Source organism: Megascapheus bottae, chromosome 12 (genome assembly GCF_031878675.1).
Source record: "Megascapheus bottae isolate mThoBot1 chromosome 12, mThoBot2.hap1, whole genome shotgun sequence".
Classification (NCBI taxonomy): domain Eukaryota; kingdom Metazoa; phylum Chordata; class Mammalia; order Rodentia; family Geomyidae; genus Megascapheus; species Megascapheus bottae.
The window spans coordinates 59,957,011-60,101,189 of record NC_143520.1 but is presented as its reverse complement, the minus strand read 5'-3'; the positions used below and the strand labels follow the sequence as shown (position 1 = coordinate 60,101,189).

The window sequence follows — 144,179 nt, the reverse complement described above, 5'->3', positions numbered from 1 at the left end:
CTAAAGAAAAAAAAATCTTCAAGGCTTATGGTAATTGCAATCTATTAAAGAATGCTTGCCGTTTTGCCTCTTCTACCTTGTTGAACGTGACTAAATAAACCAATATGTAGAAATCACGTGCAGCAATTTGAGCCTGTTTACTGATTATGTGTTAAAAGTTTTATATAGCATAGGGAAGTTTCTTAAATAATTAAATAATAGCTTAATAACAATGAACTTCACCAGAAAGAAAGCAAGACTGTACTGAACATTGAGTAGTGATTACAATTTTAATTGTTACTGTTTGTTGTGAGTGGAGTAGAATGTGTTTGGTAGAAATTACACAATACATATTAGAACAGAAGGCAGCTAATGGCTTTTCTGTCATCATCTATCTCAGTTCTCAGCTGTGTTTTGGGATATAACCAGACATAGAAGAAGTGTAATGTTTTACATGCCTTCCACAGATTCTTTGTGAATAATTCTTAAATGGCCTTTTTATAGGTTCAAGGTCTATAAAAAAGTAGAATATTCTTGCAGTAGAGTTTCTCTGAACAACACACTTGTGTGCAACAAAGGTTTTAATACAGAATACTAGAATTGGCTTATAAAAGAAAATTTGCATCCAGGGATGTCTACAGAAATGTAATTTTTGTTGTTAGTATTCAATGAACTCATTTAGAATAAACTGAAGCTACAAGTGGTAAACTACCTGCCTAGAAAGTTCAAGTCCTCCAATTCAACAGTAAAAGTCACACACCAAAACAAAAATGAAAGTGATGAAACAAAGAGAGCTAGGGAGAGAGGAGGAGGGAGGGAAGAAGTGAGAGGGAAGGAGGGAGGGAAGAAAGGAAGAAAATAAAGAAGAAAAAACAAAGGATTTTATTTGCAGGCCAAGTTTCTTTATGACATAGCTCTTTCTATTTCGTGTGTGTACATGAGTACTAGGACTTGAACTCAGGGCTTTGGAACCATCTCTGAACTTGTTTTTATTTTTTTACTTTTTGGTTCAAGGATAGGCATTTACCACTTGAACCCTAGCTCCAGTTCGGGCTTTTTGATGGTTTGGGGGACATAAATCTCACAGACTTTCCTGCCAGCTGGGCTTAGAACTGTGATCATCAGATATCATCCTCCTGAGTAGCTAACATCACAAAAATGAGCCACCATTGTCTGGTTTATAGCTCTTGTTTCTAATGCATGATTCCCATCATTTCACCATCATGCACATGAGCATGACACTCATATCCTGTTTTATAGTTGGTTGTTTAAAAATGGGAAATATATGCATGTAGTTTTTTTCAGCAGAAGATGAGCTATTCCACCCTCTGAAGAAGGAGTGAGTGGTAAGTTAATAAAATGGAGTAGTGAAGCTTTAAAATGGAGCCACTGAATCCCCATGGAAACATTGAAGAGGGCTTCCTAGAATAGAAAGCACTTTCAAATACAGAGATCAGGAAAAGGCAGGATAATTTGGGGGAGGAAAGTACAACATATGCAAAAGTATGTGTGGCTCTCTTTCAGTCTGTCCTACTTTTTTTTTTTTTGCCTGTCTTAGGGGTTGAACCCATGGCCTGGGTGCTTCCCTTGAGATGTTTTTGATGAAGGCTCATGCTTCACCAGTTGAACCACAACTCCATCCAGCCTTTTTGGTGGTTAATTGGAGATTAGGAGTTTTAAGAACTTTTTTTACCTAAAAACAATGTTTCAACAGATCTCAGTCTTCAGTCTGAAAACAGAATTAAAGGTGTGAGCCAAAGCTCTTTACCTCACTTCTTCCTTTTAGTAACTGCTCTCAAGTAGGTTATCTGTTTATCTGGACTATAATCTAGACTTTAAGAAGGGAATGTCTGTATCTTCCATGCCCTATCAGATATTTTTGCTGTCTCCATTTCCTTGTTTTCTCCTTCTTTCCCTTGCTTTTCTTAATATGGGGTATTAGCCTAAATTTGCTAGACAAGTGTTGAACCATATGAGTCCTGCTTCCTGTCCCTTCTTATATGGATTACTTTTGAGATAAGATCTTTCTCCATTCCCCAAGCTAGCCAGGGATGAATTCTCCTGCCTCCTACTTGTGTCTGTGTAAAGCAGACCCACAGGTAGATGCAACTCTACCAAGCTACTATACTTCACTGTTCCTGGAAATGTGTCATTGTGGCCAGCACTGTTTTTAGGATTTTCTTCATAAATAAAGTGTATTATTATATCACGATCTTATCTGATGTTGGCTATAGGTATATATATTTATATACATATATATACATATATTATCTCATACAAGGGTTTGACCTTCTTATAATTTATCTATGGCTTTTAATATTAGGTATTTTGAAATCTATTCAAAGATTTCTAATGAAATTATCTTTGCTTTTTATCTTAACTGTATATATATGCTGGATTACATGAATTGATTCTTGATACTCAACTAACTTTGTCTCGTAGAATAAAACCACCTTGATTATGTTGTATTGTAGTCTGAATACACTGTGGAATTTCATAATACTAATTTTCTTGAATAGGCTGGGAAGCATTGCTGCTCCCTATTTCTTAGAACATTTTGAGAAGTGAATTAGTTCTTTAAAATCTGGTAGATTCCACAGTGAATCAATCTGGTCATATGGTTTCCTACTGTGAGAGACTTCAATGAGAATGATTCAGTGCCATTACTCAATTTAGACCATTGTATATTATTTAAATTGTTTTGGGTTAATTTTGGTAGGCATATGTACTGAGGAATTCATGTGACTTTAGGTTTTCAAACTTACCAGAAGTTATTTTCACAATAGGAATTAGTATATTTCTGATTATCAGTATGTGTTACATTTTGTATATTTTCCTAGTGGGGCTTGAACTACATTCACCTTCTGCCTGTTCCCCCCCCCCATTTATTTTGGGACTTGAACTCAGGGTCTGGGCAATGTCCTTGAACTCTTTTACTCAAAGCTAGCACTCAGCCACTTTCAGCCATAGTGCCACTTTTGTTATTTTCTGGTGGTTAATTTTCCAATTAAGAATCTCATGGGCTTTCCTGCCTGGGCTGACTTTGAAAGGCAATCCTCAGGTCTCATTCTCCAGATTACCTAGGATTATAGGTGTGAGCCATCAGTGCCAAACTTCATATTATATGTTTTTTCCAGTCCGTTGTGGGGCTTAAACTCTTGGTCTGTTCAAGGTTCCTGAGCATTTCAGCTCAAGGCTAGCACTCTACTTTGAGCCACTTTCAGTTTTCTGGTGGTTACCTGGAAATAAGAGTCTCTCAGACTTTTGTGTCCTGCCTACCTTTGAACCTCTATCCTTTTGAGTACCCAGGATTACAGAAGTGAACTACCCCCATGCCAGGCTTATTTATTATCATTTTGCTCTACCAGTTATCTCCTGGTTCACAGGAGATGAGATTCTTTCTGATTTGTCTATCTTAGATGGGTTCTTGAGTAGTTAGGAATATAAACATGAGTCAGTGGTACCTGATCAGTGGGACCTGTTTTGTTATTCATTTTTAGTGGTTCTAATTAAATTAATTTGAGTCTCCTCACTCCTTTTATTACTGTGTCTAATTGGTTCTGATTTTGTTTATATTCCTAGGTAGTAACTCCTTTAAACAATTAAACTGACTGGTAAACTGTTTAACAAAAATCCTAAGAAGCTGAAATCAGTTTTTTCATAGGGATGGGAGCTTCAAGGTCAGTGGGGAGATTGATTAATGGATAAAGGAATGGTGGATGGATATAGACCTAATATTCCATGTGGATGGGTGGTTTGGGATAGAGGAGGTAGGGAGAAGGATGGAAGAGATAACACTGAACAACATGTATTATACTTACAAACTGACAGACATGTTGAATTGAAGGGCCTTTGTACAACTATTTAAATATTTAAAAATAATAAACAAGAAGAACCAAAACTATTGTTCTATCTTTGTGTGTATGTGTGTGTGTGTATGTGTGTGTGTGTTTTATCATCATTCATCATTCCTGGGCCTTGCACCCAGGGCCTAGATGCTGTTCCCAAGTTCTCTTTGCTCAGTGTTAGCAAGCTACTATTTGAGTTACAACGCCACTTCTCGCTATTTTCCGTGATGAATTGGAGATCAGAGACTCAAGGACTTTCTTGCCTAGACTGGCTTCAAACCCTAATCCTCAGATCTCATCTTCCTAAGTAGCTAGGGTTATAGGAGTGCCACAAGTGTCTACTTTTATTCTATTTTCTTCTGATAAAATATGAAAAATTATTTCAGTTCTTTAATTCTTTCTTTGAAGACTTGCTTCCATTAGCTGTTAAAAGCTTGTATGTTTTGACAGCTTTTGCATGGAATGTGCTGTAACTTTCTGCTGAGCTCATTGGATCTATGGTGAAGTGTTAACTCTGAAGTTTATTGGTTGATCTTTTTTGAGGTAGAGTAAGGAAATACTTCATTTTACTCCAAACTTCATGTTTGAAAAGTCACTTGATGAGAAAGGGTCTTTTCTTCTGTCATAGGAACAATCATGTTGAACAAGAAAGGGCCATGTGGATGGTAGACCTTGCCCTGTCTTCCCTACTAATAATGTACAAATAACACCTTTACTGTCTCTAAGCTAAATTCATGACTGTGGTCTCCATATGAGACATAGAAATGTGGTGAACAGAAAAAAAGAACAAATGTAGTGAACAGAATATCCATTCAAACTAGTCTCGCTGGTACTAGGAAAGATCTTTGTACACACAGTTTAATATCCCCTTTTACCTGAGAAGCTCAGAAGTGTGTTTGTGTGTGTGTGTGTGTGTGTGTGTGTGCGTGCGTGCGTAAGAGAGAGAGAGAGAGAGAGAGAGAGAGAGAGAGAGAGAGAGAGAGAGAGAGAGAGAGAGAGGAAAATGCCCTAGCATAAAGAGTATATCTCCACTAAAATCTTTGGCCTTTGAGAGTTGAAAAAGCAATAAAGCAGGTGGTCTGCCTCAGGTGGTAGGCCTCACATGAGTTTTCCTGTCTGGCCTGGCCACACTGTCTCTGACACAGCCCCATTCATCCTACTCTCCCTCCCTGTATCTACACACACAGCAAGACTAGCAGCTCTTTCTAGAGGTACAGTCATCAGCTCTACAAGAAAGAATCCTTTACTTTGGTATGTCCCAAAGACCCAAGTCTGGAAATCTGTGTTCAAACGGCAGCTAATTCTGTGTCCATAGAGATCTTCTGGATGTTTATTTGGCTAGTAAGTGAAAAGGATCTGAAGACATAAAAATATACCAGCTTGTGTGCTTTCTAACCACTTAGTTTAACTTGTTATTTTCATTCTATTACTGGGGATCAGTAATCCAGGTTGGAAATGACAGGGTTGAATCTAACTCCTCCAGTGTCGGCTTGCTATACAGAATACAGATCTGACTTAAATTGTTTTTCCACAGGATGCCTAATTCTGGTCCTGTGGTGCATATCACCATTTTTTTCCCCTTAAGGATTCTTCCCCTTCCTTACTGGGCTACTTAGCATTCAATACTAGTACTTATTTCCTTCACAGATCTGAATCCAATATTTCTTTTTTTTTCATATATTTTTATTGTAATTAAAAGAATGGTTACATATATTCACCAGATAGAAGATGCATTACTTCACATACATTGATATCCTTTCTCATTTCCCTTCCCCCACCCTTGCCTCTCATCTTGTTTTCCTCCCTTTCCTATCCGACTTCAAATAACCAAATATGCATATATACAATATATCAGATAACCATGTGAAATACTGTTAACAAGATGAATTTCCTTCACAATTTCCTTCACAAATCTGAATTCCAGTATTTCTAATTTCACTTGGTCTGTATCTACTGTTACTGTTTCCTCTCATGCTTTCCCTGCTTACAGCTAATTGCCTGTTGTTTTATTCCGGATTGGTGGAATACTTTGAGTGCCTGAAATGTGTTATTGTCTTCATACCGTACAGTAGTCTTGTCAATGATGATTTTAAAGAAGTCCTAATACCAGTCTTTTTCTTACATTTTCAGGACAAATAAATAGAGAATAATGTACCCATATTCTTCTTATTATAATTCTATTATGGAGCATTTGTTTATCTTATGTATGGTATTATGTTATACACCCAGTATTAGGAAGAAAGAGGGTAGAAAGGAGAGTGAAAGAGAAAGAAGGAGGAAGGGAGGAAGGAAATTAATCAATCATTGAAACAATGAATGAATGTTTGGCTCCATTTAACATTGTGCAAATATGTAAGAATTTAGATGCAAGTGCGGAGATGATGGCTCATGCCTATAATCCTAGCTACTCAGGAGGCTGTGATCTGAGGATCATAGTTAAAAGCCATCCCAGAAAGGAAAGTCCATGAGACTTTTATCTCCAATCTATTAGTAGAAATCTGGAAGTGGCACTGTGGATCAAAGTGATAAGAGTGCTGGCCTAAAGCAAAAGAGCTCAAGGACAGTGCCCAGGCCAAGACCACCACCACCAACATCAATAACAAAGAATTAAGATATATTTTATCCATCAGTCTTAGTTTGTTGGGGCCTGACCTTCATCTCTGAGGCCTGATCATCATTCTGGCTCAGCGGCCATTGAAGGGCTTTGGCCAGGCATCCTCGCGCTCCTTGCGTACCTCTCTTAAGGCATCTCTGTGTAGTGATTTGACTGAGACCACCGCAGCAGCGCACTTTCCTGCACTTGTCCCACCCAGTAAAAGTTTGCCCCGGACCCTTAGTGATAGCACAGTGACCCTCTTCCTATTGGCTAGCTTCCCAGTTCCCACCTTCTCTTTCCCCAACAGTATATAACTAATTGCTGAGGCAATAAAAGAGAGAGATCTGTTGTGCTTTCATGGCTAACACAGCTTCTGGCTCAGTGTTTTTTCTTCCCTGCTAATTGGGGGAGGGCTGGGTCATCGATACTAACCATCTCCTTTGGCTCCAGGGGACTTCAGGCTGGCCCTGGGTGTCCCTCCCCATACCCATGTTGCTCCACAGTAGCAACATTAGCCCATTTACCTCTTGATTTATTCTCAATTTACATCTTATTCTACACATTGTAGTTTAATATTGATTCAAAATGAAACTAAATACAGAAAATAATATGAAAATATGAGCATGGAAGAAAGGAAAGTAAGAATGATAGAGTTACCTAATGGGAGACATACTTGAGAAATCTCTATGCAAACATATAAATATAATTTGTTATATACAAGATTGTAAGGCAATTCATGTGAATGGGAAAAACCATAAGCAATTGAAATATTTTACTAGAATAGGAACAGAGGAAGCCTGCTCAGCTTGAGTTTCTTAAAATATCCTGTGAGACTCATGGACCGCAGTCAACTCGAAAAGAAGAAATTTACCAGTTGCTTACCAATTATGTACTGAATCCTACAAATGTCCAGATCTTGCTTACGGCTTTATTCCCCCCCTCCTTTTTTATTGGTATTTTTATTTTTGCAGACAGTTTGAATGATAATCATGGCTGCTATTCTTATATCCAAGGCTGATGTCATTCTGCCTAATAATATTTGTAAATGTCTTTCCTACAGTTGGCCTCATAAAGTTCTGGTGATCTCTACAGGCTGCTTTTAACCTGGCTCAATTCCCACTGTTTTACTCCTACTTAATTTTCCAGCTGGAGACTGTTTCATGTTGGAGACTGTTAATTTTTTTTTTAAGTTTGTAAAAGGTAAATGAGAACAAAGGCTTTCTGTAGATTTCAATTGCCTTGTAGCATACTTGAAATTTTATCTAGGCAGAAAAATAAATCTCTAGCACCAAGTTTTGTGGTTGCAGAACATTGTTCAAGCTTGAAGTCATTAAGAAATAAATTCAGTATTACCAATAAATCACTTGAAACCCAGGCAACCATTATAAATGCTCTCTCTCGTCCTGATGGATAGTGGTTTGGGGGATAAGTGCATCAGAATCATTATTCTTAGAAGAAAAATAATACTTTATTAATAAAACAAGATCAAAGCCTTTTATTTAAAGACTTTTATTTACTTTTTCTGGGAAGAAAAGCATTTTGTCATTTTAAAACAAGGAAATGGGGGAATGTGTTAAGCGATTTATCGTAGTTCTCACTGAAAGATTCAGCAGTGGCTTCTATGTTTTCCTTCTGTCCACTTTCATTCACTGACAGGCAGTACTCATGCCTACAGAAAGGATATGTGTACTCTCCAGTATGCCAATGTCTTTTGTGTCTCTTATTTCCTGTCAAACTAACATCTCTTGACTATTGCCTTTTTGTTCTTCAGGAAGATTGGTGTAATACTGAAACAAAAGTTCACAATGTTGTATAATCATGAATGTTTCTAAAGGATATTCTCTACTTTGGAAGTTGACATTATCCCTTACAGTGAGAGAAACTGGAATGGGTAAAGTTGGTAGTTAGGCTGGTTGATTTTTATACTCCTATTATCCATCATAAAATTAGAACAGAATTGGCAACGTGCAAGATTCATTGTGCAGAGTAAGAACACTGCTAATTGTGGGAGAATATTGGTTACTTTTGCAGGATAGACCCATCGCGTGCCCACACCCATGTAGCTATTCTCATCTGAATTGCCTTTTATCCTATCTTCTAGTATACTTATTCTCTCCAAATGCTCTGTGTGTGTGTGTGTGTGTGTGTGTGTGTGTGTGTGCGTGTGCACACAGGCACTTGAATTTATGGTCCTGAGCTTTCTCCTTTACAGCTGGCACCTTGTTCTAAACATCAGTTCTGAGGAGGAAGGATCTGTAAAAAGAAGTAATGTTCTGTGAGCTTACTAGACTTTGGCCTAGCTGACTTTCATTTCAGATGCAACCAACTACTCCTGATCCAATTTTCTTTTGTATCATTACTCAAGATCAAGAACTGTCACACATACAAGAGATAAAAGTAGGATTTTGCGAAGATGATTTACTCTTTCAGGTTGTTTATGTAGCATTTAGTTAATTGAAGTTTTACTGGAAAGAATGAAATATTTGTGTCATTTTCAGCCCTGTAAATAGTTTGAGGTGCCCAGGACTATTTCTAAATAAGACCATGATATCTAAATATTAAATGCTACTAACAATAAAGTGAGAACATTGAAATATGACAGGGATTGGTAGACTTTTCTTTAAAGAAATGGCTAGTAAATATTTTAGATTTCATCTGTCTGGTAGCCTTCCTCTTAAAATAAAATTATAAATACAAAGCATTCATTTTAGGCAATGCACACAGCTATATAAGAAGAATGTAAATGTTTATGTGGTCATTTCTCAGTGAATAATTGAATAAATATTTGTCCATTCATTTCTTTATTTTGATAGTTACAGGCTTTAAACTATATTTCACACTTTCTGAGCAAGTTAGTACATGAGCAGGTCCCTGGCCTATCACAAAACTTTATTTATGAATATAGTTGGTGGGATGGCTGGATGTGAACCACAAAGAATCATTTACTAAACAAGTATGGTTACAGTGAGCATTCATTTTGTTTTTTGTCAGTCATGGGGCTTTAACTCTGGGCCTAGATGCTGTGCCTAAGCTCTTCAGCTGAAAGCTATCTCTCTACCACTTGGGCCACAGTTCCACTTCCAGTTTTCTGGTGGATAATTAGATATAAGAGTCTCATAGACGTTAGTGCCCTGGCTGGGTTTGAACCACAATCCTCATATCTCAGACTCCTGAATAGTTTGGATTACAAGTGCCAAGGGCCCCCAGCACAATGAGCATTCTTAATGACTTAGAAAACCAATTTAGATCTTAAGGGTGCTTATTGATTTTCATTCTTTGTATCTATTCCTAACATGTTTTAATTTAAACATTCTATTTGGCCTACCATATAAAATAGTCATGAGTTGATTTTACATGAATAAGATACTTTTCAATATATAGCATTATATTTTCTCTGTAAATCAAATTAACAAATCTTGTCAAAAATTTATAGACAACAGTATAAATGATGAAGCAAAATTGCATGGGCATCAAATGTTGTTCTTTCTTTCATATATTTTTATTGTAATTAATCAAAGGGTTACATTTTATTCACCAGATAAATGGTGCATTACTTCACAAACATTGATACCCATTCTCCTGTCTTTGTCCCCATTTCCCTCCCCCACCCCTGCCCCTCATCTTGTTTTCCCCCTTCCCTATCTGATTTCAAGTAACCAAATAAGCATATATACAATATATCGGATAACAAAGTGAAATACTGTAACAATATGAGATAACCAAGGGACAGCAAAAGAGATTTGTTCTAAGAGGACTTTCTATGTCTTTGTCCCCATTTCCCTCCCCCCACCCCCGCCCCTCATCTTGTTTTCCCCTCCTTCCCTATCTGATTTCAAGTAACCAAATAAGCATATATATAATATATCAGATAACAAAGTGAAATACTGTAACAATATGAGATAACCAAGGGACAGCAAAAGAAATTTGTTCTAAGAGGACTTTCTATCTTTTTATCTTGAGTCTTTGGATGTTATATAAATATAATACAACATAACCAAAAGATCCTTTTCCAGATTAAAAATAATTTCAAAATACTAATGAGCTATAAATTAAAGGAAAGAAAACATAAAAATTGGGGCTGGGCACATAGCCTAGTGGCAGAGTTCTTACTTACCAAGCACAAAGCCCTAGGTTCAAGTCTTCAGTACCACATACTCAGAAAAAGCCAGAAATTACACTGTAGCTCAAGTTGTAGAGGACCAGCCTTGAGCAAAAGTATCCACGGACAGTGTCCAGGCCCTGAGTTCAAGCCCCAGGACTGGTAAAAAAATAATAAAAAATAAAAATAATAATAAAAATATATGGAGCTACCGAAATATTAGAAAGATGTTTACCTAGCTAGAACAATATTTGCAATGCATTCCCACAATTAATTCTTATTCTACTCAGGACCTTATTATGTGTGTTTCTCATAAAAATATTTCTGAATTCTTATGCTATTTGTCAAACATTCCACATGGCATGTAATTACTAAAATTAAAATCAAAAACAGTAAGCAAATCTAGTAATTATAATGGGTTTAATTCTTATTGAACATTTCTCTTTAGATAACTCCCACTACAGAAGTTTTATTTAAAGGATTTCTATTATAATTCATATAAGTGCTGTAAAATGCTTGCAAGACTTCAAACTCAGTGGTAAAAGGATGGGATCTGGGGAAAGACTGCCTTCCCAATTCTTAAGAATTGTCACATTTACATTTCCAGAAAGAAGTCAAGCATTCTTCAGGAATAATTCAAAAATTTTCCATTTTTTAAATACAGGTATATCAAACAATTTCATCATTTCACTCATTGAAAAATTCTTACTGACAAATTTTTACCAGTAAAATCTGTTGATACAAAAGTAAATGTATATGTCATGTGGAGTTTTGTTTTGTTTTGGCCAGTCCTGGGCTTGAACTCAGGGTCTAAGTTCTGTCCTTGAACTTTCTCAAGGCTAGAGCTCTACCACTTGAGCCTTAGCACCATTTCCAGCTTTTTTCTATGTTTGTGGTACCGAGGAATCAAACCTGATCTTCATACATGCTAGGCAAGCACTCTACCATTAGGCCACACTCCCAGCCCTCTTCTGGAGTTTTTAGGATAATAGATGAGCTAGAGGTAAAAAAAAAATACAAAAATAAGCCAGGTGCTGATGGCTCATGCCTGTATTTCTAGCTACTCACAGGCTGAGATCTGAGGATTGTGGTTCAAAGCTAGTCAGGGCACATGAGACTTCTTTTTTAATTTAAAAAATTTTTTTCATATTTTTATTGTAATTAATAAAAGGGTTACATGATATTTTCCAGTTAGAAGGTGCATTAATTCACATATATTGATACCCTTTCACATGTCTTGGTCCCCATTTCCCTCCCCCCCACCCCCACCCCTCATCTTGTTTTCCCCCGTTCCCTATCCAATTTCAAATAACCAAATACAAATATATCCGATAAATCAGGTAACAAAGTGAGATACTGTAACAATATGAGATAACCAAGGGACAGCAAATGAGATGAGAGATAACATAGTACCTTAAGAACAACAATCATTCATTATATGGCTATGGTTTCAATATCCTAGAGGTCCTTTCAATTAGCTTCATACTGTATGGCCTTATGTATCAAGATTTTGCTCTATTGCAAATCTCTGCTAGGAGAGCCCAAGGTTTTTACTGATTATGACAAATGAGGGAAACAATTGAGCCTAAGTTCCTCTGAGTCTGGCTTACTTCACTTAATATGATTTTTTCTAAGTCTTTCCATTTCCTTATAAATAGGGCAATGTCATTCTTTCTGAAAGCAGCATAGAATTCCATTGTGTACAAATACCACATCTTGTTGATCCATTCATCAACTGAGGGACATGTAGGTTGGTTCCATATCTTTGCTATGGTAAATAGTGCTGCAATGAATATTGTTGTGCTAGTGGATTTAGTATGTCCTTGTTTCTGGATGGTTGGATAAATTTCAAATAGTGGAATTGCTGGGTCATAAGGGAGCTCTATATTTAGCCTTTTGAGGCACTGCCATACTGCTTTCCATAGTGGTTGAACGAGTTTGCATTCCCACCAACAATGTAGTAGTGATCCCTCCTGGCCACATCCCCTCCAGCATCTGTTGTTATTAGTTTTCTTGATCCTGGCCATTCTAACTGGAGTGAGGTGGAATCTTAGAGTTGTTTGTACACAATGGAATTCTATGCTGCTGTCAGAAAGAATGACACTGGCCCATTTGTTAGGAAATGGAAAGACATAGAAAAAATCATATTAAGTGAAGTAAGCCAGACTCAAAGGAAAATAGGCTCAATGGTTTCCCTCATTTCTCATAATCAGTAGAAACGTTGGGCTCTCCTAGCAGAGATTTGCATTTCTTTTATGACCAGAGATGTTGAGCATTTCTTCATGTGTCTATAGGCCATTTTTGTTTCTTCTTCAGAGAAGGCTCTCTTTTAAGTCTTTGGCCCATTTTTTAATGGGATGCTTGTTACTTTGGAGATTAGTTTTGGAGTGATTCAATTTTTTGAGCTGTTGATATATTTTAGATATGGGGCCTAAAACAGGCCTGAAGATCAATGGAACAGAAATGAGGACCCAGATTTTAAACCACAGACCTATGGCCACCTAATCTTTGACAAGGGAGCCAAAAAAATAGAATGGAAGAAAGACAGCCTCTTCAACAAGTTGTGCTGGCAGAACTGGTTAAGCACCTGCAGAAAACTAAAGTTGGATCCTTCTTTGTCACTCTGCACTAGAATTAACTCCAAATGGATCAAAGACCTCGAGGTAAAACCTGACACACTGAAAACTTTACAAGAAGGGATAGGAAATACACTAGGCCTCCTTGGCACAGGTCAAAACTTTCTTTATAAGGACCAAGAATCACAACAAATCAGAGAAAGGCTGGATAAGTGGGACTGCATTAAACTGCAGAGCTTTTGTATGGCAAAGGACATAGCTAGTAAATTAATTAGGAAGCCTACAGACTGGGAGAAGATCTTCACAAGAGACTTTTCTTATCTCCAATTAGCCAGGAGGAAACTGGAAGTGGTGCTGTGGCTTAAAGTGATAGAGCACTAGTCTTGAGCTGAAGAGCTCAGGAACAGTGCCTAGGCCCAAAGTTCAAGCCCCACGACTAGCAAAATTAATAAGTACCCATTTTAAAGATAAGCAACTTTACTAGTAAAGATAACAGGATACTGGACAGTTAAACATGAACTATGGAAGACCAAGCAGGAAATATGACCCATTTATACATGCACTCTCTGTTCTGAAGATGCCATTCACATAGAATACAAGAAAACTATATCTCTGGCATTGAGATGTTCATGTACTGGGGCAGAGAATAAATGTGATGAAGAAGTAGGATAGGGGAAATGTTTTTATATAATACTATAAAGTATTTCTGAGGAGTTTAGATGTATTATAAGTAGAAATTGAAAAGGAACCAGCCATACAAGAGCAGCAAAAAAAGTTATCAAGCAGAAAATGAAATTAAAAAACAAAAACAAAAACCCGTGGCTGTTACTTTTAAAGGATGGTGTTTCTTCAAAGAATTTCTTTTGAAATAATCAATGTGATTGCAGATAAAAAGTAGCTTTAGTGACATAGTAAGTCATCTAAGTGGTCTTTTAAGTCACAGTCAAGATTTTCAGAGTTTCATTAGGGCAAAAGAAAGAATTAAAAGGAAGTTGATGTGCTTTGGTACATATTTTCAGAGTAAGGTTGGCTACTCCATAATAAGTCAGAATGGTTGAGAATAAAGCATTTAGGACATTATTTGATCAGAATAGGATAGTAGATATGAAGCAGACAATAGAAGATACATTTTGAGAGGAATCAAAATTCTTCCCCTGGAAATTGTTAAATTGAATTCCTTTCATTCAAGATAAACAATATCTAATACAATGCTATTTCAAACAATAAGTATTCATACATATTCTGTGTTGTTATGCATAATAAACATTACAAAATAAATACTGAAAATATAAAAAAGACATATTGTAGATGAAGAAGAACCAACAGATTTTATCCTTATTCTTTAAGTGTATACTAATCATTTGCACAAAATAGAATTATATCCTAGGAGGGCATCCAGATTGCATATGAAAAAATTTTGAAGATATCTGAGGAGATTTCCTAGAAATACTGGATAATTTATACCTAAATTGAAATTAATATTGCCCTTTAAATATATTTAGTTTTTTTTCCCCTTGGAGTTGAGAATAGGACCCAAGGCTTTAGGCATGCACTCTAAAATGAGATATATCACTAACCAAATACCATATTTTTTCAAAAAGCAATGAGGGAAATTAAAATATAAATAAATAATGGACTCTTTTACATTAAAACTGAAATGCATCAGGATCAAGAACTGTATGTATGATTCTAAATGACTGATTTTGGAAATACTCTCTTGCTTATTTTTGCTTAAATAATGTTCTTTACAAATTTCATTACACTGAAAATACTTTAATTCAGAATTGATCATTTTCTAATTTTCATTGCCAATAGTATTTCATTAAATATTAATGTATAAAATGACACAAAAATCATAAACCAATGTCAAATAAATGTTTTGCCATTGAGTATTCATTAATCAGTAATACCAATAAAAATGAAAATTAGCATCTATTTTTACCCATTTGTATAGTAAGTGGCAATCATTTTCTATTTTGATTTTAAAATGTAGCAATTACAAAGTTGTATAGTATGTACTAGGACATATTTTTCAGCTCAATTTTGAGCATTTTCAGTCAATTTAAAACTATGTAACCTTTTATATTCTTTTAATTTGCTTGTATTAGAATTAGAATACCTTTATTACTTATATTTTTAATATAGAATACATTTATCCTAAAAGATATAAACAAATAGTCTTTACCTTCAGATTCATTTTAGAGTGTAAACATTATTTCTTATTCATTTTAGAGTGTAAACATTATTTCTTGTTAGTAAAAGATGGTTGTATTGCAATGAAAAATAATACAATAACATGTTTTACATCCATTTCTCATGGAAACATATTATCACGCTCATTCAAAATTGTAAAAGATTTTAAACATCGATGCAGTGTGGACAATGAGACATCACCACTGATAAAGGACAAATGATTTAATTTCATTAGAAATCTGAGACATTCAGTCCATAATTCAAAATCTTTATGTCCAGACTTATTCTTTTTCCATTAGGCCTGTGTTCTGACTTTAGTCAAATATTCATGAAAGTTCTCAAAGGAAGACAGTTATGGGAGACTAAAATATTACCTGGAGTGCTGTGTTATAAGAAATAGCTCCAGCATAACTTAAAATAAATGACCGTTTGACAACTTCACCCTATACATTCTTGAAACCCTATACATCTCTCTTTATGATGAATTTTGTATGGAGGGCATTTACAGAACTGGTGTTTTTAGAAGAACTAAATGAAAGCATATAGCTTCATACATTCTTATCTTTGGCTAAGAAAAGTTTCATACTTAATAATTTCTCTAGAGTACTAACTACTCTAGAGAATTCTTCCATTCATGTTTGAGACTCCTGTCCTGATCTATTGAGTATAATTCCCTTGCCCACTTTAAGGTTCTCCCTTCAAAGTTTTTTGCCAGCAATCAATCAAACAGCACCTCATTCTCTGAGTCCCTGAAGAGGATGCCAATTTGGCAGAATGAGTTCAGAGAAAAATGTGAATGCCATTCTGGTAGTTCACTTTGCTTATGAGATGATGAAATTCTAGTGGAGACATTTCACTTAATTATAATGTTATTCTAGCAAGCTTGTGATTCCAAAATTAAATAGAGAGAAAGGAAAGTGAGCTTGCTTTGTGGTATAGATGAAACTACAGAGGAAAAAAAAACATTTACCATTCATGAACTTCTTTTTCCAGTTCTCAGTTTCTTCAATGTAACTTCTTAGACAGTATACAAAATCATTACTGTAGCATATTATTTTGTAAAATATCAGATGGGAAGCCGAGCACGGTGGCTCACACCTGTAATCCTAGCTACTCAGGAGGCTGAGATTTGAGGATCACGGTTCTAAGGCAACCCGGGCAATACAATACCAAACCGAGAGACTCTTATCTCCAATTAATCATTAGAAAACTGGAGTGGGGGCTGGGGCTCACAGATAGGATAGTAGCCTTGAGATCAAGGACAGTGCCCAGGCTAGAGTTCAAGCCCCATGGCCCATCCACATATATGCATATATATGTACATATATATCAAATGGGAGTACCAAGGAATTTTTGCTCAATGGTAGAGATATTTTGGAATATACATGTATAAAGTATAATATTTTTGTAAGGTTTGCCGAAAGGAAACTCCACACAGTTCAAGAGAAGAGGGTTTATTAAGAGAGAGAGAGAGAGACAGAGACAGAGAGACAGAGAGACAGAGACAGACAGAGACAGAGACAGAGGCAGAGACAGAGAGACCAGACTTCCAGGTGCATAAGATGGAGTTAGGCAAAAGAGAGAGAGGCCTTTTGCAAGAAGAGATTATGTGTAGGGGTGGGGTGGTCACAGCAGAAGTGGACATGACCTTCCACTGCCTTCAAACATGCCAGTTGCCAAGGTTATAGTACTGGGCAGGGATTTCCACGGTGCACAGGAGAGAGCCAAAGGAAGGAATCATTTCATCCAAGCAGACCTAACAATTTTAAGTATATTTATGCAGATATACACATTTATTTTTAGAGAATTTCTATAACATAAACTTTGTGGAATTATTATTTATTCATACAAAAGGAATAAACTAATGTAAATTTTCAAAGTAAATACTTAGAAAGTATAAACTACAATTTTTTTCATATATTTTTACTACAATTAATAGAAGGGTTACATGATATATGCCAGATAGATGGTGCATTAATTCACATATATTGATACCATTTCACATGTCTTGGTCCCCATTTCCTCCCCCCACCCCCACCTCTCATCTTATTTTCCCCCGTTCCCTATCCAATTTCAAATAACCAAATACAAATATATCCGATAAATCAGGTAACAAAGTGAGATACTGTAACAATATGAGATAACCAAGGGACAGCAAAAGAGATGAGAGATAACATAGTACCTTAAGAACAACAATCATTCATTGTATGGCTTATGTTTCTATATCCTAGAAATCCTTTCATTTAGCGTCCTACTATAGGGCCTTTTGTATCAAGGTTTTGCTCTATTGCAAATCTCTGCTAGGAGAGCCCAAGGTTTCTACTGATTATGACAAATGAGGGAAACAATTGAGCCTAAGTTCCTCTGAGTCTGGCTTCTTTCACTTAATATGATCTTTTCTAAGTCTTTTCATTTCCTTACAAATGGGGCGATGTCATTCGGTCTCACAGCAGCATAGAATTCCATTGTGTACAAATACCATATTTTGTTGATCCATTTATCAACTGAGGGACATCTAGGTTGGTTCCATATCTTTGCTATGGTTAATAGTGCTGCAATGAACAATGTTGTGCTAGTGGATTTAGTATGTCCTTGTTTCTGGATGGTTGGGTATTTACCAAGTAGTGGAATTGCTGGGTCATAAGGGAGCTCTATGTTTAGCCTTTTGAGGCACTGCTTTCCATAGTGGTTGAACGAGTTTGCACTCCCACCAACAGTGTAGTAGTGATCCCTCCTGGCCACATCCCCTCCAGCATCTGTTGTTATTAGTTTTCTTGATCCTGGCCATTCTAACTGGAGTTAGGTGGAATCTTAGAGTTGTTTTGATTCGCATTTCTTTTATGACCAGAGATGTTGAGCATTTCTTCATGTGTCTATAGGCCATTTTTGTTTCTTCTTCAGAGAAGACTCTCTTTAAGTCTTTGGCCCATCTTTTAATGGGATGGTTGTTACTTTGGAGGTTAGTTTTGGAGTGATTCAATTTTTTGAGCTGTTGATATATTTTAGATATGAGGCCTTTGTCTGTTGTATAGTTGGTGAAGATCTTCTCCCACTCTGTAGGCTTCCTAATTAGTTTACCAGCTATGTCCTTTGCCATACAAAAGCTCTGCAGTTTAATGCAGTCCCACTTATCCAGTCTTTCTCTGATTTGTTGTGATTCTTGGTCCTTATTAAGAAAGTTTCGACCTGTGCCAAGGAGGTCTAGTGTATCTCCTATTACTTCTTGTAAAGTTTTCAGAGTGTTGGCTTTTACCTCGAGGTCTTTGATCCATTTGGAGTTAATTCTAGTACAGGGTGACAGAGAAGGATCCAACTTTAGTTTTCTGCAGGTGCTATCTTTCTTCCATTCTGTTTTTTTGGCTCCCTTGTCAAAGATTAGGTGGCCATAGGTCTGTGGTTTAATATCTGGGTCTTCAGTTCTATTCCATTGGTCTTCAGGCCTGTTCTTGTGCCAGTACCAAGCTGTTTTGATAATTATAGCACTGTAATAGAGTCTAAAGTTTGGTATTGAAATTCCTCCTGTGCTGTTCTTTCTGCTAAAAAGTGTTTTTGCTATATGGGGTCTTTTATTATTCCATATGAAATTTTGGATTGCCTCTTCTATTTCTTTAAAAGAATGCCATTGGGATATTGATGGGTATTGCATTGAATTTGTAGATAGCCCTTGGCAAGATTGTCATTTTCACGATGTTGTTTCTTCCGATCCAGCAGCATGGGAGGTTTTCCCATTTCCTCAGTTCTGCTTTAATTTCCTTTTTCAAGGTTTTAAAGTTTTCATCAAAAACTTTACATTCTTTACATTCTTAGTTAAGCTAATTCCTAGGTACTTTATTTTCTTTGAGGCTATTGGGAAAGGAGTTGCTTTCCTGCTTGTTGCCTCATTCCTCTCACTGTTGGCGTAGAGGAAGGCAGTTGATTTTTGAAGGTTAATTTTATACCCTGCTACCCTTCTAAAGTTTTGAATCAGCTCAAGGACCTTGGGAGTAGAGTTTATAAGATTCTTTAAGTACAGCAGTATGTCATCTGCAAAGAGGGAAAGTTTTACTTCCTCTTTCCCTATTTGGATCCCCTTTATGCTTGCTTCTTGCCTTATTGCACTGGCTAGGAATTCTAATATTATGTTAAAGAGGAGTCTCTGAAAATTGCAGAGTCAGCAAGTGTGAATGATAGTGAGCTGCTGGAGGAGTAAATGAAGCTATACTAGTTGGGGAAGAAATGCAATAGGAATATATTGAAATACTAGGGACGGAGACAGAGAGAGATGATTATATTAGTAAACCAAAGCTGGAATCACGGTACAAATACTAGAGCACTCCTAGAAAGAATGAGGCTTTGAATTTAAACCCCAGTACTCTCAGAAAAAGGTGTATGGGTAAAAACACCAAAGATTCATGTAAAAACTTTCCAAATTAATACTAATTTTATATATACACAAATGTGTAATTATATACACATGTGTACACATACACACCACAGACCAAACTTTTTTTTTTCGGAGGGGGGTCATGGGGCTTGAAGTTGGTCTGGCCACTGTCCCTGAGATCTTCAGCTCAAGGCTACCGCCCTAACCTTAAGCCTAGCCCCATTTTCCATTTTCTTGAAGTCAGTTGGAGAAAAGAGTCTCAGGTCCTTTTGTGCCCAGGCTGGCTTTGAACCATGATCCTCATATCTCAGCCCCCCGATTAGCTAGGATTATAGGGGAGAGTCACCACACTTGGCTAAACCAAACATTTTTAAAAAGCATGTTCTCCAGTCTTGGCATCTAATCAGACCACCACAAGTCAGTAGATGGTGAAGACATACAAGTGAAAAAAGATACAAAGAAAAAATAAACAAAACCGCAAAAATAATACCACAAAATATAGTAAACATATGAACCACTTGAAATGAGAGGACATAAATTCTTTTAAGCATTTATATTCACTATAATTTAAAAATTATTGTAAAATAACTGCCTCTTAATGTCCTGTAGATAATGTATTCAGAAAGTTTTTGGTAGGATTAACTTCTTAAAGTTCACAAGTGTGATCTCAATTGCTGGAGAGACATTGGAAGAGATTAAATGTATCATGCAATAGAGGTATCTTTATATCCAGATTTATACAGCAATATTCACAATTGTCAAAACACAAAATCATCTTAGAAACTCTTCAGTGGTTGAATGGCTAACAAAACAATGTGATATGTGCACAAAATGGAATATTGTTCATCCATACAGTGTGAAAGCCTTACCAGGCTCTAGTGGCTCACAGTTTTTGGCAAAAGCCTGGCTGAAAGCATCGATAGAGTAAAAGATTGCACGCTGAACAAAACCCTTATTAATCCTCAGGATTAACACAAAAATGGAGAATGTAGTTCTTTAACTTGAAAGAAAATAGATGGTATTATGTTAAATGAAAGGAGCCAGGCCCAGAAAGATTTCTTGCAATTGTTTGAATCAATCTTACTTATATATCCAGGTTAATCTACTTTACTTAATGTGAACTGATTACAGAAGATATGCCTTTCTACCAAAGATGTTCATGACAATATCGAGTTTACTGTTTGAAATACCTAATCACTGTATACCACCTAATTTAAAACATAAAATTCACCATCACAATAAATAAAAAGTTCAGAGTTTTATGGTTCTATTAACAAAAGATGGAGTCAAGGTAGATAGTTTTGCTTTTAAGTTTGGTATAAGTTTACCATTTTTTAAAAGAAACAATCTTCATTTATGAGTTCATACAAGCCACACATTGCTAAGAGTAAACCATCACTTAAAAGGTATTGTTTTTCAAAACAATGCATGTGTCCTTTTATCAAAAGAACTCAGCATATGAGTCTTCTCAGACTGACATTATCTTGTAACTGGTCTAGTTTTATAGACTTGTTAGAGATTGGAGTTATCTCTGTTGTCCCTTACAGCTTTCACAATCTCTAAAATCTATGGAAACAAATGCCCAAAGCATTACTATGCTTAAGAGTAAAACATAGAGCGTTGTCTTTGAAATATTACAGATTTGCTGTTTAACAAGTATTGCCAAGTCAACAACCAGAGCTTGATTGGGCAAGTAAATGCATTTTCTACACTACAGATTTCTCCTAAAATCTAGTGCATAATTCTTTGCCTAATTAAAAATTGAGAGGTTTATAACATGTGTAGCCTAAAAGAATTATTCAATAAATATGTAGCATTTGTTAGTTCTGTTGTTTGTAATTTTTGTGCCTCTTAGTTTTTGTTACACTCTTATAAATGCTTTGGGCATTTAATTGTTTCCAAAGACTGTGAAAGCTGGAAGGGATAGCAGAGATAATTCCAATCTCTAACAAGTCCATAAAACTAGACCTGTTATAGGATAATATCAGTCTAAGGAGACTCACATAGAAAGTTATTTTGATAAAAGGACACGAGTTGTTTTGAAAAATGATACCTTTTAGGGATGGCTTACTCTTAACAATGTCTTCATGTGTGGCTTGCATGAGCTCATAAATGAAGGTTGTTTCTTTTATCAAAAACGGTAGATTTATAGCAAACTTAAAAGCAAAATTATCTACCTTGACTCCACCTTTTGTTAATTGAACCATAAAACCCTGAACTTTTTATTTATTGTGATGGTGAATTTTATATGTTAAATTAGGTGTTGTGTAATTATTAAGTATTTAAAACAATAAAGTAGATTTTGCCATAAACATCTTTGTAATCAGTTCACATTAAGCAAAGTAGATTATCCTGGATATATAAGCAGGACTGATCCAATCAATTGATTGCAATTAAAAGGAGGCTAGGCTTCCCTGAAGAAAAATAAATGCCTCTGCCTTGAAACTTGAGTCTATGCTCAAGCTTCTTAGCACATGCTCCATACCCTGTATAATCATTGAATGTATTACCTATTTAATTCACCCCCATGCCATCTCTCACAGGAGAAAATGATAGCTCCTGTACTGGTTCTAGTATACTAGTGAATGTTTAGTTGATGAAAATATTGAATAGAAACTAGATCAACACCTTTATACTTTACAAATGAGGAAATTTTGGAGTATAGACAATGAGAATTACCCAACTCTTCCTTTTTAGAAAAAAAAATGTGCTCAGTCCTCTACCTGACCTTAGATACTTCTGTCGGAAAAGATTATAAAATCCTTCTCCTGGATGAAAATTACCACATCATAGTGATATGAAAATATTTGTCTTTATGGAATATGAATTTTCTGGAAACAAATCCTTAAAATTAGCCACCTAAATAAATATTATAAATTATTTATATTATGATTTCATAGATAATAGTTTCATGACATGAAAAATAGTCACATCTCTATTAGTTAGATACTTTACATTATTCAAAAACGTACAATGAGAAAGTTGACACAATTCTCATTTCTCCATTTACCATTTCCACTGAATCTAAATTTCCATTAGATATTAAGTGTGTATTGACAGTTTTCTCAGTTGTAAAGCTGTGATGCTGATAGTGAAATAATGTAATATTATCTAAATATTCTATTGTTAAAAAATATGAACTTAATTTAACCAGTAAGTATCAAGTATACTGGAACTATGAATTTATTTTATTACTATGATTTTGAAGTGTTTCAATAATTATTTGGCTGGTCAGTTCTAAGGAGTTAATTGTTATCAGAAAATTCATACTCTATAAACATTTTTAGGTCACTATGCTGTTGTAATTTTGAAACAAAGGTATTTTTAAGCAAGTATTCAAAGGGTATTTACATAGTCAAGGTCTAGATAAAAGAAAAAATAAGATTAGAAATAGACATAACTCCTTGATCTTGCTCCCCTATCACATAAGACACGTATGTATTCTTTTCTCATATAGAAATAGAAACTTTATCCTACATTATGTAGGGCAAAGGGCATTCATGTAACAAATTTAAAAAATAGCTTTTCTTGAATCAAGTAACTCAGATTATTGTGACATAATTAAAAAGTTTCTTTAGTAGCTTTTAGGATAGCTTAGGAACAGAGGCAATGTTTGATTGAAAAAGTCTTGTTTGGAATTCTAGTCATCCACTGAATAAATATGTGACACATGAGGTTTAGGTTGTTTATCTCTAAAACCAAAATATAAGGAACCATTCTGTGAAATGGTGGAGTTGCATGTATAAGGAATACATTAATATTCTAGACATGAGCATCATGTCAAAAATTCTGACAGCCTCTGTGATCTCTGGTATGTCTTTTTATCCTTGAACTCTCTCTCCCTTGCCTTCTTCTCCACCTTTCCTAGCACAGTTATTGCACTAGAGCAAGGTAAGCTTCAGTTTACTTTTTCAAGATCACCAAGATTTTACTCCTCTCATATCACCCACACACCCAAATTCACTTTTAGCCTGTCACTTCCTTCTCATCTTTCATGTTTGAACTCAATTGTTTCTTTTCCAGAAAATTCTTCTGAGCATAAACTCGTAATAAATATTTTTTTTGTTTTCTTGACCTCTGGAATGTGTAATTTTTTCAAGTGTATAAAAATTTAAGAATAATTATGTGTGAAAATCTTCACTTCTTTCACTGTTCACAGCCTACAAGATTGTAAACAGAGATCAGAGTGTGTCTCATATTCACCAGACTGTTTACACCAGAGATTTATGCATACTAGTCTCTTTTCATCTCTTTCTTTCTTTCTTTCTTTCTTTCTTTCTTTCTTTCTTTCTTTCTTTCTTTCTTTCTTTTTCTCTCTCTTTCTTTCTTCTGTTCTCCTTGGGAAGTAATACAAGTGACATGTATGATCATATCTGGTTCATATACTGGTAACTGTCTTGTATGTGCATGTGTGTGTGTGTATGGATGTGTGTGTTGTGTGTGTTGTGTATGTGTGGTGTGGTGTCTGTTTGCATGTCCATGTGCATGTGTTTATGTGTGGTATGTGCAATGTACATGTGTGTAGTGTGGTGTGTGTGTGTGTGTGTGTGTGTGTGTGTATGCTAGCACTTTGAAAGATCCCACTGGCAAACTCATATGGTCTTGAACCTCTGGTCTCCTCTCAGAGTATCACTGACCAGGAAAAAAAAAACAATGGTTGAAGTAGATCATTTCAACCAGTGGTTGAAGCTATTCATTGGTAGGCTTAATATAGAAACAAATGAGATAATTTTTGAAGCAATATTTGTCAAATATGGACGAATAGTGGAAGTCCTTCTGATGTAAAGATGGTGAATAAAATCAAGAGGATTTGCTTTTGTCACCTTTGAAGGCCCAGCAGGCATTAAGGATGCAGCCAGAGTATGAAAAGTCTTTAGAAGAAAAAGGCATCAAGGTGGACTTATCCTCCATACCATCACTTGAAAGTAGTAGACATGGAGCACCTTCCATCTCCAAGAAGCAGAGGTCCTCCCAGGGGTCTCAGAGGAAGAAGAGAAGGACTTTGTGGGATTACAGGACCTTCATCATGTAGAGGAAACATGAATGACAGAAGCCATTCCATGAATTTTCACATGCGGTTTTCCATGGGACCACTTACAGGAAACAGAGGAGCAACCCTGTGAAATGATGATCCTCCTCCTAAAACATCAGCCCTTCAGAACGAGTTGGCAGTTGTGATAGAATAGGAGGGTGAGTCCCAGTGTCATGTGGAAGAAATAGTTATGGAGGCTCATCTCAAAGGGAACCGCTGACTTATCAGAGATGCTTGTTTGTCCCCCAGAAATGATCAATATTTTACTAAAGACATGTATTCAAGTAGAGGACTAAATTCTTAGGACACAATAGATTCTACTTAGGATCATTGCTGTTCAACTGCTGCCTATCCATCAAGGCTGCAGGGGTAGAGGACAGGACAGGATTGTGAATGTTGAAATTAATCACCCCAAAGGAGGCTCCATATAGAGATTCCTATGAGAGTTATAGCAACTCACACAGTGCTCCATTCACAAAAGGGCTCCCACCATTCCCTGATGGAGACAGTTAATATGATGCTCTGGCAGAAATGGAGACAGTTCATGCAAGCATCCAAAGCGATCTCTACTTAAATGGTCATAATCAGCTTGGCAGACAAGAACCAGGGCTTCCCCTTCTACAGAAATGGGGTCCCTTGTCCACATGATCCTACAGCAGTTCAAGTGGAGGAGCATCAAGAGTTGATGATGGTAGAAGAAGCCGATCTGATAGAGGAGGAGGCAGAAACAGATGCTATAAACAGACAAAAACTTTGGATCAAAACCCATACTGAAAGAAACAAACAAAAAGTGGAATCTTTTCTCTCATAACTACCCAAGTATGACTAAAAGGAAAGAAGATATATGTTAGTTTTTCCTGTTAAGTTTCCATTCATGATTTGTATATGCTTGTGAGGGAAAAATGTTAAATATGCTTAATTTTATTCATTACAAATTTTGCTTTCAATAAGCAAATGTTAAGTAAGACTTGCCCTACTGTTGTCAATTTTTTTCTGATTATTCTTACTTGAAAATGCTAAGAAAAAAACAGGGGTTATGCTTATATAAGTCAGGTAAAGAGTATATTCTCTGTTTTTTTTTAACCAGTCCTTGGGCTTAAACTCAGGGCCTGAGCACTGCCCTTGGGCTTTTTCCTAAAGGCTACTGCTCTGCCACTTGAGCCACAGCACCATTTCCAGGTTTTCTGTGTATGTGGTACCGAGGAATCAAACCCCACCCTTCATGCATGCTAGGCAAGCACTCTAACAGTAGGCCAAACTCCCAGCAAGAGTATATTTTCTTATGATTAACATAGCCCCTTCCTTTGCTTTCTCATAGTTTTTCCCTTCCATCTCATCCACAAGTTGTGAAGTTCATTGTCAGCATGGTGTCCTGTGAACAACATTGCTGCATTAGCTGTAATTTTCCAACATAAAGTGTATCTAAAGGCTAATTCCCATCTATTTTTCCCAGTTGATGATGCAAGCAAGTATAAGATCTTCCACAAGTGTAAGATCTTCCACCTAGAGGTACATTGATCTCAACTGAGAGATTAATCATTCGGCCAACAGAGTCCCAGTATAGGGCAGTAGCCTTGAACTGAAGAGTTCAGGGACAGGGCCCAAGAACAAATTTCAAACCCCATGACACACACAGACAAAGAAAGAAAGAAACAGAGAGCGAGAGAGTGAGAGAGGGCGAGAGAGAGCGAGAGAAAGAAAGAAAGAAAGAAAGAAAGAAAGGAAGAAAGAAAGAAAGAAAGAAAAAAGAAATAATTGCTTCCTGGAACTGGGAATGCAGCTTAGTGGCAGAGTTCCTGCCTAGCATGAATAAAGCCCTGAGTTCAATTCCTTAGTACCACAAAAAAAGAACAATAATAATAACAATAGAATAAGATAAAATTTTAAAAAATCACTTTCTGAGAATAAATGTTCATGATTTTAGTGATTATTTGGGCTATCATATTAACTGAATGTAGTATTTCTTATTTCTTTTTTGTATTTTTAAATCATTTTTATTTATTTTCTTTTATAACATTATTTCCCTAATAATTGAAGGCAATTCTCCTTATATATTTTCAACCATGCAGTCTCTTCTTCAACTCAACTATTTATGCATATTATAAAATATTTGAATAATTATATTATATACTGAAAAATTTTCTTATAAAATTGTCTGTACCTATTTTTCAGTGCATTATACATTTGACCAATAGTATGCAACATAAACAATGGATATAGAAAAGATTAAGAATTGACTAAACAAATAAATTTAAGATAAAAAATGCTATTTTAAGATGTCTTAGTAGAAAGATATTGGGCTAAAATATAAAAATACTAAACAAATAAAAGAGCCTCCAGAAAACAAATGTTTGGAAATACCTACACAAGAATGGTAGGACTGGGCTAGATTCCCTAGTAGAATGAAAGTATTAGCACCAGAGTTCAAATGGTACATAATAAATGCAATTGCTCTAGTTTGGTGAAACCTATTTATAATTAGAGCTCTTGTTCATTTGAGGCAAATATTAACTTCTTATCTTACAGATGAAATAAATTTTGAGATGTCTATTCAAAAAAAGAAAATTTGAGTATCAGTGATGTTTAGATACTACTTGGGAAATGGAGGAAAATAATGGTTAAGATGATTAGTCCATTTGAGAAGTGGATATTCTCATTTCCCTTTCATTAATCATTCTCTTTTTTCTCTTTTTAGGACCTGAGACTCTTTTTTTAAATTTTTATTTAAAAAAATTTTTTTTGCCAGTTTTGGCCTTGAACTCAGTGCTTGAACACTGTCCTTTGGCTTTCTCAAGGCTACAGCTCTGCCACTTGAGCCACAGCACCATTTCTGGCTTTTTCTATGTATATGTGGTACCAAGGAATTGAATCTGGGTCTTCATGCATGCTAGGCAAGCATGGGTCAAATTCCTGGCCCTCGTTTAGCATATTCATGTTAACTTCTTGCCACCTAGAATCTTATCTTAATAAAATGTATGTATCTGCTAACTTGCTGTCCAGTCTCAATTGAGTCAGGTCTCTAGAAAATATAACAGATGGTAGAATACACAATGTCAATTAATTGGGAATACTTTCTGTTTTGTCCCATATCTGTAGGGGTTTAATTAGCAAAGGCTACATTCCTCCACTACATATCATGCTGCTGAATAGCCCTTTCCTGTGGTAAAACAACAAATGCAACAATGTTCCCTAAACAGTACAGTATGATAGCTATTTACAGGATATATATAGCCTTCTCTCTATTTTACAGTAATGTGAGAGATATATACAAATATTTATTTTATAGTAATGTAAAGGCAACTTAAAGAATACAAGAGGAGGTACAGAGGTTATATGAAATTGGCTTGTCTTAGACTTTTTATCACAATGACCAACTACTAGAGAGAAACAATTTAAAGAATGAATGATTTACTTAGACTCTCAGCTTCAGTTATTTATTTCAGTTTATAGTTAGCTGGCTCCACCTTTCCTGGATCATGGTGAGGGAGAGAGAGACTGAGAGAGCGAGAGGTAAGGAATGTATACAAAATGCCATATCTAGATTTTTCTTTTATAAAATACAAAGAAACTTTCACAGAAACTTGGAGATAAGGGTCTGCCTGTGCTGCCTCCTCAGATTTCAGACTCCTGAATAGATAGGATTACACGCATGACTTACTCATAGCCAGTTTAGATCCTATGTGTCTTCTAAAGGTCTGTGTTTCAGATTGGTCCACAAGGAATCACTGTCGGATTTTTGTAACAAGAGATCTTTAAGTACTGGGGTTTGGGTTATGTTTTTGAAAGGGATTGTGAACTTTGCCTCTTCTTCATTGCCTTCTTCACTCTTTCTCTTCCTCCCTCTTTCTCTCTGTCTGTCTTTCCTCTCTCTCCCCAACTCATTTCCTAGCTATCGGCTACTAGGTTTATTTTGCCAAATAATTCCATCATGATATGGTGCTTTAACACCTGCCCGAAAGTAATGGATGTAATTTTTCTAGGAATGGAATCTTTATAATCAGAGGCAAACAAATCTATTATTATTTCTATAAAATAATAATCCAGGGGGCGGGAGTTTGGCCTAGTGGTAGAGTGCTTGCCTAGCATGCAGGAAGACCGGGGTTCAATTCCTCGGTACCACATACATAGAAAAAAGCCAGAAATGGTGGTGAGGCTCAAGTGGTAGAGCTCTAACCTTGAGAAAATCCAAGGACAGTGCTCAGGCCCTGAGCTCAAGCCCACGACTGGCAAAATAATAATAAAAATAATCCAGTGGATACTGTCCTCATTAATTTATAGGTTATTAACTTATACCACATTAATCTGGAAAGCTATTATACCATATAATTAACTTGCATTTGCAGCAAATATTTCTAATTGAATAAGCATTTTATCAAATTCATCTATCTCTGAACATCTGTTTCTCTGAATGGTTTCTTAATTTAGAAGAATTCTTTATTAGCAGGAATGGTGGCTCTTACCTGTAATCCTAGATACTTAAGAGGTTCAAATCTGAGGATGTGGTTAAAAGCCAGCCTATGCACTAAAGTCTATGAGGCTCTTATCTCCAATTAATTATTAGAAAACCAAAAGTGGTGCTGTGGCTCCAGAGGGAGGGCTATAGCTTTGAGTTGAAGAGCTCAGGGACAGCTCCAAGGCCCAAGTCCAATCCCCACAACTGACAAAAAAAAAAAAGAATTCTTAATTCCTAATTCAATCAAGACATTTGTATCAACTAGTAACTTAGAAATCATTTCTATACTCAAATGTCTTCAGGGTCTAATCGCTCTAGTTTTGCACACATCTGGTTTTACACACACTGTACATTAGGCACAGTATTAGACTTTGCACAGTCATGAAATAATTAGCATGGAAATCTCAATCTTTCTCTTATTTTATAAGCATTATTAAATGTGAATTGCATTGTGCTACACCTCATTTCAATTCTTTGGGAAATCTTGCCAAAAGATTAATATCCTTGTTTAATGCAAAGTCTGTTGTGCTGTACCTCTCAACTCTCTTTGTACAGTCTGTATGTCTCCATATTTATTCTGTTTTTCAAGATATTGTGATCTGTCTGTCTATGTATCTTCTATCTATCTATCTCCGTCTATATTTGTCAATGCAGCTAGCCTGGAATTTTATAGAAGTAAAAGTAAATGAACTAGTAAGATAAAATGGAAGTATAATGATCAGTTTTTGCATTTATTTTTTTTCTGGGATTATAATAGACAATTTAATAACCAATAGATTAACACAGATGCCAATTTCACTTAACCCGATTGATGGTTTCTGTTAAAACCAAGAACTGCCTGCACGATCTGTCAATTTTCCACTTCTGTCAAACTAAAAAAAAAAAAAGGCCTATTTCTGACAAAGTCAGGACTTAAGAACAACAAGGTCCGGATACGTCTTTTAAACCATATACCTTAGCATTCTTTTGACCCCCACATTTTAAAATCGATACGTAAATTCCCTAGCTAATCCACTCTTTACTGGTGATCCTAGAAAACAACTTCCAAGGGATGTTTGAATAGAGAAGGCTCAAGATACTGCCTAGCTATTTGAGGGGTGCACATGGTGGCCCTTTCAGCCCCCAAGATGTCAAATGTGCGAAGAGTGCAGTCTACTGTCCTGTGCTCTCTGAATTCCATGTGGTAGTTTCAGTGCTAAGGGGTTGCGCGTTGTCTGCAAGGTTGTGTGCATGCTCCAGAAACAAGTCTTTCAGTACCCTTAATTCCTTTGTGAGCAGTTTAATTTTGGCTTCCAAGCGTTCATTCTCTTCTTTGAGCTGGTTCACCCTCTGCAGGGTGTCCTGCGCTTCCTGCTTGCTCTTCAAGCAGTTCTTTTTCACAGCCATGTTGTTCCGCTCTTGGTGCTGCCAGTAATCATCACTATTCCGATCCATGGGGGAACTCTTTTTGCTTTGCTTGCTGGCAGACACAGCCTTGCTCCCTCCCCCCACCCCGGGCCAGTGGGCACCAGCTGAGGGACCTGCTGCAAGCCACTGGCTTGGGCCTGGGGATAAATGACGCTGACCCGTTCACTCCGGCAGCGCTGCTGGACGGCGCTATCTCGGACACTCCCTTGCCAACGCGGGGGGACAGGTAGAACTGAGCCAAGCTAAACGGCCCCCCAAGTCTCCAGGTGTATCTGGGTTTCCAGCCCGCCCTCAGGCTGTCTCAGTTCTGCGCAGGCCTAAAGCCTCATGAGTCAGCCCCGAGGAGCGATGCCTCTGCCCTTTCCGCTGCAGCTGCCCTGGCCGCAGGTTTCCCACCCCCCCAGCCCCCCTCACACCACCTCACCCCAACCCCTCCTCCCCGGAGGGGGCCACGCGCCTTTGCATTTATTTTTTATAAAATGTACTTGTTGCTAGGAGAGAGTAAGAGAGTAACTGGGAAATATAGCAATGTTCATTTTTTCTCTCTATTTAATTGACTTAACCAGTGTAAGTCATTGCAAAGGAGTAAAATTTTAATGTTAATTTTTAATTAAAGAAAAATTTTAGAAAACCAGTATTTTATAGAGTCTCGCAGAGTAAAATTACATGTCAAAGGAGCTTCACTATATAAACATTATTGCTATAATATTTATGTAGAAGAAAATTATAGCAGAGTGAATATTTTTAGTGTCTGTATATGCAAACTTTATTTAAGCTCTCATCAATTATCATGCCCCTCTATTCAATGAAAAACTCTCAAGTATTTATACTTAGATGATTTAAACTAGAGCATGTTATTGACACATTTATTACACATCATACTAATTTAGTTCCTGAGAGCTAAATATATGTAGTAAGTATTTGTGCTCTGAGATGTTACCAAAGGTCAGTATGGGGCAATAGCATACTTGACAAGAGCTGGTAACTAGAATACAGTGGGATTTTGTCATTATGCTTCAAGGACTTCAAAATTTAAACTCCTAAACCTTACTCCATCAGTTAAATGAACTGAAGCAACCCAGAATTGGCTCATTTTTTTAAGATTGTACTTTATTGTCAAGGTAATGTACAGAGGGGTTACAGTGACATTTGTCAGGTAGTGCGTACATTACTTCTCAAAACCCTTTCCCATGTTTCTGCCTTTTTTCTCCCCTCCCACCTTCCCCCTTTTCTCCCCATCCCTACCCTATTTCAAATAAACAAATAAATGTATATGCAGTATACCAGATAACAAAGTCAGATACCGTAAGTTTTGTTCTATGCGAAGTTATTTCTTTTCTTTTTTCCCCCTTATGGTTTATTTCATATTGGCTCATTCTTGATTGGGTGTTGCACAGTGTTTTCATTGTAAAGAATCATTGTCTTTCCTTTTGGTGCCAAACTGTGAGTTCCAAGCGGAAATCTCAGCTTACCCAATCTCCTTTTCTGATCCCTACTGACATGTCCCTGCCCTGCATGACTTGTGATTGTGAGCACCCTAACCTTTTCCCACTGCCAGAACACACAGATGGGTGGCAGTAGTGCATTTTCTCTTTTCTAGCCCAACTATTACTAAAACACATCAGGGAAGTGTGGACAGAACTGGCATCCCGGTGTTAAGGAAAAATTTTAAGAAAGTACAGAGATTGCACAATACGCAGCTGAACTCATTGTACTGTCTACAAGCTACTCTTATACCAGCTGCCCTTGAAACTGCCTGGAAAAAAATCATAGTAGAGGTGGTGAAATACAAAGGATGGTTAACAGCAAACATTTCAAAACCAAAGCCTACAAAACCCAGCTCACTCTAATATCTCACTTGTAATGCTGGGCATATGAAGATGTCTTCTCTTAATTATTATGAAGAGATAATAATTTTCTAGAATAATAAAAAGAGAAGACTAGCCATCACACATAGCACAACTCTGAATAATTTTTATACTTTTTGTCAAATGTATTTCACACATTAGACATTCCAGTCTGGGAACATAGGTTACAGGTAGAATAATTGTCTAGCGTGCACGAAGCCGAGGGTTCGATTCATTGGTACCACATGCACAGAAAAAGCCAGAACTGGTTCTGTGGCTCAAGTGGTAGAGTTCTGGCCTTCAGAATGCCCAAGGACAGTGCCTAGGCCCTGAGTTCAGGTCCTAGGACTGGTAAAACAGAAACAGATACAAAACAAACAAAAAACCTCTCCTGGTTTCAAGAAACAGTCCTTGCATGTTTGCGATCAAGCCCAGCCTGTTCTTTCACCTCTATTATCCTAATATATCATACTGAAATCTAAGATACCATAGGGCCCAGAGTCAATGGAACTCTGCCTACCAAGGGCGGGTTCACCTCCTTGCCCACTCTCCCTTCAGCCTCAGTCTCTTCTTCAGGACCTTTCTCGATGGGGAGCACAGCACCCACCCTGCTTACTCTTTGGGGCTAAACAACCACTAGTTGAGCCCAGGAGCTCACCAATTCTCGCTGCCTTTGCTTACATAAGTGGACAATGCTTTATGGATGGTTATCAAGCACAGCATGAGGTATCATTAGTTATTTGTGTAAACCCAGAGTTGCCCCTCTTCCCCTCCTAATCTCTTTTGCTCTCCTCTATCTCCTAGACTTGGGATCTCCTGGCAGGAGGCCTTTTGCCATTTGACTAACTGCATCCATGCACACAAGCCTTCAGAACAAGGTATTTGTCCACGACCCGTGGTGAAGGCGTCCCAATATGGATCTGGAGACTCCAGAGACGCTCACATTTTTAATAGTCTCCTATGTGTAACTGAACCCCAGGATTCTTTTAATTACTACCTTGGGATGCCCTCTCTTAATTACTGGGTTAGTTATCTGCTTTCCCTAAGCCTAGTGAATACACTTGGTGGCAGGACAGGTCACTTGACAGTCCTTCCAAATGTTTCAAAATGGGTTCCCAATTGACCAGTCCTAAAGAAATAGCACTGGTTTGCCTAATCTCAAAACTCCTGGGCTGACTAATCTGCAGCCCGCCCTTCCCCAAATTAATTTGCTTATGTACTCAGATGTGACCTCAGCACAAACTTGACATACTGGAGGCTACTGAGTTCAGCATTGTAACTGATCTATATAACTTCCTCCACCAAAGCAACAAATGGGCCAAGGTGCCCTAAGCTCCAGTACTCTATCTCCACTCCAGACCCTTCCATCTCCCAGCTACAATCCTCTAAAGTACACCCAATCCCCTGCTATCTATCCTTCTAGGCCCTCTCCTCTCCTTCTCAAATCAAATTCCCTGCTGAGTCTGCCATACCGGACTGTCTGACATAGGCTGGGATGGCTGTCAGCCTTCTAAACTAAAGTAACTGCCTTGTAAGTGTAGTCATAACAAGTTAATAGTCCAACTCCCAGTGCTGAAGCAGAATCCACAAATTTCCCAACAAGAGCTACTTAATGGGTCATTAAAGACAGACTTCCTATAGTCAGATATCAACTCTTCACTACTACCAAGTAGCTTCAAGACTACTACCAAAGGGGCTTCAAGACCGCTCTGTCTCCTTCACTAATCTTATCACTGGCAGTGATTGGCTGGCAAACACACCAGGGCAGCCTTCTCTTTCTTCCTTCTTTCTCCTTTTTACCCAATCAAAAATCTCATAAGCTAGATAGATAATATCCCCCACAGAAAGCCATACTTTTTTTTTGGTCTTTTTTTTATTATTATTTTGTCAGTCATGGGGCTTGAAGTCTGTGCCTGGGCCCTGTCTTTGAACTCTTCAGCTCAAGACTAGTGCTCTACCACTCGAGCCACCACACTACTTTTGGTTTTCTGGTGGTTAATTAGATAAGAGTTTCAAGGACTTTTGTGCCTGGGCTGGCTTTGAACCATGATCCTAAGATCTGAACCTCCTGAATAGCTAGGATTGCAAGCATGAGCCACCAGTGCTTGGCTGTAATTTTGTCTTTAAGAGGTCATAATCCATTTCCTTTCTCTTTCCTCACTCTACTCGTTGAAAATCTGCATTCTTAATTTTCCCCTTAAAATGAAGTTAGTTTAGGAGAACATAAAATGCCTAAACATTCACTCTTTAAGCCTTTCTTTCCATACCTTCATTGTGCCCTGTCTGCCCCTCTAAAATGTCTACAGGAATTTAGGTGAAGTGCTGCCTCCTCCTCCTGAAAATCTGGTTTGGATATCTTCCTCAATTCTTTTTTCAGGCCCTGGAGAAATACCTAGGAAGAGGCAAAAGCTGCATTGTAGGTTTTCATGCTACCTCTCACACTTCCATCAAACTTTTCCAAAATTGTTTTATAGGTTTTCTGTTCTGGTTAACCAATGTTAATTTAAATGTGGAGATTTGGTTAAATTCTGTTTGTTGTTGGGAAACGTTTTGTGTCTTGAGTTTTGTCTTGTATTTTGTTTGGTATTTCCCATTTCTCTAGAATTGACCATGTGGTTCTATCATACAATGGGCAAAAAATATCTTTTGTCCCTGAAATTCCAGAAACCTTACAGCCAATATTCATTGTAATACCTAAGTGTTCCTTTGTTGGGGACCGACTGTGGGGTCAATGACCTTGGACCTGACCTTGGACCTACACAACTGTATACACAAGGAAGTAACTCTTATCATGATGACTTTAAGCAATGTCAATCAGTTCTTATCATGATGACTTTAAGCAATGTCAATCAGTTCTTATCATGATGACTTTAAGCAATGTCAATCAGTTCTTATCATGATGACTTTAAGCAATGTTAATCCTTTCTCATTTATCCTATATGTGATTTGTTTACTATTTTGTATGAATGTAGCCTCTGGCAACTCCCTAGTTTTAAGAAGAGTATTTAAGGTCGGAACTTAAAATAAACGAGAGAGTCTCTTAGGCGGCAGTCTGGAGCTCACAGTCTTCTTGGACTGCTGACTTGGGCTGTAGTCCTCCCGAACTCCATCTGTTTGTCTCTCTTCTATTTTTTCCTAGTCCTTGCCCCTATTTCAGGAATCCCAATCCGCGAACCCTGGTTTGCTGCCGGCTGGCCCCGGCATTCCTTAGTAAACCTTTTGTGCACATGTGCATCTGTCTATGAACATTTCAAAATAACTCATTGTAATACACAAAAACTGCCATCGTATTGTGAGAAAATGTAGTCTTTTCTATTAAATTGAAGTACTCCTGTTATGAATATAACAATATTTTGGTACAGATATTTTCTGAAATTATTTGCTTTTTAACTTGTTTTATCTATTATCTTTCCTTCTTGTGACCAGTAGTCATATGAGCAATGATAATTCTATGTCGAAAGAGCTACTTATCAAGTATGTGCTAATTGTCAGGAGGAGAAATCGTTATAAATGGAGGTAGTAAAAGAAATGAGAGGGCCAGAAATTTAGCCTAGTGGTAAAGTGCTTGTCTAGCATACACAAAGACCTGGGTTCTATTCCTTGGTACCATATACCTAGAAAAAATGTCAGAAGTGGTGCTGTGGCTCAAGTGGTAGAGCTCTAGCCTTGAGAAATCCCAAGCACAGTGCTTAGGACCTGAGTTCAAGGCCTAGGACTGGCAAAAGAAAGAACGAGAGAAAGAAAGAGAGAGAGAGAAAGAGAGAGAGAGAGAGGGAGAGAGAGAGAAAGAGAGGAAGAGGGAGAGGGAGAGGGAGAGGGAGAGGGAGAGAGACTCTCTTTGGAGTGGGAACTCTCCACTGACCTCATAAGCCTCCTCCAGCTGTGTTCTGTCAGCTTTCCAAAAACAGGGAATAACTCCCTTTCTAACTTTGGCAATCAATTATACTTAGAATATGAGCCTAATTTCTTGACAAAGAGAGAGGACAGTTTGGATTGGAATAAAAACCTAGCAAACTGCCCTGCCTGAGCAGCTTGTCTGTGGGTGGCGTAACAGTAAATTGCCTTGAGGAGAATCATTGTGCAGTTCTTCAGGCCACAAGAAAAAAAATGGACAGTTTTAAACTCAAGCTTTTTCACCAGATTTGGATGCAAACAAACATGCCTAATATCTGTTTCTCAAGTATGCATGCTATTTCTCAAATCTCTTGGGTACAGAGCTGACAATTAGTTTCAATTATTGTCCTAAAGTGCTACATTTGGTTAATAACTTTCTTTTTCAAAATTCAATAGCAGATAGTGTGTTATTACAAATTTTACCCTCTGAAACTGGTCAGACCCGCAGAGGAATAAATAACTCTTATAAGTAATTATTGGTCAAACTTAACTTCTATTCTTAACAAGTTGCACACAAGCCCTGCTTAAAACTTATTTCTATTGATCTCCGTGTTGCTTCAGTTGAAAATAAAAAAAATAGTCCAGTGTCAAAAATTCCCCAAAACTCTCATTTAATCTGTCAGTCACCTTCCTTTCCAATGTGAGAAATACCATAAATTGGGACATGCCATTCCAAGAAACAGCAAAAATGCTAACTGGAACATGTCATCCCAGCATGGAGCAAATGAGGCATTTTCCCAGCAAGAAGCAGACACGTCTGAGCAAGAGCTTGTCCTGGTGATGAGTCTAACCAGAGGCATCTGGAAAAACTGCACATAAAAGATGATGGTATCAGATCCTAAATGGAATCACTTTGTGTTTGCCCTTTCAAAATCAACCAAAATCTTGGATATCAAAAAAGATAGCTAATATGCATGCCTATCTAATGTTCATACCTGTTTGCCTTCTAACTGGACAGCAACTTATACATACATGTATAACACACACACACAGATACACACACACACACACACACACACACACACACACACACACACACACACACATATATATATATAAACTTGCTATTTCTATTTATGGATAAGCTCCCTGCCCCTAGAGTCATATAGCACTACTGGCCTGACTCAATATAACTTTAGTCCCCAGTTCACCTCTTTGCACAACCCCCATTCCCACAGGAAGGTTGATGCTCCTTGCTGTGCCTCAATAAACAATCTTCACCTATTTGACATTGAGTTCAGTCTGTTCTTTCTCTTCCATTGTCTTAACATTTACTATCCCTGTTTTTCCCATACTTCATTCTCCTTTCCTGCTCAGTAGTTATTTTCTTTTTTATTTCTTCTTTCTGCCAACATCCTTTCTTCTTCTTCCTTCTATATGTTCCTTTTGTTTCAAAGCATACTCTGTAACTCTACATTGATCACAGTAATATAAATACTCTGCTTTACTGTCATGAAAGCTCCTAAATCTCCATAATCTCAATTGGCATCTGCAAAAGATGTGACAGGGATAAGAGCTACATAAAGAGAATTATTATAGAAAATCACATTCTTAATGCAGTTGTCTGAATAAAATGGACTTTTACTTTAGATAGATGATTTTTGAGATAAATCACTAAAATAAAAATTGTTCAATGTTTTATGTATTTCTGATTTTTTTAAAACTTAGTTTTATTATTATTACTTAGGTGTTCTGCAGTGAAGTTATCATTTCATAACTCAAACAATAAGTTCAATTCTTTTAGGACAATGTCACCCTTTCCTTTGCTTGCATTTCTAAGTATAGCTAAAGTCTGTTGAGGCAACATATGCCCATATTCCAAGCTGCAGAAAGGAATGGTTAGGAATCTTGAAGCTGAAGACTTGTCACACAAATAGTTTAAGCCCCTAGCTGAAAAATAAGCACATAACATAAAAGGTCTAATATCTCTACTCAGATTATAGAGCACAAATCTGAGATTCAGCTACAGAAGATGTTTTTTAAAGTAATGGCAAATAACATTATAAAAGAAATATAAGGGCAATAACTGTTAAATTTGCAATAAACTAAAAACGGAAAATCTCACTTCCCAGTTTAATTCTTTATACTGAAGTCTATGCTGATTATATTTAAATGCTTCAGAAAACAGTTTAAATTATAACTTGTAACGTCTTTTATAGAGAAGCAAAAATGAAATTGGAAAGTAATCCAGTGATTGAATACTACAGATGCTGAGTTAAGTTTGACTTATTTCTCTTTGCTGTCTTGGAGAAATACATTAATTTTACATCCCAGCAAAGTATATTGAGAGAAAGATGCATTATGGTAAAGTAAAACAAGCTGAGGCATGTAAGGAAAATGGTACATTTGAGCTGGACGATGAGGAGCCTTTCCTAATGGTGAAAAGATTGGAGTTTCCTAATGAGAGCAATGTGTACTAAGGTCAGTACAGGCGTCACAAAGCAAACTCGGCTATTTTTAACATGGGTCAGGTACGTCATTAGCCACTGGAAAAAGACTGCTTGAGGAAGTTTGACCAGCTCTCATTAGAGATAATGTTAATCTAATGTAAAATAATGTAACACAAAGAAATAAAATAGATGTCAAGCACTTAGAGGAGCTTAAGGAAGATAATAAATATCTCTTAGTTGGAAATTGGTGACAGAAAATTTAACATTGGAAATCATTCCTTGGAAAGAGCATCTTATTAAAACTGGCTCTTTTCTTCTGAATATAACTATAGAAAGACTAAAACATCATCCTAAGAGGTTATTCCAAATTTACTAGGAATATATATATATGGCATACTATATATACATATACACTCTTATATGTATATATATATATACTGGAATAATAGCTGATCCATGGTTAGGTGTCAAATAAAAAGTAATTGAAATCTTGTGCACTTTATTCATATGAAACTCAAGTGTCCTGAGTTGTGATTTATTTTCTACAACACTATTAAATGTTTATCTCCCTCCCTCCTTCCTCTCTTCCTCATTAACTCTCTCTTTCCTACCTTCCATCCTCTCTCCTTCTCACTCTGCTCTCTGTGGCTCCTCATCTATGCTTTGTGCTTCTTTTTCTTCAGTACTTTAGATTCAACCTAGAACCTTGCATATCATGACATACAGTCTAACAGGAACTAGATACGTACCCAGCAAAGCAACTCTTCATTGATGATGTCATGCTCTATAATGTAAATGAATAAACATGAGAAACACTTCCTTTAGTCATCATCTAATGACCTTCTCAATGTCTCCTTCTAAATGTCCATCGTATGTTACTGGATGCCATACAATAGCCAGAAATGATGTCCTCCCTGGAAATTGTACTAATTTTAATTCACAGCCTGTAGTCTTCCATTGTTTTAGACTCTATTTTGTAAGTTCTTTTAAACATTATGTTTTATAAAAGCCCTGACCTTTTAAACATAGCAATGATATTAGCAAAGGAGGAATTCTTTATGAGGAAACAGAGTGTTCCTGCTGTTGTTGCTGTGGTTGCTTAGATTTGGATTTAACTCTAATACCTCCAAGATCCTATGATTACAGTCAAGCTTGAATTAAAGTCTCAGATTCGAAACCCAAATAATCCTGTGTATAAATAAATAATGGAAAGAAAACAATGGTTTATACATAAATGCCTTAGCTCAAATTAAATCTTTAAACTGTAATTGGAGTTAAAGAAGTCTAGAAGCCCCCATAAAAATGATAGTCAATTGCATTGCCTACAGATTGTCACATATTTTAATTATATATGCAATTGAATATATAATTATATACAATTCTCTGTACAATTAAATATAATTGGGTGCATGTATTATACATGTTACATGTTATATATATGTGTGAGTAATTATATATATTTATACATACACACATGTATATCAGCATTTGTCTGCTGATGTGTGTTTATATAAATATGTAAATATGCATTCATATACATTCATATGCATGTATATATAATATATATTTAATTAAAATGCATATATTAAATATAAAATTTAAGTGTAAATTGCATATAATAGATATTGACTTATAAAACATATATTTTATACGTCATATAGTGACGTATTACATGTGTATCTACATATATGTAATTATAATCTGCATACTTATATAATTTAAAATATAAAATCAACCATGCATTCTACTGGGGAGTGTTAGCTGTGTGTTAGTGCTAGTACGTCCTGAGTACGTCCTGGTTTTTTAAAGAAAATTCATTATGAAACTTTTATATTTGTCTATAATACACCTGGAAGAAGTTAAACCAACCGTTAGGATTATTAGATGATGGAAAGACAATGTAGCTGCCCTTCAGGGGTTAAAGATGAGGCTTTGGAATATAACAAAGCAATGTTTGAATTCCTATAACATTATTACTTTGTCACTCAACAAATATTACCTTAGTTGGAAAAGTAATGTCTTCAACTTTGTCCAAGTCAGAAACCTTATGAGACAATTGTGGAATCTTTTTGTGGATCTAATATTATAATGAAGGATTTTATCAGTAAGAAGTGGGTGACAATGATAACACAGAGGGCAAGGTGAGTGAATATATAAACAGACTGCAGTGATGGAATTACAAAGTAATGGAGGCCGGCAACCTGTGCCAACAATAGGCTGGAAGAGGCAAGGAATGCAAATTCTTTTGGGAATGAATCTCTAAGGGAGGTGGATAATCAGTTAGATCTCTTGATTTAGATATAAATGACCATAAAGTATGTAAGTATTTTAAAGTGCTGATTCTGTAGCTTTGTTATGGGACCCATTAAAAGATTAATATTGTTAGAGGAAGAATGTCCTTTTAATTTTTTGAACAAGTAATTTAGGACAGACACAGGGCTAAATGTTTCTGAACTATGGCTTTATTTTTCAATAGTGCCAGGAGTTATCTTTCTTTGCAGTGAAAATAATGAGAGGAGATACCTGAAGTATTTTGTCCATGCCAGAATCATTTTACCTGTTTCAGCTAAAGAACTCTTGGAAGATACAAAGGGACCAGACTTACCACAGTGCCAGAAAATCATGATTAGCCATTTACTCTTGTCTACTAGTCTGTTTGTTATTTTCCAGATTGGTAATCGAGGTATTTGTGAGAAATAAGTAAAAATGTTTATAATATTAGTTTTAAAGAGGGGAAAAGGAGCTTCTTTATAAAATTGTAATATTTAAGCATGATATGGAGGCTCACACCAATAATTTCACCAAGAGATGAAAATGGGAGCAATGTATAAGCCAATTCAGGCAAAGTTATTGAGCCCCTATGTTAAGAAATGCTAAGACTGCCGGATTAAACCTGAAGTTATGGGAACTACAGGGGTAAGAATTGAAGCATTATATTAGTCCTGAATATAAATCATGAGATATAACTGGAAAACTAAAAAACATCAAAAGAATGGCTCGAATGTCAGAATATTTGCCTAGTGTGCATGAAGCTCTGACTTCAAATACCAATATTGTGAACAAAGATTACCAGAGTTAAATTATCTTGCATAGAATATTTTAAGATCAACCTGAAAACCTAATATGTAACAGATGTGGCTTATTATCATTTTGAAAAAAAAATCTTCTCTACAGAAGGTAGAGTGCTTTCTCTATACTAAGGATACCAGATTTTCTGAAAAAATATAGAAGTTTTGTCCAGGGAGCTATTCTTTTCTTTAAGTTACTGCTAAACCACATTGTGAAATTTCATGATCTCCTACTGCATGACAAGCTTAGTACCTTTATTTCAACATAAAAATGTGTAAATTTTTAAGACGATTTCCCCCCATATGCTAAAAGAAGACTTTTTTTTAAATTCTGGAAACATGGAACACTTAAGAATTTATAGCTCTTGAGGGAATATTTTTGTGAATAGAAAATTACTTTCAATTTTCTTTTTTTTTAACAGAAAATGAAGAACTTTATTTTCCAACTTTAACATGCTAGCAATTAATTCAATTTAAAAAGTACCGCATAACATATAGGATATAGGGGATACTTTTTGTTTGCCTATTTGTTTATTTCAGCCTTAGGGTTTGAATTTAGAAAATGGGCACTCTCTTATCTTTTTTTGTTTTTAATTTAATTTTATTGTCAAGATAACGTAAGGAGAGTTTATGGTTACATACATAAGGTAACGAGTGCCTTTCTTGTCAAACATTGTTACTACCTCATTCATTTTTGTCCAACTTTCTCTCCCCTTTTCTCCCTTCCCCCTCCACCTGTAACATTCATTTCCAGCACACCATCTTGTGAATGATTGGCTCTCCATTGTGTTTAAAAGTTTTTCCTAAGGATTTGGAAAAATTTGCCCTAACACATTGGTTGTTAATTGTGACAGCTGTAAACTTATAAGTAGCATTAATGTTTTATTTCAAATTGAGGTTTAGATTGTTGAGAAGTCAGCAAATGTTAGACAGAGTACTATAATACAAAGTTACTATTCATTTTTAATGTTCATTTTCCTTCTCCCATTTTCTGTCTTCACCTCACCTAGAAGCATGTCTTTCTGACATTTTATTTTTAGATAATTTTAAGTATATTATCTTCTCATTTTGCTTTCTCATACAAGATTCAATTTGGTTTTCATTGCCTTTCAATTTTGCAATTCAAATTTGCTCATGCAAAGAAGGCAGTTTTATGTGATTTATACATAAATCCTACATTAATTTGTTTAGTCACCTCTGGCAACACAATATTGATGTGAATGAGAGTGGATTTCTCAGGATTGGGATTTCCTGGACTTCCCATCAATTTGATGCAGATGCTTTTCATGCAGATTGAACAGAACAAGCAATGTGTCTATTGCAAAGATGGCCTTGCTAAGAAAGAGAGAGGAAAACTATATGTCAATGTATGCATAGGCTGCTTCAGAATTTTGCACCCAGAATTCAAGACATTTTCTTCCAATTAAGACAAAATGTCCAGACTCACATGCTCTATCACAAGGAAAGAGATCCAGTTATTGCAATTCTCTTTGTGTTGTGAGGGCAACAAAGACCAGGAACCAGCACTGATGGTTTCTAGCTATGAGTGGGACTTAAGGGACAAATAAGAGTGCATTTGGTGCAGTAACTGTATAATCAACCCTCCAATGTACACAGGATCTACAGAATCTTGATAAATTAAGTGTACTCACAAGTTCAATCCTATGCCAAGAACTTTACATTTTGAGTTGTGCTATTAATGTCTAGTCTGGCCTGCTATGTTGACCAACATTGAGAATTGATATTATTAACAGCAAAAGGTGTTAAAGAATCAATGTTGAACAGGTGTTCATTGCAATTATTATCTTGTGGATAATCAGTTCCCATTCAAAACTTGTCAGTCTCTGCTAACACTCAAGCCACAGGTGTTATGCTTGGTCATAAAGGCAGTTAAGGCCTCTTACAAATCTTTCCACAATCTCAGTTATTTTCTGTACAGGCCTCAGGGAATGCTTCTTTAGTGTCCAACAACTTTGAATTTCTTGGTGATTCCTGGTTCTTTTATTTGAAGAGTCTGTAGAATAGGAAATACAATGAGTTTAGCATGATAGCTAGGATTTCAAAAGGTAAAAGATTATATTGAATTATTGATATATACATGTGATTCCTGTAAATACTGAACATTTTACAGTTATGTCAAGGGTTATGGATTACCATGAAAGTTAGGCATTAGTTTTCATAAATATACATCAATCACTGGCTTTTAAACTCTATCTTGGCACTAAAATTGTAAAACTAATGTCATGCTTTATAAAATAGACTTTTGCAGTAGACTGTGGGTTTCTGCATTAATTCCTTCCTAAATCTAAACATTAAAAATTATTTACTTCATGTAGTTTCCTCTACATCCACTTTTATCATTTCATGTAAGTTTGTCCCTTTAGGTTTATCATAGAAATGTAATTTGGAAATGTAATATCAGGGCATTTTGTAGATACAAAGTTCATGCACTCCAATATGCTCAAGAATGATAAAACTGTATACTGCCGGCTTATTTTTTCAAAGAATGATCTTCATTTTATTGGAGATGGAAATGGAACTTCTCAGTCAAACTATCCACCAGCATGCTCACAGTGGTGTCAGTAACCATCATGTTGAGGGGTGAGGGAAGGGAATGGGGACAAAAACATGAGTAATGCACTTAATACTTGGCCAGTGTAACTGTAACCTCTCTATATATTACCCCAACAACAAAAAAAATTGGAACTAACCTAGTAGAAAATGTAGACTCAAAATGGGAGTTTGAGAATCATTTGCTACCTTCCAGATACAGTGGAAAAGAAATTTTAAATTGGATCAAGGAAAAGCTATATTTTCAAAAAACCAATCATATTAAATGGCAAATTATAAAGACAAAAGCTGTGGTTTAACAAATATTGAACCATGGCCAAACAGTATATTGTTGTGGATTCCGTGTCTCAAGATTTCCATGTATATCTATAGCATTGTAGACAAGTCATATATTTGTAGATTTCATAGATCATTTATTACATTTAGCACAGTAAGAATTTATATACTTAATGTTCAATATTTATACTCAATATTCTGTCATTTCTGTTTGATATTTATACATATAAGAATCAGCATCATAGTTCTATTTCATTAAAGAATGTTGTTGTTATGAAACGGAGAAATCAAGAAAATGATCCCATTTGCAGTAGTTCCCAAAAGAATTAAATACTTAGGAATTAACCTAATCAAGAATGTAAAGAACTTATTCAATGACAACTGTATAGGCCCAATGAAAGAAATCAAAGAGGATACCACAAATGGAAAGACATGCCATGCTCATGGATAGGGAGAACCAACATTGTAAAAATGGCCATACTGCCAAAATTGATATATAATTTCAATGTAATCCCCACCCAAATCCCAAGGACATCCTTCTTGACTGAAACAGAGAAAGTAATCCAAAAGTTCAAATGGAATAACAAAAGACCTAGAATAGCCAAAGCAATTCTAGTCAAAAAGAGCAATGCAGGTGGTATTACAATACCAGACTTCAAACTCTACTATAGAGTCATAATAACAAAAACTGCATGGCCCTGGCAAAAAAAATACATCAGAAGATCAATGGAACAGAATAGAAGGTCCAGAAATAAAAGCACGTACCTATAGTCAACTTATATTCAACAAAGGAGCCAGAAATATACAGTGGAATAAACAAAGCCTCTCCAATTATTAGTGCTGGGAAAACTGTGCCGCCACATGCATAAAACTAAGAATTGATCCCAGCCTGCCACCATGCACCAACAAAATGGATCCAAGACCTCACTAGGAGAGACACTGGAACACACAGGCATAGGCAGATACTGCTTGAACAGAGTCCCAGAGTCACAACATATTGGAAAGAGACTTGACAAATGGGACTACCTAACAATAAAATGTTTCTGCACAGATAACAGCATAGCCACTAAAATAGAAAGACAGCAAACCAACCAACTGAAAAAAAAGATATTCATTAAGAATACATGAGACAAAGGCTTAATATCAAATATCTACAGGTAACTTAAGAAACTAGTCCCACCAAAAACAACAAACCAATCACTGAATGGGCAAGGGAACTAAAGAGAGACTTATTAGAGGAAGAAGTAAAAATGGCAAAGAAACATATGAGAAAATGCTCATCATCCATGGTCATAAAGGGAATGCAAATAAAAACAATTCTAACATAACACCTTACCCCAATTAAAATTACAAAGTCTGTGTTGAGGTATATATTCTACAGACATATACTGATATATTTTATAGATTGATATGTGTCTATGACATACAAAGACTCAGTTTAATTCTAATTATGTTCTTAATTTATGTGCCAACGATCACATATAGAGATTCCTTTCTTGACTGCTTGTTTGTAGTGCTGTACCCTTGGAAAACCAACATCCAAGATGCAGAGGCAGAGGGATCATGAGTCTGAGGCCAATCTGGATTATGGAAGTGAGCCCCTGTGTCAAAAACAAGAAACAAACAAAACAATTAACTTATGGTGCATATTGCTATTAAGTACTCATTCAACAACTTATCTTAAACATTTTGACAAGTTTTGATATTAAAATATCTGTAAGTTGTTTAATCCATTGTCAAATCCTAACTTTTTGAGGGGGCAAATTGTGTTTACTGAATTTGAAAATATCATGACTTTAGATTATTTTTACATTCTTATGAAGATTGCATAACATACCAGTCAGGAATATCCAGGATAGTTTCCTAATTTGCGTTTCAAATTTATATTAATGATTGCCAAAGGAATGCCTATGCTAGAGCCCTACCTTTTTGCCTGATCAGTTGTTGCCATTTTGTGGTTCTAAATGGTCATAGGTAGGGATGGGGTTCTCCAACCGAAAAACTGGCTTGTCTAATGGAACTTGCATTAAAGCATGATACTCAGTGAAACCCAAATTGTGTTAGTGCAAATATGCCACTTCCTGGTACCTCCCTTTACCAGTGATTTTTTCTGGACTTTCATGATACTTTCTTGGGTGTTTGCTAAATCATCAATTGTTACCTCTTAATAGGAAGTCAGACCAGAGACCCCAAAACATCTCTGAATTCTAATGAGAGCAATCTAGAAAGTACAATGTGTAAGGGAGAGCAACACTTACTTGGCAGACTGAGATTACAATATTGTGGAGTTCTGTTGCTTACAGTCCCCCTCTCTGTCCTCACAGGCAATCTTGCCAAATGTAATCTTCACAGACTGGGTGATGGTTGAAACTTTAAGACACACATTTTGAGTAACTAAACAAACTCCAAGTGCATTCCCCAATGATGTAAGTCCATGTGCACACCTTCAGAAGGTGCGAAGTCTAAATTAATTTTGAAGTTTGATGAACGCCAGTAAAAAATTATTTTTAAGCAGGCCCCGCCAGAAGATAACTCTAAACTAATTCTAAACGAGCAGAGATAACAGTTTCAAGGAAAATAATAAATTACAGACTACTCCCTGTGTAAAAGCCACTCCCAGTGATTTGGCTCCAGGGTAAGATAACCATTGAAACACCCTATGATAACCATTGTGATATCCTGACTAGCTGCCCTTCAGCTGCCCTGCAGTTAGGCAAGTATCCCCTAAGCACAAACTGCACGTATCCTGTAGCACTAGCCAATCAATTCATAATACATCAACCCTATGAGCTAACCAATCACTTCCAGTTAAATACCTGTCCACTACTAGCTGCATGAATCAACTTTGAGCATTGTTCTTTGATTTTTCCCACGTTGTGTTATGATTTGCTCAAACTTGTGACTATGCTTGGGAAGTTCCCCAAACCCTATAAAAACCCTGTACAACAGGAAGTCGGGAATCTCAACTCAGACCTGCTGTGCCAGTGTTGGTTGTGAGTCCAGGCTTGGGCTTGCAATAATGACTATAGTGCTCTTACATCAGATTTGGCTCCTTGGTGGTCTTTGGGGACCCTGAAATCTGGGTACAACAAAGGTTGAAAATGTTCAGTGGTGCTGAAAATAAATTTAAAGGGGAAGAGAGAGAGAGAGAGAGAGAGAGAGAGAGAGAGAGAGAGAGAGAGAGAGAGAGAGAGAGAGAGAGAGAGAGAGAGAGAGAGAGGGAGAGGGAATGTCCAGGAGCATGTCCACTGATAGAGTGCTTGCATAGCATGCACGAGGCCCTAGGTTCAATTCTTTGGTACCACAAACACAGGAAAAGCTGTAAGTAGTGTTGGCTCAACTGGTAGAGTGCTAGCCTTGAGAAAACCCAAGGATAGTGCTCAGGCCCTGAATTCACATCCCAGGACTGGCAAAAATTAATAAAATAATAAATAAATAAAATGATGTTGGCATATGGATGGGTATTACATTGAAACAAATAATAACAAATACTGGCAGGGATGTGGCCAAAAGGGAATACTGCTATCTGTTGTTGGGAGTATAAATTAATATAACCACTCTGTAAAGAAGTATGCATGTTCCTCAAAAGACTCAACGAAGAACTCCTGTGTGCAGCAATCACACTGCTGGGCATTTACCCAAGTGGTCATGAACAAGGCCACACTAAAGCAATCCCCACAATTACGTTTATTGCAGCATTATTTACCATTGCTATGGTATGGAACAAACCCAGATAGCCCTCAATAGATGAATAGATCAAGAAAATGTGGAATGCATTCAATATACACACAATGGAATTCTATGCTTCCATCAGAAAGAATGACATCAACTCATTTGTAATGAAATGGAAAGACTTGGAAAAAATCATATTAAATGAAGATAACCCGAACCCAAAAAACATAGTCTCCATGATTTCTTTTATTTGTAATAGTATATTCCTAGGATAGTAAAGGTTAACCACAGCTTTATAGCTATGTATATATGACCATATAAAATGATGCAAATTGAAATGAACTCCAAGGTTCAGAAACAAGAAGTATTATTTTTTCTTTTTAAACATACTGTATGAAGTTTCTTCTTCCCCCCCCTCATTTACTTTATCCCATTTGCTCTGTTATTTTGGAATTCTGTTTCCTATGTACATGCTTATATGGGGAAGATAAGGGGCATAACAAAATGGTGAGACAAAGGACAAAGTGTGAACCAATGCAACAGTGACAAACACAAGGCACTATGATGAAAGGACTTCACAACTTGTGGGGAGATGAGTTAGGGGAACAATTGAAAGAAAATAAGGGAGAGAGTAACAAAAAAATTACTCATTACCTTACTAATGTAACTGTAACCTCTCTGTACATCACCCTTGCAATAAAATAAAATATAATTAACAAATGTGTACGGACACAGACATGCATTCCAGAATAAATGTGTCATATTTCATATGCATATATTCACATATGTCTTATAGTGAGGACAGCAGAATAAAATGAAGGAAAAGTAGCTAAAAGAAGATCGAAATGAAGGAGCATTATCTGTATTGTTTTGTTAATATTTATCTGAATATTTTGATATTCATTACTGTCTCTAACAAATTACAATAGTTAACAATTGTATTTTGGGGAAGGAAACAATACAGGAAGGTAGAAAAGAAGTATACAAAGCAACAAGGAGATAAAAGAGTAAAAATACATACATGAAACATTCCAAAATTATTTTCTTTCAGCTTTTCTTTTCTTTTCTTTTCTTTTTTGCCAGTCCTGGGGCTTGAACTCAGGGCCTTAACACTGTCCTTGGGCTTTCCTCAAGTCTAGAACTCTACCTCTAGGGCCACAGCACCACTTACAGCTTTTTCTGTTTATGTGGGATGGAGGAATTGAACCCAGGGCTTCATGGATGCTAGGCAAGCATTCTACCACTAGACTATGCTCCTGGCCCTCAAAAAATCTTATGAAGCACAAATCTCTGTGGAAATCAAATCAGAAACTTTCCTTTATTGGCTCTAGCAGATGTATTTATGAAGATACTTGCATAAATTGGAAACAAGGTACCCATGTCTTTTCTTTTTAAAAAAAAATTAATTGTATTTTATTGTTGGAGTGATGTATAGTTAAATTCATTAGGTAGTGGGTATTCTTGAACACCGAAACCCTTTCCCAGTTTTTCTTTCCTTTTCTTTAAGTGGCTTTTAGAAATAGATGTTATCTAAATATCTGATGTCACTCTTTCTTTTGGTGTGATAGAATTAGCATGCTTTATGTTGTTAGTGTCCTTATCTGCCTCTTCCAAAGCTATTTTGGGAGGAAAATGGAAGAAATACTTTAAGTTCAAATGATATGAATTTATTCCTGATTAGGATCAAGTGGTTCTGTTCTCATGAAAACACCAGGATTTGTGCTTGCTCATGATTACTGCTTAAAAACTTTTAGCGCATGAAAGGGGACCATCTTGAATGTCATCCCACCTCTCAGTCCAACTTCCTGTTTAAGCATTAATAGAAACATATGTGCTTTGAAAAAGGTATGAATGAATGGTATATTTGAACTATCTGTAAATTTCAATTAACATCAGGTACTCTACATGCTGAATTCGAGAACAATATTTAAAGTTCTGTGTATATGGAAAACATAAACCTGAAATTTATTGAGAGCATTAGGATGTCTAAAATTTTTTCAGTACATAAAATATTGAATGAAAAATTGAAGAGGAGTCTAGGAAAAATACCTCAAGGAATTCTGCTCATAATATGTAGAGAATAAAATTGATCTGCACTAAAATGTACTAATAATCAATAAAGAGGAAGACAAAATTTCTCCATAATGGACATTAAAAGCAATGGAAAAATTAAATGTCATACTTTTTCAAAAATTTACAATTATTAATAACTGATCAATGCTTTGGATCAAACAATATATAATATAGATTGAGAGAAACAGATTATATATTTCAAACTTATGTTTTTCAGGACAGAACAGAATGAGAAGAAAATATAAAAATTCAACTAATGGACATGCTTCTCTGAATATTTCATTTCCAGCTTTATCCTAATTCTGTTGCTTTAAAAATACATATAATGTATCCTTATGTGAAAATTGTGAGAAGAATGAAGCTGCTCTTATTCAACTTTTTAGAAATGTGATCTATACTACAGATAGGATTTGTTTATCAGCTGCATTCAAATATCAAAATGCTGCTCTGGAAAAGCAAAGTTGAATCCCCAAAATACTTTGCCTTAATGTATAATCCTTTTGGTATCCACTTCACTGTAAAAGAGCAATTAATTTTTCTCAAGAGGAACAATCAGAATCTAATCTCAGGTCCCCAGACATGTTTGAATGGCCTCTGAGGAAAGCTTTTCCAGCAATGGTAAAGTACATTTTCCCCTTGTGTCATATCTTTTCTGGTCATTACCCATCATTCTGTCCTAGTTCACAGTTAATTCGTCCAAACTAGCTTTCATTCTTGGGGATTGAATTGGGAAGTTTGGGAATATTTAAGACTGTGAGCAAAGATTTTCCATGTCCTTGAGGGAACTAGAAAGTGATGGGTTGGAAATACAATTCTTCAAATCTTCCATAGCAATATATTTCCCAATATGGTATTAAGAATTTTGGATTTGACTACTGTCAGAAAGTTAATTCAGTATCGCCTTATGAACACTGATTGATTAACATTTCTATAAAAGTTACCTTATACCACATAGAAACATGTTTGTTTTTTTTTCAAATCACACTTCCGATGAATATAGGAGAGGATGCTCTTACTGGAATACTGTTATGTAAGTGCACTTGCATTTCATTTTTATTGTTTTATTTTTGCTACTCCTAGAGCTTGAACTTAGGGCCTGAACAGTGTCCTTGGTCAATTTTGCTCAAGGCTTGTGGTCTGCCACTTCAGCCATAGTACCACTGCTGGCCTTTTCTGAGTATATAGAATGGAGGATTCGAACCCAGAGCTTGGTGCCTGCTAGGCCAGCATTCTACCACTAGGCTATGCTCCTGGCCTCCTGCTTTCATTTTTAAAATTTAGCTATTTTGCTTTTACTGAAGTTGAGTCTCAAGAATTTTCTAGATTCTACTAGAGTAAAATCTGGTGATTTGGAGGAAATTAAATGAACGTAATCTTCAAAGGCATTGTTCAGTTTTCAACTATATTTTTATAGTATTGTATCATATTTCAACAAAATCTATAATCCACTGAAACATAGCTAGCATTCATATATTGAGAAATTGAGACAGCCTATAATATTGCAGATGAAACAATATGTTTTAGATATTAAAAGAAAACTCTATTTCATGAATTATACTTAAAGTTGTCTGACTATTGAAGTGTTGCATTGAAATTATTATGGCATAGTCAGCTGAATAAATTGTAAGAAAAGTAACTCATCCATATATTATACATATCTAACAAGAATATTGTGTCATAAAGAAGAGAAAATCATGAAGTTAGTTCCATTAACTCTAGCTGTGTACAATATATGCTACAGCTAGCTGTAATGAAATCCATGATACTGATTTTATCTAATGCCTTGTGGAATTGGATTAAGATGATCACATGATTCCTCTCTCCCTTTCTCCATCATTCCCTTCCAAACTCCCTTCCTTCCCTCTTCAACCTCATTCTGTCCCTCTTGTTTTTTTCTTGGTTTTGTTTTTGTTTTTGTTTTTGTTTTTGTTTTGTGGGGAGGGGGGTCATGGGCCTTGAATTTGGCCTGGGCATTGTCCCTGAGCTCTTCAGCTCAAGGCTACCACCCTACCCTGCAGCCAAGCTCCACTTCCCATTTTCTAGAGATTAATTGGAGATAAGAGTCTCAGGTCCTTTTGTGCCCATGCTGGCTTTGAACCTTATTCTCAGATCTCAGCTTTCTAAGTAGCTAGCATTATAGAAGTGAGTCACTGAGCCTGACTCCTCCTTCTTTTCTTCTTTAGTTTTCTTTTTTTCATAACTGACCAAAGGAATGGTTATAATTTCAATTCAGAGTACTTCATTCTCTTCTCTGAGCAATTCACAGACTCTAGCCTAATAGCAATAACTGAGACAAGCCACAAGCATAGAAACTGTATTTTGTTGTTGCTTTGTTTCCTACTGATATCATTATTTCTTTATTGTATATATAATTATGTTACTTTTGTTATCTTGGCTTGATAAACTATTACAAGTTGCATGGAAATAAAATAAAAGCAGGGAACACACAGTGGAAAGTTCAGAATTTACATTAATTTGGCAAAGTCCAGCTTCTTTGATAAAGAAGCTGTGTGGAAAATTTCAAGATTCAGTTTTCTCACCTAAAAAATAAGGACAATGTGATCATAAGTTATGAACAAAACTTGATGTAGCAGAGAAGGCAATAGAGAGCTCTTTGAAAAGAATTCAGTATTTTTGCTGTGGGTACAGGGGATTTTTAATTATTGATGTTATTAAGCCTAATTAGAAACTAGCATTAAATAATTTATATAATTTATATAATTCTGTAGATTATTTTCTTTGAAATGTACTACCATCATGTGTAAGCATATTTTATTTTATATGGTAAGAAAGAATGTTTTCCAAAGCATAATTTAGACCACTTGAGCCACAGCACCATTTCTGGCCTTTTTCTATGTATGTGGTACCAAGGAATCGAACTTGGGTCTTTGTGCATGCTAGGCAAGCACTCTACCACTAGGCCAAACTCCCTGCCCTCTGAGGAACTTTTTATTTGTAACATATACTTGTTTCAGAAATCATGACTCAATCAAATCAAAAGACATCTTTGCAAGGGAGCAGGTATTGATTTAAATGCTCATTTGAAAATCAATGTATGTTACACAAATGAAAATATCCCCACATATTTTATATGTAATTAATAGCTTCAAATAAAAATTTAGCTTATGAATGTTGGAATCTGTAAAGGTTGTTTTTCACTTTTGTATATTTTGAAAACATTTGACTTTGAGTAGGATTCATGAATGTTCATAAATCCTTAAGTAAACATAAAAGAGGAAGCAAAAACTAAAGGAAGAAGCAGGGCGCTAGTGACTCATGTCTGTTATCCTAACTACTCAAAATGCTGATATCTAAGGATGGTGGTTCAAAGCCAGCGGAGGAAAAAGTCCTTCCAATTAACCATCAGAAAACAGTAAGTTATGCTGTAGCTCAAGGGGTAGCGCTCAGGGACAGCACCCAGAGCCAGAGTTCAAGCTCCTTGACTGACACCCCCAAACAAATAAAGAAAAGGAAAGAGGGAGGGTGGGTGGGAGAGAGGGAAGAAAAGAGGAAAGAGAAAGAAAGGAGACAGGAAGGCAGGAAGGTGGGAAGGGATAGGAAATAAGGGAATGGGAAAGGAAAGGAAAGACTAAGGAGGAGAAGAAAAGAAACCCCCAAGGAAACAGATATTCTCAGGAAGGAAAATAAAATTCTAGCTATAATATCCACTGTTCATTTTGAATGCATTACACCTAACATACGTATACATATGTATATACATAGCATATATCATTTTTTCTGCGTCTTTGAACAGCCCTGATTTTCACATGCTAACTTATACTTGTTTTTCTTTTAGCATATTAACACACAGGAAATTTCTATCCACCTCTTGCATTATTCCATAGATTGGTACTCTTTTTCTGTTATACTTATTAACTTGTGTTTCATATAAAAGACAATGCCCAGCCACAAAAAGCCCAAGTTTATATAGTACCTATGATAATTATGTCTTGTACCAAGATAAATTGTCACTAGAATTTGAATGGGCAGGACATATTTGTTTACCTTCAGAAAAAAAAATGAGTTGGTTATATAAGACGCGTTTGACAGTTATAATTCTCATAGTGAATGAATCACAGCTTGCTATAAACATATAAACGTGTGATGAGCCTATACAAAAAAGGATATTCATTTCTCAAATGGGAAGTTACAGATATCAGCAGCTCTTCCAAATTTCTATCAATACACATGAAACCGAAAGCAAAGTAAATGAATTTGAAGTAATTTGATAGAATAATTTATTTTGTTCACATGAAATAAAATTATATCTTCTTTTGAGGTTGATCTGAAATGTGTGCTACATTACAGAATTCATAACAGAGTATATATTCTTAAGTATATAATCATAAACTTTGTTTCCCTGGGCCCACATATACTTAGTAAATATTAGTAAATACTTAGTTACTTAGTAAATATTGCTAAAGGGTATTCAGCTATTAATGTTTATAATGATACCATTTTGTTATTAGTAATGCAATACTAAGCATGTCTCATATATTTGATTATTTGATTAATTACTCTTATTTATAGCCTAATTTTGATTTAACATGAGTCAGAGTGAGACATAGACATCAAATATGCTGAATATTCTCCTGCCTTTCAATGATTTCTTTGTAGCATTACATTTTTTTTGCTGGTCCTGAGACATGAACTCTGGGCATCTTTTGCTCAGGTCTACACTCCCACTTGAGCCATCCTGCCACTTATGGCTTTTTCTGCGATTTGATTGTAAATAAGAATTTCACTGACTTTCTTTCCCAGACTGGCTTTGAACCAGGATCTTCAGACCTCAACTTCCTGAGTAGCTAGGATTACAGGTGTGAGCCACCAGTGTCCAGCTTGGCAATAGTAGTTCTTAATGACTGGTGTGGCCTAAAGGGGCCATTAAGTTAATATTATTATGCTTTATGAAATTAATTGGAAATATGACAGGTACTGGCTATGAATCTAAACATAACTTCTGGTGTCATAAATGGACTTGCCAAGTTGATGAAATTGCTAAAACTTTACTTTATAAACTGCATACATTTCTTTCTTCCCTTACTCTCTGAAAACTAGACTTTTTATGAAAACCTCAGTCTAAAATTGTTGATATAGTTGACTGTGCCCCAATATTGATCTTTCCCTTATCCCTAGGAATAAAATATTTGGGTTCCAAGTCATGTGAAAGGGTATCAATGTATGTGAATTAATGCACCTTCTATCTGGCAAATATCATGTAACCCTTTTACTAATAACAATAAAAAAATGGAAAAAAATAAAATATTTGGGTTTTTAAAGTTAGGTGTGTAAGTCATCAAGAATCACATGCATGTATGTACATGAACAAACACACACACACACACACACACACACACACACACACACACACACCAGTCAATAGTTTCCTTTCTAAGCATCTGTAGGTAACACTGTACAAACAAATGGCACATTAGTAAGCATAGAAGCATCCTTTAACAGATTCAGCTCTTCTCTATACTATCTATAGAATACAGGCATTATGATATTAACTCCAAAAATCTGTATCCCAGAAAGCAGATTTCAATATCAAGACCATGAGTGGTTACTGCTGCAGGTTTTCTATCCAAGAACCAGATTGTTCTAATTTTATGAACATAAATAAAATATTTTAAGTCACAGCTTATTAAAAGTGACACTTGGGGCTGAGGATAATTTGACTTGGAGAAAAAAAGAAATAAACATATACAAAGAACTAATTGACATAATTACCTTGAAAATCTGATGTCAAAGAAAAATGGCAAATACAACTTGGGAAACACATTGGAAATAATGAAGAGTATGGATCAAAGTATGCTTACTGTAGAGGAACAAAAGCAGAGAAGAACATAATTGCAATTGAAAGTATAAAAATTAGACAGCCAACCCAGAGAAAGTATTCGTGAATCCCATCACAACCTATAGCCAGATGTAGTGATTTACAACTATAATTATTAGCTATGCAAGATGTGTACATAAAAGGAACATAAAAAGGCCCAATGCAAAACAAAAATATTGTGAAAATGGCTGGATTGTGGCTGAAGTGGTAAAGTATCTGATGAGCAAGCTGAGCCCTACTCTGCCTTTGACACTAGATTGAATTACAGTCAGTGCTGTTCAGTATACAAGCCAGCCCATGTATGTAGTTTTGGGATCACCTTCAAACTAATAGTACCAGTTGAGCCCAAGCATTAGTTAGGTGCAGAGGACTCTGAATGATTCTGTGTACACTGGCCTTTCAGTGTATTTCCTTATACTCCTGTTGGTGTTCACATAGAGCTACTAGTTCCTGTTCTATGAGCCCATTCATGTACTTTTTCCTGCACAGTTGGTCACACTTCCATTATTCAATTTTTGGACAATAGATTACTCAATGCTTTTATATTTAACTTCCTTCTGCAACATGAATCATTCCTCAATTCCAAGTATATTTGTGTCCCTCAACCTGTGTTATACTCTCAACCAGTTTCCTGGGTGTACACTGATTTCTAGGGTGGTTACTCACTTAGTCAATGGAGACAAAGAAGCCTTTGGCCTTTGGAGGTCTTTCTGTTCTCAGTTAAAAAGTTTGACTATTAATACATCTACTATGATTCTTCTCTACAATACAAAAGACTATGGTAGACCTTACAGAGAATTTGTTTCCTGGTGCCAGCTTGCTATGCCAATGTAGAGCTCCTATTTTACAATTAATTAACTAAACAATTAAGTAATCAATTTACTGCTAATCCTGGGGCTTGAATTCAGGGCCTGAGTACTGTGTTTTGCTGAGTGAGCCACATCTCCCCTTTATTGGTAGTTTATTGGAGAAAAAAAATCTCATGTATGTCGGGAGCAAGAGTGGAATCAAACTGTACTTTGATTTGCATCAGATAATTGCTTGATTGTCTTATTGTTTTTTGGCCTTCTCCTGTTCAATTGATCTGAGATTTACCATATGAATGTAACCCCCAACAGTTCCCTGATTAACCATCTGGATGTAACACCTGGCAGTGCCCTGGTCTCAAGAAGGGATATAAACTTTGAGTTAAGAATAAACGAGGCGGCAGTTTTTGCTTGGGCTGCAGACCTCCTGGACCCGATGTGTTTGTCTCTCTTCTAATTTTTCCAGTCCCTGCCCCTTATTTCAGGAACCCCAATTTGCTGCCGGTAGGCCCCGGCACATGTACTTTCCTGTGTGGACTAACTTTAAACTAAAATTCTCAGATCTCAGCCTCCAGAGTAGCTACATTTGTTTTTGCACAATGATACATAAAGTTCCTAAGGTTTTTGTTTCCTCTTTTGCTTTCAGTGGCATGACAGAAAATCTGTTTTTAATTTCATTTAACATTGTACTTTAGGCCTGGTTGTTTCATAAATCAAAACCTTGGTATTTCTGGCTTTTAAAACTTTACTCACTATATTCTCTGTGTTCCTTCCTTTGTTTTTTCTCTCAACTATCTCTCCCTACACTCAAGAATGATGCTTTATTTCAGATTCATGGAGACTCAGGAAAGTAGGTAATTTTCTGTCTTACTCAGAATTCCATATGGATCCATGTGGGTACTCAAACAAGTATCATTCTGTTCCTAATATCCACAGTTACTTTATTTACATACATATATTTTCACTAAATTACTGATAATTTCTGGATTTTTAGAAAATACATTGCAAGTTCCCCCATAATGAAAGACAAAAATAGATATATGTCTGTATACACAGACCTATTCAAATAACTAAACCACCAGATAAATCCAAGATTAGGTTGCAGGAAGTCCACTTGTAGAAATAGTACATTAGATTTTAAACAAAGTAGTTTCCAAGCAGATACTAGAAACTGGAAGTCAATACTAGTCTTCAATGTGAACATCAATGAAAAGACTTCTGGTTACAAAGCCTCCATTCCAGCCATGTCCACAACTAGGAAACATTCTCTTATTAAAGGAAAAATCAGTCAGTATCTACATTTCAAGTTTAAAAGGCACACACTATGGCATGCCTATGGGAAATTTGCATCATTGATTTGTCAGTAATGTGAATAAGTCCCATTTTGTAAGCACAAGTAGAAATGTGACAAAATAAATTTAAGTCTCTCATTAATTATGCATTATATTAACATAAGGTCAAAATTCCTAAGGGTTATATGCCAGAGTAAAATGGAGAGTAAATAAACAGTATTAAGAACAGATCTGCAGTTAGCTCTCTGGATAATGTTACATGTTCTGAGATTACTTGCAGAATATTTCATTAAAACATACTTCCAGGTCTTTTTATAGAAGTAGAACAAATGATAGTTTTCTTTTTGTTTATAAATCTAGTTTATTTCATTAAATTTTGGGTAGCTCCTAGGCACAGTTACTTCATGAAAAAAAATTTTCATAAATGTTCCCAAGAAAGCCTAACCTGTAGTGTGTCTTTTCATAAAGAATCATAGTTTATAATAAATTTCATGGCTGGAAATTTACATTCCTATTTTTCATGAATTCCAGTTTCTAATGTTTTAGGCTCAATTCTTTTGTCATTTCAGATAATACAACAGATTTTTCTTCTGGGAAATGCATAGATACCTTTGAAATCTGAACAAAAGTCTTAATAAAAATAGGTTCCTCAGCCAGGCACCAATGGCTCACACCTGTAATCCTAGCTAATCAAGAAACTAAGATCTGAGAACTGTGGTTCAAAGCCTTCAAAGCAAGCACAGGGAAGGAAATTGGAAGTGGCACTGTGGCTCAAAGTGCTACAGCACTAGCCTTGAGCTGAAGAGCTTAGGCACAGTGCCCAGGCACAAAGTTCAAGCCACATGACCAACAACAACAACAAAAAATTAGGTTCCCATATTTCTTTTTTTCATATATTTTTATTGTAATTGATAGAAGGGTTACATTGTATTCATCAGATAGAAGGTGCATTGTCGCTGCCTGCCGCAACGATGGGTCACTTCGGAGGCAGACTAGGAATGATCACAGACTCAAATAACTGTGAGCAGAGGTCCTTTTATTTCTCTCTCCTTTCTTCTTTCTCTCTGCTTCTCTTCCTCCTCCCCCGGAAATCCTCCACGATTTATATCATACAGCAGCCAATCACAATAAAGATCATCTGTGCATGCAGCAAGCATACATGGAAAAATCTAGCGATCACACTCTATCCACAAGCACGGAAGAAACAAAGAAACCAATGCAAAGAAACTTCCTGGTCAGCAAGTACTGACTCATCCTCTTTGGCAAGCTGCGGTGCCATCTTATAATCTTACTTCCTCAGGAGGCTGAAAGCAATGTCTCCAACAGTGCATTATTTCACATACATTGATACCCTTTCTCATATCATGGTCCCCATTTCCCTCCCCCGCCCCACCATTCATGTTGTTTTCTCCACTTCCCTGTACAATTTCAAATAACCAATCAAGCATATATACAATATATCAGATAACAAGGTGAAATACTGTACAATATGAGATAACCAAGGGAAAGCAAAATGATGAGAGATAACAGTATATTAAGGACAACAATCACTCATTATATGGCTTTTGTTTTTATATCCTAGAGGTCCTTTCATTTAGCATCATACTATATGGCCTTATGTATCTAGGTTTTATTCTATTGCAAATCTCTGCTAGGAGAACCCAAGGTTTCTACTGATTATGACAAATGAGGGAAACCATTGAGCCTATGTTCCTTTGAGTCTGGCTTACTTCACTTAATATGATTTCTTTCTAAATCTTTCCATTTCCTTACAAATGGGATGATGTTATTCTTTCTGACAGCAGCATAGAATTCCATTGTGTATAAATACCACATCAGGTTGATCCACTCATCAACTGAGGGACATTTGGGTTGGTTCCATATCTTTGCTATGGTAAATAGTGTTGCAATGAACATCGTTGTGCTAGTGGATTTAGTATGTCCTTGTTTCTGGATGATTGGGTAAATTTCAAGTAGTGGAATTGCTGGGTCATAGGGTAGTTCTATGTTTAATCTTTTGAGGAACTGCCATACTGCTTTCCATAGTGGTTGAACGAGTTTGCACTTAGGTTCCCATATTTCTTTATATACATATTACACATTATTTTTCTTGGGATCCACAGAGGAAAGATAGGTAATTTTCCTGGTAAGTGCTTCATAAGTGGAGCTTTACAAATATAGTCTTTGTGCTGTATGGTTTATATAATTCTTATTATCATTGCTTGGTCTTATTTTCAGGACAACCCCTTTTATCTTCTTGAAGACAATGATTACTGAATTTAAAAGAAACTCATTTGGTGGCTCTTCCTTTGCCAGCTCTATTCCACATCCGTGATTAAAGAGTAAGGCTCTTGGCCCAATGCTATGTGTGAAGGAATTAACACATGTTTAGAAATGACATTAGTCAATGAAAAAATGTTATGGAAAGACATTTCTTTAAGGTTTTACAAACATTTTTTTACAAGAATACCTTCTCTGCATATCCTCTTCATTGAATATGAGACAGTAACTGTTCACACATAGTAGGAGATAACTATTTTGGTTTGATTCATTATTTTTAACACCTGGGAGTCTTTCAAACTTTTACCTTTGCAAAGTTCATTTCAATCATTATTCAGATTTTTTCCTAAACCAAGAATATCACACCATATGTAGAGTGTTCATTCATTAACATTTGACAAATGCATATTTAGCAGGAAAATGTGTTTGGATTAAAGTATGTAGAGAAAGCATATGCCTCCCCCCAGTTTGTTCCTTCTTATATGGCTCTGTGATGCTAAACATGAGTTCTTCATGTATTTATTGGACTTTGGCTTTTAATTTTCATTCATGAGTTTGATCCCTGAGTTTTCATACAAATGGAAACCATTCTGCCATCCCGTTTACTCTTGGCATTTGGTTCTTGAAGTCATTTCTGAATAAAAACTTCCACTGCAGTTTGTTCCCACCAGTTAGCTTACCATCTCAACCAGAGTTGATACTTGGCAGTTACACATCCCATCCCAATAATCTCATTAAATTTGTATCCTTGTGCATGATAACTATAAGCTCAAACTGACAGAAACAAGATACAGGTACAATTTCAAGGGATTACCACATAGTTTTCAAATGTACATATTATAAGTTTCTGACTTTCTTGCTACTTACTCTTCATTCACCCAATACCTTCACTGTCTCCTTTTCATATCTGTATATACAAATCTAATCATAATGTGCAAAATATTTATATACTACTTTATATTATTGCCTTTGTACATATATAGAGATTTATATGCATGTATATTTGTAGTTATAGAAAATTTTATATATGTACAAATCTATGTACAAATTGTAAAACCAAAGCAGTTACATAGTAATAAAAATATTATTATCTTTATAACACCCATATGGAACCAACTTGACTGCTTGACCTTCCAGTTCTCAATGTCATAACATAATTCTAATTTGCTCTTACTGTTTAGCTTTGACTTCACAACTACATGTTTAATATTTTATATCCCTGCAGAGACCATGGCATTGGATGTATTTTATAAACCTAAAAATTAAATGAATAAATTATACATGAGTGTATCATTTTCTGTATATGTTTCCAGAGACTGGGGAAATAATTACATTTTGAAAACCAGTGTATAAATAAATAAGCATTTTAAAATCTGAGTGCAGAGTACCATTATGCAAACTACCTCCTTGCTTTTATTTCCCATCTTAAAAATGTCACATTTCATGTACAGAAAAGACAAGAATGTTCCATAAAGCAAAAATTAAAATGGCCAGTGATTCCATTACTCACTTTTTCTTATCATTACTTCTGGGAAATGGAATTTTGGTGCCATTTTCTATGGTTGTTGTAACACTGATGATTGAAGGAGGAAGCTGAATTGCAATGTTCAATACTCAGCATGCAGAAGAGTGAGGGTAAACTCTCAATTGGACAATGAACTTGCTGTGGAAGATATCTCTGAAATGGTCTCATCAGAGGCTTTGTAGTGATGATAAGAACTTAGTCTCTTCTAAAATGCGCGTACACAAACACCTTAGTAACATTTTATTATATGGTCAGAGATTGTGATGAGATAAGTTAGACATACATGCATCCTTGAAAGAGTGACAGCAATAGTTGCCAAGAAGTCCACAAGTTCTAATTATCACTGGAGAGTGAAAGTGCCCCTGAGACTCTTTAGGCTCTATAAAATAAGAATTATTTTGACGTTTTTGATGTCAACAAAGGTGAGGCCTGTAATTGTTATATCACTCCTCTTTATTATTGTTTCTTTGGAGGTGACTGACAACTTTCTGTGGCATGCTGAACCGCAAAAGCAAAAGAAAAATAAAATAAACATTGTATAGTGTAGTTCTTAATTATGCAGTTAATACCACATACATTATTTAAAATGTTTCTTTGTCTTCATTATTTTACATACTCTGGTGTCTTTGGAAGGAAAGTAACACTCCCTAAGATTTTGGGGGGGGGCATCAATCTTATAAATGATTCTTTTTGATCAAAATCTAATGCAAGTTATCATTTTTTAAAGAGTTACAGAGACAAAGATTTCATATCATGGAACTTTTGGCTCTTAACAGCTCAACCAGAATGAGCAAAACGAGGTGGATGATGAGCTAACAGTGAGGAAAAGGAGCAGGAGAGGAATTCAATGTCAGTCCAAGAAGACAAGCAAAACATAGGAGAACCTGCACAAAATGTTACTTGATCTTTTCCAGAGAATGACAACTCCTAATTAAAACAGAGGCCAGTTATCATGTAAGCAATGACACAATTTGTCTAAGATCTGGAGATGAATCACTTTTTTGTAGAAAATTCAAATTTAGAAATATTCAGTTTTAGATGAACATCTGTGATATGTTTTTGATAGAAGCCATTTAATTAAATCTTTCTTAATTCTGTGGATGATAAGTTCAGATTGGGTTTTATCCATGTGTCAATTTTTTATTTCTATATGCAAAAATGAACATGTTTTATGCAAAATTTAGTTCATACAATGCAGCATTTTCAGACCTGCCAAAATTAGATATTTACATTAAGATTTTATATTCATATTTTACCATACATTATTTTGTAGCACTGATTCCCAAAGCAATCTGCTCTTTTTTACTGTAGTTCTAGCAAAACTAAGTCATACTCGTCTTTGGGGAGATATACAATATTGAGGTGGACAAGGTCCCTGTTCTAGGGCTTGAAGTCTGGGCCAGGGCACTGACCTATGCTCAAGGCTAGTTCTTCACCATGAGAATATATCTACCTCAAGTTTTTTGCCAGCTAATTGGAGAAAAGAATCTAATGGACTCTTGTGCCCAGGTTATGTATGTATGTACTTCTATTTATGCAAACCTAATGTGCATGTTTTATTATATGTACTACTTATGCCATATTACACCATACATTTGAACCTTGAGCCTCAGCTATCAGCCTCTTGAGTAGCTAGGATTCAGGCATGAGCTATTAGGACCTGACCAGACACACATTTTTATCCTCAGACATTTCACTAATTATTATGGTTTAATTTAGTGAGAATTCTATTATTTTAGTCAATGTTTGTTCACTTTAGTGAATGGATTTTTTTGCCAGTCCTGGGCTTAAGCTCAGGACCTGAGCACTGTCCTTGGAATTTTCTCAAGGCTGGAGCTCTACCACTTGAGCCTCAGCACCACTTCTGGCTTTTTCTAAGTATGTGGTACCGAGGAATTGAACCTGGGTCTTTGTACATGCTAGGCAAGCACTTTACCACTAGGCCAAACTCCCAGCCCCACAGTGAATGGATTTTTATGGGAAACATTTTGAAATCACTAACACACAGGTTATTTTGCTATTCTGGAAGAAAACTACACCTTTCTGGTTCTGTTCTTGTTTATTATTTAGAAGAATATGTCTATTTATGTTACCAAATGACAATACAGGCATGGCAAGCCAGTAAGATAAACAATAACAAATAATAAAAGGCATATATTAGAATCGATGTAATAATAAAGTGTTTCATACATGGTGTAATATGCTATATAAATAGTATATATAACACATGCATCTATGTGTACATAAATAGAAATACATACATTCAAAGTTATACACAGAAAAATTATAGCAAACTATTAGAAAATTTTGTGTCAATCAAATAATTATATTCCCCCGCCAAGAATCTTGTCAAATTTTCATTGTTAACATACTGGGTTGTCTAACTGCATGTAGTCTTTTCATGCATAACCAAATTCATTGGTACTTATTTGCTATAAGTAAGAACAACAGAAGAATGAGAGGGGAAAACTCCACAAGATTCATTGAGTGTTTCTGTAGCAGTCAGTGAATGATGTAGTCTCATCAGATTTGGTATATCAGTTACATGATGTGTTTGAAATATGTAAGCATAAGAAAGAGACAGACTATATTTATAGAATATCATTCCATAGATGTTTACTATCACTAGTAATTCAAGGAGTTATACTCCTGAGGAAATGCTGGCATGTCCAATACAGAGATAAGAAAATGAAGAGAAAAAAAAGGTTGCAAGAGTATCTGGAGAGAAATGGAATAAAAGAGTTCAATATGCTTGTTGTGGGACAAAAAGTCCTTACAATTATATGTGGCTGTCTGTTTTCTCCATTTCTGAGTCAAGCTATGGGAAATTGTTCACCTTCTAGTGGTCCTTCAGGATCCAGGAAGAAATTTCTTGTCACAGTCCTTTCAGCTCCAGTCAAAGCTGTCCAAAGAGAGCAGAAATTAAACCTAATAAAAAGACAATCTAATAAGTGGAAAAATTAACTGAAAAGATAATTTCCAAAAATAAACAATTGGCCTCGGTGTAGGTGGCTCTCATCTGTAATCCTAGGTTAGGTATTCAGGAGGCTAATATCTGAGGACATGGTTCAAAGCTAGCCTGGGCAGAATAGTCAATGAAACTCCTTAATTAACTAGCAAAATGTCAAAAGTGATGTTGTGGCTCAAAACAACTAAAGATTAACTGTCATAAAATTGTAAGGCTTCATGTTTCAAAGACTACCATAAAGAAAGAAAAAAAACTCATAGAATGAGAATAATGGTAAAACCATATGTATTTATAATAATGTGGTTGAAATTAGAATAGATAAAGAACTTCTACAACAACTGAACTGTTAAGAATACAACTAAAATGTGATCTAAAACACTGTTTATAAGCCAAGGTGCTGGTGGCTCATGCCTATAAACTTAGCTGAGATCTGAGGATCGTAGTTCAAAGCCAGCCTGGCCACGAAAGACCATGAGACTCTTATCTTCATTTAACCACTAGAAAACCGGAAGTGGCACTGTGGCTCAAAGTGGTAAAACTAAAGAGTTCTGGTACAGCTCCCAGGCCCAAAGTTCAAATCACACATCTACACAACTGATAAAAAAAAAAAGAGATTGAATCTGGATTATGAAAGACGTTGAATTGTGATCACTGAAAATTGACAGCAAGTAAGGATGTGTTACTTATTTTTAGGCATATAATTTTATGAATATAATTTGCCAGCACTAAAATGGTCTAGAAATGGATTTTTACTTTCTTTTATTTAACAGTTTTGTTATGAATATTTCATGGCCTGTAAAGTAAAGAACTTAGTGTATTCAGGAACTCAATAAATAATAGATGTGACCATAGCACATGTAGGAGGCAATTTTAAAATACATAAGATAAACACTTCTTTCCTGTGGATCATAAACATGTGAAACTGTTATCTCTCCGGAATATGAAGAATGTATATTCAGCAGATTAATCCACAGCCTTAAGAATATTTAAAATAATAATTAAAAGCAACATCCTGTTGTTATACATAAAATACCTTGTTAGGACGAAAAAATATTTAGAGTAATTATTCATTTTATGCATTGATTGTGGTGAGATAACTTTTCAGCGACAATTTGGTAGATAGGAAATAATGAGCTATAAACCTGGTAAAAGGCTCACATGAGAGACCGTTAATGACAATAGAGTTATTAAGCCTTTTTGAAATAACTTTGACTGAGGTTTACAAGTGGCCAAATGTTGAAGTTAATTTTCCTAATTTTTAAATATAATTATTGATAACCTACTCTGTAACAGTCCTTTGGCAGTTGATATAGCAACACAGGAAGAATGATGTCACTGATTCTGCCTCAAATTCATTCAGTTTTTTGATACAGTACTCAGATTTTCTGTTTGTAAAAATACAATGCCCAGAATTATATGAGTAGTTTTGCAAATTGCCAAGTTGTACTAAGTTGATTTTCCTAGAAGAAGAGATATATTTCCTTCTTTTCTTGACTGTCTTTCTATGTGTCCTTCCTTCCTTCCTTCCTTCCTTCCTTCCTTCCTTCCTTCCTTCCTTCCTTCCTTCCTTCCTTCCTACTTTCCTTCCTTCCTTCCTTCCTTCCTTCCTTCCTTCCTTCCTTCCTTCCTTCCTTCCTTCCTCCCTTCCTTTGTGTCTTTCTCTTTTTTTTCTGTGTATATTTGTTTATACTATGTGTTGAACTCAGTGACTTGGGCTGGTTAGGAATGTATACTGTCAAAACTAGAGCTATGCCTTAGAGCTGACTCATCTATATTTCTTGAACTTTCCACTCAGAATATCACTCAAAGTGCATCAGTAATTCCACTCTTCATTTTCCTTGTCTTTCTGTCAATTATATCCTTAACTCTCCCAGGAATGACCCTTATACCTTGTGGGGGGAGGGGATGGATGTGAGGAGAGGGAAATCAGGAGAAATCAAAGGATGGGATAGCACTGTCAGAAAACAAATATGCACACTACCTTACTTATGCAACTGTAACCCCTCTATATATCACTTTGACAATAAAATAAAATTTAAAAAATAATAAAAATAATTTCATGGTTAGCAGTACATTATCTCCATACCCAAACAATCAATTCAGAGAAAAAAATAATCAGAAAAGTAGATTATCTTCTGTTATAGATAAAACTACCAAACACCACCATTTTGAATCAGAATTTGTCTAAATATTAACATCAAACTAATATTTTGGAACAAACAAAAATGTCAAATGACCAGAAGGCAGGAAAAGAACCACAGCTAAGTAAAATCCTTAGTGATCATCTCTGATCTTGGTATTTTTCTAGAGTCAGGAAGAAACTGATAGTAACTGATTGCAGGCTTTTAATGTGATTTTTAAAAAAAAGCTTATAAAGTTCCCTGGAGAACCATGTGTATATGAATGATCTTTTTGGTCTCTGTTCCCTTAGTGCTACATCTTGGACTTGAGATTTCCTTTTAAAGGTCAGTGCTTATGATAGAGTCTCATTCACAGCAGTAGTATCACTGGGAGGTGGTGGGAATTTAAGAGATGCTCACAAATAGGAAATCCTCCAGTTATAGCGACCTTTCCCTGGATGGGATTTTGGGGCCCTGTTTGATTTTCGTCTCTTCAAGCTCTTAGCTCTGAGGTGAAGGGATACATACATACCTGCTGTGATGTTCTATACTGGCATGAAGAACAAAGGAACAAGGCATATTAGGCATCTAAAAGTGTAAGATAAAGCTTTTCTTTTATATTTTTCTTATTATCTTTAAATAGTAGTACAGAAGACTTTCAGTTCAACATGTTAGTTTATGTGTACACTGCATGTTGGCCAGTTCCACCCTTTTCACCATTCTTCCCCATTTTCCCCAAATTCACCCATTTTAAGTTAACTAGTTCAATTTTCACAGTCGTACAGTGAATATTTTAACAGCACTTTCCGGTCTTCTCTCCATTCATCTACTTTCACAGTCTTTGACCTTTCATCAACAAAAACAAAACCACAGCAACAGCAACAAAAAATAAGAGTCTGGCACGATGGCTCATGCCTGTAATCCCAGCTACTCAGGAGGTTGAAATCTGAGGATTGTGGTTCAAAGACAGTGAAGTGCTTATCTTCAATTAACCACTAGAAATGGGGAAATGGGGCTGTGGATCCCGGGTAGGGTGGTAGCATTGAGCTGAAGAGATAAGGGACAAAGCCCAGAATCAGGGTTAGAGCACTAGCCTTGAGCTGAAGAGCTCAGGGACAGTGCCCAGGCCCAGGGTTCAAGACCTGCTCCAAATAAAACCCCAAACAAGAGAAAGCAAATACAAAATTTTGCTCTTCCTCCTCCTCCTCCTCCTCCTCCTCCTCCTCCTCCTCCTCCTCCTCTTCCTCCTCCTCCTTCACTTTTTCCTCCTCCTCTCTTCCTCCTTCTCCTCCTCTTCCTCCTCTTCTTCCTCTTCCTTCTTTGTCTTTCTTTTTTATCTTTCTTCTTTTGGTAATTTTGTTAATAGCAGATGTTGGCTAGTATAGTGGAAATTAACTAACATTTTGTGATGTACTGTGTACCATTTGTAGACTTGATATCAAGCATCACTTGAGTTAGCAGCTAATACTGAATCAAAAACAATATACATAACCAACTTCATGGTAAAATAAGACTTACAGCACCATTTATACTATTTGTATAAATGATTATAGGCCAAGAGGAAATAAATGACCCTTGGAACTTTTGGAAAGGCAGGAACAGAGAAACCCTGATTATAATGACTGGAGCATATACAATTTTATCAGTGGCTAGTAATACTGTATAATCAGAATCAAGAGCTTTTAGGAACCATGACCTCATCAAAATATGGTGCAAAATACAAATAATAATCACTGTAAATGAACATTGTAATGATGAAATTAAAGGAGCTAGCTTTCGAAATCATTATTCACAAAGAAAATACAAAAATGACTTAATATTGTAACTGAAAAAATTAATTGTACTTTATTGTCAGGGTGATGTATAGAGGGTTATAGTTACATTTGTCAAGTATTGGATACATTACTTCTTGAACAATAATTCCCCTTCCCGTGTCTTTCTTCCAATTTCCCTCCCTTCACCTCCTCCCAATCATCTTGTTTTTACCCATTCCCTTCTCTATTTTAGGGAAGATAGAAGTCATTTTTTTTAAATCAGGTAAAGTTTTGCAGTTGAAAAAATTCAATATGTTTCCTGCAAAATAAGAGAATGTTGAAAGAGGTGGCTTTGTCAAATGGAAACTCCATTGTACAATTACTCTTAATAAAAATACTAAAAACATGTTGAAAAAAATCATATTATAAATTAATAGTCAAGTGGTTTAAAACAGAGAAGATAGTTGCAGAAGAGAAAGAATAAAGAATGAGGATGAGTCTAGCATATCAGTACATAATTGTAATCCTAGCTACTTGGAAGACAGAAAAATAGGTGGATTGCGATTCAAGACCACCTCACTCATACTTAGCAAGGCATTGTTTTAGCAAGCAAAGACAAAAGGGCTGGAGCATGTTTCAAGTGATACAATACTTATCTAGCAGATGCAAGACCTTGGGTTCAATCTCAAGTAGTATGATGAGAGAGAGGAGGGAGACAGAGACAGAGACAAGGAGAGGGAGGAAGAGAGAGAGAGAGAGAGAGAGAGAGAGAGAGAGAGAGAGAGAGAGAGAGAGAGAGAGAGAGAGAGAGAGAGAGAGAGAGAGAGAGAGAGAGAGGGAGGGAGGGAGGGAGGGAGGGAGGGAGAGAGAGAGAGAGAGAGAGAGAGAGAGAGAGAGAGAGAGAGAGAGAGAGAGAGAGAGAGAGAGAGAGAGAGAGAGAGAGAAACCCTACAGAAATTTTGGAATATTATCAAAAAAGAAAAGTTTTGGTTTTGCAAGGGGATTTTTAAAAATAAAAAAAACCTTGCAAAATTCCAAAAACAAGACAATAGGAAAAGAGAACTGCATATATACCAATGTATATTAAAAAATCATCACTAGTCAGATTTCACTCAGCTCAACTACGGCTACCTAAAGACATGTAATAATCAAGTTCTTCAAAGGTAAACAAAATGAGAAGCTCCTAAAGAAAACAGATAACGTTATTCAGTTCTCTACATTGCAAACTTCTCAGTAAAAAGTTTTCATGGGAGAGAATAGAGATTTTCAGAACTTAAAATTTTAAAAAGAGTAAGAAAGTTCCTGTCAACTGAGGACACTGTACATAGCAAAAATATTATTTAAGTATGAGAAGTTAAAGATGTTCTTAGGCTCACATTGCTGAGAAAATACATCTCCAATGATGTATTCAATATGAAATGGTAAAATCAGATTTCAAATGGAAACAAGAGATATGGTGAAAAATGTCAAAAGGTATAAAAAGCACTAGTAAATGACTAAAGTTGTGAAATCAAGGAAAACAGAGAGAAAACATTTTAGGGCAGTGATAGCTAGGATTTGGGGTCAAAAAACAGACAAATAGGATTAAATCACACTAGAAAGCTTCTGCTGAGCAAAGAAGCCAGCCCTGATTAAAGAGATGATCTATAACACACAACTAGCAAGCACTTGCTGTGTAGAATACATAAAGAATTCCCAAAACTCAATTGGCAGATAATTGGAAATAGGCTTTTAAAGTTTTCTTCATAGTTAATTTCTAGGTATTCTTTTTTGGAAGATATTACAAAATGAGTTCCTTTCCTAATTTCAGCCTCATTCTTCTCATTGTTGGTATTAAGAAAAGTCATTTATATTTGAGGGTTAATTACTCTGCTACTTTGCCAAAGTTTCAGATTATCTCAAAAATAAGCAGGAAATCTTAATATATTGTTCTTAGAAATAACATACCTTTGCTACAGTTGTTATCTTTGTAAATGATGGTCTGGGTGCCATGCGTACATTGAAATATTATACTAAAGTGAACTTATTACTTCATAACTTCTATAGGCCAATATTTGCAACTACTTATTGAGGTATTTATATTCTGTTAGAAGGAACTTCTCACAAAAACCCACTGATTCTTTATTGGGAAGAATCAATAGAAAAATTTACTCATAGAACATTTTGACAATCTCAATTCAAAATTTTTATCTCACTCTACTGATCTAAACTACATTGTTTCATACCCAATCCCAGTCAATGTTTCACATTTAAATATCCTTCCACCAAACTTCAAGTTTCCAGTAAACTTTCTTCTCCATCATGTGAGATATTATCAAACCCTTGGTGAAGTAGTGTTACCTTATATAAGAAATAAATCAGGCTTTGTACGATCAGTGTGTAACCCAACAGCAATATTTAGCTGGGCCTACTGACAGTATATTTAGGTTTTTGAAGGATTAGTTAGTCCTTGCTATAGCTTTCTTTTGGCAGCACAAGTAGTTGCCACAAATAACTAAATCATTTTTATCACTAAGCTACAATGCTCCAGGATTTAGGATTTCACAATTCATATTCTTAGTCTTTTTTGGGGTTGTTTGCATGTTTGGTACTCTGCCATCTTGTATCATGCTTCCAGCCATTAATTGGAGATAGATTCTCACTGACATTTCTGTCAGGGCTTGCTTCAAACTAGATTCCTTTGTGTCTCAGGGCTCTGCATAATTAGGACTATAGCTGTTAAGCATAGATATTTAGCTCAAATACTTTAATACAGCCTCCTCATACCACAGGATCAAAGTTGTACTGTTGACATAGTGACTATTATATCACTTATCTTTGTTGTTATTTCTTTTAATAGTTCTGGTTATGATAAATAACTTATTTTTCTGAAGGCTTAGTTATTTGATTCTTTATATATGTGCTAGTTCACCAAAGTGATATCATCTAAGTGCTTGGTAGCAATCAATTTAATGGGGTGCATATACAATGTTTATAGGCACTTAAGAAGATCCAATGGAAAGCTTATTTTCTTAACACTTGCAAATTTTATTTCTTTACTTAATTAGCTTTTAATTTTATTATTACCTTTAAGTAGTTGTACAATTGAGTTTCCATTTAACAAAGCATTTTATGAACACAATGTATTTTAATCAATGTCACTCTTTCAACATTCTCAGTCAGTCTTCCTTTACCTACCCTTTCCCTTACTCTTCTTAATTTTGAAGGCTACCCATTGAATGCCTCACTGAATTTTCCCCCTCTTCTCCTCTTCATTTGTCCATCCCTCTCCCCTTGGCCCACTCCACCCTTAGTAAGTCCTCCCTTCTTGGTGTTTAATTTGATGGTCTTGATTTATTTTAATTTAATTTTATTGTCAGAGTGATCTATAGAGGGGTTACAGTTACATATGTAAGGTAGTGAATACATTTCTAATTGAACATTGTTACCCCCTCCCAGATTTTTCTCCTAATCTCCGACAAGTTGTAAAGTTCCTTTCCAACCTATTGTCTTGTGAGTTCCACTGCCGCGCTGGTTCACCCTTTGTGCTTTGTCTCACCATTTTGATGTTCCAATCCCTAATATAAATAAATGTAAATACAATATACCAGGTACCAAAATCAGACAGAGTAACAACAATGTATAAACCATAGGGGGAAAATAAAAGAAAAACAACTTCACATAGTACATTAAAAACAACAACCACAAAGAAAAATCACTTGTTTCTGTATCTTGGAGTTCATCTTATATAGTCATCTGTACATAGATTGTACTTTATGTCTTTTTATCTTGCACATATTTTGGAACTAATGACTGAAATAATTAAATGTATAGCAAATCTAATGAATGGCAAAATTTATGCTGCACATGTCAGGTTTTTTTTTTCTTTTTCTATTGTTGCTAGTACATAATTCATGGGCTTATTTCAGGAAGTTGTAGCCTGCTTCCTTTTTTCATCTCTGGCCTAACAGTTTTCTCAGAAGCCTGTGAAACATCAGAATTCACACCATGACGGAAAGTAGGTAGTGTCTATGAACCTCAGGTTCTGACACTTGTGCTAAAATTCTAAGGTGGGATTTTATACTGATTATCAAATGAATCCTCTTAAATATAACCTCAATTCACACAATGTGTTTTATGTATGACTTTATCTTGTGGCATGTATGGATTTCTCTTGCCAGACCCATCTCATTTTACTGATATCAGTATCTCCTACAAACTAGGATGACACTGAAGCTAATTTTCTAATGTCAAAATCTGTTTCTGGAATATTAAATTTAAAATCTTGATTCTAATATGCATTAACTTAAATTTGGAATGACACATTTACAATTGGTATTATTAGTACCTAACCAAAGTATTTGGTCACCTCTAGCATTTAAAATGCCTACCAAGCTAACCTTTGAGGAAAGCCCTCACTTTATTTCATAGATCTATTCCTTCCTACATAATATTCTCTTTCTTTTTCAAAAACTGTGAAATATTTACATTTTTTATCTGTGACTTATAATTTGCTTTATTTATCTTGGACATCTGTTTGAAGACTTCCTATATTTTTGCCTGGGAAAGAAACAACCCATAGCTTCTTTCTTTTTTTGTAAGTATTTTCTGATATCTAACACATTTCAAAGAGCTTTTGCAATAGGTTTTGAGTCTTTATTGATCATTGGCTCAGTTCATGGTAATAATTAATACTCCTATACACTTTTAAACCTATACCCATTTTAGACTTGTATATTTAAACATTGTCATGAATTATAAATTTTAATTCTGATTTGTTGAGTCACAACTAACTGATGCAGCTCTATGTGCGTTTTACAAGAAACATAAAATTACATAATAGTGATTCCTACTGCACTAATAAAAGCACTGCCCATTATCATAATAAAGCAATTGCTTTTTAATGTATGTGCTAAATTATATAGAAAATCATCACCATTTTCAAACATGGGATATTACTATATTTGTCCATTATTCCTATCTCCATTTGTCTGCCCTCTCTCCTTTTGATCTCCTCTTCCTAGCAACACATTTTGTTAAATTCTAAGTTACTTATTGAAAGGAGGTATACCATTTCAGACCTCCCCTGCATATACCATACTGTAGTCTAAATGTTTATGTATGTAATCTTTGATGTTAAATAAAGGAACATATTTTCACTTTCATTTCACTTTCAAAAAGTAAAGTATTGATTGCTTCACATGCAAACAAACTTCTCAAGTATACAATTTCACTAACACTTTTCTTCTCATCTGAATGATTTTGAACAATATTAGAAAAATACTGCATCTAACATTGTACATTTAATACAAGGAGACAGTGCCAGACAAGAATATAGGTCTACAGACATTTGACATTAAATGAAGATTTCAATAGTTTTTATTCATTTACCTTCATCTATAGCTGTAAAACTTACATAGAAAATCTTTACATTGATCTAGCATAATTAGGTATATTATAACAATGTTACAGAATATTTGAATAATTACCAAAACTTTCTCTATAAACTCAAATTTAGTTCTATTTGTTATACAAGTAACATAATTACTTGTTCATTATGTGTCATCGTCTTCTAGCTTGTGAAATAAATTTAAAAGCATCTTTTAACAATAAAGAACATAAAAGAAGAGAAATAAGGACTCTTCTTATGGAATCACTAAGGACTTCTTCCCAACAAATAACTGTTTAAGAAAGGTACAAATAATGTAACTGTTGAATAAAATCTTCACTCCACATATACCAACATAACTCAAGATCTATGAAAAATTTGCAAATTCCTAAAATTTATTTAGATCTGACTACTGAATTGTTTTGTTAATTTGATTCAATGAATGATTAATCATTTTGATAGTTATAGATTCCCTGAGTTGAGTGACTCATCAAATTTAGCCCCAAAGTTAAATATCTTGTCAACAGAGATGTGTCTTTCTAAATACCTCTCATTGTACCAAAGATCTAGGAGCCAGGAGTTTGGCCTAGTAGTAGGGTGCTTGTCTAGAATGTACGAAGACCCAGGTTGCATTCTTCAGTACCCCATACATAGAAAGATCTGGAAGTGGTGCTGTGGCTCAAGTAGTAGAGTTCTAGCCAGGAAGAAAGCCAAAGGCTGTGCTCAGGCCCTGAGTTCAAGCCCCAGGACTGGCAAAAAATAAAAGAAGATGAAGAGATAAAAGCAAAAGGCAGGTAATTTGGTTTTAATTTTCTAAGCAGAATTCTGATTGGTTTCACACTAAACTATTTTCAACCTATTGCAATGTTTTCTTTCACAGTTCATTTCTTATACCTGGAAGACATCACATTTCTAACAGAGTCAAATTTGATTATAGTGTATTTGAATTTGTCCATTTCTATCTCCAAAAATTTGTACTGTCCTTTATTGAAAATCTATTCCTCTCTATATTTCTGGAATTAGGAGTCATTTTGGTAGTATATGGAATTATTAGCTCCGTCAAGAAAGACCAAGAAGATTGTCAGATATACAGATTTTCAATAGGGAGGTTTGCTTCTTTAAGTTTTCCATATCAATTCCACAATCTTGCTAAGAAAACATAAGAGAAAAGGAAAACCTTAACAGGCATTTTGATAATCATTTCAACTGATATTCTTAGAACATATGTACAAATGTATTAGCATTGCTTTCTACTAAATGCAGATTTTCCATGTTATAGTAATTTATTAAAGATATGCTAGCTAAATGATTCAATTAGTTATAATTTATACTCTTGATAGCTAATATATGCTTTGCATTATTCCTATGCATTATTTTATTTTGGGGATAATGTATACAAGGGTTACAGTTACATTCACCATATAGTAGGTGCATTACTTCTCACACATTGATATCCCTTCTCATGCTTTTTGTCCCCATTTACCTCCCACCACCCTTTCCAAATCATCTTGTTTTCCACCCTTCCCTTTCCTATTTCAAATGAACAAATAAAGGTATGTACATTATGCAAGGTAACACAGTCAAATACTGTAGCAATATGAGATTAATCAAAGGGCAAAAAAAAGAGATGAGAAATAATATTGTACATTAAGAACAACAATCACATCCTAGTATTCCTTTCATTTAGTCTCATCCTATATGTACTGAGGTTTTGTGTTATTATAATCCTCTGCTAGGAGAGGCCTAGGTGTGTATTAATTATTACAAAGAAGGGAAATCATTGAGCCTATGTTCCTTTGAGTATGGCATACTTACTTCATTTAATATGATTTCTTCCAAGTCTTTCCATTTCCTTACAAATGGGGTGATGTCATTCTTTCTGATGGCAGCCTAGAATTTCATTGTATATAAATACCACATCTTGTTGATCCAGTCATCTATGAGAGGCATCTGTTTTGGTTCCATATCTTCACTATGGTAAATAGTGCTTCAATGAAGATCATTGTGCGAGTGGCTTAAGTATGTCCTTTCTGGACACTTGGGTAAATACTAAGGAGTGAAATTGCTGGGTCAGTCTCTCCAAGACAAATCTTCAAAGAAACAACCATCCCAATAAAAGATGGGCTAAAGACATGAAGAAAGACTTCTCTTTGTTATAGTATTTTACTTTGTTATCTGATATATTGTATGTATGCTTACTTGGTTATTGAAATCGGATAGGGAAAGGGGGAAAACAAGATGAGGGGCGGGGATCGGGGGAGGGAAATGGGGACCAAGACATGAGAAAGAGTATCAATGTTGGTGAAGTAATACACCTTCTATCTGGTGAATATAATGTAACCCTTCTATTAATTACAATAAAAATATATGAAAAAAAGAATGGCGTATAGACACATGAAGAAATGCTCAACATCTTTTGCCATAAAAGAAATGCAAATCAAAACAACTTTGAAAGTCCACCTCACTCCAGTTAGCTTGGCCATTATCAAGAAAGCTAGTAACAACAGATGCTGGCAGGGATGTGGCCAGGAGGGATTGATACAACACTATTGGTGGGAGTGTAAACTCCTTCAACTACTATGGAAAGCAGTATGGTGATTCCTCAAAAGACTAAACATAGAGATCCTGTACATGTTTTTAATAAAAAATATTTCCTTTTCTGTGTAAGTTATTATTTCAGCTTTCAATTGTGATTTCTCAGAAGAGAAAATTTCATCCAATAATATTAAAAATTTAAAATAAGTTATAGAATAATTCATATAATTATAGTAAATAGCATTATTTCTTCAAAAATACTGTCTGTGGCTGTTCAGGAGTATCCTACATAGGTTGATTTGCTTCAAGATAGAAGTTTTTAAAGCATTGTTTCATTATGTTATGCTGTCTGATTGTTATTTTACCAGGGATACTGCCTTCCTTAAAAGCTATAATACTAAAATGTGTTAGAGTTAAAAGTATGTTCTTTATTGTCCCATTTTATATGTGATCCTTTCTACTGTGAGTTTCTGTTCAGTTTTTTCATATGTGTTGGAATCCCTGGTTTTCTCAGCAGGAGTCATCCCCATCTTTTCCAGGTCATCTCTACCAAGATTCATAAAAATTAGACCATTTTCACTGAGATTTCTGCAAAAGCACAAACTAGAGCAAATATTATTGTCTTGCAGTGATTTCCTCATTTCTTTGAGAATCCTAGATTACCTAATTCAAAAGAAGAAAAGTGATATTCACCCATGTTTCTTATAAAAATTTCAGTATTTAATTAAACAGGTGCAAAAGCAATGTATAATTTCCCTGTCAATAAATTGGGGAGATGGCAAAGTGGATACTGCATACTCATTTGAGGACCATGCTGTTATAAGTTGGAAGCATTTCTTTTTTTCATATATTTTTCATTGTAGTTAATAGAAGGGTTACATTATATTTGCCACATAGAAGGTGCATTAATTCACATACATTGATACCCTTTCTCATGTCTTGGTCCCCATTTCCCTCCCCCTACCTCCCCTCATCTTGTTTTCCTCCCTTCCCTATCCGACTTCAAATAACCAAATACGCATATATCAGATAACCAGGTGAAATACTGTAACATTATAAGATAACCAAGGGACAACAAAAGAGATGAGAGATAACATAGTATATTAAAGACAATAATCACTCATTATATGGCTTTTGTTTCTATATCCTGGAATCCTTTCATTTAGCATTATTCTATACGGCCTTAAGTATCTAGATAGAAGCATTTCTTTAGTAGAACAACTTTACTTCTTCTATCATATTCTCAAACCTCCATATACAGATACATATGGAAAATTTCTTCATGGGACCTGTCTTTTTGCTGTCTGGACCAAGAATGCCCCTGACATTTATATTCATATTCAAGTATTTCCCAGAAGGTATTGAAAAAGTTATTTCTTGAAACATATGAAAATTTCAGTTATTGAAAGATGTGGGCAATATTTACTGAATCATGTTTACAATTAGCATCACATAGGAGTGAGCATGAAAAGATGAGAGTAAAGGACCAAGTTCCATGGCTTACATCAGTAATCCCATTTACATTGATGGTAGAGAAAGGAAGATTTCAGCTCAAAGCCAACCCTGGCCTAGACATAGTGAGATTCTATCTCAAAGATTAAGCTGGATTTGGTGGTTCACAATTCTAACTGCACTTACATGGAAGGTATAGGTAAAATGATCAGAACCCTAGGTTGTTTATGTGTAGTTTTAAAATTAAAAAACAAAAAAGAAAAAGCCATGATATACTACATGAAACCAAAAGAAAAAGAGATGTCATGGCTCAGGGGGTAGAATGCTTATTTAATAAGACCAAGCATCTAAATTCAAACCTTATTATTAGTCAATTAAAACAACATGAAGATGAAAAGTAGCAATATCCAATTCATATATTCAGTATCTCTGAGAACTGTCACTTATGCACCCACAAGTTTATAAATTTTAACAAGCAAAGTTTATAAAAACAGTGATCTAAAAAAATGCATTTGGTGGGGGTGCTGGAAAAAGGCTGGGAGTGTGGTCTACTGGTAGAGTTCTTGCCTAGCATGCACAAAACCCTAGGTTCTATTCCTTGGAACCATGTACACATAAAAAGCTGAAAGCAATGTTGTGACTCAAGTGGTAGAGTGCTAACCTTGAGAAAGTTCAAGGACAGTGCTCAGGTCCTGAGTTCAAGCACTAGGACTGGTAAAAAAGAAATGTACTCTTCGGATATACTAATAATTGGGGGCTGCAAATAGTAACTTTGAAAATCTCAAATTAACTTATGATAGAAGATATATTCTAATCAATTATGAGATCAGATAAATAGTAATTAGTTTCTTATAGGTATCAGACTGGTACAGGATTATGTTTTTTGTTTTTTGTATTTGTTTTTTTTTGTCAGTCCTGGGTCTTGAACTCAGGGCTTGAGTGCACTGTCCCTAAGCCTCTCTGGGGTCAAGGCTAGCACTCTACCATTTTCAGCTTTTTCTGTTTATGTGGTACTGGGGAATTAAATCAAGGGCTTCATGCATGCAAGCACTCTATGACTAAGCCACAACTCTAGCCCCAGGATTATGCTTTTAATTCATGTCACTCTAAACATAATTCTTATGAATTTTTACCATTATGTTCTTCTGTAACTATTAATAGATACCTTTTTTATATCTCTAAGAAAGAAAGTACAAAGGCAGACTGTGTAGCCAACTAAAGTGCCAATTCAATTGTCTTACTTCTAAAGGAAATTATGTTTCAGGTATTCTGTATGGATGTCGTGATGAAATATTTTTTAAGAATAGGATCTGAGCTCCCCTATAACCCAGCAATTCTACTATTTGGCATTTACTCAGTCATCCAGAAACAAGGGCATACTAAATCCACTAGCGCAATGATATTCATTGCATCACTATTTACCATAGCGAAGATATGGAACCAACCCAAATGCTCCTCAGTTGATGATTGGATCAACAAGATGCGGTATTTATGCACAATGAAATTCTATGCTGTTGTCAGAAGGAATGACATTGTCCCATTTGTTAGGAAATGGAAAGACTTGGAAAAAATCATATTAAGTGATGTAAGTCACTCAAAGGAACATAGGCTCAATGGTTTCCCTCATTTGTCATAATCAGTAGAAACCTTAGGCTTTCCTAGCAGAGATATACAATAGAGAAAAACATAGATACATAAGGCCATACAGTATGACACTAAATGTAAGGACCTCCAGGATATAGAAACAAAAGCCATATAATGAGTGATTGTTGTCCTTAATGTACTATGTTATCTCTCATCTCTTTTGCTATCCCTTGGATATCTCATATTTTTACAGTATCTTACCTTTTATCTGATATATTGTATATATGTTTATTTGTTTATTTGAAACAGGATAGGGAAAGAGGGAAACCAAGATGAGGGGAGGGGTAGGGGAGGGAAATACAGACAAAAACATGAGAAGGTGTAGCAATGACTATTAAATAATGTACCATCTATCTGGTGAACATAAGTGTAACTCTTCTATTAATTACAATAAATTAAAGAATAGAATTTCCCCTATCCTGCCAAGGTAATAAATAATGATTGGTCTTCATTACTACATTTTACTTCTACATTTTACTTATATTTTTTATTGTAATTAATAAAAGGGTTACATGATATTTGCCAGATAGAAGGTGCATTAATTCACATATTGACACCCTTTCACACGTCTTGGTCCCCATTATCCGCTCCCCAACCCCCCATCTTTATTTTCCCCCCTTCCCTATCAAATTTCAAATAACCAAATACAAATAAATTCAATATATCAGATAACAAAGTGAGATTCTGTGACAATATGAGATACCCAGGGGACAGCAAAGGAGATGAGAGATAACATAGTACATTGAGGACAACAGTCATTCGTTATATGGCTTTTGTTTCAATATCCTGGAGGTCCTTGCAATTTGCTTCATGCTATATGGCCTTATGTATCAAGGTTTTGCTGTACTACAGATGTCTGCTAGTAGAGCCCAAGGTTTCTACTGATTATGACAAATGAGAGAAACCATTCAGCCTAAGTTCCTTTGAGTCTGGATTACTTCACTTAATATTGTTTTTTTCTAGTCTTTCCATTTCCTAACAAATGGGTTGATGTTGTTTTTGCTGACAGCAGCAAAGAATTCCATTGTGTACAAATACCACAACTTGTTGATCCACTCATCAACTGAGGGACATCTAGGTTGGTTCCATATCTTTGCTATGGTGAATAATGCTACAATGAACATTGTTGTGCTAGTGGATTTAGTATGCCCTAGATTCTGGATGGTTGGGTAAATTTCAAATAGTGGAATTGCTGGATCATAGCAGAGTTCTATGTTTAGCCCTTTGAGGCACTGCCATACTGCTTTCCATAATGGTTGAATGAGTTTGCACTCCCACCAACAGTGTAGTAGTGATCCCTCCTGGCCACATCCCCTCTAGCATGTGTTATTATTCGTTTTCCTAATCCTGGCCATTCTAACTGGAGTGAAGTGGAATCTTGGAGTTGTTTTTATTTGCATTTCTTTTATGACCAGGGATGTTGAGCATTTCTTGATGTGTCTATAGGCCATTATTGTTTCTTGTTCAGAAAAGACTCTCTTTAAGTCTTTGGCCCATTTTTTAATGGGATGGTTGTTACTTTGGGGATTAGTTTTGGAATGATTCAATTTTTTGAGTTGTTGATCTATTTTAGATATGAGGCCTTTGTCTGTTGTTTGGTTGGTGAAGATCTTCTCCCACTCGGTGGGCTTCCTAATTAATTTACTAGCTATGTCCTTTGCCATACAAAAGCTCCATAGACCAACTAGATCTAACAGACATCTGCAGAATATTCCACCCAGCAACAACACAATATACGTTTTTCTCAGCAGCCCATGAAACATTTTCTAAAATAGACCACATCTTAGGCCATAAAACAAACCTGGACAGATTCAGAAACAGTGAAATTATTCCCTGCACGCTCTCAGACCACAAAGGCATCAAATTGGAAATAAACACACATCTCCACCAACGAATACCCTGTAACTCATGGAGACAGAACAACACGTAGCTGAATCACCAATGGGTCATCGAAGAGATCAGAATAGAAATCCAACAGTTTAAGAAATTTAACAATAAGGAGCATGCAAAATACCAACTTCTTTGGGACACAGCAAAGGCAGTACTCAGAGGAAAATTTATAGCGCTGAGTGCCTACAACAACAAGTTGGAAACATCGCAAACCTTAAGCTCCTGCAAAAAGAGCAACAAACCAACCCTAATCCCAGTAGAAGAAAGCAAATTATTAAAATCAAAGCAGAATTAAATGATTTGGAATCCAAAAAAACAATAGAAAGAATCAACAAAACAAGTAGTTGGTTCTTTGAAAGAATTAACAAAATTGACAAACCCTTAGCAAATCTTAACAAAAATAGAAGAGAGAATATCGAAATAAACAAAATCGCAGATGAAAATGGTAATATCACGACAGAAATTACCAAGATCCAGAATATCATGAGGGAATACTTCTCAAACCTTTACGCCAACAAATTTGAGAATCTAGAAGAAATGGATGAACTCCTAGACAATATTAACATACCCACCCTGAGCCAAGAAGAACTAACCCAACTAAACAGGACTATTTCAAGCTCTGAAATAGAAATGGCAATTAGAGAAATTCCACCTAAGAAAAGCTCAGGGCCAGATGGATTCACAGATGAATTCTACAAGGTCTTCAAAGCAGAGTTCACACCAATACTCCTCAAGCTCTTCAACGAAAGTGACTAACAAGACTCTTTACCAAACTCATTCTATGAAGCCAGTATAGCCCTCATCCCCAAACCAGACAGAGATTATCAAAGAAAGAGAACTATAGACCTATTTCTTTGATGAACATCGATGCAAAACTTCTCAACAAAATACTGGCCAACGGTCTACAACAACTCATCAAAAAAATTATACACTATGATCAAACTGGATTCATCACAGGCAGGCAAAGCTGGTTCAACATACGCAAATCAATTAACATAATTCAACACATCAACAGGAGCAAGGACAAAAATCACATGATTGTCTCAACAGATGCAGAAAAGGCATTTGACAAGATCCAACATTCTTTTATGTTAAAAGCTCTGGAGAAACTAGGAATCCATGGAACATTCCTCAATTTAATAAAGGCTGTGTATGACAAACCCACAGCAAGTATTATACTTAATGGTGAATATCTAAAGCCATTCCCTCCAAAATCAGGAACGAGACAAGGATGCCCACTCTCTCCACTTCTCTTTAACATAGTTTTAGAATTCCTAGCCAGTGCAATAAGGCAAGAAGCAAGCATAAAGGGGATCCAAGTAGGGAAAGAGGAAGTAAAACTATCCCTCTTTGCAGTTGACATGATTCTGTATTTAAAGAATCCTATAGACTCTACTCCCAAGCTCCTTGATCTACTTCAAAACTTTGGAAGGATAGCAGGCTATAAAATCAGCCCTCAAAAATCAACTGCCTTCCTTTACGCCAACAGTGAGAGGAACGAGGCAATAATCAGGAAAGCAACTCCTTTCACAATAACCTCAAAGAACATACATTTTACTTCTTTATGCCACCAGCTAACCAAGAGTTACTTTATGACTGAATAATTTCAAAAGATGTCCGTGTGTGTGAAATTCTTGAAAGAATTTCTCTGATGATGAACAAGAGAACTTTCTGATGTTCATCCTCAAACCTGGCACTGACAATCTCCCAAGGTCTTATTGATATCCATGTTTATTAAAAATTTCACTTTAGGTAACCTGATAATAAAATATTCAAATGCTCTAGAAATGTTGTAGACTACCTTAAGAAGAACACCAATGGTTTCCCTCATTTTTAGTAATTAGTGCACATCCAGGACTCTTCTAGCAGAGGATTAAAATAGCACAAAAGCTAGACACATATGGTCATATAGGATGAGGCTAAATGAAAGGATCCCTTGTGCAATTGTTGTTCTTAATGTACTGTTATTTCTCTTCTCCTTTGTTGCCCTTTGTTTAATCTCATATTTATACTATATCTGACTTTGTTACCTGGTATATTGTATATACATTTATTTGTTTATTTGAAATAGGAAAGGGAAGGGGAGAAAAAACAAGATGATTGGGAGGGTGTGGGGGAGGGATAGGGAGACAAAACCATGAGGGGGTATCAATGTGTGAGAAGAAATTCACCTACTATATGATGAATGTAACTGTAACCCCTCTATACATTACCTCTATAATAAAGAATAAAATGGAAAAAGAAAGAAAAAAGCAAATTTAATTTTGGACTAAGAAATGGTTTCTACTGTTCTCACATACTTGACTATAATTTTTTTTTATCTATAAATATATCTATGTGCTATTTTTCACAAAACACATAATAAAAGGAGATATTTGGTCATGAATGTAGATTTATCTATTATATATCATATATTTATTGGTAACTGCTATACACTGATTATCTGGGGAATTTAGAAATAATATAAAATATAAACTTCCAGCCCATTTGTATTTGGGTTTGAAGAGATAGAAAAAATAAAATAAGTGAGCAACTTTTGCAATGTATTGAATGTAGTAAAACACCATAGAGTGGAATGTGGAGTAATTTTCTGGATTGGAGAACACTAAATTTTATAATAGAGCAATTCAGAAAATTATCCTGTGGAAGATTTTTATGCTTTTTTTAATTTTTTAAATTTTATGTACCAAAAAGATATTCTTTTTTCATATATTTTTATTGTAATTAATAGAGGTGTTACATTATATTCACTGGATAGAAGGTGCATTACTTCACAAGCACTGATACCCTTTCTCATTTCCCTTCTCCCCACCCCCACCCCTCATCTTGCTTTCCCCCCTTCCATATCCTATTTCAGATAACCAAATAAGCATATATACAATACATCAGACAACAAGGTGAAATACTGTAACAATATGAGATAACCAAAGGACTGCAAAAGAGATGAGAAATAACATAGTATCATAAGGACAACAATCACTCATTATACGGCTTTTGTTTCCATATCCTGGAGTTCCTTTCATTTAGCATCAAACTACATGGCCTTATGTATCTAGGTTTTGTTCTACTGTAAATCTCTGCTAGGAGAGCCCAAATAAGGGAAAACATTGAGCCTATGCTCCTTTGAGTCTGGCTTACTTCACTTAATATGATTTTTTTCTGAGTCTCTCCATTTCCTTACAAATGGAGGGATAATGTTCTTTCTGACAGTAGCATCGAATTCCATGATGTATATATACCACATCTTGTTGATACACTCATCAACTGAGGGGCATCTGGGTTGGTTCTTTGCTAGGGTAAATAGTGCTGCAATGAACATCGTTGTGCTAGTGGATTTAGTTTGTACTTGTTTCTGGTGATTGGGTAAATGCTAAGCAGTGGAAATGCTGGGTCATAGGGGAGCTCTATGTTTAATCTTTTGAGGAACTGCCATACTGCTTTCCATAGTGGTCGAATGACTTTGCACTCTGACCAACAGTGTAGTAGTAGTGATCCCTCCTGGCCACATCCCCTCCAACATCTGTTGTTATTAGATTTCTTGATCCTGGCCATTCTTACTGGAGTGAGGTAGAATCTTAGAGTTGTTTTGATTTGCGCTTCTTTTATGGGCAGAGTTGTCAAGCATTTCTTCATGTATCTATGGGACATTCTTATTTCTTCTTCAGAGAAGACTCTCTTTAAGTTTTTGTCCCATCTTTTAATGGGATGGCTGTTTCTTGGGAGATTAGTTTTAGAGTGATTCAATTGTTTGAGCTGTTGATGTATTTTAGATATTAGGCCTTTGTCTGTTGTATGGTTAGTGAAGATCTCCCTCTCTGTAGGCTTTCTAGTTAATCTGCTAGCTATGTCCTGTGCCATACAGAAGCTCTGCAGTTTAATGCAGTTTCATTTATTCAGACTTTTTCTGATTTGTTGTGTTTCGGGTCCTTATTAAGAAAATTTCGACCTGTGCCAAGGAGACCTAGTGTATCTCCTATTACTTCTAAAATTTTCAGTGTATCTGCTTTTACCTCGTGGTCTTTGATCCATTTGTATTTAATCCTGGTGCAGGGTGACAAAAAAGGATCCGACTTTAGTTTTCTGCATACCAAAAGGATATTCTTATGTATTCTAGATAAAAATGTTACCACTGAGCCATGGACCTGCTATAAATCCTACAATTATAAAAAGAGAGGTACGTCTCAATAAAAAAAAAAACAATCAGAAGGGACTCAGACATTTCAGAAGCAAGTCTCATTTTTAGGTATAATCTCTTGGGTCTCCTGATCTCCTTTTTCTTGCTGATGAGTGGGTCTTCAAGTATACCAGGCAAGAGTACTAAACTACATTCTGATCTGACATTGAAAGTTGTCACTGTTTATGACAATGCATCAAACATGATAACTAACATGTTGAATGGAAAACCCTATACAACTGCTTGAAGATAATTATAAAAGAAGGCAAAAAGAAGAAAACAATCACTTTCTTGCTTTTAGAGTAACACTTAAGCAATGAAGTAAACAATGGCACTTTAATGTGAAAGGTATGTTTAAATATTTTTAAAAAGCAGTATCAGAGGAATGTACTTACTTGGTACAGGAAAAAAACATAAAGTTTCTGAATTAAGCACACACCTGGTTCTCAGAATGTAGAGCAAAATTAAGTGACAGTTAATTGACAAAAAAGTGAGGTCAAACAAGTGACAAGTGAATATTATGTAACATGTTTGTGCTTTGCAAACTTTGTAAAATTTGCAAAAAAATGTGGAGCTATTTAGAGGATTTGAGCAGAAAAGTAATATCTTCTAAATTAATGGTTTCAAAATCATTATAGACAGCAAAGTAAAGTTTGGGTATATTAAGTGTGCAAGCACATCAGTTGGAAGATAACTGTAAAGAAGTTACTACAATGGGCTAACTGGCAGAGGGTAGCATTTGAAACCAGGAAGATACAGTTGGAACAATAAAAATTGGTCAGATTTAAAATATATTCAACATGTTATGCTGTCATATCAAATTAGATGGAAATTAATCAGTGATTTTCAAAATCAAAGGATTATAAATTTTAAAAATCTCTCTCTTTCTCTCTTTCCCCTTCTTTCTGATCAATTCCAATAACGCTTAATGTATAAAATTAAAAGTATCTGAGTACATTCTCAATTTAATAAGAAACTTTTAAAAAGGAAGTAAACATTTTTCTTATTTATTCATTTATTTTGCCAGTCCTGGGGCTTAACTCAGGGCTTGAGCACTGTCCTTCCCTGGTTTTCTCAAGGCTAACACTCTACCACTTGAGTCACAGCACCACCTTTAGCCTTTTCTATGTACATAGTACCGATGAATCGAGCCTGGGTCTTTCTACATGCTAGCCAAGCACTCTATCACTAGGCCAAACTTCAAATCCTATATTATATTTAATGATAAAAATATTAACATACTCCCTCTTATACAAGGGACACATGTGAGACTGTAAGGAAGGTTATGCTGAGGTTAAAAAATGTGAAAGGCAACTAATTATTGGACTGGAAAGAAATAAAAATCCCAAGGATCATACACACACACACACACACACACACACACACACACACACACAAATTAAACTGATGAATAACTGATGAATGAGCAACATAGTTTAAGGTGTAAAACTTGTACACTTTTAATTGTACTTCTCTATACTAATGATGATAATCTGAAATTTAAACTGAGAAAATAGTCCCATTTATAATGACACTAAACATAAGAAAATATAAATAAATATTTAATAAATTTAATCAAATTGTGCTAGTAATAGTCACTGAACAGTACAAAATGTAGTTAAAAGAAATGAAATTAATGGGCCAGAGTTTGGCCTAGTGGTTGAGTGCTTGCCTCGTATGCATGATGACCCAGGTTTGATTTCTTGATATCACATATACAGAAAAAGGCAAAAGTGGTGCTATGCTTCAAGTGGTAGAGATCTAGCCTTGACAAGGTCCAGGCCAGTGCTTAGGCCCTGAGTTCAAGCCCCAGGATTGGCAAAACAAACAAAACAAAGAAAGGAAAGGAAAAATGAGCATTACTAAATATTCTCTAATCCTTTCATATATGAAAGGATTAAATATCCTTGGTGAATAATAGTACTTAAACTGGTATAAAGACTTAAAATTTAAAATCAAAAGCCCAGGTATACCGTTTCAGTAATTGAGAACGTAACAATGTTGAAAAGTAGAACAGTTGAACAACCACAGTTGTTTTAAAACTTATCACAGATAAATAAATTGACACAGTGTGCGGTCACCAGTCACAAGACAGACACACAGATAAATAGAGTAAAATTGCAGATAGAGAAACCATTATATTTATAGCCAATTGATTTTGAAAATATGTGTATGCATTCTTCTACATTGATGGAAAAGGTTTTTAGTGAGTGATTTGGGAAGAATTGGATATTTCTCTGTAAGCAAATCTATTAAATCTTGTCATATACAAAGATTATCTGAATGAATCAATGTCCTAAAATATAAGAGATAAATGAATGAAAGTTGTATAACAAAACATAGGAATAAATCTGTGTGAACTGAGTTAAGCAATTCATTTTTAGGTAGAAAGCCAAAAGTTCAACACTAATGGAAATAATAACCTGAACTTCATAAAAATTAAAAACTTTTATATGTGAAAGAACAATAAGAAAAAGGAAATAAAATGTAATGACAAACAATGTTTGCAAATCATTTATCTGATAAAGGCCTAACATCCAGATTTTTATTACTAAAAATTCACAATCTAAATTTTATCATGGGAAAAATGCTTGAAGCTATATCTACAATGAACCAGGATTCAATGACTCAAAGTTTAATCAGTATTCAAAGATTAATTAGTTGGGAACTTCAGATTAACATAATAACATTAATAGCTGAAAAAAAGTGAAAATGTGAAGAAACTGAGTCTCCACACCTTACTGATAAGATGGCAGCAGTTTGGTCTTAAAACGTTAGTATGGAGTTGACCTATGACTCAGTATATCCAAGAAAAAGAAAACCTACATTCATACTATGCATGCCATTATTGTTGAGATGAATTTCATTCCTAAGTTATGTATTTAGTATCTGCAAACTGTGGCTTCTGGGATAGAAATCTGACAAGCTCCTTTTCATGCATAAAATGTCTGAGTCATATTCATGATCAGTATTTTATCTGTTGTCTATATTTTTTGGGTGGAACAGTAACAGATGAAAATTTTGACTGAGACCTGGTGTGCGCTCTCTCTCTCTCTCTCTCTCTCTCTCTCTCTCTCTCTCTCTCTCTCTCTCTCTCTCTCTCTCTCTCTCTCTCTCTCTCTCTGTTTTTTAAAGTGTGACATCAGGACTCAAAAGTACATACTCAATTGAAGCTTTGGTTGATTGGCTAGTGCTCTAAACCCAACTAAACCTGGCTTCATTCTCAATACCTAAAAATTATAAAACCAAAGACATTGTATGTTTGCTTTCTTATAGTCTGGAGTAGAGTATTTTTTCTCACATCAATTAGTTTGACATAGTTACTGTACTCAGCTCTCAAGATGGGTTATTTAATCAAATTTTAATCAAATGTTATATTCAAATATTATAAAATTCATACTATCCTGTTATTTCTTGACTATTTTCCTAAGAAACTATATGTTGTTATAAAAATATCACTGTATTTAAATCCTTTTATCTACTTGCTAATTATTTTGTGAATGACTAATTATTTGTTTGTGACATCTATATGAAAATATGTGTAATGAAGTAAACAGTATTTGTCTTTTTCTTTTTGGTACAAGAGTTGGGGCTTGAACTTAGGTCTCAGGTAATCTCGCTTTATTTTTCACTCAATTCTGGCACTTTACTACTTGAGACATAGCTTCATTTCAGTCTTTTGCTGGTTAATTTGAGCCAAGAGTCTTATAGACTTACCTGTCCTTGATGGCTCCAATCTGTGATCTTCAGAGCTCAGGCTTCTGAGTAACAAAGCATGCAGGCAATTAGCCAAGAGGGCACATAAATGATTATTTTTATATTAAAGGATATTTTGGGCTGCTGGTAGACACAGTAGTACAAAAGGGCTGTTGTGTGTCATTATTTCTATGATATAATCAGAATTGTAGAAAAATAGCAAAGTTTGTGTAGAAAAAAAGCAAGGGAAAAATATCTCCTTAGAGATATCAACAAATAAATTGAACCTAAAATTTACCTTTCCTATGACAAAGTATTAGCAGACTGCAAGTGACTGAGGATACACATCAAGTTATAATGGATTCCTAAGGTAAGGGAAAGTAGAATAGTGCGTAAGAAAAACTAAGTAGACGGGGACAGAAGACCCTCTGGATCATTTGTAATCCAGTTTTGACCATTTTGTAGGTGGTAATCTAATAGTTTTGATTTTATTTACTAGATAATCATACCCTTAGTAATTCAGAAAAATGAAGGAATGCTTTAAGTGGAACTTAGTTTTTATGTTTGGTTGATTTATTTGGCCATACATTGCCAGGTCCTGGAGCAGAATGGAAAGAAGAAAAGTCTATTGGCAAAAATGAGGCTAGCAATAATTGCAATGTGTTTGGTGTAAATATGTCATAGTTGCGTAAATAATGATTTTCTTGGTAAGCTTCCAGATTACTAATACTCCTTTTCCTACACTGAATTGTGTGTGTGTGTGTGTGTGTGTGTGTGTGTGTGTGTGTGTGTGTGTATTTGTTGGTGTACTATTGCTAGGCTCTTTCTGAATTTTTAAATTCTGTAGTACACTATATGTTACACTGTAGGTACAATGCATCTTGATCAATGATACCCCTTTTCTATTTAAAAGTGGTACTCTACCATTTGAACTATATTAATTCGTTAATATCTCTTGACTTTTTCTACCTTAGCTAGTTTTGAACCTCAATTATTACCTCTCAGTCTCATAAATAGCTAGGATTCTAGACATAAGCCATTAACTCCTGAGTACTTGGAATTCTTTTCTTTTTTTTCTTTATCCTCTTTCTCCTCCTCCTCCTCTTCCCCCCTTCCACTTCCTTCCCTTTCTCTTCCCCTTCCTCCCTCTCCTCCTTTCCCCTCCTCCTCTGCCTCCTCCACTTCTTCCTCTATCTCCTCCTCTTCCTCCTTGCAAATCCAGGGTCTTGAATTCAAGACTTGTGGACTTCCTCTGAGTCTCTTTGAGCTCAAGGTGAACACTCTACCATTTGACCCACAGCACCATTTCCAGATCTTTCTGAGTAATTTATTGGAGAAAAGAGCCTCTCAGACGTCTCTGCCCAGGATGGCTTTGAACCATAATCCTCAGATCTCAGCCTCCTGAGTAGCTAGGATTACAAGTTTGAGCCACCAGCACCTGGCTTACATATAATTTTTCATGAAGTCTTTTGCCTAATCATTGGTTCTCATGAAAAGCGGAATAACCTGTTTTGAAAAGTGTAAAATTGAAAGAAAGAAAGACAGTATTTGTCCAAATCCTGGGGCCTGAACTCAGGACCTGGGTGTTATCCCTGAGCTTTTCTGCTCAATGCTAATGCACTGCTGATTGAGCCACAGCTTCACTTCTAGTTTTTTTGACTTTATTTGGACATAACAATTTAGCAGACTTTCCTGCCTAGACAGTCTTCAAACCACCATGCTTAGATCTCAACCTCTTAAGAGTCTAGGAATACAAGTGTGAATCAGCAGTACATGGCTAGTTACTACTTTAAAAGAAAAGTTCTTGTTGCTGTTAAGATCTCTCTAAACTATAGCTGGCAACCAGGGATTCTGGAGAAAACAAAATTTTTTAAACATTTGATGAGGGGGGGAAAAGCCAAGTATGTTTGTTCTCAAACTGTAAGACACATGAAATCCTGCAGTGCATGCCTTCTTTTGGATTTTTTCAGTAAAAGATTTAATCAGATCTCATAGATCATTTTTGTGTGTATGTCCTATCTTCCAGTAATTGTTGTAGGAAGTGTTATATCTAGAAATAATCTCTCAATATTATAACGTTTACAGACCCTATTTCTATTAATAACCTCTTAACACTCTAGCTTTCAAGGACTAGAAATAACAAGTTCAATGGGCACTAAAATTTTTTCGAGTAATTCATGAAATATAGGTTATTGCAATATAACAAATAATGTTATGTATACAAGGAAAACAGATGTTCAAAAGAGCTAAGAATTATGAATCTTTTGTGTTCTACAGTTTATTTATGGAGTATTTAAGAGATTCCTATAAATAAAAATTGTTGCTAATGTCTCTTATACTAAAAGGTCGCAAGCCAATTGTGAATTATGCAAGAAGAAATTCAAGATTTAGTACTTGGTTTGATGAAATCAATACCATACATTTCTCATGAGGATCTGTGCTGCAGACAAGGGATTGTGCTGTATTTTTTACATTCTCCTAAGATACCAGAAAGATGATGGCTGAACATGAAAAATTCAGATCCCTGCCTATGCTTGAAGTTAGCTGCTAATGCTTCCCAAAGTTTGTTCTTGGAGTGGCAAGGTATTAGAAAATGAGTGATCTTATGATTATCTGAGACAAAGTCTCTACTTGTTGTATACATCCTCAGAATTCTAATCACTCACCTTGAACAGGAAGAAATTATGTTCGATTATGCAAAATGTTCCTATGTTCTAACCCTCTTTTACAGCCTCTAAGCAATCAAATTATGATTTGCTGTATAAAGTGCTCTGGAGATATAAGCTAAATATCTTAGTGTGTTAAAAAGATATCATTTTCAAAAGGACAAGGTAAATTTATAATTTTAACATTTTTACATAATGGTAATATCGAATGAAAAACATCCTACTGATGATATAGTACAGTGAGAACAATACTGGTACTGGCTATTTGAATTTTGGAAGTATTATGTCTTTAATGAAACCCTGGGTCTATTCATGGGCTTGAAGATCATGTGAATTTGATGAATCATAGAAAATTTGTCCATAGCCTTAAATGTGTTTTCCTATTTAAGATTATCTCTAAAACCAGCTCAGCCTAGTGTAGAGCTCAATAATTCAACAGAAAAGAACATGGCATTTTTGCATACCTTCATCATTTTAAAAGAAATTACTTAATGGTGGAAAAATTTTCCTATTTAAACATTATCTTTCTTCTCCTAGTGACAAAAAATGCAAATGGAAGAGGCCTAGTAGAATGGGCTTACATTACACTTGGCAGGAATTCTGAGGCTTCTCATTTTATAGAGATGGTAGCATCAGTAATGCCCTCTACTTTTGTAGGCCATATGCTAGCATAATAGTATTTTTTTCCTATTCAATTAGAGTGTTCTATACACTGAAGCACATATGCAAGTAGTTACAATTGCATTAACTGAAGTATAATAGAATCTATGGAAAGGTCAAATAGTATAATTCTTTAGAAAAGACTAGGTCAAGGTCAATCAAAATAAGTACCAGGAAATGGGTACTAGCAAGAGGGAGAGTGGGGCCAAGCAAAGAGGGATAGACAAATGAAAGAAGAGGAGAAGAGGTGCAGTCAAGAATTCATTGTATGAGCCTAGAATGGTGGCTCATGCCTGTAATACTAGCTACTCAGGAGGCTGAGATTTAAAGAATAAGGTTCAAAGCCAGTCCTGGCACTAAAGACCATGAGTCTCTTATCTCTAATTAACCACTAGAAAACTGGAAGTGAGGCTGAGGCTCAAGGGGTAGACGGTAAGAGCTCAGGGACAATGACCAGGCCCAGAGTTCAAGCCCCATTACCCATAAAAAATAAAATAAAATAAGAATTCATTGTATATACCATAATTAAGAGAAATAAGGGAAAGGGTAAGCTAAAACAGTGGGGGTGAAACTGTTGAAGGGTGACATGGATCAAGATGTATTATACATATATATAGATATAGGTATAGATGAAGATATATCTGCCTTGTTAAGTAGAAAAAAATTCAACATACATAGTACAAAGTTAAGAAAAGTGAGGGAACCTGAGGCTTGGGAGGGGCTAGCAAGAAAGTTGAAAGGAGTGACATTAAGATACCGTATTCATAAACAGCTTTGACAATGGCCATTCCTTGTATAACTACTTAGATATAATAAAGAACAGAGGAATCAATGTGCTGCTATTGGAACATACATGCGATTGAACCTCTGACATTCTCTGGTTAGAGGCATGCAGTTGCCAATATTCATAAAACATCAGACTCTTCCTAATTTAACTACTAGCATCCTGCTGTTTGCCTGAAAGCCTTACCAAAGCATAGTCAATAAAATCCATTTTGAATATTATACGTAATACAAACTATGTGGGATATAGGAGTGTTGGATGTTAATCTGATATCCAATTTAATGGATGAACAACTCTTCCTTGAAGAAAATTGACCTCATTGTGGTTCTAACAGGAGGAAATCATGAAAATATTACAGTAGCACAGTATTCAATGCAACTTATTTATACAGCAATAATTTAATAATGCACTATCACATTTTTTGTATGTCGTGTATCCATGAATGATGATAGTGCGTATAGCACTGAAACATTTTTAACATTTTATAATGCATTTATATGTATATTAAGACAATACAGGATAAAATTAGCTATTACATTCATAATACACCTGACAGTTTAGATATTTTTGATATTTCTAAAAGAATTTGCATCTAACCACAGGCCTATGGCCACCTAATTTTTGACAAGGGAGCCAAAAAATTAGAATGGAAGAAAGACAGCCTCTTTCTGGTGCTGGCAGAACTGGTTAAGCATCTGCAGAAAACTAAAGTTGGATCCTTCTCTGTCATCCTGCACTAGAATTAACTCCAAATGTATCAAAGGTAAAAGCCAACACACTGAAAACTTTACAAGAAGGAATAGGAGATACTTTAGGCCTCCTTGGCACAGGTCGAACCTTTCTCAATAAGGACCAAGAAACACAACAAATCAGAGAAAGGCTGAATAAGTGGGACTGCATTAAATTGCAGAGCTTCTGTATGGCAAAGGACATAGCTAGTAAATTAATTAGGAAGCCTACAGAATGGGAGAAAATCTTCACTAACTTTACAACAGACAAAGGCCTCATATCTAAAATATATCAACAGTTTAAAAAATTGAATCACTCCAAAACTAATCTCCAAAGAAACAACCATCCCATCCAAAGATAGGCCAAAGACTTAAAGAGAGTCTTCTCTGAAGAAGAAATAAGATTGGCCTATAGACACATGAAGAAATGCTCTGGCCATACAAGAAAAGTAAATCAAAACAGCTCTAAGATTCCACCTCACTCCAATTAGAATGGCCAGGATCAAAAATATCGAATAACAACAGATGCTGGAGGGGATGTGGCCAGGAGGGATCACGTCTACACCATTGGTGGGAGTGCAAACTCATTCAACCACTATGGAAAGCAGTATGGCAGTTCCTTAAAAGACTAAACATAGAACTCCCCTATGACCCATCAATTCCACTACTTGGCATTTACCCAATTGTCCAGAAACAAGGACATACTAAATCCAGTAGCACAGTGATTATCATTGCAGCACTATTTAGCATGGCAAAGATATGGAACCAACCCAGATGTCCCGCAGTTGATGAATGGATCAATAAGGTATGGTATTTGTACACAATGGAATTCTATCCTGCTGTCAGAAAGAATGACATGGCCACATTTGTTAGTAAATGGAAAGACTTAGAAAAAAATCATATTAAGTGAAGTAAGCCAGACTCAAAGGAACATAGGCTCAATGGTTTCCCTCATTTGTCATAATCAGTAGAAACCTTGGGCTCACCTAGCAGAGATTTGCAATAGAGCAAAACCTAGATACATAAGGCCATGCAGTATGACACTAAATGAAAGGACCTCTAGGATATAGAAACAAAAGCCATATAATGAGTGATTGTTGTCTTTAATGTACTATGTTATCTCTCATCTCTTTTGCTGTCCCTTGGTTATCTCATATTGTTACATTATTTCACTTTGTTATCTGATATATTGGATATATGTGTATTTTGTTATTTAAAACTGGATAGGGAAGGGGGGAAAACAAGATGAGGGGTGGTGGTGGGGGGAGGGAAATGGGGACCAAGACATGAGAAAGGGTATCAATGTATGTGAAGTAATGTACCTTCTATCTTACAAATATAATGTAGTCCTTCTATTAATTACACTAAAAAGTATAAAAAAGAAAAAGAATTTGCCTCTTTTCTCCAAATGTTTATAAATTTCCAAAAGAGAAAGGCAATGAAAAAAACAAAACAATGAGAAAGTAATGAAAAATGAGAAATAAGAGAGAAAAGAGAAGAAAAGCTGTGAAATAACTGCCTGGTTCAATACAGTCCTTTAAAAGGCTCTTCTATAGTTTTGGTTAGGCTGATGATAATAATTTTAGTATTAAAAATTTAAGTGTTTTGTTAAATTTCCATACCTTTGTTCTTACAGAGTAAGAGTTAATAGAATACTTACTACAATGATGTATGTGTGGAGGTATACATACACACATTTTACATGTATTATATAAAAATATATAATATAACATATATACATATGTTTGCTTGTTTTACCTGAATTTGAATGCATTCTAGCCATGTGGTGTGCCACTTGAGTCACACTCTAGCTTTTAGCTCTTTAGGTAAATTTTTAATGTTATATCTTTTGTTTCCTGCAAAATGTAAATACATGTTTGTACTATGAATCCAAGTTCTCTGATACAGCTTTAAAAACACAATTAGTATATATCAAGGATTTTCCTAGCAGAGGGGAGTAATAGCTCAAAAGCTATGTGCATATGGCCATATATGATGAGACTAGGCAAAATCAACTCCAGGATAGGGAAACATGACATTTATTCTGGTGATTGTTTAAAATGTACTATATAAAGTTATTCATTTCACTTTTCTCTTCCCCTCCCCTTATGGTTTATCCCATCATAGCTATATGACTTTGGTACCTTGTGTATTATATATAAGTGTATTAGTTTATTTGAATCAGAGAAGGGAAGGGGAAAAATAAGATGATGAGCAAAGGACAAAGAATGAAGCATTGTAACAGTAGTATTCACAAGACAATATACTGGAAATGAACATCACAACATGGGAGGGGGTGGAGGGAGGGAAATTGGGATAAAAACATGAAAAAGCATAACAATGTTCAAGAAGTAATGCACTCACTACCTTACAACTGTAAATCTAACTCCTCTATACATCACTTTGATAATAAAAAATTTTAAAAATCTGGAGAAAAATATCATTCAAAACACTTAAAATTTTCTGTGTATTTGTTTTTGTTTTTATTTCCTAGAATTCATTTTGATCAACATTATCTTGTAGGATCAGATGAACTTAGACATTGTGTCTTTGTGTTCCTCTCCTAAGAGTAGCTTCCTTTGTTCTCATGGTGTGTGAATGCCTAGACTTTGTATACTTTATTACACCCCAGTGCATTTTAGCTCTAGCTTCCGTGTGTGAGAAAAATCATGTCCCATTTGTCTCTCTGAACTTGTCTTATCTTATTTAGCATGTTTTGTTCTGGGTCCAAGACTCAAAAGACTTAAATTTTCTTCTTTACTTTTTAAAGATTGACTTTTACATCATTTCATGCTTAGTCTTCAAAAGTCATTTTTCATTAATTTAACTGAATCAGTATAAAGTTTTAATATATCAAGGAAAATCATTTCCTCTAAAGGCACCATTGCATTGCATATCTGCATTCATTTATAAACTGGACAAGAGCACTTGCTACATGTCGGAGGCTGCATTAGCCTAGGTCCTACTTTTATTTTTTAAAAAAGTATTATATATATATATATATCATTCACAACCTAATACACTTTAAAGTAGGATTAAAGTGTGCACCAGAGATCCACTGAATAAGAAGTGCCCAAAGGCAAAGACAAGGAATTTGAACATTTACCATTGTCTCTACCCTTTCTGAAAAGTTTAAAAACAGACAGTCATGTACTTAACAGCAATTCACAGGCTCATGAAAAAGTATTGAATTCCTTGGTTTTGAATCTATATTGTCATTTTGAAATTTGTTTTAGTGAATGTGGTAAAAGCAATAGAGAAAATGTTCAGGCCAGTTCAAAAAACATCTTCCTCTCCATTACCACCTTCTGGCACAACATATACAGCCACTTTCCTATAGTGGTTAGTTTCTTTTATTTACTCACAACAGGCTCAATCTTTCAACTTTGCTTTTATGACCTACACATCTGCCTTCTGGATATTAGGTCTAGTCTAGACCACCAACTTTTCATAAAGGCTGTAAAAGAAATCTAACAAGTTGACTCAGGATAGATAAAAACCAGTGATCCAGGGACAAATAAGGTTATTCCTTTATATGAAATACCAAAGTTGTGAGCCTTTTGCCTTTTTCCCTTCAGTTATTTAAGAGAACATGCTGATATATACCAGCTGAAAACCTTTAAGGTTCTTCCTTTTAATCTTGGATTCGGAGAAGGAGCTTTAAATTCCAATACCAAGTTTACGTTGGCTTCATAAATGCCAGAGTATTTCTTAAAGATACAATAATCCTGTCACTGAAGTTCTGCATATAATTCAGTGGGTGAATCTTGAAAAAGATATTTATCTGAATGTATTTAAGATTCCCTTTTTAGGAATTCTTTTCTACTCAAGGACAGGGCTCCATTCTGCAAGTGTTTGGTTTTCCTTTTCTGATGATGAATTTGAAACAAGGAGGAAAAAAATCTAATAAACCTTGATAGAATTTAAACTGTCATTCTAGAATCTGTGTGTACATATAACCACACATTAAAGAATGGTATTACATTGTTTGTTAAACAAACCCAAAGCGCCACATCATTTAAACATTTAGAGAATTGTTATTATTCAGAATAGGCTAGTTAGGTTGATGCATTTGACTTTTATATTCCAGGGTTTATTTCTTTTGTATCTGATGGATGAACATTTGCTGGCAATTTCTGCTTTCAGAAACAATCAGGAATCCATAGTGATGGAGGTCCCAACTTAAATAATTGGAAGTTAGAACGGTTGCACAGTTTTCGGTGGGTAAGAAAATTTCTACTAGTAAAAAACTCACATATCCTTTGCTCACATTCCATTGCTCAAAGCACAACCTATAAGGATTATTGACTAACGGAGAATGAAGGTCAGTTCCATATGTGATCAAAGGTAATGGGTAGATATCGCGCGCACTTCTTGTCCAGCAAGAAAGAACGCACGACACACAGGTTGCAGCTAAAGCAAGATCCTTTATTCTTCTCTCTCTTCTTCTTCTTCTCTCTGAGGCCTCTCCTCCCCTTCCTCCTCTCCTGAGGCTATATACAGGCAGTGGGCCAATCAACTCATGCCAGCTCACCCAGGCCCTCCAATCATGGCTTCACACACGCTCCAGTCATGCACCCTTCATGCATCCGGAGGGGCCGGGCTCCCCACAGGTAGAAACTGGTGACCAGTACAAATTATTATTATAGTTTAAATACCTGCAAATTAGTCATCACAAATATAGGCTGTGAGCACTACTGAGATTTGCTTAATGATACAACTTAGAGAAATACTGCCACATGCAGAAAAGCACATGTAACCAAGTTATCTAAGAAAGAGAAACCAGGCAGAGGTACAAAGTCAATTATGTCTGGAAGGAACAGATGAAGAGAACAAATGGAACTCCTCATGCTGTATTAATTTCCTGCCATTAGTACAATAAATTACTATAATGAAGAGGCTTAAAAACACATATTTGTTAATATAGCTTCAGAAAATACAAAGTGAAAATACGTTCTAGAGTAAATTCAAGATGTTGGTACATGTAGTTTTTAAATGCTGTTTTTATTCTTAGCTCTTTACTTATTCAATAGCTGATCACAACTATGAAATCAGTAGTATGAACTACTGAAATAATTATCTGTAATTCTGACCTACTTCTTGAATCAAGTATTGAACAGGGCTTCCAATTTACTAGGGTAGTTTTATAGTTTGTTTTTCAGAGGGTCTCACACAATCTTTGCCCAGGCTGGAATCAAACTTTCTACTTTTACTTCTCAAGTAGCTGAGGACACAAGTATGTCTCTTTCCATGCCTATCTGATTTCTCTAGATAATTGTCTTGCTAAAATTTTCCCAGGTAGGTCTCAAGCTGTGATCTACTTATCTCCAGCTCCCAAATAGCTGGGATTATAGAGGGTGAGCCAGAGGGCCCTGCAAAAATGTACTTCTTTTACATTTATTCCTTGATGCCATTATATTTTTCCCATCAGCACAATCTTAAATAATCTGCCAACTTAAAGTTGCAAACCCATTTGTTAGTTTCTTTTGCTTTATAATGATATTTGGCAATTAATGGCCATGAGTGAGAAGTATTCTTTGTTGCAATATTAGGAATTAACACAATCTAGGCATGATTTCTAACAAATATTTTGTGTTTCAAAGAATGACCAAATATGACTGAATGGCTGCTCAGAAATACAGTAGCTGTAACAAAATAGTGGCTAAAAGTTATTTTCTCTATAGACACTTTCTCAAAATTGACCGTAGATGCTCCATATAAAGGCTTTTACACTTTTTACACACAACTTTGATGTATACTCTCTTCCCTCTCTACACTGTGCTCTGCATGCTTCATTCCCTGTTTGAAGGACAGAAAGCTGAATTTCTAGAAGTTAATTGATTCCTAAGATCCTCTGTTGGCTCTGTGCTTGGTCCCACTACTATATTAAATATGGCATATTCACCATTGGAAAGGAAACTGGTGAAATTCAGTTGGAAACAATTTATTCTGCATACACATGTTCCAGTGCTTTAGTTTTATCACCACCTGTTCTGTTATTGAATTAGAACCACAGTAACTTTCAGTCTTTCCTCTACCTTTACTAACTACATAGACAGAATGCACAGACCTATAAAGTGAAGATACATGTATGGGGACTGCAGAATATCTATCAATGGTTAAGTCTGTCATTTCCGTGTAAGAATGTATATTGATAAATATACTTAGGACCAAATTGGAGGCAGTTACACATGGAAATGAGTCTCACAAAACAGATGTAGTTTTCCCACAATGGCACAGATATAACTGAAAATGATTCTAATCCACGGAAGTGAGTTTAAAGAATAGAGAAAGTGAATTAGATTATATTCTAAATACATTTGCACATTTCAGGAATGATGGATAAAGAATAATCATTTTACTTTCACCTATGCTTTAAATTACAGACACTAATTTTTAAATCCAGAAATGAGGATAAGATTGGTACAATTTATTGGGAATATGTGACAGCCAAATTAAATTAAAGAGTCTATTGCTCTGTATAGTCTGATTCTCAGACTGTACTCATAGATCTTAATTAGAGATGGTATAATAGTTTTACTGGCCTCTTGTGTCAGTAATGATAGTAAGAACCTCAGTCTTTCCTTTTCTAGTCTTGCCTTTCATGTGATTCATAACCAAAGTTCTTGGTACAAGTGAAGTTTATGAAGGATCTGAAGAAAAGAAAATTCACACATTTAGAGGAAAAATGATTATCCTCAAAAGGATAACCAATATTCATTTCTATTAGCAACTTGTATATATTCTACAGTTCAGTAATGTATCTACTTGACATTTATAAAAGACATCTATGCTGTTATTATCTTTCCTTGGAGAAACATTTATAATGTGCAAAAATATCTTCCCTCTATTGTAGCTTAGAAAATGCTAGGAATCACAGGAGGAAATAATTTGTTGTATTTATTGTTGTATTATACATGGTGAATAAAATTGTCAGCCACAGTTTTCTCTCTCAACATTCTCAAGTACAATATTCATTTTATTTAGTTGAGAATGAGATTTTTCCATTGTTCTGCATTATTATACTCCAAGGATTTCCTTGTATTAGTGGTTTCTTCTCTGGACTGAACATCATACGTAAAGTCATTTTAAAAGAAAATAATCTCCTTTCCTGATTTCATCTCTATGTAGACAGAAGTAGTCAAGGTTATTTTCCTGCTTCTATTCCTACAAAAAGAATCCTACCATATTATTCTTCTACCATGGGCATATACTTGATTTTGTTTTTTACATTAAACAGATAGATTTCAAAGCAAATATTTAATTCTGGAACACAGCTTTTACAGAATAATTACTTTGGTTAATGTTATTCTAAAACTCTTCCCCTTGTAGACTGGATGGACTGCTGACCAGTTCGAGCAATTGCATAAAATGATTACTCTAGTGTCCAGGAGTGTAATAATAAAGAATCACCAGTTTGTATTTGGAGATCAGCAAATCAAATCAGAAAGAATATAACCTTTCTTTTTTTGTAACTCTCAGCCATTTCAGTTTGGACTTTGATGAAAACTTCCATATCATTTTAAAAGAATTATCAATTGTCAGGCATAGAAGAATGTATACATCCCCCTCTTCTGAAACCCTACACAGATTCATGGATGTGAAAAGAGTAGAGGGTAAGAGCTGATCGAGGATAAATAAAATTGAAATTCTTTGTATATGCATATGAAGATGGCCTAAGGAAACTCACTGAAAAGTTCTTGAATGATTGAGAGATAGCAGGATAAGAGAGATCAACAAAGGGGATTAAATTATAATATATGTATGCTTTAAATAAAAATGTGAAGCTCTTCGTATGATTAATATGGAAATAGATGACAAATATATTTGAAAGGTTTTGTTAAGAACTGTTGGGAGTTGGAAGTGTAAATGAGAGGAATACAGTCAAAATACTACACATAGATGTAGGAAAATACAAAAATGAAACAATTCAAATTGCCTTAAAATGAACAGGAATAGGAATAATGACTGTGGTAGAGGAGATAAATTATATTAGGGGATATTGTGCATATTTAGGGAAACATTGGAAGAAACCTCCTGCATAACCAATATATATGCAAAATATTTTTTAAAAATGAAAATTTACTATTTATTATGCCCACTGCTTTGATTCAAACAAAATTATAAATCGTAGAATATCAATTTTTTTTTCTTCTCAAAAGTACTGTAGGGCTGAGAGTTAGACTTAGTGATACAGTGCTAGCATGCACGAAGACCTGGGTTCTATTCCTCAGTGCCACATACATAGAAAAAAAGCTGGAAGTGGTGCTGTGACTCAAGTGGTAGAGCTCTAGCCTTGAGAAAGCCCAAGGAAACTTTCCATGTATGAATTATTTCAATACCTCTGATAATTTCCATATTGTTCAACAATCTTAGTTTTTTGTAATTTTGACCTCAAAGTCATCTAAAAGTAACTTGTCTGCTAACAGGTGAAGATGAATTGCATTATTTAGCTCACATTCATTTTAGTGACAAAAAACGAAATAGATACATTAAGAATTGGCACTTTAAGGATTCAAATATATAGAGGTTACAATATATTATTTATTTTTTATTTTTACAATGCCCTTTATATATATTTGAGTTATTTTGTAAGTATTTTCTCTTATTATTTTTAATGTTTTATTTATTTATTTATTTATTTATTTATTTATTTATTTATTTTCAGTTGTGGAGCTTGAACTCTGGGCCTGAGTGATGTCCCTGAGTTCTTCAGCTCAGGCTACTGTCCTACCCCTTGAGCCACAGCATCACTTCCAATTTCCTGGTGATTAATTGAAGATAGGTAAGAGTCTCATGGACTTTTTGCTTGAGCTGTCTTTGGAACACGAAGCTCAGAACTCAGCCTCATAAGTAGCTAGGATTATAGGGACTGTGCCTGGCTTTCAATGTTAATTTTTTTATTTAAGTAACTTTGCAAACAGATTTTGATTATATTTGCTATTTTAGAAGACATACTATAGGCATTGAGTTTTTTCCATTTCTTTGAAAATAAATATACAGAAACATGAAAGAAATTCTGAAGGCATTTCTCTTACCTAATTTGCTGATTGGATGGCTGAAATAATCTGCTTGAAATAATTCTTCTCCTTGGTATCTGTCATTTTGCATGCTTCTTTGAAGTCTAACAATGATGTTCTTAACAACCTGAGAATTTCCTAAGGGATCTGAATGATCTTATAATGTAAATGTAACCTAATTTCTGCATAGTTTTCAACAAAAACTATCTTCACTGCCTAAATAATGGAAATCATCTGCCAAAGTTAAGTAATTCAAGGTGTAGGTACATACTTGTAGGTACATACTTCTTTCAGAACTGACAGTATAGCTGTCCTTAATTTAAAGGTTACCACAACCCAAACAACTTATACATTCATATTCAATGAAAACCATTTCGACATCAACCAACACAAAAAAAGAAATATTCATACACTGAATATACTCATATACTGAATATTCATATACTGAATTCATACTCTATCAAAACTTCTCATTGGAGAGGTTTCATGCTCAAGAATGAGATATGGAGAGGCTTAAAGCCGAGAGTTCATGGTTGTCTCTTACATCAGTCTTCTTCCCCTTTGCCTGCATCCACTAGTCAAAAGAAGTCTCTAATCAGATGCTTGGACGAGGCACTTGGGCTCCCTGTCTTCAAATCAATACATTCTTCTTCTTTAAAAAGTCATCTCATGTAGTTACTGTATCTGACTTTGTTACCTGGTATACTGTATATATGTTTATTTGCTTATTTGAAATAGGGAAGGAAAGGGAAAAACAAGATGATTAGGAGGGGTGGGGGGGTGGGAATGGGGACAAAAGCATGAGAAAGGGTACCAAGGTTGGAGAAGTAATGTATCTATTACCTGATGAATATAACTATGCCCCCTCTATACATGATCCTGACAATAAAATAAAATATAATATCACCCATGTGTAGTACCTGGTTTTACAAATGTAAGAATATGAATATAGTATTTTAAAATGAACCTTTTGAGAAAACATTGAAACATGCTTTAAAACAATGGAGTCATTTCAGCTAACAGTAAAGATTTTTGCACCCTATTTTATATAAAATTCTCCTTAGATAAATATACATAAATACTGATCTCTTGTTAATGTTCTCCATATTGAAGTATTTGGAGAAAAATAAGGTATGTTGATATTTAAAATTTGTTTTCATGTGCATTGTCAAAGAAGATGGATTAATACATGGAAGATAATAATAAGGAAAGTATGTATTGGCAAGGTAATTATTGAAATTTTGATAGGGGCACTTTATGTATACATTACAAAACCTAGTCTATGTTTCTTCACTTGCAATTTTAACATATATTGTAATTACATCAGACATTTGAACAAAACATAAAGATAAAATAAAAAGCCACATTGTATTCTTTTTTCACTGTGAAGGAAGTCATTCAAATTTATTTTCCAACAGCACAAATAGGTACAAAGCCTAGGGGACTTTCCTTTTGTCACACATTCATTTGCACATCTGCCCAGGTCCACTGCAGGGTAAGGATAGAACCCCAGCTTTGTGAATACTTATAATTCCATAATGAAAGGTATAACTTGTATATAAACAGTCTTTTTCTATCCTAAGGTCAACTGAATTATGGAAAAGACAAAACTTATGGTACAGTCCTTGAGTCCAGTCCTTGATTCCAATGAGAGGTGAGAATGCCCCATGCAGAGAGGCTGTGTCTTTTTTTTATGAAACCACTAGACCAACTTCCCATCCATCTGTCCAAGACTGTCCCATGTACAATGTAAATAAAAATGAAGCAGTCAAAGATTCCATGAAGAACCAGCTGTTCTTACCAGGACATCAAATAAGAGATTTTCAGATAAGCTTTTGACATACTTCATTGGTCATTAATGTGGCTACAAAAAAGACCTCTCCATAAGGGAGATAAAGTAAAGCTTTACACACTGAGCATGGCCAAGTCTCATCTTTCAGATTTTATTCTTGGTCCTCCTTTCTGCTTGTGTCCATTAATCTAAAGAGCTATGAGAATTGCACAGATGGTACATGCAATTTGTGCTTTTCATTTACATTTTTCTTATTTCTATCTAAGAGTTTAGGTAGGTTTTCACGTATGCATATATATGTATATGCACATGTATATGTGCGTGTATATATGAAATGCACATGTATATGTATTGTGTATGTATATATGTGTATGTAAATGTGTATATGCCTTGCTAATTTAACAATTTTTTATATTTTTATTGCAGATCATCAAAAGTAAAATACAAATCATAGGAGTTTTACAGTGAGTTACCCTTTACCTATTACCTGTAAGATATGTGGAGCCATATAATGTGTGATTGTTGTTCTTGATGTACTATGATAATTCTCATCTCTTTTGTTTTCCCTTGTTTATGTCATATTGTTACAGTGTCTTACCTTGTTATCTGATACATTGTATATGTGTTTATTTGAAATAGGATATGGAAGAGGGGAAAACAAGATGAGGGGAAGGGATGGGGGGAGGGAAATGGACACAAAAACATGAGAAGGGGTAGCAATGATTGCTAAGTAAATGCACTTTCTACCTGGCAAATGTAATGTAACTCTGTATTACTTACAATAAAATATATTTTTAAAAGATACCTGGAGATATCTCCAGTTAAACACAAATTACAGGCTTCACTATAGGTGTAGACATAGCTGCACAATTCTCTTAGTGATTATGAAATTTACTTTTCTAATTGGCTTTCTCAGGAGCATAATTTCATTAACATCATGTGTATTTATTTTATTTAAATTAATCTCTTTGAAAACTAAATTTAAATAAGTATTGCAGTTTTATAAATATTTTTCTTTGAGCATTTACCATCCTATGGCTATTTCTTTCTTTTTTTCCTTTTATTTTTTTGCCAGTCCTGGGGTTTGAACTCAGTTTCCTGGGCACTGTCCTTGGGCTTTCTCAAGGCTAGACTTCTACCACTTGAGCCACAGCATCACTTCTGGCTTTTTTCTATGTGGTACTGAGGAATTGAACCTGGGACCTAGTGCATGTTAATCAAGCACTCTGCAACTAGGCCAAACTCCCAACCCCGGCTATATGTTTTTTGATTATGGTAACTAATTGTCATATGTGACTAATTTTTAAAATGTTATTTGCTTTCTTTGACTATTTGCTGCATATGATTTTTTATTTTAATAATTACTTAATAAATTATAATGATGGAAGAAACTATGATAATTTTGCATGTACATTAATTTTACATCCTAATATAAATAATATATAAATGTATTTAAACATAGCATGCATACATTATTATTTTTTGGTTGGTTTATTTATTTATTACTAAATCAATTCATGAGTATATGATCCTTTTAAACAGTGTCACCCCTTCTCTTGCTCTCTCTCAGTTTTTTCTTCCCATCTCCACCCCCAAGTTATATAGTTAATTTTTAACATAGTGTCTACTGAGGACCATAGTGTTCAACCTTTTTTGTGCCCTGTCTGTGCCACTCCTTTTATTCTTCCAAACATAGATAATCTAACAAATAAGAAAAAAAAGATAAAGAATACAAAAAAGAATACAAAAACAGCAATGAAGAAAAAAATAAAGACCTATATGTCAAAAAATGATTAAAAAATCAGGATAATTGCCATTTCATATTTTTGTTATTGCTGTTGGTTGTGGGGGCTTAAACTCACAGCCTGGGCACTGTCCCAGCCTCTTTGTGTACAAAGCTAGCACTCTACCACTTGAGACACGGCACCACTTCTGGTTTCTGAATGGTTAATTGTAGATAAGAGATTTACAGAAATTTTTGTCACAGAGTGGATTTTAACCATGATCCTTAGATCTCAGCCCCTTGAGTAGCTTCTATTATATGCATGAGCTACTGGTACTAAGTGGATAACTGGCATTTCTACATCTTTAAATATTTGTCATTATGTTTTGTCTTTTTTATTATAAAGTTGATGTACAGATGGGTTACAGTTACCTACATATTGTAATGAATACATTTTTTTGAGCAGTGTTACTCTTTCCCTCATTTTCTCTAGCATTCTCTCCTCCCGTAGTCACCTCATCACCAAGTTGGAAAGTTAATTTCCAACTTAGTGTCTACTGAATATTTTTGTGACATTGGTCCACACTTTTCCCTGCCGTTTCTGTGTTTCATTTACCCTTTCCCAAATGACATAAATTTATGCACAAGATAAGTTACAGAAATAAAAATCAGTGAGCAGAAAGAATAAACCAGGGGAAAAATGAGAGAAAAGGAAAACATATGTAAAAATGTGCACTAAAAAAAAAGAAAGAAAAAAACACTCTTGATTCCATATCATTTCAATTAGTATCACTTTATATAAATATGTGTACATTGCTATTGGGGTATTGGGATTCTCTGCTAAGAATATCCTAGAAATATTCTAGTTATTACAGATGAGGGGAACAATGCAGCCTATGTTCCTTAGTGTCTGGAATATTTCACTTATAAATATGATTTTTTCCTGCCTGACACCTCTGGCCATAAAAGAAATGCAAATTACCTCACTCCAGTTAGAATGGACATGATCAAGAAATATAATAACAACAGATGCTGGTGGGGATGTGGCCAGGAGCGATCACTACTACACTGTTGGTGGGAGTGTAAACTCGTTCAACCACTATGGAAAGCAGTATGACGATTCCTCAAAAGACTAAACATAGAGCTCCTCTATGACCTAGCAATTCCACTCCTTGACAGTTACCCAATTGACCAGAAACAAGGTAATATACTAAAGCTACTAGCACAATGATGTTCATTGTAGTACTATTTATCATAGCAAAGATATGGAACCAGTCCAGATGCCCCTCAATAGATAACTAGATCAACAAGATGTGATGTTTATACACAATGGAAATCTATGCTGCAATCAGAAAGAATGACATTGCCCCATTTGTAAGGAAATGGAAAGACTTGGAAAAAAATCATATTAAGTGAAGTCAGCCAGACCCAGAGGAACATAAGGCTAAATGGTTTCCCTCATTTGTAACAATTAGTTCAAACCTTGGACTCCCTAGAAGAGCATTACAATAGCTCAAAACCTAGATACATAAGGCCACATAGGATGAGGCTAAATGATAGACCCTCCAGGATATATAATCAAGAGCCATGTAAGGTATGATTGTTGTTCTTAATGTACTATGCTATTTCTCCTCTCTTTTGTTGTCCCTTGGTTATTCTCATATTGTTACAGTATCTTACTTTGTTATCTGGTATATTGTACATACAATTATTTGTTTAAAATAGGAAAGGAAGGGGAAAACAAGAGTAGGGGAGGGATTGAGAGGAATGAAATGGGGACAAAAACATGAGAAGGGGTATCAATGTGTGTGAAGTAATGCACCTTCTATCTGGTGAATATAACTAATTATTCTATTAAATACAATCGAATATATGATTTTTTTCCAAGTCTTTCCATTCCCTTATTAATGGGCAATGCCATTCTTTCTGAGGGAAAGCGTAGAGTTCTATTGTGTATATATGCCACATTTTGTTGATCCATTCATCTACTGAGGGGCATCTAGGTTGGGTCCATATCTTAGCTACAGTAAATAATGCTGCAATGAACATGGTTGTGATGGCAGCTTTCATGTGACCCTGTTTGTGATCATCTGGGTAAATGGCCAGAAGAGAGATTGCTGGGTTATAGAGGAGTTTATTCTTTTTAGAATCTTCCATATTGCTCTCCGTAGTGATAGAAACAGTTTACATCCCCACTAACAGTGAAGAAACATTTTCTTTCAGCCACATCCCATCCAGCGTCTATTATTATTTTTTTCTTGATAATGGCCATTCGAAATGGGATGAGGTGGAAATAATGTGGATTTGATTTGCATTTATTTTATGGCCAGAGTTATTGAACATTTCTTCATGTGTCTATTGGCCATTCTTATGTTATGTCCAGGTAAATTTCTTTGTAATTTTAGACCACTTAATGGGGTGGTTGCTTTTTGAGGATATGTCATTGGGGAGTTCAATTTTTTGAGCTCTAAGTATATTTTAGATATGAGAACAGTGTTGGATGGCCAGTAATATGTTCTCCTAAATTGTGGGCTTTCTATTTATCTTGCTATGTATATCCTTTGCAATGCAAAGTTTTGCAGTTTAATGTAATCCTATTTATCCAACCTTTCTTTGACTTATTTTATGTCTGGATCTTTATTTGTGAAGCTTTGACCTATGCCAAGGAACCCTAGTGTTTTCCCTGTCCCTTTCTATAGTGTTTTCAGAGTATCTGATAATACATTGATGTCTTTGATCCCTTTGGAATTGATTCTGCTGCAAGGTGATATATAAGGATCTAACTTGGAGTTAGATCTAAGTGTGTCAGCACCATTTTTGGAAAAGTCTATTTCCTCTGTTTATTGCTCCCTTATCAAAGATTAGGCTGTCATAGCTATATGGAACATTTCTGGAACTTCAATTAGATTCCATTGTTCTTCAGGCCTGTTCATGTGCCAGTACTAATCTGTTTTAATACCTGCAAATTTATAATAGAGTTTGAAGTTAGGTATTGTTAGTCCTCCATCACTATTCTTCTTGATAAGGAGTTTTTGCTATTTGGGGTCTTCTATTATTCCATATGAATTTTTGTATTGTTCTATATCATTAAAGAATGTTGGGATCTTGGGGTATTGCTTTGAATTTGGAGGTAGCTTTTGGCAGTATTACCATTTCACGATGTTAATCTTTCCAATCCAGGAGCATGGAAGGTTTTTTTACTTCCTTAAGTGTATTTTAATTTCTGTTTTCATGTATTTTAGTTTTCATTATAGAGGTCCTTCACATCTTTAAGTTAATTCCTAGGTGTTTTATTTCTTTTTGAAGCCATTAAAAAAGGAGATGCAATCCTTATGTCAGCGTCGCTCTTCTCATTATTGGCATATAGAAAAGGTATTATTGATTCAGTAACAATATGAGATTAACAAAAGAGCAACAAAAGAGAAGAGAAATAACATAATGCATTAAGAACAACAATCACAAAGATAAGGCTCTTATTTCCATATCCTGGAGATCCTTTCATTTAGCTTCATCCAAAATGACTTTATGTATCTAGGTTTTGTGCTATTGTAATCATATTCTACGAGAATCCTAGGTGTGTACTAATTATTACAAATGAGGGAAATCATTGAGCCTATGTTTCTGCCATATCGTATATACGTTTATTTGTTTATTTGAAATAGGAAAAGGAAGGGGGAAACAAGATGATTGGAAGGGGTGGGGGAAGAAAATGGGGACAAAAATATGAAAATGTGTGAGAAGTAATATATCTACTATTTGGCGAACATAACTGTAACCCCTTTATATATTCCAACAAAAAAGAAAAGAAAAATAAAAATGAAATTAAAATAAAAATAAAGAAAAGTTACTGATTTTGAGTATTGATTTTATGCCCTACTACATTGCCAAAGTTTTAGATTAGCTCAAGTAACTTGGAAGAAGTGTTTGTGGATTTCTTAAATATAGGATCATGTCTTTCCCAAGAGACTTTTTGTGGTATTTCTTTGTTTTGGGTTTGTGTTTCTTAGTTGTCTGTGTGAAATTACTTTTTCCTTCCATTTTCTTTTTTTTCTCTTTGTTTTATCCCCTGTTGTCACTGTTTTTGAGTTTGGTATCTGTATTTGTATATTGGGGGAGGGAAGGGAAGTTGTAAAATGGTGAGACAAAGGACAAAAGGTGAAAAACTGCAACAAGGATACTTACAATACAGTATGTTAGAAAGGAACTTTACAACTGTTGTGGGGAAGGGGAGTGGGAGAAACAAAGGAGGGGTAACATTATCTGTTCTTTAATATCTAGACTATCTTCAGTTCCAGAGAATATAACTTTTTAGTCATATAATCTGCTGTCAATGCTTTCTACTTTGTCTTTTATTTTCCTGCCTTCTAAATGGTCATTTTTGATGGCTTCAATTTCTTTATTGAAGCTTTGTTTTATATCTTGTATAGACTTTTTCCTTGATTTTATTTTCAGTGTTTTCTCAAAACCCTTTGCTGAATGGCTATATTCTCATTAGAGCCTCTTCCTTTCTTTTGGAATTCAGCTTTTTGTGGATTTCATGAATTCCTCTATTAATCTTTGTTCAGCTTCATCACACTCATGTATAGTCATTTGCAGGCTTTAGCCATATGAAAGCATTCAGTCTTTTCATTCTGCATATTTGCCAGTAGTGTTTTAGAGCATTTTGAGAACTATCCTCTAGTCTTTCATTGACTGTTCTGTTGCCTGTTTATTTTGACTAGGAGTTGTAGTTCCTTGACTTGCCATTTTACCTGGGTTTCTGTGGCTTGTTCTTCTCTACTGAAAGCAAAAGAAAATCCAAGTCCAAAATGGAATACAATTTTAAGACATAAACATACCCAAGCCCTGTAATTGTATAGATTTTAGAGGTTCAAATTCATATACAGGTATTCCTCTATCTATCCTTTCTTTGTTTCAGAAGGTGTATTGTGGTTCAAGAGTGGGGATTGTGTGTAGTTCTGATAGGTAAACAAATATATTGTGAGTGATAAAGCAAACTGAACTGAAATGATAATACAATGAGCCACTTTGATACCATCAAAATGGATATAAGTACACTCAATCAAGCTCAAGACAAACAACTAGGGATCAGCACCCTAAAGAAAACAAAGCAGGATAAAAGGACCAGAAATTAAGGGAAAAGGGTTACAGTGAAAATAAAGAAAGATTGTAAGATATCATGAATAATTGAAGGAGCAAGTAAGAATAGAGGAAATTAACAGAAAGAAGAAAATGAAGACCTACATTTGGAAAAAAATAAATGAATATAATGATAAAATGAAAATTAAAAATACCAAGATTACAAAATGGAATATTGAATAATCGATCTATATCCTTATTTAAGTATGCACACAAGAAGGGAGACTGGTAATGACCCTAGGTTTTCTATCTAAGAATAAAAAAAAGCAATAAAAAATAAAAATGTAAAACATGTAAACATAAATAATTAAGATATTAAAATTCAAAATAAATTCGTCAATTCATTTTGGGATCCTTGTGTCTCCCTGATATCTGTTATCCAGTTTTTTTTTCTTTTTTCTGTTTTTTTTTTTTTTTTTTTTTTTTGCTGGTCCTATCGCTTGAACTCAGGGACTGGGCATTGTCCTTGAACAATTTTTCTCAAGGCTAGCACTCTGCCACTTGAGACACAGGGCAACTTTTGGGTATTTCTGTGTACGTGGTACCAAGGAACTGAACCCAGGGCTTTTTGCATGCTATGATAGGGCACTCTACCACTAGATTACATGCCTGGCCCTATCCAGTCTCTTGATGGAGCCTTGATTTCCTTTCAGTGGTCATTTTTCTTTGTGGCACAGTTGAATTCTTAAATTAGTTTGAGTGGAGAAAATAAAGATCTGCCTTACAAAATTGGGTTATTCATATACCTTCTCCAAGCCTAACTTTGTGGGAGAGGGGATTTTCTTAGTGTGGTAGCACAAGAAAAAGGTAGCTGGTTTCTGTGGGTTGGAACCTCTGCAAGTGAACTTGATTGTGGGTGTGATTATGGTGTGTTTGGAATCAGTGGCTTTTTCAAGAGTGGCTAGCTCCAGAGACACTTTTTTAACCCAGCCTGGAGTTGCTCTTGGTTTCTTTGGTCTATCTAGTGAGATGTTACAAACTTTTGTATTTTTAATTCCTGTATCCAGCTATGCTGCAGGTTGAGCTGCTTCATGACTCAACTCTTGGACAGGGCTGCTTCTGTTTGAGCCTGTCCTTAGTAAAGCTGTCCTTTCCTGAGAGGAGCTTCTACTGCTGGGCAGGGGTACCATCCCCTGAGTGGAGCTATCTCTCTGTGTTCAGATTCCTTTGCCCTGTTGAAAAATGGCACAATAGTTATTGACTTTTCAGCCCATGTTACCTGTTATCTGCTCTAGTTGGGTCTATGCCAGGATCAAAGATGGTAATTCTTGGGTAGGGGAAGGCTTCCTTTCAGAAGCTGTTTCCTGGTGGGGAATAAGGGTATCTTTTGTGGCATGCTCAAAATTTTCCTTGGTATTTTGGACTGCCTGCTAGTTGATGAGTCTTCTCAACGTCTGTCTGTTGCCCTGCATGGGCAATGGAGTTGCTTTTGTCCCAATCCTCTCTGGCCATTACCACAGTCTTGTATGTTGTCACCTGCAAGTATTCAAATCTGTGTTCTTAAGGGAATGAAGGGATAGTTGAGAAAGTTAACAGGAACGGTAATGATCAAGATACATTGTACTGATAAACTACTTTGCTAAGTGCCAACTCCTTTGTACAATTATGCAAAGATAACAATAAAAAGTATTAACACCACACACATATGTGAATATATTCATATATGTAATATTATTGTAAAGCATGATTAACTTACTATATTATTGACTACCAGAGTTTACTATCTAAGTGTAGGCTTTGGTTGGTGTTTTTATTTCCAATTTATATTTCTTGAATTCTCAAATGTATTTTATTATAGAGTCTAGACATATCTATAATATTCTTTAGGAAGCTTGTCAGGTTTCTTTCTGGGTCATATGAGGGATTTATTAAACAAGCCAGTTAGTCAAGACCAGTATGAATCTCTGAAACAGAATTTTCAGAAACAGATCCACAAGGTCTCTAAGTCTAAGAGTCAACATAGTAGTACACATGGATTGGGCACCTGTCAAACAGTCATAAATCACCCCAAATCAATTCTTTTCTATCTGTACTGATATTCACATCCATTTCGCTATAATATAAAAAATTTCTTCCTCATTGGTGCCCAGCTTATAATACCTCAGTAAAATTGCAATGTATTCTTTGACACATTTCATTTGTAGCTTTATTAAATATCTTCTTTGTCCATGGTAACTTAGTTTCAGGTAGGAACATTTTTTAAATTTTTCCTATGTAAGTATATAGCAATTCAGACATGGCTCAAATGATAGAGCCCCAGTGAAAAAGTCAAGTGCTTTATTTTCTTTGAGGCTATTGCAAAAGGAGTTGCTTTCTTGATTTCTGCCTTGCTCCTCTTGTTGTTGGAATACAGGAAAGCAGTTGATTTTTGATGGTTAATTTTATACCCTGCTACTTTCCCATAGTTTTGAATCAGCTCAAGTGACTTGGGAGTAGAATCTGTAGGGTTCTTTCAATACCAAATCATGTCCTCAGCAAAGAGGGAAAGATTCACTTCCTCTTTCCCTATTTGGATCCCATTTATGCTTAGAAATTCTAATGTTATGTTAACGAGGAGTGGAGAGAGTGGGCATCCTTCTCTCGTTCCTGATTTTAGAGGAAATGACTTTAGCTTTTTGCCATTAAGTATAATGCTGGTTGTAAGTTTGTCATACACATGTCATAGATTTTTTTTGTCAGTGTCAGAACATACATTTCAAGCTGAAGCATAAAACTAATTTTCTCTAGTAAATCATTTAGTTTTCATTGTGTTTTTAAAATATTTGTGCACAAGATTATTTTTCCTCTATCACTTTAGTACATGAAGGGCCACCAGTATTAATACATGTCTACCAATTCAGCCAGTAAGGTGGGCTATTTTACTAATTCCTTTTATGGCTGGCTAATGTTAGGTAAGATACACAGCTATGAATTGCACAACATTCATGGACATATCAAGCTTAACTAAGGCCAGTATTTCTGAGAATTTTACAGCCAGCAGGTAAGCAATTGCAGAATGATTGTTTTCATATTGAAGCCAAAGGGAAAGACTCTTTCTCTTGACTTTGTTTGGATAGAGAATAATATTATAAGCACAATTTATTGTTGTGTCAGAAATATAGTGTGTACTCAATAAATACTCATTGAATTAAATTGGACTCATTTTCTTATGAGCATGGGAGCTGGTAGAAAAATCAGTCCAATCATTAGAGTGCCTACCCAAGCAGGCTCTTAACTAGAGTTTAGCTTACTGTTAACTCAGGACTCATTATTTCTCACCTGGAGCATAAACTCTTCTTCCTAAATTTTCTTCTTCTTTAGTCTTGCCCAGTCCTTTCTATATTAATCTAATATTAATGTGGTAGTGTGCTAAGATAAGGGAAGGAAATAGTCAACTGAGTATCCGGGAAGATTTCTTTGAGATACTGCCATTACTTTCCTAAATTTGGGAAAGAGGATTTTTGGCAGACAGAAAAGCCATTACATATGGAAATAGCTGAGAAAGGGTTTGGCATGTTCAGATATTTATCTGCCTGTCTATCTGTCTATCTACAGATATGATCAATGTTGATAGACAGTATGCAATTTGAATTCTGACATATGTCTAGAACCAAGTAATTATCATCACTATTGTTAAATATGTATAATATCTTAATGGCTCCATGAAATTTTCCTTTTGTGATTTGCAACAATATTCTTTTCTCCCTCAAACTGCAGATCATCTATAATTTTCCAATATATATATATATATATATCTGTATTGGCCTTAAAAATATTTATATTTGGACCAAATAATTACTTAGTGATCATGGGAAAAAGTGATTCTTGTTGAGCTATTTTATGTAGTGTATGTATATGTATTATATATGTTGCCTATATCCATTAGTTGCAGGCAGAAATCTTTTGGTCCGCTCTCAATCATGAAAACCTGAAATGTTGCAGACATTGTCAAGCAGTGTCTAGGCTCTATGCTGAGAACCACTACTGAAGAGTAGTTTTTCATGATATAGTCACGAAATTAGAACCAGTTAATAAACATTCCCTGTTCTATTTTTCATCCACAATATAATTGTCTGGGGATTAATCCAGGTTATTATATGTTCTGACTCTTTGCTTATTTCTTTTAGTTAAGTGACGTCTCAAATTTAAGCATTGTGTGTGTTTTCTTAAGTATTTATGTCTCTAAAGCAATGAACTTTATCTTATATTAATAGTTTTATTTTCTTGGCCCTTTCTAATTCCGATTGCATTAATCTACTTAGGCAAAATTTTCTTGTATTATCGATTTTATTAGACATTGTGAATGTATGTTGTCTAGTTTAGCTGTTTTTGTTTTTCCTTAAAGATGTGTAGGATTTTCAGCAGGTAATCAAGTTACCACTGGGTTAATTTGATCTTATGTCTTCCTTCCTTGCAGTTGACTTATATTATTTTTGTGTGTATGTAAGTATTAGGATTTGAACTCAGGATATAGTTACTATCCTTTCCCTTTTAGCTTAAAACTGGTACTCTAATACTTGAATTACTGGTCTATTTTTAACTTATTTAGTGAATAATTTGAGATAAGATTTCCAGCACTATTCACCATAGCCAATATATGAAATTAGCCCAAGATGCTGTTCGGTGAAGGAAAGGATTGAGCAAATATGGTATAATATGTAAATAGATACACATATAATTCTAATATATATGTGTATACATGACATATATGTCTACATATATATTTGAATTATATTGTGTTGTACAATTGGTAAGAAAGTGGAAAGAACTGGAAAAAATACACACACACACATATATATATATATATATACACACACATTAAAATGAATTAAGTCAGCCTCAGAGAAACAAATGTTGTATGGTTTCTCTCCTTAGTTGTAGACAGAATTACACTATAAGTAAACTCTCTGGGTGGTATGCAAGCACTTCCAAATTAATTTGCTGAATTATAATGGACTCTAGTAATAATATAATTTATTTCTACATTAGCAGAAACTAAATTAATTTGCTTTGTTAAATAACAACTCCTTTGCACAAGTAAAGTTAGGAATAATAAAAATAATAAAACTTAAAAGGAATTTCACACCATTTACCTACTGAGCTGGCTATTAATCACTATCCTCAGTTCTTAGTCTACTGAGTAACCATGATTACAGGTATGAGTCACAAGCACCTGATGACATTAAGTTGTTTGCAAATTCAAAAATGTACCATTTTTATTTTGAAAATATATTGATGTGTATGTAAAATATGGTTAAGATATAATTATAACCTTTCAGTTTCCAATGTAAAATTTTTGAAATACTCCCATCACATGAAGAATAAGCACAACTTCATTAGCATTAATTGCAAAGTCCTCTGTAATCAGGCGTCTGTGTTCCTTTCCTCTTTTCCAGCCAGTATCTATCTCTCCTGTAATTCTCCTTGAACCTGGTTCTATTTTGACTTTGGAAAACACACTTTATTTATTTACAGTTTTATTGTAAGGTAATATACAGAAGGGTTACAGTTACATGAGTCAGGTAATGAATACATTTCTTTTAGAAAGGTGCCACCCCCTTTACCATTCTCTTGAGTTTTTCCCCTCCTGACTTCCCTCTCCCAAAGATGTAGAGTTTGTTTCCAATGTAGTGTCTCGGGGTTTCACTGCTGAATTTGTTTACCCTTTGACTCATGCTTTCTGTGCTTCCCCTTCTCCTCCTCAAATCAGATAAACTATATACAAGACAAACTGTGCAGACCTCATAAACAGAGACAGAATGGAATAAACCAGAGGGGAAAAAAGGAAAAAGAAAAGAAAAAGAAAAAAACACCTTTACTTCCATTTCTTGGAGTTCATTTTGATAACCACTATTTTACATGTCCATAAACACTTAGCTATTGAGTCTTTGTGATCATCTCCTAAGAATATCCTCCTTTGCTGGCAGAGATGTGCCCCGCAAAAAGGCTACTGCATTTATGGTTAAGAAGATACTTGTTTGACCAATATGGAAAGCAATATGGAGTTTCCTCAAAAGACTAAACATACAGCTTCTCTATGACCCACAAGCCTACTCCAATGCATCTATCTAATTGATCACAAACCAGCACAATCATGTTCACTGAAGCATTCTTTCCATTAACCAAGATTTGGAATCAACCTAAATGACCTCTGTGAACAAATATATTGGAATTATTTGTTTCCATAAGAAAGAATGTCATTGTGATCATTCATAAGGAAATGGAAAGAGACAAAATACTAAGCAAATACTAAGCCAGATACATTGGTAACAATTAGAAAGTGCATAAAAATCTACAAGTAAACCGAATGGATAGTAAGAGATAAGTAATTACACCTGGACAGGATTGATTAACCATCAGGCATGTATTTTTATGATATTTGTGTTAAATAGCTTTTTTCTACCCTGTTGTTCAATTGGAAACAGGACTCTGTCTATATTCTTGCAAGCTATATGGTGCATACATATTCATACTCTCTTGAACTTAGTGAATTGATGTCTCCCTCAATACTCCTGTAATCCAACAGACAAGAAAATTGGAACTCTTGAGGTTAAAGTAATTTTCATAACTCTGGCTCTCCTAACTAAAGCATGATTGAATTCAAAGTTCAATTATCTGAAGAAAATTCACTTCATTTTTTCACTATATGAAATGGTCTATCACCTTATTCCCTATTGTACATGAAAAGAAATCTTTGGTAAGCATACAATTGTGCCAAATAAATTTAAAAGATTGGCTAATTAAAAATTTGAGGTCAGAAATTCGAAAGAAAGTTGAGAAATTGATCTTCAGTTTTCTACATGTTCTTAAGCATCAGTCCTTTCTTATCATCGAATTCCTGAAAGTCAATAGGTCTCCAATGTTTAATTTGCAATGTTAATTTTAACTTATTGAAAAATGTAGTAGCCTAAAGCGACTAAAATAGTTAAAAAGTTGGGAGAAATTCATTTTGTGAACTAATAATCTAATAGCAAAGGGCCTTTTAAAAGATAGAGGTTGCATTTACCATTTTTTCAAAGGGTATAACTCTTCTGTTTTTATTTCACTTCCAGCATATTAAACAAAATCTAAGTAGACAATACTAGTCTACACACAACATTTCAATTGTTTTTTTCAAATATTTTTAATTGTAATGAATAGAAGGATTACATTATATTCGTAAGATAGAAGGTGCACTACTTCACATACATTGATACCCTTTCTCATGTGTTGGTCCCCATTTCCCTCCCCCCAACCCCCACCCCTAATCTTGTTTTCCCCCCTTCCCTATCCAATTTCAAATAACCAAATACACATATATCCAATATATCAGATAACAAAGTGAAATAGAGTAACAATATGAGATAACCAAGGAACAGCCAAAGAGATGAGAGATAGCATAGTGTGGGGACATTCTCCCCCTCCCTGAATTCTTAGCTAAGAATGTGCCTGCATGGTCCCTTGTCCTAAAGGCAACATTTTGTAAATTAGGTTACTAAGCAATGCATGCCTGCTTGTGTTGATATGCAAACATCCTACCCCGGACATCCTACCCAGAGCAGTTTCTTTACCCCAACCCCCTCTTGCCTCTCCTGAAGAGGTATATAAACCCCTGTGTGAAAAATAAAATTCGCAGCTTGATCAGAATGCTTGTCTTGCTGCCTTCTTCTTGTCTCCTGTCCCTTTCATTCCTCCTTCTAGGTTCTTGGCCCTAGTTGATGTCCCGCCGGACGGGACAAATGGTGCCCAACATGCGGCTCAAGTGCCTGTGAGGCTGAGGAATGCTGTCTTCCAGGAAAACTTGGATCCAAGTGATTGTGTGACCAGCGTGGAGTGGCCCGCCCGAGACATCTCGGTCAACGCTGAGTGAAGACGGCGCAAAGTAAGTGACTGACATCATCTTCAAAGGAATTGTTCATAGTCTCTCAAGACACGAAAAACTTGGGTTAAAAAGAATTAAGTACAGCGAGGAGGTACTGGGACAGGCCTCCCAACCCCCTTCTAAGTGCCCATCTGTTATATTAGATATGCCCCATGCTGATGATTTTCATAGAGACCCAAAGATTAAAAGGATGGCGTCTACTGCCACTTCTGATAATAAAACAAGTCATTTAAGAGGCTGCCCGTTACCGTAATTCAGAACGGCTGCCGATCCTTAAAAACCCTCCGCCCTATAACCCAGATTGGCCCCCAAATTCTCATCTTTCTTCTCATGCCCCGGCTCTCCAGGAGCCCGGTTCCCCTGTGCCTGATTTATCGGCCTTGCGGTGATCACTCCAACATAGATGGGAACATATTCAACTCCTTAAAGAGTTGCGTTCCCTCCCTCTATTCAGAACTCTGCCACCTTGCTTTGGAAAAACCAAACCCTCTTAGCTTTACGGGTAACCTGGAGCCAAGCTGGATATCAGATTCATGTAGTTATTGTAATTGTGGTCAAATAAGGAACATTTTCTGCTTGAAAATGCAGCATAGTGCATGCTTGGCCATGTACACTGTAAATAGCCTTTACCAAATATGTTTGACAGGAATTGTTTTTATGTAGATAAAATGATCATTGATCCTAAAGACTGCTTTTTTACAGTTTCCCTACACCTTGATGATATTTTGTTGGCAGCTCAGGACAGGTCAGATCTACAAAATTACCTGGTGCTCACAGCATCTAGATTTAAAAGCAGAGGTATGGAGATTTCAGATCCCTGGGCCGAGAAGGTCTGGGAGGCCTTAACATGTGCTGTGTTAATGGTGGCTATTCTTTTCAATTGGGCCACATGGGACCGCATATATCTCCTGGTAGGAGGAAGATTAACTTGGGAGAGGATCCTCCCCTTGGGGTCTATCAGACTTTGTCTGCCCTTAAGGCATATAGGGCCAAGGAAACTTTAAATAAGGAGTGCTCAGAGTTGTGGAGAGTTGGCTCTCCCGCTGCTCAGGCAAGAAAGGGTTTAGAGCCTTGCCCTGAGGAGGGATTTTTGGGCCCCTTTGATCCTGGGATTGGGCCCCAGAGCCCTTCACCAAGTGCTCCTGCCCCAGAATTTGCGGCAAACAATTGGGGTGCAGAGGAACCTCCGCCATTGTACTATCCCTCTTCCCGCGCTTCACCTTTTGTTAAACCGGAAGAGGAGGTTAACCCGCCATATCATGGCAGCTCCTCCCCTGAAAGGAAAGGGCGGGTCAAGCCGCCATTTTACTCCTCCCCACCATGCTTGGTAAATGCTAACCCTGGGGGCAATAGACCGGCCCTAAAAGAGCTTAAGAAAGCAGTCTCCCAGGATGGGCCTAATTCGCCCTGGGCCGAAACCATCCTCCAAGGCTCATCAGCAATCCTCTCAGGCTATAAGTTCCCAGCTCCTAGAAACTGCCGCAGGCCCCCGCTCCTGAGTGTAGCTGGCCTAGCAGCATCTTAGCAATTGGCACGCCCCCTGTCCTGGCTAGAGCCATTCAACCGCTGTTATGGAGAGACAAGATATGGATGTTGTACTGAAGGACCCCAGGTCAGAACCATAGTGCTGCCATCTTAAAGTTTAACTCATGCTTTTGCTAATTAAGGAACTGTGGCAAGCTGGCCATAGATTAAGGGAGCCAGCAAGGAACTTGTCCACTCACACCTCAAAGCAGTGATGCTGTGAGGTGCGGAGGAGAAGCTGACAGTCAGGGTCTATGCAGTCTTTTCAAAGGCAAATATCACAGATTTACACCCATCAGGTGGTCGGATGAGATAAGATAGGGATTAGGGAGCTTCCCAGGCTGGTGGAAACCAAGGGGAAGTTCTCATGAGGCCGGGTCCCATTCAACTGTCAGAGAGTAGTTTTATGGTTTGGGAAACAAAGGCTATACAATGCTGTACGTGTAGTCTAATTTTGACACAAAATAGGTTAGTTCCTGGAGCTTATGAACACCTGTGTGAACAATGGCTGACTAGGGTTCAGAAGTTCCTGTTTGTGCAGCCTCTGGGTCCTTGGTGATTTTTATTCTGCTTACTGATGGGGGATGGTTTTGGGTCTGGGGGTAGTTATTTTTCGTCTCTATACCCTGGGCAACTTACATGGACAACAAGACGGTTGCTGCTTCAGAATGGGGGCGTTTTTTAATAGTTTGTAAGCACGCCTCACTAATGCCCGTACCTCTCATAACTGGGCAGGAACTTGTGTAAAACCTGACCCTACCCCTTTCCCATGGTAGTAATTTTTACAAGCTTAGCCCACGTCCTGCTTGTTCTGTTATCTGTAACGTCCTGTTTGCTCTGCTATCTGTAGTCGACAACTAGCCGGCAGTAGCACCATCCAGGCCTTGAAAGGAGTTAATTCTATAACAGGACAAGGGTCATTTTCCCCAGGACCGTGGGCCCATTGGAATGTGCTACTCAGCACGAAGACCCTGCTAGCCCATATAGTTAAGGAGCAGACTTCTGTGCCTGACCAAGCTGTTTCTGGCTTCTGTACAAAATATGCTTTGCTAAGAAAATTATATTATTAGATCACTTACCCCACCTTCTCCCCTTGGTAAATAGGTAGTAGCCTCACAAACATGTGCTAACTCAGATAAGGATCGCTTCCCCCAGCCCACATCCTGCTGACCAGTCTCCGCAGCTGGCCATCCTACCTCACAAACAACATGTTCTAACTCAGATAAGGGTCGCTTCCCCATACAAAGGACATATTTCCCACCGGGCCCTGTCTGAGCGATTATTGGTCAAAATGTATAATTTGTTTCACAAGGATTGGCTGCCTGCGTGCAGACCTTGCTGTAATACTTTAAACTTATTGGCTGTAAAAGCACAGACTCTGTTATAACGGACTGTAGGACTGTATAAAAAGTCACTCCCGAGACAGATCGGGGCTCTCAGCCACTGACCTGAACCTCACGGATCTCGAGGTCACGTGTACCTGAGAGCCCGAGCCCAAACACTGACCCGAACCTTGCGGATCTCGTGGTCAAGTGGACTTGGGAGCCCGAGCATATGCCCGAATAAAATCCTCTTGCCTGTTGCATCCAGTGGTCCGTGTGTGCGTCCTTGGGTATGGGTTTCCACGGGTACTGCACTAGTTATGAAAAATTGGCATAGAACTGCTCCCCCAATTCTAGGGGCCACAGTCTAATAACATGGGGAGCAGTGGCCTATTGGTGGGAAAACCAATTGGAGCTACTAAAATTAATAAGGATCAGACAAATACAAGTTTCAAATACAGGTTTCTTCATGATCTCCCTACAGTAAATACGCCCATGAGAGCCACCCGACCAGGGCTCCCAAGTCTTTCATCAATTCCTAATAATTTGTATATTTATGCTATTGAGATAAAAAGATTGCTTTTTTCTAGATACAGTGGTTTTCCTTTAACAACCTTTTTTGTAAAAAGATGTCCAGGTTTAAAGCAAAGGCCTCTGGAGGTAAGTATCGGCCGACCCCCTGTCTGTTTTGTTTTGTTTTGTTTTATTTTTATAAAAAAATAAATAAATAAATAAAAAGTGCACTGTGGGCCTAAAACAGAGGCCTGGGTGGTCAAGGGACGCCTTGACCCCCTTTCTGAGTTTCTTGTGGATAAGAGGCCATGCCTGAGAGTCCCACCAGCAAGACATGTCTAAATCTAAAAATAGCTGTTTGGTGAAAACATTCATCTGAGCTCATGTTTTTGTGTTAAGTGTATCTGATTGAGTCCAATTTTCTTGTTATATGTCAATGTCTGATTTTGTTTCAGACTTAAACGTCTCTGCTTCTCTGTCTTGTTCGTGTTACATATTTTTCCTTGTCCAGTTTTGTCTTTAAAATTGGTACCAGTTGTAAATATTGATCCTTATGGTTTTTCTGTGTGTACTCAAGCACACATCCTTGTTATCTATTTGGATATTTCTGGGAAGTAAAAGTTTTGGCCCCACTCGGGCCTGGTATGGTCCCTCCCAATTGGCTCCTTTTTCCTACAACCTGCTGAAATGACCGTCTAGAGACAGTTGGTGGCAGGACACAGACTTCAGTCTTAGTTCTCCTAGGTTTAAGACTCCCACCCAATTTTCATCTGCAAAAAGTAATATGTCTGAGATCAGAAACAAGCTCTGAAAGAATGAATTTCAGCTAAGTTGCCTTGTTAGAAAGCTTTGTTTTAAAAAACAACAACAACAACAACAAAACACCTCGATACTAAAATTTCTGGAAAATAAATGGCCGATATTAATTTTGCGCGCTTTAAGATCTTTGAGTATGAATGTGTGTGTGAATGGGTATGAGTGAACAATGTTCAAGGTTAAATTGTCAGCATGCTGTATAAAACAATGGTTGAGCTCATTTGAAACACAAAGGCAATTGGGTAAATCTAAGTCTAAACTTCAAGAAAATTATTAGGTTTGAATGTTTCCTATGTCTCAAAGGATTATTGCATTGTTTTAAAGAGAAACTGGTAAAAAGTATTTTTCTAAAGATCCTGAAATCTGCATTTTAAAAAGTTGGTATTGCGATGCATACAGCTGTTTACATTGTAAACATTGTATCCTGTTTAGCACAGAGGTATTAGGGAATTTGGAATTTATTACTTTAAGTTAAATTTTGGAGACATGTATTAGAGATTTAAATGTAAATTTGTTTATTAATGTCAGAAACTTTGCCTGTCTGTCTTTTCTTGCAAACTGACACTAGAAATCTGATGGTAAAATGTGGATAATGTGATTAGTATTTTAAAGGAATGTTTAAAGGTTTATCTCCATGCAATTGGGTGTATTTTAAAAAAGGAAGGAAACTAACTTAGACTTTTGGTGCACTGATGTCTGTAGTTCTTGCATTAGGGAAAAACTGCTATTTGAGTTTAAACTGTTGTTGGAGTTCTAGACAGTAATCTAAACTGCAAAAAAAAAAGCCTTTTCTAAAAGGCAAAGCGAGTTTCTTGGGCGCTTAAAGGTTTTTCAAATACAAATAAAGCCTAAAGTATTAATTGTTTAAGCAAATATATCAGTAGAAGTTTTAAAGAACATTAGAAATGGGTTTCTGAACAAAATTTGAAAGTGAAGTTGTCCTAAATGTTTGTTTCAAGAAAGAAAAAAGGGAAATTAGGACTACCAAAATGATTGCTTAATTGCTATTTCAGCTTGCTCTTACTTTATAGCAATCTCCAGCAGGCCCATGAAGAAGGACAGCAGATTCTCATTCAGATGTAATTTTGACCCTCACCAAGTTCCAGTTTGTGCAGAAATTTGCAGGCAACCCAGCAGGAGGTATGACATTCCATTGGAGTTCCTGAGAGATGAAGCTGCTGCCACATATTCTGCCCTGCTTGATTCCACCACCACCGCACAGCTGTTTCCTGAGAGAACTGGAACTAAAAACTCTTGGTGATGGGACATTCTGTGCTAAACTCAAAGTCCCCTAGGTGGTGGCAGCCATTATGGTGACTCTGGATGGGTAAATTTTCCATCCAGTGCTGCACAGCCTAGATGTGGGAGATGCTAAATGGGTATGAGGACTATGGGGCCCCCAGAGGAGCCGTAATCCCCACCGAGGGATACGCACCTGCAGGTGTAGGCATCTGTGTGAGGTGCAGCTAAGACTGCAAGGAGACGGCCTAAACGGCCATCAGTTTCCAAGTCTCCTGTGGGACACATCCAATAGCATGGAAGTTGGCATCTATTAAAACCCTTCCCCCGCAAAAAGATGCTTGGCTTCAGCAGAAAGACAGACACATCAGCCAGTGTGTCTTGCTTCTTGCTCAACATGGCCTCCTTTCTAGGGATCAGGGCCTCTGTCTCCCCTCTCAGGTTAATGGATACCATGATATTGCCTAAATCCTCACCCCTCACTTATTTTAAGGTTTAGGGAGGATATGTCGGGGACATTCTCCCCTCCCTGAATTCTTAGCTAAGAATGTGCCTGCATGGTCCCTTGTCCTAAAGGCAACATTTTGTACATTAGGTTACTAAGCAATGCATGCCTGCTTGTGTTGATATGCAAACGTCCTACTCCAGACACCCTACCCAGAACAGTTTCTTTACCCCAGCCCCCTCTTGCCTCTCCTGAAGAGGTATATAAACCACTGTGAGAAAAATAAAATTCGCAGCTTGATCAGAACGCTTGTCTTGCTGCCTTCTTCGTGTCTCCTGTCCCTTTCATTCCTCCCTCTAGGTTCTTGGCCATAGTTGATGTCCCGCCGGACGTGACAGCATAGTACATTAAGGACAACAATCACTCATTATATGGCTTTTATTTCTATATCATAGAGGTCCTTTCATTAAGCATCATACTGTATGACCATATGTATCTAGGTTTTGCTCTATTGCAAGTGTCTGCTAGGAGAGCCCAAGGTTTCTACTGATTATGACAAATGAGGGAAACCATTGAGCCTATGTTCCTTTGAGTCTGGCTTACTTCACTTAATATGATTTTTTCTAAGTCTTTCCATTTCCTAACAAATGTGGCCATGTCATTCTTTCTGACAGCAGCATTGAATTCCATTGTATACAAATACCATATCGTGCTAATCCACTCATCAACTGAGGGACATCTAGGTTGGTTCCATATCTTTGCTGTGCTAAATAGTGCTGCAATGAACATCATTGTGCTAGTGGATTTAGTATGTCCTTGTTTCTGGACAATTGGGTAAATGCCAAGTAGTGGAATTGATGGGTCATAGGGGAGTTCTATGTTTAGTCTTTTGAGGAACTGCCATACTACTTTCCATAGTGGTTGAACGAGTTTGCACTCCCACCAATGGTGTAGAAGTGAGGCCTCCTGGCCACATCCCCTCCAGCATCTGTTGTTATTCGATATTTTTGATCCTGGCCATTCTAATTGGAGTGAGGTGGAATCTTAGAGGTGTTCTGATTTATTTTTCTTGTATGGCCAGAGCATTTCTTCATGTGTCTATAGGCCATTTTTGTTTCTTCTTCAGAGAAGACTCTCTTTAAGTCTTTGGCCCATCTTTTAATAGGATGGTTGTTTCTTTGGAGATTAGTTTTGGAGGGATTCAATTTTTTGAGCTATTGATATATTTTAGATATGAGGCCTTTGTCTGTTGTAAGGTTAGTGAAGATTTTCTCCCATTCTGTAGGCTTCCTAATTAATTTACTAGCTGTGTCCTTTGCCATACAAAAGCTCTGCAGTTTAATGCAGTCCCACTTATTCAGCCTTTCTCTGATTTGTTGTGTTTCTTGGTCCTTATTGAGAAAGGTTCGACCTGTGCCAAGGAGGCCTAGAGTATCTCCTATTCCTTCTTGTAAAGTTTTCAGTGTGTCAGCTTTTACCTCCAGGTCTTTGATCCAAGCTATTTTGAGATTCCTCCCGAGCTGTTCTTTCTGCTAAGAAGTGTTTTTGCTATACGGGGTCTTTTGTTATTCCATATGAAATTTTGGATTGCCTCTTCTATTTCTTTAAAGAATGACATTGGGATATTGATGGGTATTGCACTGAATGTGTAGACAGCCCTTGGCAAGATTGTCATTTTCACGATGTTGATTCTTCCAATCCAGGAGGTTTTTCCATTTCCTCAGTTCTGCTTTAATTTCCTTTTTTATGGTTTTCAAGTTTTCATCAAAAAGGTCTTTTACATACTTAGTTAAAATAATTCGTAGGTACTTTATTTTCTTTGAGGCTATTGCAAAAGGAGTTGCTTTCCTGATTGTTGTCTCATTCCTCTCACTGTGGGCATAGAGGAAGGCAGTTGATTTTTGAGGGTTAATTTTATACCCTGCTACCTTTCCAAAGTTTTGAATCAGCTCAAGGAGCTTGGGAGTGGAGTTTATAGGATTTTTTAAGTACAGAATCATGTCAACTGCAAAGAGGTAAAGTTTTACTTCCTTTTTCCCTATTTGGATCCCTTTTATACTTGCTTCTTGCCTTATTGCTCTGGCTAGGAATTCTAATACTATGTTAAAGAGGAGTGGAGAGGGTGGGCATCCTTGTCTCGTTCCTGATTTTATAGGGAATGGCTTTAGCTTTTCACCATTAACCATAATACTAGCCTTTATTTATACTGAGGAATGTTCCATGGATTCCTAGTTTCTCCAGAGCTTTTAACATAAAGGGATGTTGGATCGTGTTAAATGACTTTTCTGCATCTATTGAGACAATCATGTGATTTTTGTCCTTGCTCCTATTGAGGTGTTGAATTATATTAATTGATTTGCATATGTTGAACCACCTTTGCCTCCCTGTGATGAATCCTGTTTGATCATAGTGTATAAGTTTTTTTAATGAGTTGCTGATGATGTTTCGATAGTATTTTGTTGAGAAGTTTTACATCAATATTCATCAAAGAAATGGCTCTATAGTTCTTTTTCTTTGATGTATCTCTGTCTGGTTTGTGAATGAGGGTTATACTGGCTTCACAGAATGCGTTTGGCAGACCCAAACGGAGGTTTGAAATAAGGGGGATGGCCAACATCAGTAAAGGGAACCCTTCTGTAAACCTGCACAGCCCAGTAAGGGCTTGGGTCAACCTCATAGGGTTCCCAGTCCACCATCTCATAGCACAGCATATTGTTGCCAGACCACCATTAGCTGAACAGCTTTACCTGATCCTGCTTTCTAGGACACTGAAGGAGCTTATTGATTACACAAGGTCTGAATGTGAATGCAAAACCGACTGTAACCAAGGGGTCCACCCACAAAGGAGAGAAGGTAAAGGAGCCAACCATAGTCCAGTCCATAGATAGTTTGTACTGAGTTCATTTTTGAGGCATTTGAGAAACTCCTGTAGCATTTTTAAGCAGATCAAGGCCTGGACGATTTTGGAGGACTCCTGCAGTCAGGAAATCAAGCTGATATTGTAGGTAGCTTCTATGTGGATGGTGTGGATAATGATGCTCAGGATGAGAGAAGGAAAGTGACTGAGGATTCCAACCACAGCTAAGCAGGGCGTCCGGTATGGTCTCCTCATTCCTGTGAACAAGAGGGAGAAAGCATACCTCAAGAGGGGGTGCTCTTGGGTAATTATTTTTTTGTTTGCTGACAATATTTTAATTCTCTAGCCGGTACCCAAATTGGGTTTGGTTCTCTCACCAGGAAGACATATCCAAATCCTCTCCCCACATTAATGAGGGGATCAGGGCCTCTCCAGTAAGAGGATCTCTTCAACAGACTTCAACATTTAAATAAGGTGTCTGATTAGACCAATGTCTCTGAAAGGCAGTCAGAGGCTGATCCTTGGAAAAATTTAAAACAATGTAAGCATAGCTGTCCTCACTTGGTCATGAGGGTTGCCTCTCCCTTTTTGTTTTATTAAAACAAGGCCTGTTATCCGTTTTAACCTGTACGGGTAAACTCAAGATAACAAAACATTGTAAAGAATGGCTTTCAGTGTGTCAGGCTCTTTCACCAGAATGCGCAGTAGCCCAACAAGCATGTGAATGAGTATCTATAGACATAATTTCCCAAAGGGTGCTTAGTGGTTTACATCAGTCTGCCAGATAATGTCAGGGATTGGCCCCAGGGGACTGTAGAGGTGGGACTTGTAAAAATGGCATGCAGATTTACATGTCCTCACGATCTATTTTTAAGTCTTTTATAGGGAGCAGGGGGAATCTTTGATGCATCCCTCTCTGATTTAAGTGAGTCAGTTCACGTGGCAGGGATCTGATTTGAATCATTAGGGGACAAGTTTAAGAAATACTAATCATTATCACCCACTTTACCATCAGATTTCCAGTGTCAGTCTGCAAGGAAGAAGGACAAGGATGGTCCACTCAGTCCATCCGACCAGACTTTGTGCCAGCTTATCTTATTACCTACACAGTTTTAAGAGACAGGCAGTCAAAGCTTCTGACACTGATAAACAAATTTACATTTAAATTTTGATACTTATCTTCAAACTACAGCTCAAGGAAATAAATTCCAAATTCCCTAATTCCTCTGAACTAAATAGGATATAATGTTCAGAAGGTAAACAGCTTTTTGCATTATAACACCAGATTTTCTTTTTAAATGCAAATTTTAGAATCATTAGAAAACTCATATTAACCAGTTTCTTGTGTTTCAATTATGAATTTATCCATTGTTTTGGATGCTGACAATTTAACCTTGTACATGTTTACTCACACCTATTCACAGACACATTCTTAAACATCTTAAAGCGCACAAAATTAATAGTGGCTGTACCTTTTAAAAAGGATTCGCGTAGACACACTCACACAAACCACAAGGATCCATATTTAGGATAGTTATCAATTTTACATAATACTTTTTGCAGATGAAAGTTGGGTGGGAGTCTTAAACCTAGGAGAACTAAGACTGAAGTCTGTGTCCTGCCACCATCTGTCTCTAGACTGTCACTTCAGCAGGTTGTGAGGCAAAAGGAAACTAAGCCTTCAGCTGCTTTGTCTGGCCTTGGCTCACCTCAACAGCAGCTGAGTGGGAAGGGCCATATCAGGCCCCAGACCTACCCCAGGTGGGGACGAAACTTTTGTTTTAATTAAACGGATACCCAAGGAAAAACAAGAACAAGACAGAGAAGCAGAGACTTTTAAGAAACTCCTAAACTTCTGATGGCATACCTGGCCTTAAACTACCAGGGTGATGGAAAGACCGTGGGGCCCTGGACTCAGAGGGCCCTACGGAGATTTGCATTCCCTGCTAGCTGGCTGGCAGAGGCCATCCTAACCTACTCTCAAACAGAACCAGACATTGACTTACAACAGAAAATGGGACTCATCGGAAACATTTAACACAACACGAACTCAGATGAACGCTCTCACCAAACAACAGGCATGCCCTGTTACTGACAAGAAATCCAGAAGGGGGTCAAGGCACCCCTTGACCACCCAGGTCTTAGAGAGCTTGCTGCGTCCAGCTTTTTTGGCCCACAGTGCACTTTTTAGACAGACATACAGGGTGGTCAGCTGACTTTTACTTACCTCCGGAGGCCTTTGCTTTAAACCTGGGCATGTTTTCCAAAAAAAGGTTGTTATAGGAGGGGCAGTAAAGGAAAACCACTGTTTTGAGAAAAAAGCAATCTTTTATCTCAATAGCATAAATATACAAATTATTAGGAATTGATGAAAGTCTTGGGAGCCCTGGTCGGGTGGCCCCCATGGACATATTTACTGCAGGGAGATCATGAAGAAACCTGTATTTGAAACTTGTATTTGCCTGATCCTTATTAATTTTAGTAGTTCCAATTGTTTTTCTGGCCAATAGGCCACTGCTCCACCCACAGTGGGCCATGCGATTAGACTGTGGCCCCTAGAATTGGGGGAGCAGTTCTATGCCAATTTTTTCATAACTAATTCAGTCATCATAGAATGCCACCACATCCGTATCTTGTCTCTCCCTAGAGATTATAGGGCAGGTCCTCTTTAAGAGCAGAGCCTGAATGGCTCTGGCCAGGACAGGGGGTATGCCAATTGCTAAGATGCTGCTAGGCCAGCTGTGCCCAGGAGCTGGGGCCTGAGAGGCAGGCAATTGTAGCTCCTAGGGGACAGGGTATTTTAGGTGGAGTTAGGCCTTTTGTCTGGCCTGAAAGACTTCCCTATGGGGGATCAGGCCTTATCTATCCCCCAGGGCTATCTCTTTTGAATTGGCCTTGCTGGCCATACCCATAACAAACTCCTCTCCCAGCACCATTGGAAGAGGTAAGTGCGCCTAGGTCTTTTGGGCTTGTAGGGCTGCAGCCAGCGTATGTGACTGGTGAGCCTGAGTGCCCACATCCTTAGTGACAACTATCCACCTCCTCATAGATTCTTCCAATTTTTTCCATGCAGCCAGTCCAAAAGCCCACACCTGCTCTTGGTAGAGGACAGGGATAGCAGCCTGCTGGAGGTCTGTGGAAAAGTGATCACTGGATCCTGATAGCATCCCATAAGTCACAAGGACCGGAGGATTAACTGCCTGGTTCCTTTCAGCCTGGGCATGGCACTCCTTGTTAAAAAAGGCACACCATTTGAGATACAGGGGGCCAGGAAGCTCAGCTTTAGTTAAAATTTTCCAGTCTTGGGTGATGCACTGCTGATGATCCAGACCTCAGAGGATGGTTTTGGCCCAGAGCAAATTAGGCCCATCCTGGGAGACTGCTTTCTTAAGCTCTTTTAGGGTGGATCTATTGCCCCCAGGGTTAGCATTTACCAAGCATGGAAGGGAGGAGTAAAACGGCAGCTAGACCTGCCCTTGTGGTTTGGGGAAGGAACCCCGGTGTATGGCAGCTTAACTTCCTCTTCCAGTTAGTGTGGGAAGAGGGATAGTAAAATGGCGGAGGTCCCTCTGCACTCCAATTTTCTTCTGCAAGCACTTGGTGTAGGGCTCTGGGGCCCAATCCCAGGATCAAAGGGGACCAAAAATCCCTCTTCAGGGCAAGGTTCTAAACCCTTTTCTTCCTGAGCGGCGGGAGGGCTAACTCTCCACGACCCTGAGCACTCCTTATCAGGAGGGCCAACTCTCTACAACTCTGAGCACTCCTCAATTAAAATTTCCTTGGCCCTAGATGTAACTGAGCCAGGATAGAAGCAGGCCTTAAGGGCAGACAAGGTTGGAGAGACCCTGAGTGGAGGGTCCTCTCCCAAGTTAATCTTCCTTCTCACCAGGTGCTCTATGCACTCCCATGTGGCCCAACTGAAAAGAATGGCCGCCATTAACATGGTGCATGTTAAGGCCTCCCAGACCTTCTCAGCCTGGGGATCTGAAATCTCCAAACCTCTGCTTTTATATCTAGATGCTGTGGGCACTGGGTCCTCATTCTCCAAACCTCTGCTTTTAAATCTAGATGCTGTGAGCACCGGGTCCTCATTCTTGGTGTGAGATTGTCCCATCTTTTCAGGGAGACCCCACCTCCTTAACTGCTTGGCTGGGCTTTCCAACAATCCCACTTCTGATGAGCATTCTTTTCGTGCCCTATGTTTGGGCACCAGAATGTAGGGGTTTTTAGCACTTCTTGCCTCCTTACCCGCAGGAAAGGCAAGGAAAACACACCCCTGCTAAGACTGAGAAAGGTTAGGGCCAACTGGCAGCCTTCACCCAGCCCTCCCTCTCCAGAGGGAAGACACAGATGCACCAGGGAGACTGTCACAGCAACACTCGTTTATTGGGAAAGTCCAAGGGGCTAAAGTAAGATGCAGGAGTCTACCAGCATACAGGTGGGTAGGGCAAGGGGAGGTAGGTGCAGTCAGAGAGAGCGGTGGGGCCAATCCGTGGGTTCGAAGTAGCCTTATTTTATATCACAAACCACAGCCAAACCTCCCAATGAGGCGACAGGCAGGTTGGATTTCCAAAACCAGGAAGTGAGCACTGGACCACAAGGTAGGCCTTTTACCTTTGATGTGGCATGCCCCACAGATTTCTGTTCTGATTTCCTTGATAACCCATTGGTGATTCAACAATGTGTTTTCCAGTCTTCATGAGTTACAGAATTTTTGTTGGTGGAGATGGGTGTTCAGTTCCATAATTATTTTGCAAGCACAAAATAAAAATAATGCTTTTCATGTAAAAAGTCATATTTTCAAAAGAATTTCATTTGTGTTATTGTACTTCATTTCCATGACCATCTCTACAGGATCACTTATTCCTTTTGATATGTGCCGAAAGAATTCAGAGGGCTTGCAAGGATTTGCAAGCCCCATGACCCACTAAAAACAAAAACCAAAACCAAACTAAAAACCCCTGGCACTAATGGCCTGAGTCTCTTACTTCCAATTAACTACCAGAAAACTTGAAGTGGGGCTGTGGCTCAAGTGTTATAGCACTAGCCTTGAGTTGAAGAGGTCAGAGACAGCACACAGGCCCAGAGTTCAAGCCCCATGACTGACCAAAAAAAAAAAAACAACACGGAAATGCAGTCATAATATTCAATACCTATGGCATAAAATTATGAAAACTGAGAAAAGAGACTGTGTTGAGAGAAATGAGGGAGCATGATGAAATGAGTGACATTAATCAAGATGTATTCATAAACTAATTTGTTGAATGATAATTTCTTTTGTACAACTACTTAAATATAAAAATATAATTTTAAAGTAAAAAAAAAGACCATGTGGTATTATGTACTTGAAAACCAGTATTTCAAGTAGAAAAACTACCTGAAATTGACTCAAAAAGAGTGAGAGATTGCAGCCCATAGCAGAAGAAAAAGTAGATATCATTCACTGAGTCTTCAGGCAGGCAAGAACAGAAGTGATACAGGTGCAAGGTTAGGAAAAATTCTTTACATATATATATATACACACACACACACATATATATATATATATATGTGACATAAATTATTCATAGCCAAAGTAGCTTGATTTATTTGTCCTCGGGGCAGGGACACTGGTGAGGGGAAATGCAAAGGGAGGTAGAATTAGATAGCCTCTACTGAAGATCTTCTCATGATTTTGAACTACCACATCCTGTGTTCAGTGACTTCTATGAAATCTTAGTTTCTTACCTACTAAAATTTAGGCCAGCAGTTAAACTAGAATATGGAGGATTTTTAACAGCTGTGATTTTTCTAGGAAACATTAAAATGAATATTTCTTAATTGTTACCAATTAACAAACTTTGACTTGTCTACCAACAGAAAGTACCCAGAGGGAAAATATTGATTATCCAGATCCTTTGAGATATTTTTTGTTGTTTTAGTTGGTTGTGGGGCTTGACCTCTGCACCTACGTGCTACTCTTGGGCTCTACCACTTGAGCCAGAGCATCACTTCTGGTTCTCTGGTGATTATTTGGAGATAAGAGTCTTTACAACTTTTGTGCCCATACTGGCTTTGAACCATGATCATCATATCTCAGCCTCCTGAGAAGCTAAGGTTACGGGCATACATAAGTCACTGGTGCCCTTCTTCTTTCAAGGTGTCTTTTAGGTATCTTTCACTATGTATCAACAAGACAACCAAACACTCTATATTTGCTAATTTAAAGCAGCTCTTTAAGGTCCAATATGATATATGATTTGAATTTTTTTTAACCAATCCAGGGCCTTGAACTCAGGGCCTGGGCACTATCCTTGGGCTTTCTCAAGGCAAGAGCTCTACCACTTGAGCCACAGCACCATTCCTGGCTTTTTGCTATGTTTGTGGTACTGAGGAATCGAACACGGGTCTTTGTGCATGCTAGGCAAGCACTCTACCACTAGGCTAAACTCCTGCCCATGATTTAAAATTTTTATAAAAAACTAATAATCACAGTAAAATGAAAAGAAATTTGTTCTGTCCTGAAGACTAATAAGTTACTACAGTAGGTTGCCTGTAAATAGTAATCATATATAACTAATTGCTTCACATTCATATGCACATAATATACTTTAGGTATTAAACTCTATTTTTCTTTCCATATTATTCACTTTTACAGTTGGATATAAGCAAAAGAAGAATGAATTCAATTAAATCTTATAGTCTAATAAGTGAAAGAAGCTTAAAACAAGCACAAGCATTTATTTTTTGCCTTTGCCTCATTTGCCTAAATTTTTTCAGAAATCTTTTAAACAAATGTTCTAGTTCATGAATATGATCTAGGTAACAAGAAGCCTCCAAAGATATATTGATCTAACTATATCTACTGTCTTAATGGATTGGAAAGAAAGGAGTCAGACTTTCAAATTCTTTTATGTAGATAATTTTGCTTTGCTAAGATTTTCTGAAACAATAACTACAAAAAATCTGAAAGATTCTTTGGTTGTTCTTTTGGTTGAATTTTGGCAACTGGCTAGAAGGTCATACATTTAAAGCTACAAATCAGAAATAAAAGTAATTTCTCATGGATACATAATAAATTCAACCAATGTGGAAATGCTTATACAAAGTCAATCTGTGTTGCAGAGTCAAGATACCACATTGCCAAAAGCAGCAGAGTGAACTCATTACAGAAACTAGAAGACTGACTTCTTAAGCACATAGATACTATATCAATTTCCCCTATACTTCTAGTTTATATAACACAGAAGAAGTTAAGATGAGCGATTTAAGAGTTTGAAATCTGAGCATACTGATTCAAAAGCCAGGCTGGGCATGAAAGTCCATGAGACTCTTATCTTCAAACCACCAAAAATCCATAAGTGAAGCTGTAGCTTAAGTAGTAGAGCATTAAACCTGAGTGAAAAAGCTAAGAGTATCTAAGTTCAATTCCCAGTGTATACACACGAAAGGAAGGAAGGAAGGAAAAAGGAAGGAAGGAAGAAAGAAAGGAAGGGAAAAAAGAAAGAAAAGGAGATGAAAGGAAAAGGAATGAAAACTATGGAAAGGAAAGGTATGAAAATAAAATAAAAAAATGAACAACAACATAACAGTTATGACATGGGAAACAACTAAGAACACGGAAACAAGTTGAAAGCTTCTTCCTTTCATTTTATGATATGAATTTTCTCCTGTATCACTATGTACCTGTGTATGTATGAGTACATGAGTCTGGCACATATGGTTTTATAAATATTGGGGGAGTTATTAAAATTCTCACTTGTTTTTTGATCAGTCCTGTGGCTTGAATTCAGTGCCTGGGCCTTGTTTCTGAGGCTCTTTGTGCTCAAAGCCAGAGCACTTGAGAAACAGTACTACTTCTCACTTATTCTGAATAGTTTGTTAGACTGAAGAGTCTCAAGGATTTTCCTGCTGGCTTCAAAGTGGAATCCTCAGGTTTCAGTCCTTTGAGTAGCTAGTACAAAAGGTATGAACCACTGGCATCTGGCTCACATGTATTTTTTTTTTAGTCTGAATTTCTTAAAAGTCTGCCAATTACAATAGGAATTGCTGAATTTTAATTATGCTTTAGTTGTTTCTCCTATGTTTTTTCTTATTGGTTGTGAGACTTGAACTCTGGGTCTGGGCATTGTCCTTGAGCTTTTCAGCTGAAGGCTACCATCCTACCCCTTGAGCCACAGGGCCACTAATGATTTTCTGGTGGTTAATAAGAGTCTCATGGACTTAGTGCCCCGGCTGGCCTTGAAACATGATCCTCAGATCTCAGACTCCTGAGTAGCTAGGTTGAGAGGCGTAAGCCACCATGCCCTGCTTTTACTTGTTTCTTGAGCCCACCTGCTCATCATGAATCTGACACTCAGTCTTTCTCCATACCAAGACTGGTTACATCTATCTAGTAGATAGCTACTCATAAACATTCAAGACCATGTACTCCTCAAAGCCTTGTGAATCTTGAAAAATTTCTTCGACCCAAGATGGTAACATTTATACGTATGTGTATACATATGCATTTATGTATAGCTACATATATATATACACACACATATATATACATACATAAATATATACATACATATATCACTTTGACTAACATTTGTGTGCTAGTGCTCTTATATCTTAATAAAATAGTGAAATCACCTGTAACAGGGATAATTTAAAATTTTTCTAAAAATCTCATGTATACATTAATATACACATCAGATAATTATGGTCTCCTGATAAAATACTTCTCTCAATATTGAAAAGTTTCCTTTCTGAGTCCTTGATTAAATAATTTTTACTTTAAGTACAGGCTATGGAGTGCTTGAGCAGTATAGAACTAGTTATGAAAATACAATCTCATCTTAGGAGGCCTGGAGTTAAATCCCTAGTTGGAAAAAACAAAACAAATAAAGCAAAACATGTTATATTTTTCTTTTGCCTTGTTGGTTAATTTATTTGTCTTTGAAAGGGCAAAGGGGGACAAAGTAAAAGGGGAACAAAGAGTGTACAAATACAACAGTCCTACTAAGTAGATTCTATATGGAAAATAAACTATACAACTTGTGGGTGGGGTGGTAGAGGAAAACTGGGTGAAAGTAAGAAAAGGGGTCATATGGTACAGAAAGAAATGTATTCATTACCTGGCTTTTATAACTGCAACCTTTTTGTACATTACCTCTATAATAATAATAAATATATTAAAATAGATGCAATGTTTATAATGGAGTAAACATTTTTAAATACATGCCCTTCTAAGCAAATCTGAATCAACCTTGCAAAGTCTGCGGAATTGGTCTGGATTTTGTCTATCGATTGCTGTACATCTGGTGAGTATCTAAGTGTTCTAATTTACTCAGATATCTTGATATTTCCCTTCCTGAGAACTCTTTCCAAATATTGGTAAATGTTTTGTTTGCTAGTCCAGGGAACTGAAGTCAGGGCCTGAGCACTGCCCTTGAGCTTTCCGCAAGGCTAGTGCTCTATCACTTGAGCCACAGCACCACTTCTGGCTTTTTCTATATATATGGTACTGACTAATCGAACCCATGTCTTCATGCTTGCTAGGCAAGCACTCTACCACTAGGCCAAACCTCAGCCCCTCAAATATTGATAAGTTTAAGGGGGACTTCATTTAATTCATTATATTATTCTGAATAAAATAAATAAATACAAAATATCATCCAGGATTTTTTTTCCTTTTCATATAAATTATTTTCATCAGTTTAAGAAATATACAAATAAACTTCTAAAACTCAAACGACTGGCTTGAGTGACTGGTTTGTCTGACTCTAATACCAAACAGAGCAGGTAGCTCAAAAGAACTTGAACTATACATTCTTTGTTTAGGAACAATATAACATGTGAACTCTATACAGAGCCTTATATGTTTGGACAAAATGATGACAGTCTGATAGAGGTGTGGCTAGGGTAGGTTTTGTTCTCATTTGTATCATCTACTTTATATTGTTGCTAGACGTTGATGTCTTAGTTTTCTATTGCTTTCTGAACAAATGAGTGTTGCAAATAAGTGGGACTCATTATTTTATTGTCCCAAACTGATTTTTTGGTCTAAAATCAATACATTGGAAAAACTGTCTCCTCTTAGAGCTTCTAAAGAAAGAATTGCTTGAGTAGAAAGACATTTAGGGAGATATAAGAAGTTACTACATTAGATATTTGCATTTTAATGTCCTTTATTATTTATTTATTTATTTATTTATTTATTTATTTATTTATTTATTTATTGTCGGTTGTGGATCTTTTAGTCTGGGTCTGGGTGCTGTCCCTGAGTTCTTCATCTCAAGGCTAATGTTCTACCATTTGAATCACAGCACCACTTCGAGTTTTCTGGTTGTTAACTGAAGACAGGAATGTCAGAGACTTTCATGCCCAGGCTGGCTTTGAACCACAATCCTCAGACTTCAGCCTCCAGAATAGCTAGGATTATAGGTGTTCTATTTTACAGTAAACTAAATTTATGCTAGATTAGACTAACTCCATCTCAAATTTATGACATAAATCAAGAAAACGATCAACAAAGAACACTGCTTCAATATTCAGTAATTATTTTATGGTTAAATAGATACTTCGAAACTTCTATAAAGCCATCAGTTCCCTTTTCTGGGTATAGGTATTTTTTTAAACACTTAACTTAAAAAATTTGAGCTATAAACACATATCACACAGTAAGGTTCTATAACATTAATATTTATATATATATATTATTGTCAAATAGACATAACTAATAAGTAGATTAAATAGATGGTGGGCAAAATGATCCTTCATATAACAGAATACATTTAGTCAAGGAAAATATGTCCTATTTCATTTGAGGAACCAAGGAAGCCTGTTGAAAGATGACTGGTGAGTAAAGACTTCAAATAATGGAAAAAACAATTTTGAGGCCAAAAAGCAAAATTAGATTTGTAATGTGAATGTAATCCCTACTGTCTTAACTTTCCTATATACTATTACAAAGAACTGGATAGTTTATCAATGCTTTATAAATGCCTACATGACAATTTGCTCTTTCAATTTTAGTTAAAACTTGTAATTATCTAGACAGTCTATAAGAAATGAAAACCTTGTTAAAAGTATCAAAATACAATATAGTAATGTAATCTAAATTATGTAGGGTTATAATCTAATTGTGAACATATTAAATATTATACACATCCTGTACTGAAGAACTCACACTACATTACTTAGAAGATGCCATTGAAATGAATTTTGACAACTTTTTCATCTTCATGAAGTATCTTATGAAGAAAAACTTTAAATTATTTACAATATTTTTTGGTGTTTCAGAAGTTTATGATTCCACTTTCTGATATTCTCTAGAGAACACAGAAAATACACTGTGAGAGCAAGAAATGGGTAAGAGGCTGGAAGTCCACCTCCTCAGTATTAGAAGCCTGAGTACTGGACCCTGGGAAGGCTAAAACAGATAAAGTGGATAGACATCTAAATTATGTCAAAATTGTAGTCTTTACTCCCCAAGCAATAAGGGAGAAATTATTCATTATGTACACAAACTCTATTTCATATCAATGATTGATGTCTTGCTTTCTGCAGTACCTATGGTAATCTTTCCTGTACTAAACTAAATAAACAGGATTGCTTATGGTAATCTGTTGTTTAAGAGCCAAGGAGCCTTGACCCCTAGTCCCTGTGTTCATCATTTTCTCTCTCTCTCTCTCTCTCTTTCTCTCTCCCTTTCTCTCTCTCTCTCTCTCTCTCTCTCTCTCTCTCTCTCTCTCTCTCTCTCTCTCTCTCTCTCTCTCTCTCTCTTTCTCTCTCTCTCTCTCCCTCTCTCCCTCCCTTCCTCCTCTCCCTCCTCTCTCTCTCTCTCTCTCTCTCTCTCTCTCTCTCTCTCTCTCTCTCTCTCTCTCTCTCTCTCTCTCTCTCTCTCTCTCTCTCTCTCTCATCATTGTTAGGATCTAGTATACCTTCATGCAGTTCAAAGTTGTAGGAAGCAACAATAAATGAATATTTCTGAACACATAGGCTTGAGCTGTTTAATCCTGAAAATGGAAAATTTTCTATTTTTAACAGATTGTGAATGGTATTTATTTATTTATTTTTGCCAGTCCTGGGGCTTGAACTCAGGATTTGAACACTGTCCTTGGGCTATCTCAAAGCTAGAACTCTACCACTTGAGCTGCAGCACCACTTCCAGCTTTTTCTATGTATGTGGTACCTAGGAATTGAACCTTCATGCATGCTAGGCGAACACTCTCACCACTAGATCAAACTCCCGGTCTCAAATGGAATATATTTTGTAAATGCCTTTTGTTTTTGTCAGTCATAGGACTTGAACTCAGTGACTCAGAGCTATCCCTTGGCATTTCTGCTCAAGGGTATGGTTCTTCCAGTTTAATCTATGGCATCATTTCCAGTTTTCTGGTGGCTAATTGAAGGTAAGTTTCTTACAGAAAGTCCTTGATCCATGATCCTTAGATCTCAGCCTCCTGAGTAGGCATCTGCCTCAAATAACCGAATTTTAACCATTTATTTCCTCAATCAAAACATTTATAGAGAAGCTACTGATATGCAGAGAAATTATGGATACTGATACTATCTCTGTTACCTTATTTTTGCTTTAGATTTCCTAATTGCTCTTCTCTTTATGTGATAATGTGCTTTCCTAGATCTTTGGCAGTTTGATTTGTTACTGGGTTACCTCTTCCTTTATTAGATCAGCATCTTATCTCTCTCCCATCAGAATTATGAATTATCATCTATTAATATTCCATAAAAGATGATTTTATAGTTTGTGTCATTTATTTGCTAGTAGATAGTGGCTAGATTAATTTATGCTTTCACCAACAAAATATGAAGTCTCATTTCCTACACATTTTTCCATCTTTTTGTTTTATTGATGTTAAAAATTATTTTCAGGGGTTAGTACCATAGCCTAGTGTTAGAGTGCTTGCCTAGCATGTATGAAGCCCTGGGTTTTATTCCTCAGCACCATAAACTCAGAAAAAGCTGGAAGTGGGGCTGTTATTTAAGCGGCAGAGCTCTGGCCTTTGCTAAAGGTGTCCAAACACAGTGCCCAGGCCCTAAGTTCAAGCCCCAATAGTGACAAAAACAAATATATATGTATATATTTTTTTTCAATTACTTTCTTTTTAAATTACTTTCTGACTTGGGTGTGATGGAATCTCAGTGTAGTTACATTTTCATTTCCCTGATAGCAAAAGTGTTGAGCATTTTTCCATGGCCATTTCTTTAATATTTAGTATTGGCCATTTACTTCATATTTTGAAACTTATATGTTCAGTTTCTTGGCCCATTTATTGACTGGACTATTGTACTGTGCATGATTTTTGAAGTTATTTTGTATTTAGGATATTAATTTTCTGATAGGTGAACCCCTGAAAACATTTTCTCATTGGCTATGTCATCAGACTGATAATTGTTTCTTTTCTGTCCAGAAACTTTGATGCAAAAGCACTTGTCATTTACTGCTTATAATTTCTGAGTTACTGAAGTGTGGTTAAGAAAACTAAGTACAATGCCTAACTTTTAAAATACTTCCACTACGTTTACCTTTACCACTCGTAGTGTTTTAGGTCTTACATTAAGGGTTTTAACCTATATGCAGCCACATTTTTACTGGAGGAGAGAAAGAGATATGTAAGCATTAAAGAGATTGCCAGTTCTCTAATATTTGTTCCTGGGACTTTTATGGAAAACCAGCTGCTAATGATAGATGTGTTTACTATGGGAGTAGTCTATTCTATGTTATTTTTCTGGGTGATTATTTCTGGGTGGTTATTTCTGGGTGGTCATTTCTGCTGGGTGGTAATAGTTTATATAATTTTATTGTATAATTATGTAACTATTTGTGTACCTCAAAATTTAGGGTTATTATAATACTTCCAGTATTGCTCTTTGCTTTGTCACCTAGAGGATTCTGTATTTTCATATAGTGTTAAGAAGTGCTTATTTCTATTTTGTTTTGTTTTGTTTTTGCTTCTCCCTCCCCCCTATATTGGAATTTGGATTGCCTATGGATGGCTTTTTGTGCTTATGCACACTTACCCAGAAATGATCCATAAAGTTTGCTCTTTAATATTTTACAATTTTGTAACATTTATAGTTCACTATAGAACTATTTCCTATTTTGGTTACATTTATTCCTACATGTTTTTAAGACTACTGAAAAGAAAATTTTCCAGGTTCTCATCAGATATTTTGTTGGTGTATCGATAGGTATTTTTGTTGGTATATGTGTAAGTGTATAAGTTTTATATTCTATTACTTCATTGAAAGTCATTAATATATCTAAGAAATATTAGCTGAGATCTGTAGTCTTTCAGGTACATAGTTGAATCATCTACAAATTTGACGGATTAGACTCCTCCTTTTCCACTTATTTCTCTATATTGAGTGCTGAAGGAGAGATTAGAAAGCATTCCTTATTTTAGAAATGCTTTCAGTTTTTCTACACTTATATAAGGTAACAATATGTTTGTAATATGCTATCTTTATTATATTGAGAAATAAGCCTTCTGTTCCACTTTCTTCAGTACTTTTATCATGTTATCTGTGTGAATTAAATATCCTTGAATCACTGGAATGAATCTAAATGACAACTTTACAGTTAAATATGCTGTTGAATTGTTTGCGGGTATTTTGTTGAGGTATTTTGGTATTTATATACCAAGAAATCTGTTTTATAGTGTCCTCTTATTTGTGTATCACATCTGGCTTTGGTACCAGGGTAAAATTGATTTAGTAAACAAAGTTTATGTTTCTTCCTTTAGTTATTTTAGTATTTTATGGAATAATTTGGAAAACATAGATGATATTAACTCTTAAAAGTTTGGCAGAATTTTGCCATGCATCTATTCAGTGCTGGAATTTTTATGTGACATTAGTACTTGCTTAGCTTCTGTTTTTTGACTCATGGCTCGGTTTTCATAATTCATTTATATTGAAATTGAATCATTTTGTCTAGACTTTGCATTCTATTGAAATATGTCTTATTTAATCCTCAAGATTATAATAATCCTCATGAATTGACTCATATCTTTTGGTCTATCTCTTTTTCTTCACTCTTATTCTTTAAAATTAATTTTATTTGCTTCTCTCTTTTGGTTAGTTTGTGTGATAGCTTGTCCATCTGACCAACTACATTTCATCAACCTTTATGTCATTCTTTCAGATGGGATTGGCTTTTGTTGCAATATTTTCTATCTTTTTTTTTTACCATGTGTGGATTTACCTTCTTTATTTTTACTAAACCATTAAATATCATTTTTAGTGCATTTATTTTGGATGCTACTGGTATTTAATTACTTTAAGTATAATTTTAGATCCTCTTTCATTGTATGCCACAAGTTCTATTATGTTGTATTTTAACATAATTCTAGGAAATTTCATCAAAAATTGTCTTAATTTGTTTAATAAATCATTAATGTTTCACATATTATTGTTAAGGTAGGTTCCAGTGTTTCATACCT

At 36.0% G+C, this 144,179-nt stretch overlaps 1 pseudogene; it reads right to left on the bottom strand.

Moving 5' to 3' along the window:
* Window positions 1–30,291: 30,291 nt before the first annotated feature.
* Window positions 30,292–131,003, bottom strand: LOC150056627 (CCAAT/enhancer-binding protein gamma-like; annotated as a pseudogene).
* Between the last annotated feature and the right edge of the window lie 13,176 nt (window positions 131,004–144,179).